The following is a 144179-nucleotide window of genomic DNA, read 5'->3' as shown; positions in this document are numbered from 1 at the left end:
AAGAAATTAGTTATTTGAAACTTCACTGTTTATTGATCTGTTTCCCCAGTACCCAAATATCATTAACTCCATCATTTGCATTCTTATATTTTGATTTGGACAGCTAAAGATTCAGTAGAGGAAGTGGTGGTAATATGGAACTCTTTGTTTTTCACTTACCTAAGCTAGAAATTCCAAAAAAATTGTATTGCTTTCTCTGGTAATTATTAGCTTTATATATTAGTCTTGCACTATTGTCTTCAAATTTACTCTCCTCCAACCACCAGATGAGCAACCTTCAATTTTATGGAAAAAGTGGAAGTGGTGCCTCTGACTTGAGGTGCAGGAACACCTTAGTATTTTTATTGCAAGTCGCCGTAGAGTGGGTTTAGGTACAGTGAATATTTTTGCAGCTTTTTTAGCTCCATTTTAGATTCTTCTCCTTTTTTTTTTTACCAGAAAAAGAAATGATTTGTCTGTGATGCTTGCAATATGGAACCCCATGAAATTTTTCTACTGCGAGTGTAGGAACAGGGTTCCATATTACCAGCACCCATATTGCAAGCATCACTATCGTGGATTTGATATTTCACCAAAAAAGATAGGGAGACATAAGAACTGATTCACAAATACAAATCACTGCAATACATCCCTTTGAACCAATATATAGTGTGGATAACTACCACTATTTTGATAACAAAACAAAAATAACAGTGTGAACTTGCCTTCTGAAAGTTTTCAAGAATCGATAAAAGCAAAATTGAAAATTTCAAAATGAACATACAATAGCAATTGAACCAACCACCTGCTTTGCACAGAACCATTATCTAGCTACAGTTTGAGCCGGATACTGTTAACACAAGATCACTTGCTGCCAAAACATTATAGGGTTCCATAATACCAGCAGGGTTCCTCTAATAGGTCCAACTTTAAAGAAAAAATAAAGTAATTAGTGTTGTGAGTAATAATGATAGTAATAATAATAATAATATTACTTTATTTGAAAATACAGAAAAAGTATATTGTTGAAATGTCAAAAACAAGTAATAAACGGCATGGAATTTGTGAGTATTGGCAATAGAGATTTAATTGTGCAAATCACAGAAGAATTTTGGTTTATTATTTGGAGTTTTTATTGCACTAAACGAAAAATGTTCCTCTTTTCCACTTGTTTTAGTTATTTTCTTGCAATTTCTAGGCCGCTATTACAGGATGGTGGAAATTATGTTGTAGAAGTAGTTGTGTGGTAGTGAGAGAGGTTGGATCGCATCCTCTATCTCTTCACGAAGTGGTGCGCACACATCATAGTAGTGGTGCGCTCATTTGCAATGCTAAATCCCCAAACTACACAATACACACTGACACTGTACGCCACCAATACCTGCTACGCTATCTATAGCACACTGCTAGAGTTTCCCCTTCCCATCCCTTCTGTAACTATATAATACACCGTTCTGCCAAAACGCTTGTGCCAACCCATCCTCTTCCATAGCAAAGCAACATCGACAATCTAACAATTGGGTAGGCAACACACAACATGTTCCTCTTCTACCCTCTCTCTCTCTCGACAACTATCTCATTCCACGGCCTATCTACTCCAGTTTCCATTGAAAACGGTATAGGAGTGTTGGTTGGTTAAGGTACGAGCAAAAGGATGGGAATTACTCCCCGGGGTTCTACTCAACGGGATCCCGGCCGATACAAGATTCAATGCATTTCAATACATGACTCCCTATAGTGTCGGGAGTGTCAGTTGTTAAAATTGGTTACAGAGAGCCTCATGTTTGTGCGTGTGTAGGTGGCCATTGCCTAAGCCTCACGCAAGCGCAATAAAGCCGATTGCTTTGTAAGTTCTTAAGTGTTAGTAAAGAGACTGATCTGTATTTAGTTATTTACAAACCAATCCAATTCGAGAAAATACTTTTTTAAAATAAAAGAAAAAGAAAAAAGTCTTGCCTAAAAAATAGTGAAAAGAAACCCTTCTAACAAAATAACGATTCTTTCAAACATAAGGGAGCTCTAATTCCTTTTATAAAACATTACGTCACTTTATCTTACCGTAATTATTATAAAATTACAGATGGTAATTTGTTGTTTTGTTTTTTTAATGATGGATTGTTCAGAAACTATCACTACTAGATGTTAGTCTAGTGGTCAAGAGCGTGGCTTTGTTTGTGGGAGATCCCCAGTTCGAATCCCGCTTATGACTACTCTTTATTTGTTAGAAAAAAAATTGTTGATAGTAAAGTATGAGCTTTCGCCCCCGTCCACGACATCTAATTGGTAGTTAGACGTTAAGCCCCGCCTGAAAAAAATAGGCGATTACTTCTTTACAATCATTAGAGGTTGTGTTTTGTCTTTGTTACTGTGCACATCGTGTGCTGTTTTAATTGATTTCTAAGTGGTTTCTAGGCTGATTTGATTCACGAAATTTTGGCAGACGTGTTTATTAAAGGATATTCTGTGCACTTGTGAAATTTAGTAAAATTCTGACGAGCAGTTTTAAAGATATTAATTAAAATTAATTTTCATATTAATAAAATTATCAGTGGACTGTAGGAACTTGGTGGTGGGGAGACAGTGGCAGTGTTTATTTGAGAAGAAGTTTTGTTTGTCTGTCTCGCTCTATTCTAAAGTTCAAGTTAGTATCATCTTTTTAGATTTGCAGCCATTTACGCACTGAAGGTATATATATATTATCTTTTCCACTAAAATGGGCACCAACGATAGTAATGATAAATTTGAAATACTTCTTGGAGAAATTGGCCAGATAAATCAAATTTTAAATACCATTCAGCAAAGGTTTTCTGAGTTAAAAATAGAAAATCAAGGACTCTCAACCAGTATTAGTAGTTTAAAGACTGAGATAAAATCTGATTTTAATAGTCTGAAAAATGATTTGAAAATTTTAAATGTTAAAAGTGATAAATTAAGGAAAGAAAATGTGATGTTTGAAAAAAAATTAATCTATTTGAACTCTTTAATGGCTGATTATGAACAGTTTCGTTATGGTAATAGAGTCAGATTGGCCAACATTCCTTACTCTGAAAATGAAAATCTCCTCTGTATTATTAAAGCTATTGGTGAATTTATTGGTTGCTCTATTGATGGAAATGATTTGGACTTTTTCTATCGTTTAAAAAGGAAGCGTTTTATGCCAAATCCGCCTATTATTTTAAAATTTGTAAGAAGAGATCTGAAAAATAATTTTTTTAAATATTTTGGGTGAAAAAAGAATTAATTAATACTAAAATTTTGTCTGGTATTAGTGAGGCGACTTTGAAGCGAATATATATTTCTGACGATATGGGTTCGGAAACTTACAGATTATTCAGTAAAGCAAAGGAGCTGCAGAAATCTGGTAAAGTAAAATACTGTTGGTCCAGAAATGGTAAAATATTGATTCGAAAAGAAGAAGGTCTAAAAGTTGTGTTAATCAAGAGCGAAAGTGATCTGATGAAATATGGGTATGAAGTTCCAGTTGACTTAGAAGATGGATCTTCCTTAGCAACTGGAGAAGATACAGAAACTGAAGATGTTTTGACTTCTCAAGGGATCGACAGATCAGCCAAAAAGAGAAAACTTAAGAAATCACAATCTGGTCGAATTTTGGGGTTTCTGAAACCAAAGGTGCCTCCTTTAACGGCTACCAGTTGTGCTCAAGATTTATCTACTCCCCCTCCAAAAAAGTAGACACTGTTAATAGAAATTTTGTGTCAAAAATTAATGTATTATTCAGTTACTAAATCATGAAATTATAAATGTAAATTATCTTTGTTTTGAAGTTTTTGTATTTTATTCTGTTATAAATTTATGTATGTGTATTTATTTTTATATGGGCGAATTAATTATTATTTTAATGTTTATTATTTTTTCTTTCGTTTGGTTATCATGTTCATGAGCCACAATAGACCCAAAGGGGTCGCAGTGGCGTAGGCCCTGAGGCCGCCCTAGTCTAATCTAATCTATCATGTTCATTGAGGGTATTTATTTTATTTATTTTATTTTTCCTTATTACTGATTTTAGGCGGAAGCTTTATATTCTTTTAATCATTATAGCTGTTTTCAATTTATTAATTTTCTTCAATACTGTTTATGATTTATTGTTTTTTTTCAGTTTTGTATGCTTTTTATTTATTTATTTTCTTTTGTGTGAATTTATACACAACTCCATGCTTATTTACAATTGTAATTAAAACAATAAAAAAATTATATATTAAATATATTCTTTACAATCATTAGTATAATCTTTGGAAGCTAGTTAAGCGAAGTAAATGATATGGTTTTTACTAGTGAAGGGTGCTTAAATGCGTAGGAGCTGAAATGTGACCCTTTCTCTTAAACAAAAAAAAAAAGACTAAGGGCTCTCCCTTAGGAAAGCTGAGATATCCTTGAGCTTCAAATCCACTAGCTTCTTTAGCAAGTAAAGGTTTGCTTAGCGAAATTACCTTAGTACTAGCGATACAAGCAAAGCTAACCCGTGCCACAACTTTCTCATCAAAATTCTGGCTCTGAGAACAGGTGCCAGATCTTCCGTAAGTGATTTGCCCCCAAAGCGCACTTTATTCTTAATCATGTTTAAGTCAGGAAAAAAAAGCAGCTTTCCGTCTTATCTTCAATATTCGGACATCTTTACGAGCCACACCACTTCTCAAAAACTCATCTTTCACTTCCGAAAACTTTGCTCCTGAAAGAAAATAAAAATATCACTACTTCAAAGACATTTAATAATAAAAATTATAATAAAAAAAGAAATGAAGAGCCTGAAGAGAACGTGCAATGCATCATCTTTAGAAAATTATTCGCTTATTTAATCCGCATTGAGAAACCTCTAGAGCATAAAAAAGGGAAGAAAAAGATCAAAAGCTTTATCTAGCTTCCATATTGAAAGAAAGCATATTCATAACATTTACATAAGTTATAAATCGCTTTCCTTATTTCAAGGGTTTCCCAGTTGTTTAAAAGTGTATGTGGCACAGGAAAGCACAGAACTTCGCCTAAAGGGTATAGCCTAAGTTTAGTGGTTTAGCTTTTCGCTGGATAAATAGAGGAGAAAATGTCACATGTAAGGAAAAGAGGAGTATTGCCGCTTTTGCTTCATCCCGAGGAGCTTTCAATACAGTCTGTGTGTGTCGTCTAGATTGTTCTAGAAGTGGAAGTGAACCAGGGTGATCGGAACTCCTCTCCTTTACCTCCAAGAACGAGCAGATATTATCTAGACTGGGGCAGGCACTGTGCTCCATTCGCGTAACAAACAAGATGGAATTTACATGCCAAAGGGAGCATAGAACCGTATATAAACACCCTTCTATGCTCAAAAAAAGGCACACATCTTACAATGTATGAAAATTTCATTCATGCGGAGTAAAACCTTTAAAGAAAGCAACGTCGTCTCTCCATCTCCCTAAAATAGAAATAATAAATAAATAACCCGTTGGCAACGAGTATGATTCTAGCTGCGGGGGGCCGCGGTTCTTCAAATTCATTCGATCATCCGAGAAAACGCTTGGTAAAGCTATCTCCACATTTTTGCTTCCCTCATGATTCTTCGTTTCAGCCATACAATACTATTCTAATCTTAAAGTTTTGCTGCTCCAGTTTTTAGTTCCTCTAACTCCTTTGGGGATAATGTCAAATTTTCGAAATTCAATATTCACCAAAGTATTTGTTTGGAAGCCCCTTTTAGAAGCTCCCAAAATGGTTTTTAAAAAATGGTCAGTGTGTGAGAGAGAGCGAATGAACAAAAGATCTTCTTTTCTTTTTTTTTTTTTTTTTTTTTAAAAAGGGGAACAATCGTAGTAAGTTGAAACTTTAAATTTCAATTTTGTTCCTCTGGGATCATGACTATAACTTAGGAACGAAATCCCTCAGACGAAAATCACTACGACTTTCAATTAATTGGATTTGTCATTTCCCAGAGATTTTTCAAAAATGTTTACGTTTTTCTTTGAATTTTATAAAAAAAAAACATTGTACATCATGTTGGCCTGCTAAGGTTATTTGAAACTGTATTCCAGGAAAACCCTATTAAAGGACAGTTCTTTGAAAAGGAACTGGGTACGCTTCCCTCTAGAGAACATTGCAATATAATCCACGTTAAAAAATTTTTGACGAAGGATAAATAAGTAGGAATAAAACTATAAGGGACTGCCAACATATATCGCATTCAATCCTTAAAATCCTAAGCACCATAGTAAATTCTAGTTTTTGCATATCTAACCTCACCATTCACACCGAACTGAGAATTCCGTTTATTTCGGATTTCGCCAAATCCCGTTATCTCAGATTCCATTTTAAGTTAGTTCCTCATTTTAATCCAAGCCCTCTCAACTCCAATTGCACCGAACTAACCCGCCAAGTCGTCTGAAGCGTCGTTGGCCGTGCAACCATCTGGAAAACATGATGACGGCTGTCCAGAGTGCCAGTAGCACTTCATAACTTTAATGACCTATTATGGCTATCATAGCTGGATGGCCGCCGTTCACTAGTCCAAGCCATTGCGAAGGCGATAGCCTTAAGCCAACACACATACTTTATGTACATATCCATATATTTTATTTGTAATACAGTACAAGCTCGATTAACCGGGCTGACCTCCGGCTATACCCACCCCGGAAAACTGAAATCTCGGTTAAACCGAATACACAGTATTACTTTGTACATTTGTACGTTTAGCACCAGTTTTCTTAACGGATTCCATTGTGTAAGTGAAATAAAAATTCGACCGAAAGGGCAAACGAAAGATGTTTTCTGTAGGACGGAACTGATTAACGCTGTATACTAGCTTGAGATTAGGCTGCTCTCTGGGAAGATTAAAATAATGCCGGTAATTATCGATAAAAATATTACATATAACCGTGAAGTTGAAAATCAACCATTTACGACACGTAAATCCCATAGTCTTTTGTAAAACCGTGGTAAATCCCAAGAAATTCAGTACTATTTGCACCATATTTTGGATTTTTACATACATACATACATACATAATGACCCTTCAAGAAAATCAGGTATAAAAGAGTTGCTGCCACGCCTACAATTAATTATGTTATATCGGAAGACAAAAACTTTTCCTGTCGCCACCGAAAATTAACTTTTGTTTCGGCGCCGATCTGAGGTGTTCTTATGATGACTCAATATGATCCCGGTTAATCCGAATCCCGGTTAACCGAGGGCCGGTTAATCGAGATTGCACTATTCTAAGTATATTATACAGTTGTAAAATTCTTAATTATAAATAAGAGAATTTTAAAGCTACCGGTTTTAAAAATAGAACCACCGCTTTTTGAAAAATAAATAATACAGCTGTTCGCAGAGCGCGCTTAGGAAAACAGAAATAAAAGTGGGGAACTGTGCATTTGTAATTGCTCAGTTAGAAGACTAATCTTACAGTGTGTCCCCAGCAGCCCCCGGGGCGGTAGTCTTTCATCTCGCAGTCGGGTAATTGATCTTCTGACCTTTGTTTTCTTTCATTCCCTCTCCATCAATCTCTCTTTCTCTTTCTTGCATAGTGACAGTATCTTTCTTATTATTGTTTCTTATTTTTTATTTTTTTTAAACTTTTTTCACGCATTTGATTCATTAATTATACTTGTAAACTAACTCTGGCAATCTTTCTTTTAGACTTCATTCTAAATTATAGCCGCTCGCTCGGTTTAATCATTTATATTTTTTCCGTTCTTTTATTACAATAGAATAAAATAACTATTAAGTAATAAGTGTTAAGGGGCTAATTTGTTTCTCCTTTTTCTCTCTATTCATCCTTATCTTTATAATTCAGCACCAAGGTTTATTTACTTATTTGTCAAACATTAATTGTTGTACGATCAAAAATAGATCCATATCATGGTGGTGAAATATCAATTATTGATTCGTTAATTAAGTGACAGCTATTCTTAGATACCAAAGTTGTAAATTTAAAAAAATCTATAAAGTATTGTTCACCTGTTTTGGTGATTTGATTCATGAATCACAAGGGAAAAAAGATTGCTTTATAATTGCTGTTATAATTTTTTATTTCGCTAAACTTTCTAACTGGGAACTAGGTCATCTTCAGGGATATAAAACATATTTTTTACAGGAATATATTAGGTACAATGTTCAATGATTTGAAAAAAATAATTTTTGTAAACTAGCTATTGTTACTACGGCATCGAAGTATGGGGATCGACTAAGCGTTCCAACTCACTACGCCTCCAGGCATTACAGTAAAAAATACTTGGAAAACTTCTTAACGCACCTTTTTATGTATCTAACCTCCACTATCCATAATGACCTCAAAATCCCTTTCATTACAGATCTTGCTAACAGTCGTTTCTTCAAATTTCATTCCTCTACAGCAGCTCATCCTAACCCTCTCATAGAATACCTATCTTCCTTCACATTACCAGGTAATCCTCTAAGGAGATTGAAGAGAAGATGGCCTCGTGATCTTCTCTTATCGTGAGAGCAAAGCACGTTACTGGAGTGACACCACTGGGTGCCTTCTCCACTCATGATTTTCTTCTATTTCTTTTTTCTTTCACCATATTTGCTTGTTGCAACAACTGTTACAGTGGTAAATTACAATAAAAGATTTTTTTTTTAAAAAAAGTTATTGTTACAAATCTATGTTTGTAATCTGTTATTATATAAAAATTATGTTCCACAGCCTTAAATATGACCTAGTTTTTTGATCGAAAATTAACAAATGACTGAAATTATTAATAATCTTTCTTCTCTTTTTAAAAAAAATCGGGAAGTATGCTTACACAACATTCCGTAGGTGATATGCTAGATTATTTCACGATCTAGAATTTTAATACATATTTAATTATTACTAACATTATGTAGATTATCAAACTGTACATTATATCGAAATGATGTTTTACGAGGAACCTAAACCTGAATCCATCCTCAGATTGGCCTAATAAAGAATTTAGCTAGAAAGATTATACTCTTATAAATATCAATAAGATCTACAGTTTCGTAATTTACATGCAAAATTTAAAGAGAATTGTCGAAAAACTCTGTGAAAAGTGAAAGCTCTATTCAGTTAATTGATTTCTTTGATTAGCAAAGTAAATAATTATCCATATTTTGGAAATATTTTGTATTCTACTACCTCGATTACGTTCATCCACAAGAAATACCATATTTTGGAGCTTAAATTATCTGTTGATGCTAACATGTGAATGTAACACTGAAACTAATATACAGAATTTGAAGGAAGTGTCTGGGCATTAAGAAATCCGAATATTCCGGAAATGAATGAAGTAAATGTTATGTTAGGTTTACTAATTATTGATGAGAGTATTGTTACTATAATTACAAGGGGCGGGTGTTGGTATTGTGGTTAAGAAGGGTGGATTTTCGTGAAGTGGGAAATCTCCAGTTCGAATGTCGTTTGTAGCTACTCTTTGTCTGTTAAAAAAAAAGTATAATAGTAAAGTATGTGCTTCCGCCCCCGTCCAAGATAGCTAATTTTATTAGTTATCTTAGCTATCTAAAAGATAGCTAAGTTGGCCGATCACTTTACTATAATAAATCTATTTTGCAAGCAATCTTTTAATTGATTTTCTGTTAAAATATCTTGTGATTTACATGGTTCAAACCTAGTGACAGATAGACTGGCCTATTCAAATATTGTGTTCAATGTAGCTATAAGGATGATTGGGGATAATGGTCATCGATGATGAATATTGTCCATGATTTTAGATCAGAATACTGAATTTCGTTAACGATGATCCTAATTTCTGTGCAAAACTGTAAAGAATGACTCATTAAATACGTAAATTATTAGTTGGATACTTAAAAAAATTAGGGTTAAAACTGAATTTTTAAATTCCAGATTTAAACATGTGGAATTTTACAGCCAAAATGGTAAATTTATGACCAAAACTTGCCCGTTAAAACATGTCGACTTAAACTAAATGAACACCAAATATTCTGGCAAACTATTCGGACAAACTATTTCAGAAAATAACAACCCCTAAATGCTAATGAAAACAAACAAAGTACAGTAGTGTAACTAATCACACACAAACCTAAAACTTCCTTCCTCAATTAATGAAACTTCTCAATCTGCCTGAAGTGTTGACGGTATTGTTCTATTGTAGAAACGTATACATGTTTATTTATTCAGATGACAATCTATCTGTGTGGCCAGTCCAATCACCCAGCGTGCTAGTAGGCTCTAGCTCGCTTCTAGCATGGTAAGATTCACACATCTGATCAGGCGGAATTTTGCTCGATTTGCGAGGAGTTAGCATGGCTAACAAAACCTAGTTTGGAAATTGAATTGTATTTATTAGGTAATTAGTTCAAATTCAATCCAAGTTTCCAGGGGGAGTTAACTGGAGAACTGAATGGTATTTGTGATTAATCTGCTTGAATTTGAGATCAATTGGTTTTGAATTTGATTTCATTCAGTTAAGCGACAATTTTCACAGGTTTATTTTCCTTTATACGTAAAAAATTGATTCTTCATTTATTAGAACTAAGTAAATAATAATGAAAATTAAATCTGGCGTTTTGAGCCTTTTTTTGGTGCATTGCCAGCTACAGGTCAGTGTTCACTCGTTACATATAACACCTTTCTTCACCGGACAGTGATCTATAAAGATAATGCCTTTCAGGGCACCGAAAGTATTAAAGCAACTAATCTATTTAGGACGACCAATACGTTTGAATAAGAAGTTCTGATTACAATTTTTATTTTATTTCTCAGTACATTTTTATTATACTTAATTTCTGCCATTAGGCAGAAATCAGTATATTAATACACAGTCAGGGAAGGGATTAGCTATGTGGTTAGCGTACTGGACTCCCACGCGGAAGTCCCGGGTTCTAATCCAGCTGATGACCCTTAGATTTTCTCTTCCTAGGAGCTTCTTACAGCTCACTGTCCGGTGATGGAACGAACTGAACACTGTCCGGAGGCCGGCAGTGCACTGAAAAAAGCTCCGGGCGCCAATAACCTTAGATGTTGATGCGCCTTAATAATAATAATAATAATTAATATACAGTCAATTCAAACTCGTAAAACCGATAATGCTTCATATTTTTCCAACTGCTGTGATATTTAAGAGTTTGTAAATTAATAACAAAATGTCAATTATAATAATAACAATATTTGGCAGCATTGTAGCAAAAACTGTCCCTAGTTTATTACCTAATTCTGAACTGAAAATCAACACTGAAAAGAGATTTATTCAGTCCAATAGATTATTGTTCCACCTGTGATTCACAAAATTGTCCAACTCTTAAAAATAGTTGCCAAGAAATTGTTGAGTGTCTTCTTAAATTTTCCCCCATTAAAATTTTCTAATTTCATCTTGAAATTGTTATTTATTTTAGCCCACAATAAGTTCAAATTGTAATGGGAGTAAAAGAATGAAATTGAAGTGTTTCTCAACTCCAATTTAAGATAAACGTATTTTATAATTGGGAAGATTTTTAGTTTTGGGTTTTCACTGGTTGATCCATTTTGAGATCTGAATGGTCAGCATTGGTTCAGCCTTATACATTTTTGGAAAACTTTTTAAACCATTCATACTTAATTGTTCCGATTCTACTCAAAACAACGCTCGTTCATCAAAAGCTTGAATATGTTGGATATATAGTTTTCATCATACAATACAACTTTGGCATCTCGTCTACAGATTATCCCCTTTTCAAGCAACTAGATAACTAATTTATCGGTTATAAGTGGTAAAAATTATTTACCATTGATGGTCAAGTGAAAACGGCTCTGGTTGTACCAGTTGAACACCGAGGTTTCAACTTTTACGGTGATGGGATAAATCAACGTTTGAGTTCTAAGGGCAATTTGGAGCGTCGTCCAAGTAGTCTGTAAAAGCAGTTTCGTACGTTTTGTCATTTCTTGTCTTTTGAGTCTAATGTGTGGGTTCCACGTGAGTCGTTTGTCTATGTAGAGCCCAAGGTAGCGCACCAGATCTGTACAAGGAAAAGGATTGCTGTTGAAGAGGACAGGTGGACAGGAGCCCCGCCGGAGAGAAAAACGTGGCACGCTGGCATGTCAGCTGATGCTAGTGCAGCCTATTTCGACTAAATTGTGCGAATATTAGATGAGTTATAATTTTAAAGTTTTCATCCTCTGACAGCTTCGAAACTTTCTTTACTACTTAACACAATTATCTTTTATAATTAAAACTTGTTTGCTTTTGAAATCGTTCTTAAAATGAAGTTTGGTCTTAGCAGAGAATTATTTTCATTGTTATTGTCACAAAAAATCGAAGACCTTGACAGAGAAAAAGAAATGGAAAATACTATAAAAAGAGAAGAAATCAACACCAGACCAACCATTTGTCACGTTGGGCAGAAAGGGCCAGCTTATACCGGCAGCAGAGCTAGTAAATACACAACACACACTAACATACTATAACACACCATCACTTTGTAGAGTGTGAGAACAATGCTGGTTTGGGGTTAATTAATGGAAATCATGTTAATTGGTGTCAATTCAAAGAGTTTAATTATAATGTAATGCACTGTGGGGTTATAATATATGCCTTAAGAGTGAGAATGATTCTTCCTTCATTCCCACGGACAGAGAATAGAGAGATCGTCCATCTTCTACTTTAGTTACTCACTACTAATACTAGAGATCACTCTATCACCACAAACAGCGGGTCTATTTATAGTTGGAGACAGTGTTTGTCAATTTGGTTCGCCTATTTAAGATCATTTATTAGCCGGCAAATTTATCCAAATAGGTCCGATCTTTATTTTTTATTTTATTTATTTTTTTAAATTAAAGTGATATCGCGCGTTTCAATTATTTCCTTTAAATCAATTATTGCCACAAAGTTCATACTATTTTTAGACACTGATCATACTACTTGCATCAAAAACTTGATATTTATTCTTATTAATAATATTAATATTGATTCTAAATAATGTTTTACATATAGACAGATAATAACTTTTATCTATTAAAGTTTGAAGTATTAGAATACGAGGGTCGTTTGAAAAGTCCGTGCGAAGTCAGAGAGATAGCACCACTGGCGCGTATCGAGGTTATGTTTAGTTAGTAGCATCTCTTTGAAGAACACACACCAAGTTTCAGCCAGATCGGTCTATTTCTTTGTGTTTGGCATTCGTTTGAATCGAGGAAGTCGAGTGATTTTCAAAAAATAGACGAAAATGAATTTCGTGTGTTGATTAAACACTACTTTACGCAAGGCAAAACGCCTCAGGAGACTAAAGAGAAGCTTGATAAACATTATGGTGACTCTGCACCTTCGATTAGAACAGTTTATAAGTGGTTTCAAAATTTTCGGAGTGGCCATATGGGCACAAGGGACGCTGAAAGTTCTGGACGCCCTGTTGAGGTTACTACTCCAGAAATCATTGATAATCTCCATGATATGGTGATGGATGACAGAAGAGTGAAGGTGCGTGAAATTGCTAGTGCTGTGGGCATCTCGAATGAACGGGTACATAATATTTTGCATCAACATTTGGACATGACAAAGCTATCCGCAAGATGGGTGCCGCGATTGCTCACGCTTGACCAAAAACGAAATCGTGTGAAGTGTTGCAAGGACGGTTTTCAGCTGTTCCAGAAGAATCCGCAGGACTTTAAGCGTCGTTTCGTCACTGTGGATGAAACATGGATACATCACTACACTCCTGAGACCAAAGAAGAATCTAAACAATGGGTTACCAAGGGGGAATCTGCGCCAAAAAAGGCGAAGACCGTTCCTTCGGCCGGAAAGATTATGGCGACTGTCTTTTGGGATTCGCAAGGAATAATCCTCATCGACTATCTGGAAAAGGGTAAAACTATTACAGGTGCATATTATTCATCGTTATTGGACCGTTTGAAAACCGAGCTGCAAGAAAAACGCCCACGATTGGCCCACAAAAAAGTCCTTTTCCATCACGACAACGCACCAGCTCACACCTCAGCAGTTGTGGTCGCAAAATTAATGGAAATAGGGTTCCAACTCGTTTCACATCCCCCCTATTCTCCAGACTTGGCTCCCTCGGACTACTATTTGTTCCCCAATATGAAGAAATGGCTGGCGGGAAAAAGATTTTATTCAAACGAGGAGGTGATTGCAGAAACGAATGGCTATTTTTCAGACTTGGACAAATCCTATTATTCGGAAGGGATCAACAAACTAGAGCAGCGTTGGACGAAGTGTATAAGCCTAAAAGGAGACTATGTTGAAAAATAAAAAAGGTTTACCCCAAAAAATTAAGTAGTTTTTATTTTTGCACGGACTTTTCAAACGACCCTCGTATAATATCAATTTTTTTCATTTATTTAGTAATTAACAATCTGTATTAACATATACAATCAGTTCATTAGAAGGTGGATGAGATATATTGGTGCGTGAAGAGCAGGAGGAGAGAAACTACCCAGCGGTACCTCTCTGCAGGAAACCGATTATGATGGTGATGGTCTTCAGACCTCAAGGAGGTCTCGGGGCCATTGACGGTACAGTCGGCATGGTGTATTGTCAGAAAAGGCAGAATGGAACTTACGATATTTCATCTTGGCGAGTTGTTGTACGAATGGGATGTTGAGGTCTTTGTGAAGAGTAAACTTAGTCACATAGAAAGGAGCGTCAGCCTGTTGGAGTAGTTTTAATAGAAATGTCCGTATGTTTGTAGGTTTGGCTGAACCTTACAGCTCTAGTCCGTAAGTCCACATAGGTTTGGTAGTACTTACAGTATGTTATACGTTTGAGTTCTATGGGCAATTTAGAGCGTCCTCCAAGTAGTCTGTTAAAGCAGTTTCGCCATTGCTTGTCTTTTAAGTCTAGTGTGTGGGTTCCTCATGAGTCTTTCGTCTATGTAGAGCCCAAGGTAGCGTACCAGGTCTGTACAAGGAAGAGGATTGCTGTTGAAGAAAACGGGTGGACAGGAGCCCCGCCGGAGAGTAAACGTGTCATGCTGGCATTTCTGTGAGTTCATTTTAATCCGCCACTTCTTGGCCCAGGATTCTATTTTATGTAAGTGTGCCTATAAATTGTATGAAGCTGATGAAGGATGTGTACTTGTGGCTAGTATGGCTGTGTCGTCTGCAGATGTACAGAGTAGTGTAGGAGGTTGTACAGGTATGTCTGATGTGTATACTGTGTAGAGAACGGGGCCAAGTATACTACCCTGCGGCACTCCCGCAGGGATATTTAATATTAAATTATTTGTATTTTTTTTTCAACAAGTGTGTGGGTCTTTAAAGGTTGAAACAGGTTGTCCCAGTAAGAATTACAACTTTCTAAGACTGGATCCTATGCACTTCAATCATCTGTACAACTCAACGAATAATACGAGGAAAGAAATGGTCGCTTAACTGAAGAAGTAGTGATAGTTACAATGATTAAGGAGAAAACAGAAAACGCACAAAGAGAAAAATGTGGATCAATGATTGACTGCAAAAACGTCGCAAATTTTCTCTGCAACAAATCTGATGATGGAACTAAAAAGGAACTGGAATATTATGAATAATTGCTGCAGATGAATGACATTGTTTTCCATGAACTTACGGAAAGAATGAAGTCCCAATTAAAGTAAGCATTTCATACAGTGGTCTGCTTTGGTAAATGCAACTCCATCGTGCTCAGCAATAAATATAAGTAAATGATGGACCATTCTCTTAGAAGATCTCTCCCTCTCTAGAATATGATACAGTACAGACACAAACCTTAAGCAAACATAATAACGATCTTGGAAGTGAAAATCATCACTGTAATGTTTACACGTGTGGTCAAAATTGATGATGTTTCTACGAGCTACATCAACAATCGCATACTTGGTTCTTGTATTTGTGATTAGCTCACATTGTCCATTGTGATGGTAACCTTCAGTTATTGCATTCGCACTGAGCAATTCATCAGCCTAGAGTTGGAGTTTAACCAGAAACCATATACTCTTCACACTGAAACACATATCGTATGTATCTTCATTCTCAAACATTTCACACAAACCGACACAGTTATTTGTTATCCTCACTAAAACGCTGTGTGTGTTTGTGCTGAAGTGTTTCACCATCTTCTAGCTTGATTATATTAAGTGTTAGGTTAAGTTAACTAACTAGATGTTGGTGTGACGTCTATATTTATTTCGTATCATCAAATAGTTAATAACCTCACTTTATAACCTTTCCTACATTTATTCAACGACCATATTAATCCAAAGTACAATTGCAAAATGAGATACAGTCAGCTAAATATTTGTAAACAACGCTCTACACAAAGTTCAATGAAAAACGAATTTTTTAGTGAAAGAAAAAGAAAAAAACATGACAAAATAGAAATCCGCTAAGTAATAAATGGCAATTAGTTGGAAAGCATTTCACTGTATTAATATCAAGGAGGGTGCTACGGCCATGAGAACATAATCAAGTGATGGTTCCAGTGCACGTAACTTCGTCATTGCCTTTATTTTAATATTACGTATGAATTTCTAACTTTTTATTACATTCTAGTTTTTTTTCTGTGTGTGTTTTTGCAAGGGTTCATGGAGAAGAGCCATTTTTAATATAAGTTTACTGTGAATTTCATATATATATTCTCAAGGTGAAAGATGTTTAATTTATCTTTATGTATTAACTTTTCACTTTTCAACAAAATGTTGAAATAATTGGAAACATAAAAAGAACGCATTTTCACTCCCAGCCGATACTATTTTTATGAAACTTTTGTAAAGAGTTGCAAAAGTAAAGTAATCGCCTATTTTTTCCAGAGGAGACTTAACTTCTAATTAGGTGACGTGGACGGAAGCGGAAACAAATACTTTTCTATTAAGGCTTTTATTATTAAATAAAAAGTAGCAAATAACATGCAGGCAGGGCCGGATTTAGATGAAAAGAGGCCCTAGGCTATTCCACTTATGAGGCCCTTTCACCTCCCATTTTTAAGTTTGTAAATTACATGAGAGATAATAAAATACGTCACTACTGTGATAAATACGAGGGTCGTTTGAAAAGTCCGTGCAAAGTGAGAGAGATAGCACCACTGGCGCGTATCGAGGTTATGTTTAGTTAGTAGCATCTCTTGGAAGAACACACACCAAGTTTCAGCCAGATCGGTCTATTTCTTCGTGTTAGGCATTCGTTTGAATCGAGGAAGTCGAGTGATTTTCAAAAAATGGACGAAAAAGAATTTCGTGTGTTGATTAAACACTACTTTATGAAAGGCAAAGCGCCTCAGGAGACTAAAGAGAAGCTTGATAAACATTATGGTGACTGCACCTTCGATTAGAACAGTTTATAAGTGGTTTCAAAATTTTTGGAGTGGCCATATAGGCACAAGTGACGCTGAACGTTATTCGGAAGGGATCAACAAACTAGAGCAGCGTTGGACGAAGTATATAAGCCTAAAAGGAGACTATGTTGAAAAATAAAAAAGGTTTACCCCAAAAAATTAAGTAGTTTTTATTTTTGCACGGACTTTTCAAACGACCCTCGTATCAATATGTTAAATGAAACATGTTGTTATTGGTACTGTTTTTAGAATAGTGTAATTTTAATTTTACTAACAATTTGAATGTAGGCCCCTCTTGATCTTGAGGTCCTAGGCTGAAGCCTAGTTAGCCTATAGGAAAATCCGGCTCTGCATGCAGGTTTCGAATAGAAGGGAATTCGTGCTTACAAATTGACGCTTCGTAACAACTACACCAACATCTGCCCTTAGAAAACTTAATGTCTGTACTCACTATTGTAAAAAACAGGATTGTGTGCTTTTCCCTATAATAATTTTTCCTGTTTTCCAAAATTTCTTTGTAGTTATTGAGTTTAGGAGGTTAAGTAACATTTTGACGTGTAAAGCTCGAGGGAAGTTTTAAAATTTTAGCGCTGTTTGAATTTATTTGTTTCTGACGGGCTTTATATCCAATTAGGTGTCGTGAACGGTGGCAACTAGCAAATAGTACTCTACTATTAAATTCTCATATTAACAATTAAATAAAATCCATGGCCTAGGCAAGGAATCGAACCCAGTATCAGGAGATTACTTGTGACTTAATAAAAATCACTTCATTGAGGCTTGGCTAATAAAACAGCGGCCGCAACTCTGTCGCGAGGATAGTGATTGAACACCAGCTCATTTCGAGAGCTCCCAGACTCATTCAATAATTCTTTACTCTGTCTTTTACGTAGGTAACTGCCTAGATCTTAAGACAGAACATTTGCTACGTTTGATTAATTCAGCTAATTTGAGAGAAGTGTCAAGATATTTTGTTAATAAAAGCTAGATATTTATACCAAGGATAATGAAAGTGTTAGCTACTTACAAGTCTGTGATTCCTGGACGCCAAAGTTCAACTTTTTAAGCTACTGATTGTAGCAGTTTTATAGAATAGTTCACTAATGAACCATTTTTTAATTTTATAGTGAAATATGCAGGGAAATTATTCCCAAATATTGATCTTAAGGATGGAATATTTATGTGCTTTATAGTATTAAACATTTTACGTTATTTCATTATTTTCTCTTACAAAAAAAGCAAGAAAAAGAGAAAAAAAAAAGGAATATAGAAAATAAAAAAGTAGGTTACGAGTTGTTAGAGAAAAATGTGAACTTATTAAAAATCCTTCCTTCCTTCTGGAAAATATTTTTCGTTTCTTTTTTTACTCAAATTGAAGCCAATTTTATTCCTTGGAATGAGTCTTCCCTACGTTCCCAGGATAATGTAGATTTTAAATAAGAATAAAATTGATTATTATTGGAAATAGCAAAGGAACATTCCAGTTTTATTCTTAAGAAATATACTCTTCAGAACGTCGGGGAATATACTTAGCCGTCACTAAGTGAAATTCAATAAATTAAATATTAGGCGCACTCTTATTGGTGGGTGGAGACCCTGCAGAACACTAGAGGAGTTGGTAATATGCATCGAGCCCTGGACACAGACGACTAGGTGGATGGTACATCCCGGCAACTAGCACGTCTACAACCACATAAAAATCATCCCATTCTAGATAAAAACTTTATACATAAATATAAATGTACTCACAGTGGTGGAAGTAAAAGGAAACCCATCTCATTGGGTATTTATACGTTTATCAGTTAGGTTAGAAGGGTGGGAGCATTTTGGTCATATGCTCTGTTGATACCACAGAGCCCAGAATGAACTCCCTGATCGGGTATTTATTCCAGTTCGATATCTCCCTGTGCACGAGTATATACTCCTAGTGTGCTATCGTTCTGCGGCTCTCTTTCTCTCTCATTTAGGTTAATATTTGAAGAGGTTTCCCCCCGTTCTACCACACTTCTGCCCCTACTAGAAGTAGATCTCCCAGTCCGTCTTCTGATATAAGCAGAGTATCTTTATATTGGAATGGACGTAAGTTTTCTTCTTCTTCTTCTTCTTTTTTTGATGTTCCTAGGGGACAAGTATCTTTAGGGCGCACTGGGATATGTCACACACACACACACACACAGTAACTAGAGGTATCTAGTTCTAACATGCCGCCCGTCATGGCTGCTTATTGGACACGCGGGTACTTTATGCTAGAAGAACGGAAAATTGTTTCAGGAAAGCGTAGACGCTGGAAGAAGGGATAGACATAGTTTTTCCCTCTACCTGAGGACTACTTCCGCTAATAAATACGTAGTTCCCATCTATACAAGCCCTTTAGGGTACTATATCATAAGACTTTTTCTCTAAAATAATTCGTCAAACATGGAAAATATTTTCCTTATTAACAATAATATTGCAAAAATATCACGAACTTGCAAAATATACACAAACGATTATGTGTTAACTAAGGAGTTGCATTAGCGAAAATAGAATTGCAACCTGAACAGTAATACAGGTCAATGGAGGCGGGACGACAAACAACATTTGATTAATTTGGATAGAGAAATAAATCTCTCTGAGCTTAGCCCAAGCTCAAACGTACGTCACTTTTAAAACCTAATACAAAAATATTTCTAGCCCTTCTCTGGTGACATCAGCTCTTGGAAGATTGTAATCACAGACAATTCCTTTAACACTTTTCTCTCTGGTTTATTTTTGATTAAAATCAATTTCAAAAAATTTGGCTCGATCACATTGCTTCTTCTTACAAAGAGAAAGAGGCATTAAATATTTAGCTGATGGTAAAAGTAGAAGCAGCGAGTTGGCGTGATTATACAGATAACTATTACTCGGGTAATCATTGTCCTTTTAATGGGGGCGCCCCTTTACCACACGACGCTCATCACGCATGCGTTCTCAATATCACCACTTCTGGGAATTATTTAAAATATTTTACTTTATTTTTAATCAAAGATTAATGCAACTGAACCACTCCAACGGCCTCGATATGTTCTTCTTCTTCTTCTTCATCATTGTTTTGAAGAGTGTGTGGGTATTAGGGTCCCCATTGGGCACGCTGGGAAAGCAGGAACACCGTCCACGTAAGTGTCATTATCGCATTGATTTTCTGCCTCTAATTACAATTAGATCACGCAATACTGAATAAATGATAAGGGCCAGGACCTCTGGCCCTTATCCACCACCCCCCACAGGTAGGGCAGTAAAAGGTGGAGTGTCCCTATCCACGATGTGAATAGTATGAACTGTAAATATGATGAACAGCCCCAGCGAGCCTAGCCAGAGACCCAACTGGTTTTATGTGTCAGATAATAGTTCAGCAAAATCTGCTATCGCCTTCATCAGTAAATACTGCTTCAACTGACTACTAATCTTGTGATCTAGTGGGCTCATTTTTGTTTTGTTTCGTTCAATAATATCAATTATGACTATTGTGTACGACCGTATAATATTTCGCTATTTTACTTTTGCTTTTATTAATTTTTTCTTTTTATTAAACTAAGGCTGGAAACATAGTGGAGCGGCGAGCAAAGCGGCGAAAACAAATACTCTCTATAGATAGCGTTGCTCTATCTTCGCTTTGCTCGCCACTATGCGCGGTCCCATATGTTATTTTGTGTTTGATTTCGCCGCTTTGCTCTTCGCTATCATCGCCGCTTTGCTCGCTGCTCCACTATGTTTCCAGCCTAAGTCACATCTCAGGGGAAAAGGAAGTCATAGCCTACACTATACTTTGTGCGCCTCCATAAACATCTCTTAGGCTGGAAACATAGTGGAGCGGCGAGCAAAGCGGCGATGATAGCGAAGAGCGAAGCGGCGAAATCAAACACAAGTTAACATATGGGACCGCGCATAGTGGCGAGCAAAGCGAAGATAGAGCAACTCTATCTATTTCTAGTTTTTGTTTTTGCCGCTTTGCTCTTCGCTATCATCACCGCTTTGCGCGCCGCTCCACTATGTTTCCAGCCTTATTGTAGGCAAAACTGGCCTCCACAGATTAGTGAGCGGCACAGGTTACCAGCAGTATAAAACCTTTGTATAAAGATACCTCCTTCATTTCACTTAATGATTGATTCACCCCCTACATTCACAAAAAACGCACACACACAAAGACCGTTTCTTGTAAACCACTTATTCGAACCCAGGAGAGCTCGAAAGCGAACATTCGCAGAAACGCTTCTGGAAAAAATAATAAAACTATCGAAAAATATAAAAAAATAATATCTAAATCCCCATTGGTAATTATTAATTAAAAAATAATACATTACTACCTCTTAGGGAAGGGATTAGCTATGCGGTTAGCGTATTGGATTCCCACGCGGAAGTCCCGGGTTCGAATCCAGCTGCTGAACCTGAGATTTTCTCTTCCTAGGAGCGTCTTACAGCTCACTGTCCGGTGATGGACAGTGTTGACTGTAACGAGGGAACACTGTCCAAAGGCCGGCAGTGTACTGAAAAAAGCACCGGGCGCCAATAAACTCAGATGTTGACGCGCCTTAAATCGTTTTTAAAAAAAAGAAATTACTGACCCTTTTGAATTTTTAACTTTTGTTTCATTTCGGGGCTTTTCAGAGGCAAAAAGGAAATTTTATTTGTTTTTCACACTTCTACAGGCATGCAATGTTGTTCTATCACTCATTGACTTCTGTTTTATTCTAATATAATTGTCATCACCTGCATTCAATTACTTCGGCAATGGCTTTGGTATATATTTCAACTAAATGTATTAAGTTTTCTTTTGGCCACTCCGTAGCAACTTGCTCGTTTTAATTTAACGCGTGACACCTTCAAGGCACTGCCTATCTCCGAACATAGTTCTCCTCGTCACTTATTGCCTCAAATAAATGTAATAATAGTTCCTGTGCACCAAAATTCACCAAATTTGATGTATAACGAATACTAGACAGTACCCTACGATACTACGCAATTATTTGTAATAAACTTTTATGAAAATCACTAGAAATAATCCTCAAACGAAGAGCGAATTGAAACAGATCTGTACACAATTGTGACCAACACTGTTGCAGTTATTACTCGTAAAACTGTCCGGTAGGACAGTTGTATAAGGGTTGATCGTCAAAAACTGCACGAAAAAAAAGGAAAGTTGAATGAAATGTAATTGCAATTATAAAAGAAAAGTGTGGAAATCGCCTGACGATCATTTGATCAAGGCGCTCAATGTATTTATAAATAATAATAATAATAATATTTAATAATAATAATAATATAATAACAATAATAATAATAGTAGTAATAATAATACTTTTTTGTATGTATAATACTTTGTATGTATAATACTTTTACGTAAATTAAATAAATAAAATAATAATAGTGCTCTTTGTAGCAGACATCACTGCCATCACCGAACAGTGAGTTGTAGAGGAAGCTAGAAACAGGAAGTCCTCCAGCACTTCCGGCTTAGAAGTCCACCGAGCTAAGCTAATCAGTTTCCTGCAAAGAAAGTTAAAGCAATGAACTTTAGATTTAATCGATACGCATTTATGAACATTTGACAAAATAAATCACCCTCTTATAGAGGGTAAAGCGGTAAATATCATTAGCAAGGTTTATTGCTCCGCCTACCTGCAAGGTTTGATAGGGTACAAACTGTTAGATTGCATGCCAGCGCACAGTAACTGTTGGCATCTTAACTTGCCTCCGTGTTACTGTTCATTGTAAGACATGTGGTCACGCCCTTCATGCTACCCAACATCCACTACCAGCTGGCCAGCTCTTTATGCTAAATATTTAACTATATTGTATTTGGCCACCGCAAGCTACTGCTTAGTGGACTTTCAACTGCTTCCCACAACCACTTATAAATAACGTAACAGGTTAAATCTAATTTATCTATTGCTGGTTTTTATCTTATTCTGTGTGGAGGTAGAACTAGAGGATTTATCTGTTGTGTGGCATGGTCACGACTACCAGAAAACAATTCTGGTTTATTGTGTCCGGTCACGACATAAGAGATACGGTGCTGGCGAATTTCGCTTGGCAGCAGAGATGCACTACTTGCATGTTGGTAATGCAAACCATATTTTGCTGAATTAACAGCTGAATCTTGCTTGGATACAATACTTTGAATTTGATATTTGAACTGCCAGAAACCTCTTGAACTACGTTTATTCAGTAATGTTTGGTAAGTCAGTTTTTATTGTAAGGGAATCCTGAATGTACCCTGATTGGGATGCATTGTAAGTTACTTAATAGTAATCATGATTTTGGAGGGGGCCTTACATTTATGGGGCTAACTCCTCTCCCATTCGATATACTGCGTCGAGACCCCCAAAAGGCACATCTAAATAAAATTCCAAATCGAATGACACTTCATTCATGAAAATCGGTTCACGTGTCGATAATTTAAAACGATTGCTATACTTCCCCTTAATAAGTGTAAGAGCAGATCGCCGCTTTAATGTTACGTAGGGGAGCCCTAATCCTATCGTCCTACCAAATTTTATCAAAATCGGGCCAAGATTTACAGAGTAATTAGTAATAATAATTTTAGAGGGGGCTTTACATAAAGGGGCTAACTCCTCCCCCATTCGATGTACAGCGTCGAGACCCCCAAAAGGCACATCTACATAAAATTCCAAATCGAATGACACCTCATTCATGAAAATTGGTTCGCGGGTTTAGGCGCTACGTTGTTTTCAAAAAAAGATAAAAAGAAGAACATTTTCTGAAAATGCCGTATTTGCCCATTTTCGGCAACTTTTTTTCTCGAAATCTGTTTTACCTACGAAGCTGCAAAAAAATTACTCATGTAAACGAAGATTTGCCCTATATTTTCAAGAAAATTTAGGAATTTTATCTTTTATAGAAAAAGAGAAAAAAAATTGTCAAATTTGGGTGTTTTTCAACACTTCAAAATCGCTTTTTCGATCACTTTTTGCTGACACCAGATCAGATGATCTACCGAACAGTTTTAATTACTCGTATACTTAATTAATTACTGCGTACTTAATTTCTAATAACTTATCTTAAAAAATAAGACATATTATAGCACGGCGCCCAACATTTCTTTTTCTATTTTCTTAATTATAATCTACTCAGAATGGTAAACAGTTGGAAAAATTTAACGAACGGTTATATCGCGCTTTAAATAAATTAATTAAGAGCAATAGCTCTTTTTTTTTTATTCGTTGTACGAGAGCTCTTTTATCTATTAAGTATCATTTCTTGATTGGTTTATTAGTGTTCATTAACTTCAATTTTCTTGCAGCCTTCGATGAAATAATCGCAGCAATAAATCCTAATATTATAGAAGAGGTAAACTGTAAAGCCATCTTGGGAAGGGTAAGAGCAGGGCATGGGCCATCTGTCCTGCAATAACTACCACCACTCCTCCTCAGCTTCAGTAAATGCACGGCCTCCTGATAGTTGTCCAATTATTACCGTGGTGTCAATAAAAGAAATTCATGTATAACCATTTCTCCCTCTCACAGCTGGTTGTTACAATGAATGTAGACTGTCGGCCATATGATCAAACTTGACTCTGCTGCTGCTAGCTGGATCAATCGGTCTCGAGTAATTTGTCCACAATCAACTCAATGTTTTCTGTCTGTCCATACAAACTCTTTTTTTGTTTTGTTTTTTTACTTTCTTCACTTCAGGATTGTTTGCCGTCTCTAGCTACGTTTCTTGCTAGTAAATATGTACTATCTTGTGTGTGCCAGCAATCATAGTTCTCTTTTGTTTTCTATTTTCCTCTATTCCATTTTAGAGTGGGTTCCTCTGACGGCAATTATTTTGTTGATTGAATAATGATGGCTCCATTTACGTCCTATAAGGGTAGTAACGTCTCCATATTGTACTTTACTACAGAAACATTGCAGTCACATCTTTCATAGTGTTCATTATATCAACTAATACTTACTACTTAGTATTGTATTATCGCTAGCTTCAACATTTATCGTCTCAACTTAGTCTCGGATTTTTTTAATTAGTTATTTTTTACGCTACATCAATTACTACCCTTGTCCTTAAAAAATCTATACCTCTCATTAGTTAGAATGGTTAGAGTGAAAACGTAAGGACTTAATATACAAGCAAGTAAGGCAAGTGACCCAACCAACTTACAGAGAGAGAAAGTTCACGAATGGAAAGATATCACTTTGAAATCCTTGCCAATTTGCTTAATGAGAGCCCCAGAGTCTGATAGTGAGGAGCAGTACAGACTGGACGCCCTCTCTTGGGGAATTTTCCAGCAATAATTACAGGAGTTGGGCCACCCCCTTAGGGAGGCATCCACTCCAGTCGTCTCTTCCTAACTGCAGAAATGGTCACTTGGCCAGCAGTGAGCCTTCTAATTAATCTGGGAGTCTAGTGCGCGGTAAAAGCAAGAGATGACGCCAGAAACCCCTTAACAGTCTCCCGCCCGTCCAGCCTATCCATATTGATACCACAGACGGGTCCAGTTTGGGTTGGTTTGGCCACTTCATCCTCTACTGGTAATGAATTAATCCCAGAGCACGCATCGTCTGTTTCACCCAACACCGCTTTCAACAATAGACAGTGTCCTAACCAGCACAATGTTCTGATCAACTATATTTATTTATTGTGAGTGTGTATGTGTGTTTCCGGCAGTTAGTTGGTCCTTTTAATAGAAAACCCTTGAGGACCAACTTATCTTAGTAAATTCTAAAAAAAAGGTTAGTGCACAAAGATCTAGGAGAGTTGCAGTAATATTTTTAAAATAAAAGATTTTATTTGTTGTATAATATATTTATTTCTCTTTTCTGATCTTTAAATTCTCTGGTAGGATCGTATTTAAACTAATTTTTCTGTAACTCGTCATACCCTAGTTCATCATTAGCAAGAATTGGCTACAAGATTGGCCAATTAACCAACTGGAAGTTAGTTGTACTTCACTAACTATAAACAGGAGGAATAGCTGGCCAAAAACCCAGCGGTGGCGCTTGGGATAGATTTCACGCGAGCAACTCACGAGGCCTTTGGCACTTTTGATGTCATCAAGAATAGTTCAAGAAGAAAGAGAGGCGATTGTCAAGAGATTATGATATGTAGATAAGATGTTACGGAATTTTGTATTTTGATTTGAGTTTTCGTAGGATAGGAAAGGAATATTGATGACTTTATGAATGGTTTGGATGGATACATAAGCAATACATTGACGATTCTGAGGATTATGATTGCAAAGATTGGGTACTTAGAAGATTGGGATGCTTGGCAGAATACATAGTTCAACTCCGTAGGTACATATTGGTAAAGGCGCCACGTTAGCCGAGCGGTTAGAGGCGAGACCTGCAAAGCTAATATGTATTGTGGTACTGGGTTCGATTCCCGGTCTAGGCCTTGGAATTTATTTAATGTTTATTATGAGAACTTAGTAGAAAAGTATATTAGCTAGTCACCTACGTCGATGACACCTGATTGGTAATTGGTCGTAAAGCCCGACTGAAAAAATAGCCAGTTACTTTACTTTAAATATTGGTAAAGTAGCTAATGAAGTGTTTTACAAGTCTTTGTATACCTTGTGTTAATTTATTAACGCTTAAGTAGAGTCTGATGCTGCCATGTTGGACGTTAATCAAGGATCAGCCCAAGATAGTAGGCGACATCAGCGCTTGAAAGAGGTGATTACAAATGTTAGGAATTCTTTAAAAAAATTTAAATTTTTCTCCAATTACCTCAATCTACAGCACAAAAATCGATTGTAAGGGAAACTGCTGGCTTGAGACCACAGATTATCGTTGAGGATCTCAACTTATACAATTCGTCTGTTCTCTCAGTAAAAAGTTCAACTTAAACCATCTAATTAGAAAAATTAGAACTGTACAACAATTTTTTTACATTTATAAAAATTCTAGCAACGATTAATATTTAGATAGCCTGGTTGGCCAATTATATCGTAAAATAAAATAATAAGTACGTTTTAAAGACAATAATCAGAATTGCTCTCTTATCTCTGCAAATTAGTGTCAAGTTATGAGCGAGATTCAAGTATTTAAAAATTATTTAATTAATTAAAACTAAAAGTGAAACAGAAATTAATACAAAAAAAATCATGTTAGTTAACAATCACCGTTCACTCAACCATCTAAGGGTTACTTTAAGTAGTTTCTGGTTCTTCTGGCCTTGACTTTGAGGAGAGAGTATTAACTACACAGTTCTTGATGAAGGGTGCCAACGGTATCTGCAACCAAACACTCTAGCTATCACCAAGAAACACCTTTTTCCTTATTAAAAAATTTTCAATCATCTCACTCGACTGACTGAATCAGTTACAGGCCAATTTTTGTATTTTTGTCCAATTTCTGAAACATCAGTGACACGATCTCAGTTTTGTCAAATAATGTTCCTAATTGATTCACCCTTATTAGCCCGCTTTGCGAAACAACAGTGACGAGATGATGGTAGGAGGTAACTTCCCATTACGTCACCAACACCCGACATAATTAACCATTGTCTCTTTACCCGACACAAAACTTCGCAATTAATCATGTTGATGTAACGCCTGAACCCTACATAACATCAACACCCCCAACCCAATCTACTTCTGCTAGCAGATACCCTGGGGTGAGGGGGAAACCTTTGTACTTAATCCTAGCCAGATAATTTATTTATCTTTGTTCTGCTTGCACGGGGTTAAACTCATTATCCTTTATTATAGTGGATATTAAATAATTTAAAAATAATTTATCTTATCCTTCCCTCTGTTTCTTGACGTTTACATTTACCCAGAAGTGTTAAACGAATTACTAAAAAGAAGAGAATTCAAAAGAATTCAAGTCATGGACCAGAGGAACTTAGATGTTTGCACATCATTAATGAGAAATGCATTTTACTATATTAGATCAACATGAATATCTGCGACCATGTGCAAGGTGATGCATACATTCATTAAAATAAGAGACAGCTTATAATGAGCAAAATATTTGATTAAATTTATGAGCGCCAATTTACTAACAACTACTCTCATAGCCTTTTACTGGGTCTTAGGCTAGAAATTAGAAGAATCGTGGATTCAGGCTTATGCTATCACTGGACACTGCTCGCAACCATTTCACCTTCAACAAGGACAAATTCTGGAATGCAGTACCATCTACTTAAAATATTATGGTGACTATAGTTGAACCAAGTTGATGAATATATTTATAAACAAGAGATTCACCGCTAGTGGACAAATTCATCAATTGGGAATCGTTTGATATCTCTAGGCGGAAACTTTTTTCGACGTGATCCATTTTCTTAAGATAGAACATTCCTTGACCCAAGATTGGAAATTTGGTTGATTCTACTGATTGATTGATTCTTCTCGCAGCAAGTTAAGGAACAAAGCGATAGAACCGTGAGCTATTTGTTTTAAGATCGCAGAATATGAAGTAACCTTTGTTTAGTTATTTTCTTAAATAAATTGTAATTTTAGTTACTGCAAAGCAGATCCTGTTGTTTCTTTGTTTCATGGGGAATAACAATACACTTCCTAGTTGATCCCACAATTGATGTCTTGAGTTGGCCAGGACTGGTCTAAAGTAGACAAAATTGCGAAATGTTCTTCAACTTTTTGGTCAGCCTTTGGATAATCCTTTTAAACGACACTAACCAATGTCGAACATAGATCTTGGAAGCTTCTAAGAAGTATAAATCTAAGGGAAACAGCACCTAGGTCTTTCGCGTTATCACTCGTTCATTCCTAGCAATGTTACAATTTTTTTTAAATATTTTTTTCAGTTTGTTAAAATTTTTTTTGAGCCGTCAAAAAAAAAAACAAAAGACCCGAGGACAATTAGTCAACGTCAGACAGACCTCTGATCCTATGAACACGGTCAAAAGAAATAGCGGTAATTATTTTTTTTTGGATTATTTCCTTTGGATGGGACGTACGATTGTGAGTGCTGAAAGAGATGAGCACAAATAAATTCAGCAAAGGCTCCGGATCCTGGAGAGTGCCCATGCTTATAAATCATACGGCCTGCGAGATCTGCAGGACAATGGAACAGAGCGGACACACGGCTCGGTTTGGAGCTCTTTAACGTACCCTTTTCCGACCCCTTTCCCCAAAAAAGACATTTTTTCTGGTTAGAATAAATAAAACAAAAAGATCGTGAGAATATCGCCTTGTGTTTTATGACAGATTACTTGGCCCGACAACTGAACTTTTGTTTCACCATAGCTCTGTATTAGTCGACACAAAGTTGGCCATTAGAAGCTACATTTTTCCTCTCAGTTCCTAAATAAAAAACAAATATCTCCATTATATTATTTATGAACTATTTTTAGATCGCCGAGAAAACATCCGCCCTAAACTTTTCACTTAAGATGATAAAAATCAACTGTAAGTTTTGTGATGCTGAATCATCCGGCTTCCTCAAATTTGTATTATTTCAGTTTCGTTACTGCCGAGTTTTAGTTGATCCACAACACAACACAGTTAATAATTACTATCGGTACATAAAAATAAGTTGAATTATTGTTAAAAAGCTTCCAAAATTACTGCAAAATTCACATAATTGCCAAAATTGATGTCAAATGTATTGTACCCTTACTTTTGACTTGCCCATTTTCTTCACTATCTCATACTTCTAATTGCCGAACGCCCAATAACGTATTGTTTGACTTCTAGATATTTTCGTTTGTTGTTACGGTTTTGGGCCTACTTGGTGGATCATCTTTCTAAAAAAATGTTAAAATGGTGAACTACCAGACTAATACTACTTTAAAAAATTTGAATGAATTTCAGACGGCGAAAAAATGGTCAAAAAAGGAAAATTTAGTGTCGATAGAATATTTCATTTTATCTAAATTAACGAAATACACAAAACACCTATTTCTAGATCACTGTTCATAAAGTTGACAATAGATGTACAAAAAAAATCAATGCTACCAACATCACCTCTGAAAAAGGCCGAAAGTTTTCCTTCTTATCCTAAAATAGAAAAAATTCAAGGGCAAAACTTTTGAAACGGAGTCTAGCTCGAACATTGTAATTAGTCTCAGATATCTTGGCATAGAACGCTGGCCTCTTAGAAAGTCCCAAAAATAGATAATACTGAGAAATCATTTTCTTCAAATTACGTCATATTGAACTTAATGAAAATCTTCAAATTTACTGGAATATCTGGAGTGTCTGTGGCAGCAAAGTGGAATATTTTTTTGAGTTTACTGCATTTTTAGTTTTGAAAATTTTCCCCCCCAAAATACAATAATCATTCCCAACTAAATTATTTCTTTCAATTCCAGAGTATTGTGAAAGAAGTATTCTAGACGAAAACTCAATTTTGAGTTTCTGAATATTCATATTAACTGAAAAGAATCTTGATCAATATCTCCATTAATTGATCATTATCTAAAACAAAAACCACTTTCCCGGAACAAAGATGACCGCCAAAACACTTTACAAAGCAATTTAATTTTAAATATAACAAAATTTTGTTGGTTTTTCATAATTTATTTTCATGTGACACATGCCTATTTGCACTTTTAATAATGTAAATACTGAAAATAACCTGTTAATAAATAATTATCGCTTTAATATTTGTAAGGAAATTAAGGAAAATTAAAATGTCAACTGTCAATTAGTAAAATTCGTAATAAAATAGAATACTGAATTTTAAAATCAATTCCTAAAAATATAAACCTTGTCATGTTTTATTCACTCAACATTTAATTCTATCTTTCATTCAAATTTTTAAAAAATTGTCCTACGAAAAGTTAACCTTTTTCATTTTGGGAACTTTGTGTTGTCGCTGTCTACAATTTGAGAACTTTAGAGTCCAGTCAATGAAGTAATTTCATTTAAATTGAAACATGGAGCGTTTTCATTGCGAATGCATTCCTATATACGTAATGCTTCACATCAAACGGCTTTGGATTCTAAAGCTAAAAGTTTTGCAAAGCCGTGACCTGGTCAAGATGTCGTTTAGTTCTTATCTTTTAGTTTCAGGTTGACGATTCTCTAAATAGAATAAATGGAGTACAGTGTCCATTTAAGAAATAACAAGCTACACGGTGAAATAGCGTCTCGAAATATAAAACGAAGTAATTACTAATCGTCAGATGATGACGAGCCTTAAATTACTTATCAGGACACCTATCATGCTATCATGGAGATGTGTGCCCCATAATCGGACCGGCCGGCGGCCGTTGAATGACCTGAAAATGTTGAAGAAAAGAACCAGAGTTACTGCCAGTCGACAGATAGACTAGAGGTCGATACAGTCCAAGTTAAAGTTTATCTGCCACTAATTTTTGGGGTAGACAGTACTTTAAGCACAAATTTGTCCTATGAGCAACCTTATAATACATCACCAGCTACAATCATCAATGAAGGTCTATAAAAAATAAAAAAGTTCCAAATTATTAATGGACCCAGCTTTGATCCTATATAGTGGGGGCAATATGGGACAATTAGTTCCGGACAGAAGTGACGATCACATAACGTTCACATAACCCTCACAAATTCTCAACCCGGTCTTATTATTGTAAACGTCATCAAACTGCTATAAATAAAAGTTGTACAGACAGTAATAGAGGGGACAAGAGGAATCGGTAACAGTTTTCACCCTTCACTTTTAGGGAAGGTTATCATGCCTCTGGGAGCAAGTGAAGGGTGTATTCTCTCCTCTTTCCTTTCTAGTCACTTTACCTAACAGTCAGGGATTGTCCCTAGTATTGGTAATGAGCCGATAGCTAAATTGAAAGTGAACGCAACATGTGTTCCAATTGGCGACCTCACACACACACTAACAAATGATCCTCTCCCTCAGCCCAGGGTAGCTAACTTTTAGGGGATCTGTCTACACATCAATGTCTGGCTATATCTGTATCTGGGTCTGCTTTGGTATTTATGTTAGCGAATTTTCTATTTTACCCCTGCTTTGATGGGTAGATTATCACTTTCTTAGAGTAACCAAAAATTAGTACCTAATATTGTAACTGCGTGTGTATATTTATATAAAAAGTTACAGAATATACTAGAACAGCGTTTCTCAACCTGTCGTAAGCGAGTTGCTGGTTGGTGGTACAAGAACAATAATCAATAATGGCGGACATAAAAAATAAAACAAAATTAAAGCATAAATATGTCGTAGAAACGTTTTTACCAATAATACATAAAAATTATTTTAATTAATAATATTATACAGTAAAGTTGTTGATATGCACAGCAATAAGGTTGGTCTGTCTCGAGATATACCAGAAAATACGATAGCACATTAAACAGCATTAAAATTGTCTTTCATGGAGTATTTCCCAAAACACGAAAACACAAATGATAATTTGATTTCAAACCCCTTCTATAAAGAAAATTTATGAAAAGCTATATCGTTATCGATCAAACGTAAAGAAAATTGAATAGAATTATCATGTGACAGAACTTAAATGATAACTATGTAAACATCTGCTTAAAGAGACTGATTGTAATGAGTAAACTCTATCCAAGCAACATTAATTTAATTGGTACTTACAGGTAGTTGGATGCTTAAAAAAACTTAATTTCGAAGATTAGGGCACAAATATAATAATCCTAAAGAAGAACTTTGTAAATTAATTAATAATTTTGAAGAGAAAAATAAGTACGCAATTTTTAATTCTTTAAAACATTTTTAAAACTAAGATCTTACAGTTTACAAAATTTACAAAATGAACATGAACTAGAACTCCTTTGTAACAGATACATTGTATCTCTACACAAATAAAGATAATATTAATAAAATAACACACTCGGAATAACAAATTTCACGAAATACAATCATTTTTACGAAGTGGTACAATTTAGCATGATGTACTACCAAGTGGTACGCGAGCCAAAAAAGGTTGGGAAACGCTGCACTAGAACAATAAATTAAAGGTCCACTGTAAACTAAATCGAGGTTTACTCTAGATTAAACCAGTCGATCATGTTCGTCGCATGCATTTCCATTCAACATCTTTGTATTCACATCGCTGCTATTAGAGCCAACAAAAATATTATTATGTGTATAAATACTTAAGATTTATGGGGTTTTGACGCTTATTTCACGCGTACCAATAATATTAAGGCTGGAATACTCGTGCAGAGAAGCCGATATCTCTGCAGAAGTGCCTTAGCCTACTTTACCCTTCGGAGAAGTTACCGTCATAAAACAAAAAAGGAAATTCTGTTATTTAATTTATGTAGATACTGTATTTACATATATCTGTAGATAACAAACATATTATACAGGATCTTTAAACTGTAAAGACAATAAATCTTATTGGTGTATACGAATCTATGGCTGTGTAAATATATGAGGTTTCACAGTTTGTGAAGTTGATAAACTACAGAATTATTTTGTAATCAGTGAAACGTGCTTCTAACCTTCAAACATATAGTTCACACTTCACTGCCAACATGTTAACCAAAAAAATAAAATAAATAACCGGATGTAAACAAAGGACTAGTAACACACTTTGCTCATACATTTATTTTTTGGCACGTACTGGACAATTCTCTGCTGCCAGACATTGCCATCACTATTAGGTTACTTAAACTAATAGATGCTTGTCTCTATGGTAACAAAATCTTAACTATTTGTTTCCTGTTATATGCTCTTGCACATTTTTAAAATGTAATTTCACACAATTTTACACCACCCCTAAGCAATAAATAAATAATCAACTGCGTAGGAATGTTATTTACATTTTATATTCTTAATTTGTTCAGTAAAAGTTGTTCATATTTTTGAAGAATATTTAAGCTATTAGCCAAGGGAAATGTGACTAATACTAGACGGAAATATTACAAGTATTTTCAGAAAATAATGTAAAATGTTCAAGGTAGGGTCAAAAGCAAAATTCCAAGCAAGAATTCAGCAGGTTGCTTTGGAAGACAAAGTTGGAAATTCAACTATTTACATAAATGCACGATTACAGTTTAGAGGGTATTTGAAAGAGTGACAAAGATTGTATCGCAGAGATCTAGAAACGAATTAAGAACTGTACTCTGGTATCTTTTTTTGTTGAATAATGATTTTGGGGAATATTGAGGTGCAGTCAATAAATTCACAAACTTACTTCATACCAACGTTTCGGTAAATATATTACCTTCTGCAGGGTATTGTAAACATTTGTGGAGTTTAATGTAAGGTTACAACATCATAACTGTCAACAGTGAATTGTCCGCATTTCAATATTCCCCAAAATCATCCATTAACAACGGTCGAAAATAAAAACTATCATTCAAATTGCTGAATAATAATCTCATTACAGAACTATGTACACATGATGAAGAACTAAAGTAAATCTAGCGTCTTTTCAGTGTTGCGTACGATTCCAACAATTATATTACATATCGGTGTAAAGGTTTACCACTTATTAAATATTAAAAATAGAATATGTATCTAAAATTCCAAATTGAAATAAAATCGGCTGACTGGGGATGAGTTTTTAGAAAAATGATTTCACCTTAATACGAGGTGTGGCTATTAAATAACGAGACTGATGCTGCTACAGAAGAACTTTGCAACTAGGTGTCAAATCCTAACAGGCTGTGCAGTGTAAAGCCTTCTCTTTCGATTGCAGCGTCTCACGTGTTTGTAGAGAAATCTGTCTGACCGGAGCCGTCGTTTGTGTAAAAGGTGTTAGTTTCGTTTTGCCGAAAACATGATACTACACGTGTAGTAGTGCAACGAATTGTCGTGAAATTTCACATGAAACTTGGTAAAACCGCTACTGAAACTTATCTTTTATTAAAAGAAGTTTATGGCGATGAATGTTTATCACGTGCGCGAGTTTTTTTTTAGTGGTTCAAGCGTTTCCAAGATGGCCGAGAAGACGTCGGAGATGATGACCGCCCGGGTCGCCCTTCTACGAACCGAAACGGATCAAAATATCGATTATAATTGATCAACATTACTACCGTGAGGTGCTTGCTTAATTCCAGGAAAGAGTAAGGAAAAAAACGACCCGATTTGTGGAAGAACTAGCCATGGGTTATCCATCAAGACAACGCGCCGGCTCACATTGCATTGTCTGTCAAGACGTTTCTAGCCAAGTACAACATCCCAGTTTAGGCCATCCGTATGTCGCCCCATGTGACTTTTATCTGTTCCCCAAAGTCAAATCTGCAATAAAAGGAACACGATTTCAGTCCGATGAAGCTGTGAAAGAAAAAGCGGCATACAGGAGCTCACAGAAAAAGACTTCCAGCACTGTTTCGAACAATGGTAAATTGGAGCGTTGTCGGGATAGAGTAAGGGTGTATATTGAAGGTGATAATAACTAAATATGTATAAATTTAAAATAAAATGTTTTATAGCAATAGTCTCGTTATTTAATAGCCACACCTCGTATTTAAGTCAACTGGGGCGGGTGTGTTGGTCTAGTGGTCAAGAGCGTGGCTTTGTAAGTGGGTCAATTCGAATCCCTTGTATGTCTACTTCAATATTTGTTTGAAAAAATATTAATAGTAAAGTATGAGCTTCCGCCCCCGTCCATGACACCTAATTAGGTTAAGCCAATTGGTTAAGCCCCGCCTGAAAAAATAGGCGATTACTTTACTTAATACGTAAACGTTTCAAGATAAAATAATTAAGTAAACTGTGGTAAAAGGAAGCTGTGAATGGTCTCACCAGATTCCTTGCTTTTATTATTAATTTAAACCGCTGACATATTTAATAAGTTGATATTAGCAGTATGAAGATTTATTGGAGTTGGTAAGTACACATAATTTAAAGTCTTGTTTAAAGGAGTGTTCACTTTAAACGGTGAATAATGAATGTTGCCGGAAGTGAGTTAGCGAGAACGGAGCAGTTAGTTGTTAGTGGTAATAAAAATAAAAAAAAGAGGTTTACTCAGTGCTGTGAGAGATGTAGCGGACGGACGGGACTATTGTGACGTTACTGGGAAGGAAGCTGTGGCGCCAGCTGATGTGCGGTCGTGATTGGATAACTGAATGAGGTGGCCGCCGCGGTGGCTCTATCTAATCCAGCAGGTTGACCAGGCCTGAATACTCAAGTAGGCAGTGGCTAGTCGAGCGCGTGCTGGTCCAGTTCTCAGCATCTTGCACTGCCACACTCTCGGTACAACATAGTCTAGTAGTCTTTCATCTCTTTCTCCATGTAGTCCGGTACAGTTTTAGCGATTGGGACCAGTTGTCTGCTTGCACGCACTCGGCTACGTATGTGTTATGCCCTAATTTTTGTTCCTCTTTACAATTTCTCTATTCCTTCTCTTTTACTACGCTAATTCGCTGTTTCAATGTTCTCTCTAACATATTCTGTCTGGAGATGAATTAACTATTGCATTTTCTTTCGAAATATTTAAGCAAGTTATTATACTAATCGTTACATAAAACCTCATAAAGAACATTAATTTCACGATTATTAAATATGTCCGCGATTTTCTCTGACTGTATTTAAGCATAATTCACGTCGTTTCAATCGAAATTTATTAATTAATTAATTAATTTATTAATTAATACTTAAAGGAATATTATTATTATTTCTTTTGGTAATTTGTAGTCATAAAAGAAAATACAATGTGTTGTTGGGAATATCGCTTACGAATATTGTGTACACCCAGCTATTTCTCAGGATTATATAGTGAAAAAGCGAAGTATTCGGGCACACATAATTGGGTACTGAAGGAATGGAGTGATTTTGAGGTTCTAGTAGAAGGAAAGAAGAGTCACTTGGAAGGCGTTGCACCAATTTGGATGCAATGATTGATTCTGCTGTGCTAAAACTGGAGCCCAACCGCTTAGAGATGGCCAACGCGTAAGCTTTGTTAGACTCTCGGTAGGCCATTTTGGAATTGACTTCAGTTCTTCTATTCTCAATTCTCGAGTAACATGTTTAGAATTAAGTGGTTAGCTTGTTTACTGTCAGAGAGTGGAGAATCGTCTATCAGCAACTTACCAGACGCTTTAATATAATATAAAGGGATCGTGTTATCTGTTAAATTCGCGAAGGAAACGAGCTACTGCTGAAGCCGGGCTAAAGAAAGAAGGATAATAATGCTGTTGAAGTGTGAAGTGTGGCATATCCTTCCGAAGTAGATGGTGTCCAACATTCTCACGAGCCGACCTTGCCAACTTTAAGATGATAACACCGTTTACATGTCTTTCAAATCGATTCAAAAAGGTGTCCTGTACACCGCTAAGTGAATTACTTCAAACCATAATCACTTGACTATTTTTTTGCGACAATAGAGGGCTACTATATAGCACCAGAGTTGTTCAATGCATTAGGTACCTTGATTATCTTCCAGCTTACTAGCAAGGAAGTGTCATAATTATGTCCAATGTTTTAATGAGATCCTGTAAACTCATAGAAATGGATGAAATAACTGTGAAACTAATTGCAGGGATTAATAATTAATGCTTCGTAACTACACATCACCAGGACCTGTTTTTCATAAAATTTTAATTGTGTTAAAAAAACAAAAACAAACCCACACCAAAAATGAGACACAATAGTTGAAAGAAGTTTGCGAATTCACAGATCTAGAATTACTACTCATCAATTGATTACTTCGATATGACAAATGTTTCTTCATATTTTTAATTGAAGAAGGCTGTTTAAAAATGAAACCACCCGGATTTTGACAGATGTAGCACACAGATTGTGCATCAAGTGGCTAGGTCAGTTTTTACCACAAACTACGTCATATCCTTGTCATCTGGGCTTATTGACGTCATTCCCTTTTTTCAACCCAGACATTGTTTTCTTTAATTATTTCTTTTTCTAACTTCTTTTTTAAGTAGTATTTAATTTCAAGTAGTAGCGCAGAATGGTAATCTTAGTTGAGTAGCTAGAGCCGAGATTCTACACTAAAACTTCATTTAAGTGACATCTCTAAAATATCGAAGTCCTCAAAGTAACATTTTTTTCTGGCATATTCGGAAATTGTTTTTTTTTTGGAAGTTACAGGGTGGTTTTTCATCAAGATTTCTTAAAGGAACATCTTAGATGCATGAAGAAGAAAGACAAAGCTAACATTTTCGTTATCTTCATCCATAATCACTGAAATGGGTAGACAAATAACTTTGGTTTTCTTCCTGGTGTATCCATTAAACTTGGACCAAACAAGTACCAAAAAGGCATCCCTATAAGAAATGTGGCTATTAAATAACGAGACTGATGCTGCTACAGAAGAACTATGCGTGCGCCAAATCCTAACGACCGACAGCTGTGCAGCGTAAAGCCTTCTCTTTCGATTGCAGCGACTCACGTGTTTGTAGAGAAATCTGTCTGACCGGAACTGTCGTTTGGGTAAGAGGTGTTAGTTTTGTTAGTTGAGGTGTTAGTAGAGCAACGAATTGTCGTGAAATTGGGCAAAGATAGTCATCCAAAGAAATTCTGAATGGAAAGAGTTTGGGAGATATAAAGGAGTTCAAAATAATCCAGGCGGTTGTCCTAAAAGAGAGAACTGAAAACAAAGCAACAAAGTCAGTTTCATCTCTCAAAGTTCATTTCTGTAGCGCACCAGGTCGTGATAACACTATTGAACTGAGAATTTTAAAATTAATCTAGCATTTTAAACCTAGAAGTTATCTACTTTTAATTTTTTTTAAAATTAACCTTGTTCCAAGTGATTAAAAGTAAATACTAAGTTTGGACCAAAGCACTACCCACTTCCAGAAAGAAATGCCGCGATGAAAGGGTCTCCTTTGTCACAGATATTAGTATTCAATAGGATGAAAAAATAATTGCCATTTCAGTCTTGATACATTTATTATGCCTAGCTGTCCATGAACAGACAAGACAGAAGACACACCAACCCTGTAATGTAAAAATATTACTTTATAAACTAGCCCTGAAGATGACCTAGTCCCTAGGACGAAAGCTTGGCAGAATAAATGTATCACGACTGAAATGGCAATTATTTTTTCATCCTGTTGAAACTATCAATCAGTCTCCAAAAAGAATGAACAACGATATTAGTATTATATTATTTTTGATAAAATAATTAGTGTATTAATTTTTGATAATATAATTGATACTGCTCAATCTGCTCAAGCCATGAAGTGAAATAATTACGGGCTAAATAAATCAAAATCTTTTGGAGAAGTTTTTATAAAGTTTGAGCTTTTTCAACGACTAAAAAAAAGAAAATTACAATTTAATGAAAAAATAAATTATAATTACTAACTTTGATGCAGGAATACATATGTTTTTTAAATGGTAAATTATAAAAATTTAAAAGGCAATGTATTTAAAAAAACATCAATTTCAAGCCAAAATATAAGTGCGTACTGTTAACATTTCAGCTCAGTTTTACACATTCACTTTTACAAAAGAAATATTAACAATTATAACAAAATAACAGAATGCCGTTGAAGAAACACAAAAAATCCAAGAAACATATACAGCGCAGCAAAAGGACGCATTGCACTCACTCACAACACTGGCACGATCGGTCACCATCTGACTCCTTCAGTAGCTATAGTGCGATGGCCATGCCGGGCTCTTCGGAAACCTCGTTCAAACCGTCGTGTTATGGGAATAACGACCAAATATGGCAGTATGTCGTGATGAAGTACATTTATGGACTAATGAATGGTCAGCCACGGACGATGAGTAAACCTAATCTGAACTATAAGAAAGAACAAAAGGTAGTATTTCTCAACATTTTCTATATACTCACCCTAACATAACTTCCGAATTGCTAGATAAGAATTTAGCACCAGTAAATACCAGTTCCTGTTAAATATAATTTCTTTGCTTTCTTCCAGTTCGTAGAGGTAACAAAGAAAGACAAATCAGTGGAAAACATTGCCACAGAATTGCTGGAGGAAAAACCGATTGTTTATAAAATAGAGGATAATTCCCCAGACTTTTTGAAACATATAAACGTAAGTACGGAAACATCCAGCGAATCTACTAGCGGCATATCATCGCCAGAGAAATCCGTAATCAGCGAACGATCACCGGCAGTCCAGCCAAAAATTACCAATGAAATTAAAAATGCAATTGCGGCTAGTTTTGATAAAAATTTATTGGCGGACAAAGCTAAATCACTAAATGCAACGGCACCTGCAAGGAGTGAAAAAGTGCATCAAGGTGGCGATGGGGAAGCGAAAAATGACAAAGAAGTGGTAACAAGCGGCGATGAGAGTGATGAAGATGAGTCCAGCGAAGAAGAGGCTGCCAAAGAGCCGAGCTGGCAGACGGTCTTGCAGATGATGAAGCAGTTTGGCATGATGCAGAGTTTGGGTGCTGGAGGATCTAAACTTCCAATGCCATTTTGAACAGTTTAACGGACCGTTCATTTCGGCTCTAAAAAGTTATATTCATATCAAAAAGTCTTGTCAACATAACACACATGTTAAAATACATTTATTTTAAATTTTTGATTGAAACCTACTCTCTGTTATACTAAACATTAAATAGTGATAATTAGATAATTATATAAAAAAGGGATCAATTCCCAACTGACTGAAACGTTTAAAAGATAAACTTTCGCAATTGACGACCGATCTTTTAATCAGGAAAGATACCAAAAATTTGTTTTAAGGTTTTTTAATTTGAAGTGTTTGCGTGTTGCGCACAATAATATGGGAGATCCCAGGGAAAGAGCGCTGCAGGTAGCCAGCCATTGATGTACACTTTTAAAAAGATTGTCGTACTCCAATGATTCTTAGAATTCTTCAGAATCTTGAAACTTATGGCTTTTCCTTCAATCAATTGATTTGTGGACTCTTAGTGATTTCTTCTGTTTTGTAGATGATGATTAACTGCTTGGAAGAGAAAATAGGAATACTTAGGACAGTGGTCACACAGGCTTAGCTTGGTTAAGACAGAGCCAACGCTCTAATAATATGGTTTCTCAAACTTGAGCCAAACAGAAGCACTTCTAAGTTGGCTTTGGGGCCTGTCAGTTCGTTAGGCTTCCAATTAATTAACTGGTCATCTGGGAATGTATCTTGAGATAGTTACGGTTCTGTTGGCAACTTGGTTGCCTCCTGTTTCCACTGCCCAACAAAGGGTCAAACTAGTTGAGGGTGAGTGAACAATCGAAGGGCCTAGTCAAGCATCAGCCAAAGGTTACTATAAATTTGGAGCCAAGAAGTGTTAACCATAAGTGCATTGCAAAATAAAACCCTTGATCTAACCAAGATAGTTCTGCTTAATTTTAACTGGCCTCAGATCCGCCAGTTAGTCCAGCTTTGTCTGGCCACTCTACATTAGACGTACCATTTATTCAATTGCGACCTTTCCCAGTCTCCAGTTGGTGCCTATTGGAATGCGTTTATGCCAGAACCTGATTGCTAGTCTTCGTGGAGATGAGGGTTTTCCTTCCTCAGATTATTGCGTCTGGTAAGTTAAATGAACTCACCAGGTTCATGCAAAGCACTGGAAGACCGGTTAATGGAGAAGAACGATTTAATTTAAAGCGATCATTTCCAAATGAAAGCCGCCATTGTCGCAACCTAACCAAACCTGTGTGATCTTTAGGAGGTTTCTAAAGGTCTCTTAGTCGACTTACCTTTTCTTTACTTTACGCTACCTGTGGACCAGCTCGCTGAGGGTGAGCCTACATCCTAAAGGTGGAAATGCAAGGCTACCAGTGCGATATATTTTGAGCCAAGAACTCCTAAACCCTACTCCACTGACATTTTTAACCATCACTAAAATAAAACTCAATAAAATTAATGAAATAAAAGTGTAATCGGACTAAAGTAGTAAATGTATTACAGATAATAAAAAGGCAGAAATATATAAGAAAATAAATCCTTTATTTCAGCCTTTTATTTTATTGCGGTACCTCTATTTCTTCTCCATCTACTCTTTTTGTACTTTACCGAATTTAGTAATCACTTTATCTTTATTGCCCCTTATAACTGTAATAATAATAATAACTACACGGTTATTATCTCTGTGCTTTATGGAAGACAGTGGTAATTGTGTGTATAATTGTATATTTGGAAATAATGGTGGCGGAACCTCTTTGTATCGGCCATATTTGCTGATTTTGACACAAAAATGAAGAAGAAGATGAAAGAGATTAAACAGAGGGATTAAGTGGGAGATTGGGAGTTATCTTAATAGCTTCCTTCTTTTATATACGCCGACATAAGTGCCCGTTATGTTTAACAGATAGCAGACTAGTCTAACATAAATATGTACTGATTACGGGCTTGCTTTATTTTAAAATTAACAATATTACAGCTGATTTCGCTCTATTTATTTATCGCCGTTTAGTGGCGATACTCTGATATAGTACATTCCAGAATCCAGGTAAAACAAAAAGATCATAGGAAAGATTTGCAACAAGACAACAGTCTTAGAATCAAACAAGAGGAAAATCTTTGGCAGCTTACAATGGACCTCCTCTTGCCACTCTATTGAACTTGTTTTTTTAACGTATGTGGCCTTTTTTGTTTTCCAGAGTTTGGCCTTGGAAATCAATATTAATCAGGCAGCCGATTATAACTACAGTGACCATACGTCTTTTACTTCACTGATCTGTCCTCTAACTTTTTAATTTTTTAAAATAGGCCCTTTGTCCTTAATTTTGTAAAGTCGACGCAAAGTTTGAAAAAAGTCGAGTGTTTTCATTGGTATGAATAATAATAATAATAATAATATTTCTCTTCCTAGGTGCTTCTTACAGCTCACTATTCGGTGATGGACAGTGCTGTCTGTAACAAGAGAACACTGTCCGGAGGCCGGCAGTGCACTGAAAAAAGCTCCGGGTGCCAATAACCTTAGATGTTGACGCGCCTTAAAACATTTAAAAAATAATAATAATAATAATAATAATGTTTTATTAATAAAGTAATATAATACAAAAAATAAAGAAATTCCGCACATTTTACGGCATGGTAGAACCGTCTGTCGGACATTGGTATGAATAATATGTGGACGAATGTAAAAAAAAAACAGTTAAAGGTAAGCACATTAGAAGCATGTATTCCCGTCGAATACAACTTTGAAATGAAATGTATGGAATTTTAAGACTTTAAAGCATGAACCGGCGCTTTTAAAAGAAATTAATTCCACTCAAAAGTATTAGAATTAATGTTATTTAAATTTTTACAATGTGCGCTTATGTTTAAAATTTTAATGAAAATCTTAAATAATTAAGATTGTTTAAAATTTTAATGTATGCATTGTTGTACTGTACTATTTTTGTAATCGATATTATAAACTTATGAATTTTATGTTTTTATGCTTACGTATTTTTTTATATATTTTCTTCGAAATTTCCTTTATTTTCTCCCCAAAAAATATGGACACCATAATTATAACACAACATTTCTACCACTGAGCTATGCCATTGCTGCCGTTTCTTACAATCTAAAACGAAAAGTGCCATTTTGCTGAAATTTTTGTTTGTAATTTTCTGGAAAATGAATCAAAAACGATTTTTTTCCTGTAAATTGAGCGGAAATATTTCTTTATTGTGATGAATATTGAGGTTTCTAGCGGTTTTCCGTACAAATTCAAAGTTCCAAGCAAATTCCAACAGGTTAATGAGGTCAGAGGTAGTTTGTGTGAGTGGTCGCACTTGATTCTATTCACATACACACCCAATATCAATTATACCAAGACACGTTTTTGATTATTTAAATATTTTCTAAATTAAATAATCATTTAATGATTTAATGATATTACTTAAATTTACTTAAATAAAATGGGATAGTCTAAAATATTTTTAAGTAATTAAGAAGCCTGTCTCCTTACTCAGCCAAAATGCTTTGGAATTAGGGACACTTTTGGTAACAATCAAGTGATGGCGATTTATTTTACTGCAATATCAGTGGGCTAAATTTTAAATTACTTTTTTGAAGAAAAATAAATTTCCTTTTGTGTTATTTAAAATAAAAATTATGATAACAATAATAAAAAGTTTGTGGAAAATTAATTTGAGAAAGGAAATTGTCGTGTAATGAAGGAAAGTGAGACAGAAAGATGAGCTGTACGAGAGAGAGAAGGAAGGAATTTTCATGGATGGGGGAGTGGTTCTTTGATCCTGAAAGGATATTTAAATCATGCAAATGACTCCAAGGAGTTATATACCATCCGAGGATACAAAATCGGTAGAAGGCAATTTAAAGCAAGTAACTTGGCAGTGGAATGGAGGGGACATAAAGACCAGAGTGTGGCTGTGTGTATGAGAGAGAGAGAGGTTAGGGTTCTGGAGTTGTTGTATTTCCTTGCATGACTGGAAAAGCATGGAACTAAAAGGAAGAAGGCTGATGATAGTGTTCGCCCGAAGGAAGTCTGTGTTCAGAAGGAGCTTAGAGGCCACCCTCTAAAACAAGGGAGAAACCCAAGGAGTCGAAAGGGGTGAGATCGACTAGAGCTGCTGGCAGGAGAGAGGAGTCGAGGACTCCATTTTATTAGGTTGACTCTGCACTCCCCCCACCCCTACAGTTCCTTCCTCTCCCTTCCACAACAATTATGGTAAAATTCTGATTGCATTGAAATTGCTTAGTTGCAAGTCGTTCGTTCCACTCGGCCTCTTTCATGCCAACGTCTTCTTATTCAAACTGTCTGTCTTACTCCGTCATAGCTCTCAACGCCTATCATCTTCATTCCCTCTCTCTCTGCTACCTCCTTCCGCACCGCTCTAACCAACCCCACTGCTTTACTCAAACTTTTGATTGGATATCAACTTACTTCAAGTTAAGTTTCAGCCATGTCATGATCATTTCATTCCAACGTCTTAGCTCCGCTTAAATGATGACTCTTAAAGTGCTCTCTTCCTTTGCAACCAAACACTACATTGGTATCGCACGAACAGCACACAGCAAGTTAATTTATACATTGCTGTAGTTCATTATTGTCTGATCTAGACTTTCATTATGAACTAATGAATATATACATGTATTCATGGGCTGGAGAAAGAGAGAATTTTCAATATTAATATTTCCCACCAACAGTGTACGAGTATGTTCCCACAGCTTCTAACTAAAAAGGAAATGTCTTTCTTCCACGCCTTACATCCTTCTTCTGTTTTATTAAATCGAAATATAACCACAAATGTTTAAGACCGTATGTTGACCAGTTTCCTTACGGGGTAATGTCGATTCAGTTGGCCTTCTATGAGGATTTGGAAGAATTCCTGTACATCAGAAGAATTCCTGTCGGAACGTGATGCGATCGTTTAAAGAACAGTGGATACCTTGTGTTGGAGGAGTATATACGTACTTACCCCTCACAACGCTCCCAGATTCTGAGACTTCTAAGGATCTTAATTTGGTGAGACTGTTTTGGGCGTGTGGTTAAGAAATAATGTTAAAATCCGAAATTTCAGCCTAAAATCCATTCTTTTGGATTGATATATAATCATAGAGGCGCATATTGCACAGAAATGATAGTTTTAAATAAACCCTAAAGAAATGGTACCAGCAAAATCTATAATTTAGATCTGTGTGATTATTAATAAAATAATACTTTTTTTTCACTTTATTAGCCATATTTACAACTACAACAAATGTTGTATCAAGTAAATTTGATCATACAGGTTAAGTTCACGTGAAGGACTTGTAAGAGCAATCCACCCATTGGTGAAACTCTTTCTCGGTGGATATTACACTTACAACAGTAGGTCCCTAGGCCACTTCCGCTTCAAGCGACGAGGAACATTGTCTGGAAGATGAGAGGAAAAGAGTTGTTGTACAAGAGGATTAGGATGGATATCTAGGAGGCTGTGAAAGTTGCGGTAGCGAGACTTTATTAGAGACAAAAGGAATGAGTTAGGTATGGTTAAAAATGTAATAAGATTTTAGACTGTAGTGTCTGTAGGCGTTTGGAGTTAGAAGGTTTGGTTGAGCCCCACACTTCTTCTCCGTATGTCCATATGGGTCTTAACAGTCTCTTGTAAATTGTCAGTTTGTCATTCAAGTCGAGTTTGGATCTGCGGTCAAGTAGTCTACTAAGTAGCTTGTAGCGTCTGTTCACGGCTTGTCGTTTCAGTCGAGTATGTGGGTTCCACGTGAGTCTCTTGTCAATGTACAGTCCTAAGTATCGTACTACGAATAATACTTTATTGACAAAATTAGTACAATACTCGTATATTGCATACTAGAATTATGTGACATGGATTGAAATCCGTCTGCAGAGTTAGGCGATTAATATACTATGTTTAGCGAAATCTTAGGGAGCATTTTCAAGAGATTTTCAAAAAAGGTGAGAGGGAAGACACACCAACCTTATAATTATTAATAGCACTAGCCCTGAAGAGACCTAGTCTGGGGCTTTGGATTTCGTGGAGATAACAAGTAGATATCGATGTAAATTTTGGTTGAAGGCTTTTGAATAGAAGAGAGGAAGCAATGAACAGAAGGTGAACTGGGCGAGGATGTATTCTCGCCATGTATCTCCACCGAAGTAGGAGTGAATCGGTTCAATAAACAATTCAGATCAGCTCTAACAACATTGCAATACACTTACAGCTTTGTCAATAAAATTGAGGCGTTAAAAAATAAGCAACATGATGTTGATGAGATATTGGGTCAGTTAGGTTGATTATCTAGAAAAAAAAGCGATGGATGGGTAGTAGCGTATAGAGAGAGAATGGACGAAATGGATATGCTCGGCCGTGCGGCAGGGTGCACCCTGATCGGGGGGGGGGGCGCCGCGGGGTTATATTGTGCGGAGAATAAATGTTGAATAAGTGGGGTGAAGAGAAGGAGGATATGGTGATAAGTAGGTCGAGCATGCGCATCGAAGTAGGCGTGGCCAAACTCCTCCAATCACTGCCAGTTCACTCGGCCAAAGCTTTATCCCCTTCCTCTATAGCTACTGCTAATCACGTTGGACTGGAACCCTATCGTCACCATAAATGGCTAGCAACGATCTGGATTTCCATAAGCGATGTCTGGGCCAACCCTACTGTGGAAACAAACGGAATGAAACCTACTTGTTTCACCCGTTGTGTATTTTTTAATATGCATAATTACATTGTAAGAACCGAGTTACGAATATAACCATCGCGAAATACTGTACTTACAAGATAAGTTGTAAAAACATGGTATAACCCTGACGGTAGATCTTTATAGGACCATCTCACTAAACTCAAAATCTGTACCAAATTACTGAACTGATGACATTTAACTTCAGCTCTTTAGAATAAGTCAATGAAAATTTATTTCTAATATAATGAATTCCTCCTAATTCATTTCTGAATAAAGTTATTGATTGGCAGTACAGATATTGATTGCTAGCATCTAATAATTATGTGTTTTTTTATTAAATCATAACTAATAACAAAAGTGATAATTATTTTGTCACTAATCGGCATAAATTTATAATTGCTCACGTATAATTCATTTAAGAAATCAGCCAGTGGTTATATATAATTTTTATTACTGAATTCTTCGAAATTCTAAATAAATTCTACGACAATATTTTCAGGCAAAATGCTTAGCTGCGATTTATCACTAAACTGGTATTTAAAAATCAAAAATCGGAGAAAGACTGTATTTAATATATAAAATTAAATTTCAATTTATTCACTGCAATTTCGGCGCGTCAATATTCTTGATTATTACAACAGCTTGTTAATGCGCTGTATATTTATGTGTAGGCAATACATGAATACATACCTGTAAGGAGGGTCAGTATAACGGTCAGCCTGATTGAAAATAATTGATTCACCAATAGTCTGATTACTATCATTGCTTTAAATGGCCAAAACTGGACGGATTTCTACTACATCAGCGTAATTGGGCTGTTTTTTTTTATAATTAAAATAAATTTTTCGAGAACAATTAAAGATGTGCTTTACGATGAGTATTGGGCTTCTCTCTAATTAATGATCGATCACTCTACAATCGTCTAAAGATTTAGTTATAATTTCCAAATGAAAGAAGTATTCAAAAAAATTATGGTCTCATCTCTGAAATGCCAGTAAATTTGGAGCCTCTTATTTCTAATTTCAAGTTAACTGTCTTAAAGTAGAGTTTTCTTCGATTTTTGATTAAATTTGTATCTTTCCAACTTTATTGGGACAAATTTTAAGCGAATAACTTTATTAAAGTATTATTGATGCACGGGAAAAAGTTTCAAACTTCTAAAGCCTGGTTAGGCTTATATATCTGCACCCATCTGACAAGAGTTTCATAAATGTTAGCAAAATTTAGCTGCGGGAACTTTAAATCCAAGTAGTTGCAAACATACACCTTTTTAGCAAAGGTCAATGAAAGCAGGCTGAATGGTAGGACAATCAGTAGAAGTATTTTTATTTAAATTTCCGCAGGATTTCCTTCGAATTGAAGAAAATTAAGCTCTTCTCCTATTGTGAATCTGTCAAGTACTTAATTAATTAATATGTAAAGAGAAGAGACCAAATCCTAAGCAATACAAAGCCCCAATTTTGTGACTAATGTCCAAGTTGGTTTTAGTCTGTGCCTCGCTAAACCATGCTGAACGTTTTCTGCAAATCCTACGTTATTGTAGGATTATTGAGATATTGTGAATGCAATAAGTGTTCGATCGGTTAGGCTAACATAGCCCCAGGGCGCCAGGATCCTTAAAAAAGGACCCCTAATAGTTACGAGGAATTCATAATAAAGTTATTATTTTTTTTTTGAGAAACAAAAATCTCTGACGGTTGGTCCAGAATACATCCATAGTGAACTCTGCTAGTCTTACGAAGCGTCTAAGATGGTCTACTCGTCATACACCTCACGGTCGGTACTAAGAAACGTTCACCATGCAACTCAGCGCCTACTTCTCAGGATCATGCAAAATGGTGTAACGGATACTCGAGGAGACATTTCTCAAGTGGGCCACACACTCCATGCACTGTAAAATATTTGTGCTTTAAAAACCTCAAAGAACCCAAATTTTGTTGGAAAGCTCAATGATATGTTTAATTTTTTTATTTCACAATAACAATTTACTAACACCAAAGGCCTTAGACTGGGTATCGAACCGAACACCACAAAACATCTAACCCTTCAGGGCCTTGCCTCTCATAACCGCCCGTATATGTTACGCCTAGTTATGCCCTAATGTTCCCAAAAACACTGATGGGTTCGCGCAATTGGAGAGCCACCGCACAAATAGGACAATAATCACGTAGGATTATTCTACCCCCAAAAATGCTTGTTTTTAGAGGAGTGTACCTTATTATATTATTTTAATCTAGTACATCTCAGCATATGTTTCAGAGAATTGATCGCGGATCAGCACCGGTTTGAGGGCGTTTGAGGTTTAAATATCTGGGAGCTGTTCTCACTAACAAAAATGTGGTAAGCCGAGATATAGAAAGTAGAATAGTAGCCGGAAATAGGTGTCTGGGAGCGCTAAGGCGGACATACTATCGTACAATAGATCTCTTTCAAGAAAGTCCAAATTGACGATCTACAAGTCAGTCCTTAGACCTGTTATAACGTAAGGCTCGGAATCGTGGACTTTGAGGCATGCAGACGAATCGAAATTGAACCGCTGGGTATTAAGAGCGGTCTATGGGCCAGTGTGCCAAGATGGAGTCTGGAGGTGCCGAAGAGAGTTGTACGGGGAAGAGGATTTAGTGTCCGTCGTCAAGCAGGGAAGGTTGCGTTAGGTGGGACATGTGCAGAGGATGGAGAGCGAGAGAGCACCACGAAGAGCGCTGGAGGGTCACCATGGAGGCAGTAGACCGAGAGGGAGATCTAGGCTGCGTTGGATATGTGATGTGGAAGAGGATCTCCGGGAGCTGAATGTAAGACAGTGGAGAAGGAAGGCGTTGGATAGAGGGGCTTGGGGCCATGTGCTGGCGGAGGCCAAGGTCCTACACGGGCCGTAGTGCCACAGTTGAGTTGAGCGGAGTTGATATCTCAGCAGTTAGGTGACTTTTTGTTAAAACGAATTGAATTCAAATAAGAAGACAACTTATCGGCGATTCCATTGTGCACATTTATGTACATTACCAAACTTCATCTACCTTAGAGGAATCACTGTTGACTGCGTCAGGAGCTCTTTTTTCAGCTAGTCTTTGTTATATTAGTTCCAGAAGTATATTCTGCTGCGCGAAGTAAAATACGGGCAAACTCTGGAAAATTGACTGGTGCTAAAATTGGCGAGTTCTAAAAGAGGAAGAAGAAATTAATTATTTATTGAAGCATTAATTCTTAACATGTGTTGTCGGAGTGAGCTGATTTCTTTTTTAAAAAGAAATCTTTAGCGTTACTTGGAATAAACACAGATTAGAAAAAAATATGTAATTTAAAAAAATACAATAAAATAAAGGCAGGTCTTTCTGGCTGGTAGAGATAGTGGGAGAGAATTGAGAGAAGAGTGATGCTGCGAGCTGCACACTCTATGAATAAGGGAGAGAATTGAAAAGTGTGGTGGGGGCAAAGTTGCGAGTGAGTGGCGCGTGCGGCTTGGCACTGGGAGCGCATTGTGGCGGGGGCGGCACTCTCACTTCCACTCTAGCTCTCTCACTCGCACTCCCACAGCCACATTGCTCTCTTTCTCTTCGGCCACCGGGCACCCCCTCCTCCCACTACAGCCCGCCTTTTCACTCCAACCAAGTGTGTGTGCACAGCCGAGAGAAGCGTGGTGTGTCGCGCCGAACCAACACTGATAAAACTTCCATACAGCACTGGAGCTCACTCTGGGCCCCCGGCTTTAATACACAACTCGGCGAGTTTTATTCTTGTGCGGAGTTCTTTATTCTTAAAAAAAAAAGACCGAGTGGGGAAAAAACCGGTGCAGTTTGGTTCAAGTCGCTACAGCATATCAATGTGCACAAATCTCCGCACTAGTTTGGCACTGATTGTTGTACCAAATGTCATAGAAAATATTTTTTCCCTGATTGGTCAGTGATTTCTAAATTACCCCCCTCCTCCATACCCGTGTCTTAGTCGTCAATCCGGGATAAAGCGAAATCTGCTCGGCTTTCTACGGAAATAAAATTGTATATTCGGATTTTCATCTTCTTTAACTACCGTATGGACTTGGCACCATTGGACTACAGACTGCGAGCTCTTCAGCAAGCTCATCAGTCTGCTACCGACTCTGCATTCACCGTGGTCCATCCTAAGCATACAGGTAATCAGAATCATCACTAGTATTTTTTTTCAAGATCCCAAAAGATTTTGAACTTATCTTCCCGCAATATCACTCTAATTTTAAAAATTGATTTTACAACATAAATACGTGCTTGTGATAATCTTAGCGAGTATAGAATAAAAATTATGAGCCAAGGCTGTGAAAATTAAAAAAATGGTACCATACTATTGTTGAGTTTATGTGTGTTCGTACCGCTAAAAAAAATCTACAGCATGGACTTTTCTACATCAACAACGTTCCTAAACCTTAAAATTAATTCTAGTAAAAATACTGATACTGGAAATCTCCAAGCTACAAAACAACTAGATAAATGGTCTATCTGTTTATTCATTGAAGTATTTTACGATAAAAATAAATTGTAATTGATGAGTACAGTACGTAAGAGAAGGACATACTTTTTAGTTTCAATTTATTGTTCACTTCCATGCATTAACTGCATCAACATTAAAAAAATCCTTTTTTTTAAACAAAAAACTAAAAATTGCAGATTGCAGAAAAAGTAAGATCTATGATTGGTTTTCAAAACTGATTGATTTTGCTTTTTTGTCAAGATAATTGTTGTGTGTAAAGAACTGTGTAATTTTTATTCTCGTTTGAACAAAACAAATAAAAAATGTAACGATTATAAGAACCTTAATTGATTATATGATTAAAACTAATAATTATTGGATGCAATCAACAATTAATTGATTCACCTTTCAATTTATTACAAAAAAAAAAAGAGTGCAAATCCCTGTTTCTGACATTGTTCTACTTTGTTCTATTTAATTAGTCAGTATTTAATATATGTCAGTATTTAATAGAGTATTCAAATTTATTTCTTTTTTCAACTTTTTCAACTTTTTCTTTTCAATTCATTTACTTTATTTTATGAATCACTTTTAGTTTCAATGAATTCGGTGATTAGATAGAGTACTAAAAAGAAATTTAACTACTTATTAAACCCTATTTTATATTAATATTTTTTATTGTGAACATACAATTATAATTTTGATTTTTTACTTTGATTTATTGAATGAAAAGAAATGATATTTTAAAAAGATTGTATTCTATTGGCAGTGTTAGTTATCATTTGATTTGTGACTTTTATTTAAAAAAACAATTACCGTTTGAAGTATTCATTCAAAAATTTAAAACTTTATTTCTTTAAGAATTATTTTTAACCGCCTTTTTATGTTCACATATTCTTAAAAAAAATGAGCGTTTAAAATTCATAGATTCATTCATTCTGACCGAGAATCGATTAGGAATAGATCCAAAACTGCGCCCTTCGCTGATCTATTCTTTAAAAGCTAGCCCCCAAAAAATGGTCATTTTGAGCAACTAGTTTTCAGTTAAAAAGAAACTAAAACTTATGTCACTAACACAAATTAAAACAAACAGATCAATTAATGCTAAATTGATTCATGGATGTAAGAAATATCAAATTTTAGACTAAAGAAAATTAATTTTGAAAAAAAAGAAACACCACTATCGATAACAGTATATTTTTATTTAAGTAGTTTAATTAGCATAGACAATTAAGGAAGCTGAAAATACAAATATTTAATTGTCATTAGAGGAATCTAAAGTATCCTCACAATGTCAAACTAACTTATTTATTAAATTCATCATTATTCGTTGATTTCATGAATTTTCGTCAACTATGTGTAGAGCGAGAAGGAAACATAAGTGAAGTCGAACACCCTACTCTAAACTGGATCATTCTATCTCTGATGCTGGCTGAATGTCCGAAACTGCCCAGAAACACTAAGGAGTGTTACGATGAATAAGATAAACGATATTATCCAGAATTGCCTGCATATTGGGTGACGAATTAGGTTGTATTATTTGGGTTTATCCAGAGAAATAATTTTTCGCTCGCATTTTTCTTCTTCTTGGTGTTATCGGAAGTTTCGGATAAAATTAATGATCAGCTTCAGCGATTTGTGCTTTAAGCAGTTTACACTTTTCATTTTTAATTCCGTATTGGGCAAATTTATTTTTAGGAAAGATTTTTATGTTTAGTCTTTCATTTATAACTAAAATTCTTTATCTAAACCAGCAATTTAACATGTCTTCTTTTAGAATAAACAATTAGCGTTGGCTTGGCCACTTATTACCGTTTATTGACTCTACTTCATTTGGAGAGGAGACGTCAAAGCAAGTGCTATGTATTGTTCTTATTAAGTAGCTCCAACATTTGGTCAGTTAGCGCAATTTTCTTAGCCGAGCTTATTCATAATATTGAACAAAGATTAAATATAATTTTTAATTATATTACTTCCATCTGGGCGTAAGAAGTAGAGCTGTGGTGTTAAACCGAACGCAATAATCTCCAAAGAATTCGATCACTTCAATTTAAAATACTATCTTCCACAGTAAACGCTTCTTTTTACGCCTCTAACCGGACTATACATAACAGATCTTAACATCAAGTTTTTTCACACAAATGGAAACTTCAAGCTGCAATCACTCGCCAATCCTCTAGCTCAAAATCTTCCTTCTAAACTGAAATTCCAAAAATACGTCTTAAAATACATTGAACCCTTCTCTGGTGAAGAGACTAACTAATAATCTAATGTTTTGGAGTGTTCACTCGCTTATACCTACTTCTATTCATCGATATTATAGTTACTTTTAGGACCAAATCGCTAATTATTGCTGAAATAAACAGAAGAGAGAAAAAAAATTGTCTTACTTAAATAATTTATAGATAAACAGACTTATCTGGTGATGAAGACAAGAAATCACGGCTTGACTTTTAGCTGTCATTTAAAGCACAAAATTTCTAATTAGCTAGAATTCTGAAGAGTGAAGAATAATGTATACTGGGCATGTTACCCAATTGTTTTCGTTGCAAAAGGTTAGGTGGCCAATCAACTCGGCCTATAAGATGTAGGATGTTCAGGAAACAGAGATCAATTGTTGGAAATGCGCTGACAAATTCGGCCATTCACCAAAATTGGACCCAATAATAAGGCCGTTTTGTCCTTCATGGCCGAAGCTTTATCAGGACTTATTTTTGATAAGTGAGGGCTTTAAAAGGTGGTCCATTTCTTGGAAACCAAGGACAATGATTCCAATTATGTAATAAATACACCCAACATAGTCTTAGCTATCGAACTCGAAATAATTGGCTGCATAGATATGATCATCAAACAATTGCCTATGAGCGGGAGCTCTTAGTTGATTTCATTAATCAGTAACTGTGGTGTAGTAAGAAAGATAACAAGGGAAACGGCTATTTTATACGGCTCTCCTCGTGCTCATGAATATTAGCTACTTGAAGGGAGAGTTATTTTTTCATCTTTTTTTTATTTGGATTTATTGCCCTCTAAGGGAGGGGCCCTTTAGCCGACCAACCACATCTCTATCAAACCCATCATCCAATTTCATCATATTTAACATCCTCACTACCAAACTATTGGTCTGCCTGTCTAGTAATCCCAAGGTACTACTCTTAACTTCCAAAGTTTAGTATATTCTAAATTACAAATCTCTATGAAAATTTTCCATGTAACTTCCTAAGGGAAGTTTTCTTTATGGGATGCGTGAGTTTTCTTTTTTGAAAGGTTGAAAAATTACTTTTACGAGGATTGGCTGAAAAGTAATGCACATATGCTTGCCTAGCGCGAACGAAGAGCTTGAAAAAGCGCGCGAGGAGGCTTTTGGAAGTCACATTTCCCCTTATTATGTATGCGCAGTTTGAACTCGCTGCGTTCAGCCAGTGTGTTTTTAGACGCCGAAGTATGGACACTTGTACTGGTACTATGTCACTGCGAGATAAACAGCGTGCTGTTATCGGACTTTCTTTTGAATATTGTGATAGGGGACGAATCATGGGTCCATCATTACGACACCCAGAAGAGAAAAGGCAGAGCACTGAATATCGACATGCGTCTTCACCTCGGCCAAAAAAGTTCAAAACACAATCGTCCACAAAAAAAAAAAAAATTCCTCTGACTGTGTTTTGGGATGCTCAACAAGTTTATGTGACGGATTTTCTGGAACCAGGGGCAACGGCAAAATTCTTCTCGGTACGTACAGACTCTAAGAAAGCTCCAATGTAGAGATTATCGTGTTAAAGGCTGCTTGGCACCAATAATCTTGCAACATGACAACGCTCGTCCTCACACCTCGCGCGGCGAAACTGCAGAGGCTCTGGAAAAACTGAAGTTTGAACCAATTCCACACCCTCCTTATTCCCCGGATCTTGCCCCCAGCGATTTTTATTTGTTTCCTCTACTCAAGAGAGACCTCAAGGGTAATCACTACTCCTCAGACGATGAGGAGAAGACAGCTGTCAATTCCTGGATTCATGAAAAGTCAAAAGAATTCTTCAGTGACGGAATGGAAAAACTTGTTTCACGTTGGGAGAAATGTACTAGCGTTAATGGTGACTACATTGAAAAGTAATACATAATTGTGAAGCTTAAGAATTGTACTTTAATATACTTTAAAGTCCAATTTGATAACACTTTTCTTTCCCCCTCTCCTAGCATGTGTGCATCACTTTTCAGCCAACCCTCGTATTTTCTTCGGAATTTTTTTGTTAAATGTTATCCAGAATTAGGAAATTTTAGTGAAAATGCATTTTCTATTAAGGAATACTGAAAAATTGGTTGGGAAGTGTAATAAAATCCGTTAAACAAGAAAAAATGCAAAACAATGTTATCTGTAGTAATCCAAGGTTTCTCAAGGTTAGCTCTTTATCTTCCCATAATTTTTGACCCAAAAAATCTGAGATAGAACATCACACGGCTTATAAACCTTATTAGATGATTCAAAGACATTATTTTTCTTTGGTTTTTAATTTCAAAACGTTTGTATTACATAAGGGATGTTTAGAATTTAAATGTTAAAGTCGCGCTACAGGTGTAGGACACGATTACTTGAGATTCACTGCGTTCATTGGCCGCACATTTAGCTATATTGGTAAAAAAAATAAAAGAAAACTGAAAGCTATTTCCGGGGGGAATCAAGGACAGTGCATAATGTCCGCTCCTAAATTGCATACTCGCGTGTCCGAACTGGTCAACTTCACCACTCACTTCGTCTCTCATCATTGTCATCATCAACAACAACAACAACAACGAGACTAGTTTTTAATCATTTACAGACATGAAACCTGCCCCCCTGTATTGGTTATCCTTGTCCATGGCGAGAGGGCGCATGCTTGTACAACCCTCTCATCATTTCGTTGTTAACTATAAAATTATCAACTATCTGTCTATATATATTTCTTTCTCTTTACTTAATAATTTTACAATTGTTCATTAAGTGCAACAAGTAAAACAGGATATATGTACAATAAGTATGAACGTTGACTAAGCGCCAACGCAAATACACTATCTTGATTTCTTGAACGGCGGCCATCCCATGATGTCAGCCGTAATAGGCCCTTAAGTACTGACTCTCTGGATAGCCGACTTCAGGCATTCAGATGGTAGCGCGGCTAGCGGTGCCTCAAACGTCTAGGAGGGTTTGTGGGAAGATTTGAGGTTGAGAGAGCTTGGGTAAGTGGATTTGAATGAGGGGATAGCTTAGAATGAAATTTTAGGTAACGGAGTTTGCTTTAGCGGAAACGAAGGTAATTTTCAAGTCGTTATGGATAGTAAGCTTTGAAATGTAAAAGGGAGCATTGACTATGGTACGCTCAGGATTTTGGACTGTAAGGATTGAGGTTTGTGCGTTTGGTGGTCCCATATAGTTCAAGTCCGTAAGTCCAAATTGGAGCTAGCAGAGTGTTGTATAGTTGTCGTTTATTTTGTAAACTGAGTTTGGAGCGTTTGTCTAGTGATTTCTTTAGCATTCTGTACCTGTGATTCATTTCAGTTCGTTTTAGTCGAGTATAACGGTTCCATGTCAAATGTTTGTCCAGGTAGCGAACTAGAGAAACAGCTGGGAAAGAAATTTGATTCAGATATATGGCGGGAAGGATTTTTCAGTTTAAGGTGAAATTAATGTTCTTGGATTTTTTTATGTTTAAATAAGAATTTGACAACATTCGTTTTTGGAATTTTACCGCTTTATTTTCTATTTACTTTATCTCATCCTAGTGAGAGTGTTTTGGGTTTAAGGAGAGTTTTCTGAAAACTCACTGTTACCAATTTCCGCCCCATGTACACTAAAGTAGTTTTTTAGAATTGGCTCCTTTTGTGTGAACTCAGTGAAACACAAAAATGAAAAATTGCTGAATGTCCTCAATTGATATTTTGGCTTAAAAGGTGACAATAAAGGTTTTGATGAAGATCGGTTAATAAGAGGGGCCCCCCAAATAGCTCTCAATTTCATATGCTCATTGCACAGTTCTAGATCTAAGGTACCAAGCGGCTAGAGGCGAAATTCGTACTAAGATGTATTGTGCTACTTGGTTCGATTTCCGGTCTGGTCCTTCGATTTTATTTAATGGTTTTATCTGAGAAATTAGTACTAAATTGGTAAGTTAATGTTTACTAGCTCATCTGCCCACGTTAGATACAAATTTTGGTACTTTGACGTAAAGCCTAGCAGAAAAAATTAGGCATTTTTCACTTTACTTTTTACTTCTAGATCTAACTTTTATTTGAAACATTATTTTAGGATAATTTTTATTAATTTTAGTCAGTTTTAGAGAAAGGGTTTGATTTAGTTCCTCTCTGAAGGGCTAGTTCGTGTAAGACCTCACTAAGGGTTCATTAAGGCAAAATTTGAAATTGAAGAAAGGCACCCAATTGGAAATGCCACTTTGCTGAGTTTGATTTACAGTTTTTAAACATTATTTTGAAGGTTTTAGAATTAATTTTCTTTCAAACTTCGTAAACTCACTAAAAAAGGTTGAATCTATTACTTACTAGACCTATTAAAACTGCCCGGTTGTGGAGGATTGATCCTCAAAAACTACTCCAAAAACGTTATATTGGAAAACACCCAACTTAAGCCATTTCCTCTTTAAATATTCTAAGGGAATATTGACTTAAGAGAGATTCTGTAAAACAACAGAAACTATTTATGGTTAATACTTGACATCGAAAATCTGGTCGACCTCAGCAGTTCATCTAGAAGAGAATAAAAGTATAAGTAAATTACAAAAGGCGCCTCACATAATTAATTTAAGTGGTGGACAACAACCGTCATCTCTGTGTCAATCTTGATTCCAAATTAGAAAACATAAAGAATAAAGTCAACTAAGAGAGGAAGTTAGTTTGGGAATATTAGTTGACTAATGCGCCAGTGGAGCGTGTGCACGTTGTTGAGCGAGCGAGCATACAGGCGGCCACTGAGTAGTGACAAGAGACAATTCTCACTTAGTGATATCATTTGTTAGAGATTACAGTGTTTGTTTAGAAGATTTGCCTTGATATGCCGACTCTAATCATGTACGCACATCATCAAAAATTATGTTGGTGAGCAGAACAGAGATAGAGAAGACCTTTACAGCTTGCCTGCTATATTGGAGGGGGGTGGGTGGAGAGGACACTTTCAACAACATCTACCATCACTCAGTGCTGCCAACAGTTAGTCATCAACACGAAAATATTACTTAATATATATGTGTGTGTTCTACTTAATAATGGACTGCCCGCAGCGGCACGTAATTCTTTCTTCGTCAATTCTGTTGCTGTAAATTATTTTCTGACATAAAAGGGTATAACTTATTCCATTACTATTTTCATTAGTTTGAATATTTGGCAGTCAGAAGTAAAAAATTAAAAACAATAACATGCAAGGGAAGGGATTAGCTATGCGGTTAGCATACTGGACTCCCACGCGGAGGTCCCGGGTTCGAATCCAGCTGCTGACCCTTAGATTTTCTCTTCCTAGGAGCTTCTTACAGCTCACTGTCCGGTGATGGACAGTGTTGTCTGTAACGAGAGAACACTGTCCGGAGGCCGGCAGTGCACTGGAAAAAGCTCCGGGCGCTAATAACCTCAGCTAAAAAAAAAAAAAAAAAAAAATTACATGCAACAAGTTAAACTAAAATACAGCGTTAATTTGCCAAATAATCTACAAAGTTAAATGATTTAAAATAGGCTAAATTTTTTTTAAACCACTAGATATTTGTAAAAAACAAAATTTTATTGGGGAATTCCGCAATACGACCCATCACAGAGTATATGATGACCCCAATGGTGCTAGGTCAGACATCTTCCCTTAGGTGAGGTCCTCAAAGGGAGTTCTAGGAGGAGAAGTGAGACGGCTCTCAGGGATAACCCATTCCCTTGGGCAAACACAATCATCTCTACCAATTTTCGTCCCTAAATATTCTGAAAAAAAATTAACGTGTGGCTGTGTCATGGACACGGCCGTGTGTTGTACGTGAACACGTTTACGTAAAGGGTTATATTTTTTATATAAAATATTTTTATTTATGTATTTAGGATGAAATCAAGGAAACAAATCGACGATCGAACATAATCTATGCCTATACAGTCCGTTGTCGATGTAGAAGCGATTTCATCATCCATTTGCATAATTTCAACCGCCCCAGCTGCAAATGTACTGACACCGTCGTTGATTCGCTCGGCGCATTCATTCTTTTACGTTCCCGGCACAGCTCGGTCATATGGTGTTTTATTATTACCATTCGATTGTTCTTGAGAAGCCCTTTCCAACCGTATACGATCTCTGTATTTGGTTTTGGCTTTTCGACGCGTATAGGCCGACATTATATATTTTTGATAATATTTTTTTATTCTAACACCTTATTATATTCACTGTCACTATTTTACACTAATGTTTTATATACAATCGATAGATTGTGACGACAGCTGACGATTAAAACTTAAACGAACATCGTAACTTCTGCGAGTCAAAAGTTATACTAATTGCTAATCTCGATACGCAGCAAAATGATCTCAAAATGGCGGCGCTTCCCCCTCCACCGCGCACGATACGTCACAGTCCTCGCTTATCGTAATGAATTCTTTGATCCTTTAGCTATCCAGTGGTCTAATTTAATTTTGGATGTACACGATAGATTCGAATCTATAATACCAAACTGGGATCCCCCGATTTTGTTATCATTAGGTTTTTTGGATTGCCTCCATATGATAGCAAATTTAAAGATGTATTCACGTCAAAAGTTCTTCAAAATTATTAAAGAAAGGATTCTAAGTAAAGAATATTCCGCTTCAACACATGTTAACTATCTAGGAACTCCTGGGAGGTAGACAGAAGTTAGGATTAACCGTTCTTTAGTGCAACCTACGCCACTCCTAAACAATTAATGTTTACGCTCCTCAGAATTTTTTAAGGATTGGCTTCCTCCTAAATTAAGGAAATCAAGCACTCACAGAAAATTTTAGAAAGAAATCAGAACCAACATTTATCGAATTTATAATTAGCCAGCGGGTTTGGTAAAACTGAATAGTTGTACAAGTCGATCACCTCTGCAGGCCCTATGTGATTATGTGTTAGTTTTACTTGTTGAGTGTACAGTTTGTGATTGGCTCTTGCTTTAAATTAGGGATGTTGAAGAAGTTATAGGTTAGCGGGTTAACGATTCCGATTCGGGTGCTAAAACTTGGACAGAATTCTCAAAATCTACTATTAATGTGCTTCATTTCAATGATTTGAATTATGGCGACTGTTCAAAATCCTGCGACCAGAACTTTCAAAAATAAATAAATAAAAATTTTGATTATTTTCATCGTAGTATCAGCATTTTTATTGTTTCCCCCCCCAAACTAAGTAATTAGAATTTTTAAGTCTGGAGAAATTAAGATTTGATAAATTCATCGGAAAAATAAAATCGATTATCATCCAGTCCTAATTACTTTATTTACAAAAGACTAAAAGAAAGAAACCGAATGATAATCGATTAACAGCAGCAAGTTACCAAGTCTAAATAAAAGAATAAGACCATGTTTACACTTCATGCTAGATAATGCACAACTCTTTTATTAAAATTTTTACAGCAGGTAAGCTAATTGATCAATTACTAATTACTTTGGACGTGGTAAAGTCATCAGCTGATAATGGAGGGGTAGCGTTAATAGAGTACTATTGTACTCTGCAGGAATGGGGAAAGGAAGTTTCCGCTGTTGACGTAGTCCACCTGATGAATAAATGAAAGTTTGGCCCACAGTGTTTAGATAATGTAATACGTGAAATTTATTACTAACAAGCTTACCAACATAAACAATGCAGTTTTAATGGTGTTATTACTGCAAATGATGAAAGAGAGAAAAGATGTTACTGTATTAAGAAGAAAAACAAGTTGGCTAATCTGTCCCAAAATTTTTAGCAAAAAATTAATACAATTACTAATGTTAATTATTGAAAAATAATTTCGCAAGAGATTAAATAAAATTTAAATTTGTTGCAGGCAGTGTAGACGATGGGTATAGAAGTTGGAACCCAGCTGCACACATACCCAGGAGTTCCGAGTACACTCCGCCACACCGACCAATACCTAGTCCTACAGGTTGGTGTTCAGCAAGTTCTTATTATCCAATTGATTTCTAATATCGCCTTGAATCAGGATTTTTACCATTGAGGGATGTTATGCTAAATAACTTCCAGCTTGGCTCAGCTTAAAATTTGTGAACTAAGCTTACGCTAGTACCATGATGACCGACCAGCTCTTTATTCCTTTCAGAAATCTGGCTTGTACCCTTTAAGCCTTTAAGAGTTTAGTTTAAGAATATCTAATAGAAATCAGAACTACTTAAATGTATGTCCTAACTCCAACATATGAACTAATTTATCTTCGCTTTCTGTTAGAGAATTCCAAAATTTAGCATAAGATTTAATAGTCTCTGAAAAAAATATATACTATTTATCTATTAAGACTGTAAGAATTGGGATTTCGCTTGTGAAGTTTTACTCTTTTGTTGGTATAAGAAGAGATTTGAAATAGAATTTCAAAAAATGACATGTTGAATGGTTTAAACAAATACTACAAAGAATTATTGCAATAGAAATATTATTTCAAGTGGTTTAGTCCTACTTCAAAAATTTGTTGCCTTGTTTTGGTACTTAGAGCTCTACTTGGACAGTCGTCTAAGTGTCAGGAACTTAACAGACACTACTCAGGAGACTGTTTGGACCAAAGTCCACCCTGACGTTACACAACGAACTCTTAATTTATTGGACATTACTCGCCCATTATGGATTTATGCGGAGCAGAAGAATGTGGGGCTCCGCCAAACCTTCCGACCTACAATTCTGTGGAACTCCATATCGACAAACTACTGACGTGGAATCCCCTTATCGTTACCGCTTATTGGCACGACTAACTAGATTGGCAATAAAAAAATGTCATTTAACAATAAGTTACTGATTTATAACGCGCTACTATGGAATTTAGCGAGCTTTCTAATATAAGTTGCATTCTGTCTTTTCCATCTAAAATTCTTCGTCGAATAATCAATGCTCCAAAACAATGAATCCAAGAACATAATGACCCAAACAAACCGTTCATCATAGTTTTTACTTGCTACCCAAAAGATTCATTTTGATCATCTCAATCCTCTAATTCATCGCGATTTCATCGGCGTCAGAAGTCAGCAAATAAATACCGCATTGGGACAGTCATAACTGGGTGATAACTCCTCTCACATCGCTTCAGCTCACGCTATATATTTGTTGTAGGAGATCTACAAATTTCAAATAAAGTTATATGGCAAAAAGATAGATTAAATAAGATTGGTTATTGTATCTTAAATCATGCGAGGTTTTCAAATCTGATTTTATTTTTACTAATGTCTTGCAAGGAGTAAATAGCATAATAAGAAGCGCGATTTACAAATAAAAGGGAAACACGTGGCTCGAAATCTTCATGCTCAACAGATCTGAGAAGGGAACATTCATATATTACTTTGTATGCAGACATATACATGTATATTAGTTGTAGATATGTAAATTTACATAGTAGAGACCTAGTTAGCCTAGTTTTACAGGTAAACAGTGAATAAGATCTATAATTTATGGCTAGGGTATATATTTACCTTGTATGAATGTGTTTACTTAAAACTACTTGGACCCTTCGCTGATCGGAGACCATAAGCAAGAAGGGAGACCGAGCTAATGTCCCAGGTATTATCCAGAATAGAGGCTTCCCAAACATGCACAGTTCATTGATTTGACATTTAGGTGGAGTTGATAGAGGCGGCAGCTAGACTTTAATACAGTTTAAACATGCCCCAGTTTGACTATTCTCTAAGCGGAAGCGATAGCACTAAAAAACAGTCTTCCAAAGCTAACAAGTAAATGTCAATAGTAAGAGAAAAGAAACGTTTTTCTTTAATAAGGCTGTGGGTTGGCGACGATTAATATTCTGAACAAACTTTATCGCGCAGACGTTAAGAACCAAACGGAATTAAGTACCAACCCTTCTATTTATCCATAGACCAACATATTTGTAATGACTGAACTTTACTAATATCATCTACTGTTCCAGACACAAATATTGTTTACTTTCTAAGCAAACAACTCTTTATTTTCTTGGTGAAACTTGAAGAAACATTAGCTATATTCTCTCCCTATTTCTGTGAATATTGACTGGAGTTACTGGCAATAAAATAGGAATCGATTGAATAAAATCAATTTATAAATCAAATTTAAATTGGTTAAAAAGAAAACACAAAACAGTTTAGCTCTTCTAGTAAGTTTTTTTGGTTATATTAAAACATTTTTGCATCTTTCGCTGCGGCAAAATTTTCCTTTCCGTCTGTGTGTTAAATTTGTTTCAGCAGTAAATACTTGAGGGATTCTGTAAATTTAAATTAATTTTTTAAGCCTATTATTACAGAGCCGTTCACTGCGCAACTTGATTAACTCCATAAAACTAAGAATGGAGAAATGCGATGAAATAATGTACATTGTTTTTTTATAATTCCGTTTATAATATAAATTCAATAAATTCAAATAAATTTACCGTTACCATTCATCGCCTGCTACTGAATTTGACTTGAATTATTGCAGAAATTTACATTGAAGCACGGAGTTAATAAAAATGACTTCTGAAATAAATAATTTATTTATTTAATTGCCAAAAATTGTTTTCTCGTTTAATGGTGTTAATCTCTATTATTTGGGAACTTTATAATAAATATTAAGAGCTACAACTGAACCAAGTGCTTTGGCACTTAAGTCGAGTGAACGGCACAAATGTAGGTATATTGTATGAAATCGATATGATAACTCAAAGTATTATGAGATCGATTATAGCCTATTTAACTTTAAGTAATCACTTCTGATTATATCAATTTCTTTGCAAGGACGACCTCAAAAAAATACGTGATTTTACCTCCAAAAAATTCAATAACATGTCGGCCTTAATGCAAAGTTAATCATTTATACCACTCACACACACACACACACACACACACTCAAACACAAACAAAAAGCGGCAGAAATCCTCCACAGGCTTTATCAGCTGTGAATGTCAAACAGCTGATATAGGTGCAGTAAATCATGGCCTTATAGATTGAGATATCTAAATACCTGATTGGGTTGTATGTACTACTTTTAGGACATTAGCTTGATAACATATGATCTCCTATTTATGTTTACATTCTGCCCATCTATTTATATAATAGATTGTGTTCAAAAGTTAATAGAACTATTCGGAAAGTTGTTTATTATTCGAAGATTTTGGTGAACTATCTCAGAGTATAGTATACATAGTGTCGCTGTTAATGTTGAAGAAAAAGGAAATGATTCTAGCATATATTTATTTGTTGTTTGTGTAGAAAAATGTTTATATATATTTATGTTTCAAATTTTTGCTTTAATTTGAAGTTTGTTAAGATCTGTTCAGTTTAACAATGTAAGTTTAAAATGCATTGATCAAAAATTTGTCTCTCTGCTTAAGGAGAATCGTGTGGTTACTTTTCTTTTGTTATTCTTTTTTCTAAAGTTTCGACTGAGATTGGCGGTTTTTAGGTTTAGACGATTATCTAGAAAGTGGCACCAAAAATAAGGTACCTTCCATTGAATTCCTAACGCTTTAATTAGAATTTTCCCATTGTAAAATTAGTTTTTCCAGTGGAGTTCCAGGGGAACTGCTTTGTCAAGCTTTCCTCTGTGGTATATCTCTACATATTTTACAATTATGTGCTTGACTTTTTTATTATAAGTTTTCTATTTTACCTATATTATAAAGAATATCATTAAATTAATTGTTGAAATTCTAAATTTGAACAACATTCGTCAATCGTAAATGCGATTTCGTGGAATAAAACTTTTAGTTTTCTAAAATTCTTCAAAAATATGCATTACTTAGCTTATTAACTATTGTACATTTTACAATCAGCCTCGTTTTACTGGTAACAACTTTTCAGAAAAAATTTGCTAAAGAGAGAGACTATCGTTTAACTCCCAAACTGATATCAAATCTGCCCAAATCCTAGTGCTTCACTACAAATTTTAAAGGCGCGTCAAAGTCTGGTGTATCACTTTCAACAAAGAAGGGGACGAAGAGAAGTTGAAGCCCAAGAAAGAGGGACTGGAATCCAACTTGAGAGTAATGTGCGATACCACTGAGCAAATCTCTTCGCTCTGCGAGGTCAGTGGAACTTGATAGGTCTTCTGAAAACGAAATATAGACGATTTAAGGAGATGATAAAGATCCAAGTTAGAGCTTACAAAAGCAAATTTAAGTGGGGATTTGGTACAAGGGAAGAACTAAATATCAGAATTAGATGAGAATCGTTGGACCGAAAATAACACTCGATCTATTAAATATTTTTTACATTAATTACCATAGTAAAACCTCGATTAACCGGGCTGACCTCCGGCTATACCCACCCCGGAAAACTGAAATGCCGGTTAAACCGAATACACAGTATTACATGGTACATTTGTACCTATGAATGTACATACGTATTGTATATAAGTATGTGTGTATGTATTAACATATACGGGTGTATACGTTTACGTTTAGTACCAGTTTTCTTAACGGATTCCATTGTGTAAGTGAAATAAAAAGTCGACCTAAAGGGGTAAACGAAAGATGTCTTCTGTAGGACGGAACTGATTAACACTGAAGACTAGCTTGAGATTAGGCTGCTCTCTGGGAAGATTAAAATAATGCCGGTAATTATCGATAAACATATTACATATCCTTGAAGTTGAAAATCAACCATTTACGGCACGTAAATCCAATGGTCTTTTGTAAGACCGTGGTAAATCCCAAGAAATTCAGTACTAATTGCACCATATTTTGGGTTTTTACATACAGACATAATGACCCTTCAAGAAAATCAGGTATAAAAGAGTTGCTGCCACGCTTACAATTATGTTACATCGGAAGACAAAAAATTTTCCTCTCGCCACCGAAAATTAACTTTTGTTTCGGCGCCGATCCAGGTGTTCTTATGATGACTCAATATGATCCCGGTTAATTCGAATACCGGTTAACTGAGTGCCGGTTAATCGAGGTTGTACTATATTTATTTATAATTATATTGTCATCCCACATGAGCAGAAGCAAATGTTAAATAAGTTAAATAGATTTATCAAATATACTCGTAATGATCACTGCATTGCAGTTTATCTTAAACTTGATTATGATTTTAATTTTGTTTGCAAAGGTTTATTTTAGGAAGCTCTCTGATAAGATATTAGCTAGATGTCTTCTTAAGCAAATAAATGAAATACATGTTTGGATGCAATGCTGCCAAAATGGATTTTTAGTAGCAAATATTCATTATTTTTTAATATCAATTTAATCTTTTGAAATTCTATAAAAAAAATGGAGATATTTGGAGGAAAATCTATTTCTGAGTTTGCTACTTTCTCTGTTTTAAAAACAATATTCAGATTATAAATCTTAACTTAATATTATGTTGGTTTTATTTTGTCTGTTTTCTGCCAACTTTAGCCGTGAGTAGAAGAGACTGCAATGTAGGAGGTTGGTTTGGCGAGATTGGCCACCCTAGTTTTATAGGTAGGTTATAGAAAAGGAGCCACCTGGGACCACCCCAAACCCAGGCTATATATTACGCTTAGAAACCACCGCAGGCTACATCCTTACGGTGAACTCAGCTTCCAAAACCAGCCCTTTAATATACACACACACACACGCGCACACTCTCAATATCCACTCTACTATATATCCAATGGTGGTACTAGCCTCCACCACCCCCTCACAAGCGTCACGACCCAACAACTCCAGTATATATATGTAGACACTTCCTTAGCAGTAACCCTAATGGACGCCTCTAACTGATTTTCAAGTCTCTTAAACATGCGGTAACCTGCTTTCTGTTTGTGGTATACATCTTACTAAATAATTAGAAACCATTTTAACGCGAAGATTGTATGAACTATACAAGTATAATAATATAGAATAATACCAAATTGCTGGATGTCAAATTTTCAACGTTTTGCTTGTTATTTTTCTAAGTAATTCTCAGTGAAATGAAGGAAATTCTTTAAGCAAAAGTTTAAGCTTATATCGAGATATATAAGCCAATATGTAATAAGACTATAAGCCTTTTAAGTGAATTTCCCAAGAAATCCAAGCAGATTATGTTAGCAATGTCTTAAATAAGCCTACCCAAATTCAATATCTGATTACTTAAAACAAAAAATGCCATCAATTTAACGTACTCGCCAGTAATAAATTATCAACAGAATCAGCTAGGAGAATTATTGGGATTATTCCCAAAGAGAGAGTTCTTCACAGAATAAGACAGTTGCAGAAAATTTGCATATTCTAATTAGTTCTTAATGTGCACATTGTCACAGTTTTATAGCGTACTAGTTTATGTATTCCGTGAATTCACCACTACTCACGTATATATGCATAAATAATTATGGATGCGTCATTCTTAAAATGAAAACAGTACAGCCCAATTCTTCTTGAATTTTTTTTTATAAATTAACTTTTTGGATCTTCCTTTAGTATCGTTAGCACAATACAGAGTTAGGTGGTTGGCGTCAGCTATTATTCCAGAAGTACACGAACACAAAGTGCGTTGCTTCCACAGCAATCCTGGCTAGATGGTGCGGCGAATAATTGTGATCAAAACGCATTCTAATGACTTTGCTAACAAACTTCCTATTGTAGTTCTTATATCTGTAAAACCATGGTCTTTTGGGGACACTAGATTGGATGGATGTTACAATTGGCCCTTTTCTCGCCTTTGACAATTAGCATTGTGGAGGCTGTTCTAGCAACTGTCCATTAACTGCCAATCTAAACACTATACTTGCATCTGATGATGGCAACATTTACCCAGAACTCTTTGAGTTCATAAAAAACAACAGGATAACGCTATAATTAATGACAATACTAACGTATTAATGACGCTCTTCATATATAGGGTTTATAGATTAGACAACCATTGAATAAAAAACCAAAACTCAAAATAACTTAAACAATGGATGTAAAGAAGACAACAAAGTAAACATTTATAAGAAGATTGATTGATTCAGATTTTGGATATACTCGTATTAACACTCAAAGGTATTTGTTCGAACACTCATCATTTAAATGGCTGATTTGCTAAGTACAAGAGGCCAAAAGCTACGGAAAAAAACTTTTTGGATGCTGTTAATTGTTTAAATAATGTGACCTAAAGTCTATTGTGTTTACCTGCAATGGAGTGGCAAAGTACAGAGTATTCCCTTGAGGCTCCAACGTTGAACCCAACAAAAATATTTTTCTAAAATAAAGAAAAAGCATTCATAGTCTTTTATAACCTTTTTATTAGGGAAGGGATTAGCTAGGCGGTTATCGTATTGTATTCCCACGCGGAGGACCCGGGTTCAAATCCACCTGCTGACCCTTAGATTTTCTCTTTCTAGGAGCTTCTTACAGCTCACTGTCCGGTGATGGACAGTGTTGATGTATAGAGAGAACACTGACGGACACCTACGGAAGGCCGGCATTGCACTGAAAGAAGCTCCGCCAATAACCTCAGATGTTGACGCGCCTTAAATCATAATAAAATTACTGCTTATTACATTACATAGGTAGCTTTGATAGCTTTAGTCATTTTTAAATGCAATAGTCATAGTCATTTGATTTAGTAATTTTTAAGTAAAATAGTCAGTTATTTTTGCTCTACAAACAATCGAAATTAAACCAAACTCAGTCTTACGGCTACCTCCGGGAGTTCTGCATAACGCCTTTAAATTTAAGTGCTCTGTTACTGAAAATTCGTTCGTCACTTCTATCTTGCTTTGTTAGTAATTTGTTTTTTCGTGTGTGGAAAATCAAAATGAGGTCATTGATGAAAACACTACAGAGGGTGGACCGAAGGACTGAAACTCCAGCTAGATCTGAATCAGAAGAGGCATTTTCATCATTTCAAAAAATCTCGATTTAATAAGAAATACCTATTTAATGTCTAAAATGTTTTTAACCTCTAGAAATATCTAATATTCATTTTAAATTTAGATTAAATGTTTAATCAAATAGTAAACTGGTAGTGCGTACCTTTTTGGCTAGATCGGAGGGAAATCAGTACAGCAAGAGAAGGAGAAAAGATGGGACCGGTGGGCTGGTGTGAGTACGAGCAAGACGATCCTGCAGGAATAGGAGATTTGGTGGGCTAGTCACGTGACCTGTTCAGTGATTAAGTGAAGGAAATGTTACAGTTTTTTTCTTCTTTGGTCTTCTTCTTCTCGCCGTCAGAGTGTAGCACTGAAAGCGGATAGAGAGGATATCTCGCAGAGTAGAGCAGCATTCGTCCATTACCATGGAAATGAAGCTGACTAAGCTGATATAATTATCAAGCGAGCCAATGCCTTCTGCATACTAATTATCCCTGATAATATGATTATATACACAGAGCCCTCTTTCACCTTCCACGCAGCAACGCCTCTATTGCAAAGCTACTTCATTCCAGCATCCCAATCACAAATCTCCAGTTCTCTCGCCTGCACTGTGACTGCTATACAAATACCAGATCCTCAGTTGCATGTCCTGATAAATGATCTATTTGCAGTTCTAGTTTAGCTAACCATTTTCTCTGGTTTTTTTTTTCCCAATTCACTCGGCTGCTGCCTTTTTATTACCTTATTTTAATTCCAGTAATTCCCTACAATTTAAATTCTTGTACCGATTTCTCCCACATTTCGTTACAGAGATACAAAATCTTTTATCTCTTTCCAAATCACTGAGTTTGGATTTCTTATTGTTTTTTTTCGCCAAAATATTCAAAGGAGATGAGTTTACATAATTTTGCCTTCAACAATTGAAAGTAGAAATATCTTGGAGTCAAATTAACCAGTGATTATTTGTTAAGAATTACGTATATCTCAAAACGGGAAGAATTCATGCTGCTACTCATCAGATGGTTCTCATTTTCTATTCAGCAATTTTCACCCAAAATAAGGTCAGAAGATCTTGAATCAGTAGACTTCAGGTTATGACAAAGACTTAGCAAACTTGCTTTTTAAGTTTTGCTTGTACCTCCTAACACAATTAAATTCAAGTAGTTTCGGCCACTTAAAATTGCGATTGTATGGAATAAATTTAATGAGAATATTTTGGAATTTTAACGAACATAGTTAGTACCACTTTTCTTTGATCTAGTTTGAATCTAATTTGAATAATCAGCTTTCACATTCTCATTTTCTAGTTAAAGTCCTAGAGTAGGAGACCCCCAAACTTTTTACACAGGGGGCCAGTTCACTGTCCCTCAGACCGTTGGAGGGACAGAATGTTAAAAAAAAACTATTTTAATGTAAAAAAAACAAAAACAAAACGGGAACAAATAGAATATTTCAAATAAAGAACAAGTAAATTTAAATCACCAAACTGCCCAGTATTTCTGTGGGAACTATGGATCTGCTTTTGGCTAATGAGATGGTCCAATGTCCGGTTTAGTTACAGTGCTTTGCCTTTCTTCCTACTTCTGCTGTTATTTTACACCGTTTTCGGAGCCGTGACGCGTGCATCCCGCCTAATCGGAAGTAGAACTGTACATGCAGCGCTTTGCGGCACCGCCACATATAGTGCTCCTCTCACTGACCACCAATAAAAGAGATGCCCCGTCCTTAAGTGTGGCGGGTGCCGGATAAATGGCCTCCTGGGGACGCAAGTGGCCCGCGGGCCGTAGTTTGGGGACCCCTGTCCTAGAGAATCTGTCTGTTCTGTTTATGTGACTATTCCTTTAAATTATACTGAGAAAACAGTTACTTCCATTCTCTCTCCCAAAATTTAATGGTCTACAATTTTAGATTTAGTTTCAAGGAAATTTTAAATTTTAGAATAGGTAATTTATTGCTGAAAGAGAGTTATTATTTATTTGGAGGTGAAAATTTTCGTGATTCTTTGAATGACAAAATAAAGATTTCCTCTCTTTGTGCCACATAATTAAATTCGATTAAAAAAAAAAGCAACATTGACTCGTTTCGAAGGCTCCGATCCTCCATGGTAGAGGAGACAGATGTACTTGTGCCCTTGTAATAATTGAAATCGTTCTCTTTTTCACGCCCTTTCAGGGGCAAACACCCTAGCGCCAGAACACTCTTTTGTGCAAGGTGCCCTTCAGTTCCTGCAGCCAGCAACGTGTCAGTACTTGGTTTATATTTATATATTTTTGTAGCTAGAGGTCAGGGATCATTAGTTATTAACCGTAGAGGGTTGCGAATTCGTTCTCTTCCGTACAATCCCTCCCTGTAGAACCCTCTGGGTTTGTATAACGCCTTTGATCATGTACGCTTCACTTGACAACCCACCCACACGTTTCACACACACACACATAGACAGTGATGTTTGTCATCTTTGTGTATTGTAGGGTTGTACGCGGTCGCACAGCCTATAGACAAACATTGTGTTTAGGGTGAGGGTAGAAGCAAGTGTACAGTACCGTGAAATTCAAACTATTAGCCCTAATTTCATTGCTATTGTATAGATATACATTAGAAAAATAACAATAACCCATCTCTTAGAACATACATGTGAATGGAAACAAGTGTATATCTTGATTAGAGGCGGCAAACTCAACCCCAAAAATCCTAAATTCCCTCCACATGTACATACGCTTATCCCCAACAATATTGTATTATAATTTCCACGAAATTTCACACTTTTTTTTGGCGGGGAAGGGGTGAATAAATTGCATTGAAGCAAATTGATTTCTTCGTTTTATTTACTGAGCGAAATTAAATAATTATTGTTTCATATACCTAATTAATGGTGTAACATGATTTAATTTGAGACATCTGGTATGAAAATTAGCAAATTATCTTAGTTGTTCAGGGCAAATTATTGAGTAAACTGTTAAGAAATGAATTTTGGAATCAATGCGATGTTTTCTATACTCATTTTATTCCTATTTTTTTAAAAACTAACGCAATTACGGGCAAAAAATGAACGATTTAACGTTTGATTAAAGTGTTAACAAAATTTATGTGCCTTCATCACAAATTAAGGTGTAAAAACACTATTGGTCAAATAGTAACTGATGACTTACGTGAGAAAATCTTGTAAAAGATACAAGTTATCATTTGATCATTTATTTATTTAATTTTTAGATAATATCAACAAAAATACCTCCAAAAAAGTTGATTTATTCAAATTATGGCAAATGTTATTAATTGATTGATAGATTCTTACTGAACTACAACTACTACTATAGTCGTGAAATAGTATTTTATTAAATTAATGCGTGCTAGCTTGAATCTGTGGCGTTACTTGGTGGTAGAAGCGTAAATTACAGTCAAATGGCACGTTAAAAGGGGCTGCTTATGAAATGAGGTTGACTAGATAACCGATTTAAAGAATAAAGATGCCCGAACAAATAGTATGAGGTCGTGTAGCTACGTTTGGTCTTTGGACTTCGCTTGAAACGATTCCCCCAATGGAGCCAGGCTCCACATATGAAAAGTCAATTATTGTTACGCGCTTTATTTTATTTAATATTGAAATAACCAAAAATTTCTACGGGATTGGCTGCCCTGTCTATTTTGACAAAGAAAAGTAATAATTTTGAGTGCGAAGAGTGGTAGAAGTGCTGAAGAATGCAGAGGCCTTCTTTACATTATAATTCCTTGAAAGTAACAAAATGGTAACTTGATTGTGAGGCAACTGGTTTGCAGTGAGGAGATTAAAATTAGTTTTCTAGTTTTTGGAGTAGATGAGGTTTCGTTGGAGTAGACTAGTAGACATTGTTGATTGCAGACTTGGAATAGACTCGTATAGAGTGATTCCAAAAAGACTTCTAAGACAGTTAAGCAGCTTTAAAGTAAGCTTAAAATTCCCATCATGAGCTCATCTGCGGCAAGTTTGTTAGGTTGCATACTGAGCCCCTACTTCTTGGATACGCCTTCCACTTCTTATTGTAGAAAGGGAAGCTTACTGTGTGTAAACACAGTTCTTTTTCTTACTTCAGTAAGTTCTTTATCTTTTTATAAGTTCAGCCAATGCTTAACAGAACCTTATATTTGATTTTTGATAAAACTCTTCTAATACTTAAACAAAAAATAAAAAAAATCCGTCAAAAGTAGATATTTGGCGACTGATAGATTAAACCAGTAAAGTATAATAAAAACAAAAAGTGTTTTACATGTTAAATGTAAAGTAATTATGACAACATATGCAGCTGGCAGATACTAGAGTGTATGTTTTGTGGAATGAAGGTGCTAAGTGGGACAGGTAGATAAATCTGTGATGTTATTTATAACAACAATGGACAGCACAGCCACCAACCGTTTGTTCCACAGACTGTCGATCTGAATGACCAGATTTGTTAACAATCACATTGATGACGAATGGACAGACATGCATGTACAAACAATCACCAAAATATCTAAATATACACGCACTATGGAAATGCATTCTGGCTGGTTGCATCCCATTCATGGACAAACACACACACAATGTATTCACGTGTGCATAATTCCAACCAACTGCCAAACAATAGAATGCGCTTACAGTCTGTCATATTGAGTGATGGAAGAGATTTCTTTTTGACATAATTTACGATTGCTGACAAAGAATATACATCACAATTTCAAAATATTTCTAAATATTTATTGATGAATGAATTTCGGACTAAAAGAGACCACTTGAAAAGTGTCTAAGACTACTATAATTTTATTAAATATATTTATTGTTAATTATTTCATGAGAGTCGACAAGCCAAGTTTTAAAAGACTAGCGATAGAAATCAATGAAGTCTCTCATAAGTGCACTTTATTGTTTATTATCTGTTCCAATTGACTTTTAAAACAATCAACATTTGCACCTAAACATCTTCATGCTACGATTTATGGCAAATGGCTTGGCGTAGGTTTCATTACGGGTAGTAGCATTCTTTAAGAATCTAAATGATACTTTGATTCACTAGCTCAATTCTTATTAAATACTCTGATTTACCAAAGAAACCTAAGATCTAGTTTACAAAGAAATAAAAATAGAACAGCAAGACTTCAATTTTTTGGAGAAAATTTCTGAACATCCAAATCTTCTGCATTTGCATCTAAGGTTTCTTCAAGGTTGACTGAAAAAGCTTCTTGATTAAAATGAAGTGAAGGTAATAGAAAAACTTAGAAGTCACGTGATCTCACAAGGGACGAGAAAACATAAAAAAAGGCTTTCAGTCTTCGCTGTTAACCGTGGAAAACTACTCAATGAAATTCTGTCAGAAATTTGATGAAACTTGATTGAATACTAGATGTCTAATAAGTTGTGAATAATATTTTTATTAATTAATTTCTTTTGTTGCATTAACAATGTTTTGGAAAAATCAATAATTTGAAGGAAACTCCAGTTGTTTCTCTTACTATTAAATTTTAGTCACTCTGCAATCCGTTAAATCAGTTTATTTCTCTTGGCCTAATTAAAAGACTTATTAGGCCCACGCTGTCTTTCCAGGATTGAATTTACTCATTAAAGGGAATCTATATTCTCCAATCTATAAACAGATTGGGTGAGTTTTATCAAAGAAAATGGCTGAACAAAATTCTCTGATCATGTAACTTGGATATCTGAGAGATGTCCCTAGGTAGAAGTGCTTCCAAGGAAGGAAAACAAAAGGTTGTTTAGGTCGCAGGGGATTTGATGTTGACGCTTCTAATTCACGGTTCATCTTTGGAATTCGCCTATTTCAGCTGTTCTTATTTTTCTATGTTAATAAATTATTTTATTTTTCAGATGAAATCAAATTCGGCGTGAATCGTTTGATGAAAAGTGAAAGCGATGAATGTGATGAAGATGAAAACCTAAGAAAAGAACTTAGAAATGACGTGACAACAATGACCTCACCGGAAGGCGACGGTGATAGTGGAGGCGGCGATGTGATGGTAGATGATGACAGATGTAGTTCACCGGAACTGGAAGTGGACTCGCCGCCACCGCCTCCAATGACCATCACTCCACCAGATAAACCGCACAAAAATTCGGAACTATTTAGCGTGAGCGCGTTATTAAGGCCGGATGTGCCGAGAGCTAGACGTCCTTCGCCTCAATTATACCATCATCCGTTAGAATTGTTACCAAGACACCTGTTACCATTATATCCGCCTCATCCAGCCTCCAAGGATGGACTGGATGCAAATAGAAATCTGCTCAGCAGTTCGCTGTACCTCAGTCTGGGTGCCATGCAAGCAGCAGCTGCGGCTGCCATTGCCAGCACAGCGCCTCCAGCAGGTATTATTCTGATCAATTCAATCTATTAAACAGTCTTACCCAATCACTTATTAAGCAAGTTCTAAAAACAAAAATAGTGCTAACGCCACCAGCTAGGCATTATTGGACTTTTTCTGTTCCAAATTTAGCTTTTCACACAAATCCTAATAAAAATTTTCCAATTAAAGATAATACAATTTTTTCAGGTTCCTCCGGAGGTGCTGGCGCTGAAGATATGTACAGACTGCGGCAGAGTTTATTGGCCGGCGGTCCGTCACATCCACAAGACCATCATCATCACCATTTCCTAGCACCGGATGTATATTCGTGTATTAAATGTGAAAAAATGTTTCCAACGCCGCACGGTTTGGAAGTGCATTCTAGAAGATCACATAATGGTAAAAGGCCGTTCGCTTGTGAACTCTGTAATAAAACGTTTGGAGCCGAAGTTTCGCTTTCACAGCATAGGTATTTTAATATTTTGTACTTTTTAAAGGATTTATTTGTTTAACATTGTAACAGTCATTTCTCAAATTAGCGAGCTTTACGATAGTGCTTATTTTTTACAGGAGGACTTATCGCCATTTGCCTAATTAGATATTTTGGGTGATCGCAAAAGCCCATACTTTACTTCTAATATTTTTCTAACCATTAAAGACTTAACAAAAATGCGCTAATTCCGAACTAGGGGCATTTATATGTCCATGCTTATAACCACTATATCTAAGCCGGTTTCTGAAGTAGAGATCTAAGTTGTTTGCGTAACGTATTGAAAGTTCGTTCAAGTTTAATGCTGACCAAAAATTGATGATTTAACCACACATTACTAGTTGATTTATACTTCCCAATGTACAAAGATGATTTTTTCCATTATCAACACTTTTGAAGACGGTAAGCAGCGCTTCAAGCACCAAACTTTAGATCACGGGGATTCAAATCATACCCTAACCCTTTTATTTACATCCTCTACATGTCGCACATTTCAGAAGAATGTCTCTAGAAACAGAAATTGATCTAACACATTCGTAGATTTGTCTTCGACAATTTTCTGACCCTACTTAACCAAGAAATGTATTACTTTCGACCATCTTAATTGTTCTAACCACTACCTGGTCTGCATCCAAGAGGATGTAGCGAAAATTTAAGTAAAGAAAATCAAGAATCAGGCATCCCGCTAAAGATATCCCAGATAAAGATCCTCAGAGTGGCCCCTAATTTATACATCTTCACTCTTAAGGGATAGAGAAGTTTGGATTTATGGGTAAAAATGTAATCCAAATTCTTATCCTGCTCTTTCAAAGAAGGTGGGTTAAATACTCCAGTTATTGGGTTGATTTGCGCACTACATGTATTTATTCAAAGTTCCTCAAACGAGAGGTTAGATTAAAGTCCCAAAGCGCAAAGAATCAGCGACAAAATAAATACTCGTGATACTCGGGAATAAAGATTACTATAATATGATGTACTCTATAAAAAATACCCCAAAAAACGAGAAATGACTGTACATATCTATTTAAAAAACTACATAAGCAATTAAACCTAACTGTTTCTTTTGTTGTTATGTTTCAAGATGGCTGTGCTGTAGACGTTCCGTTCATAATGTAGAAAAAGTTTTCCAATGTAAACAATGCGGTAAAACGTTTAAACGAAGTTCAACGTTATCCACGCACCTGCTGATCCATTCGGACACCAGGCCGTACCCCTGTCAGTACTGTGGCAAGAGGTTCCACCAGAAGTCCGACATGAAGAAACACACCTACATACATACTGGTAAGGGGCGATCCTACTCTAGATATTATATTCTTAGGAATAAATATTTTTAGAAAGAAGAGGATGAAGCTAATTTCCAGGGAATTCGAAAAAAAAAAAGATTTCCAATTGAGTTAGTGTCAACATTAAGACCTTATATCTACAAAACTACAGTATCATTATTCTTTCCTGTGCACGATGATCGCTTCAATATGGAAATTGAATCCAATTGGCAGTGGTGGATGGTGGTAGAGGAAGAAAGCGCGTGCTCTGAATATTGGGGGAGCCGTGGCTCCCCTCCAGTATTGGTTAACTAAGCCGTATTCACCTCCCTCAGGACGGTTCTAGTTCAAGCCTGATTATTTCAACTTATGCCTTATTGAACGTGGCATATGGTCTCTAAAATACATGCGACACTAAATAGTGCAACTAAATTAGTTGCAATGCACCCTTGATCCAATGAACACATTGGTCATTATACTTTTATAACCTGTCACTCTACAATAGCCTTCTAAAAGCTGTGTAACTTTCTTCTCCCTGATTATTGGATGTAAGTTCTTATAATTTATAGAGTTTCTCTATCCCTATCTCGCAATCACTCTTCGTTTCAAGCCACTGATCGTGTTTGGCATTCTGGTTTGCTTCTTCGAACCCACAAACACGTCTTAATGTCTAAATTAGCTAAACTACTTTAGCGATTTTTCGGGAGACGTTCTAAATTACAAAAAGAACAATAATCAAATCCATTTGGACTTACGGACTTGAACTAAGGGAGTCTGCAAAATCTATAAAGTAAAAACTCTACAGACATTTAGTCTAATAAAAGATTATTTTTATAAACCATAGCTTTGATATTTTAGATTAATGTACCTCTGATAACAAATAAAAATCCGAAACCGGTCAGAGATTCAATAAACATGCGTCGAATAAAAGCATTGCTAAAGTTAAAATCCATGCTAATCCAGCTCTGCGCATTACTAACCACATTTTTAATTACAATCTAAGTTATTAAATAGGATATTCTATGTACCTTTTTCTTTGTGTAGAAGAAGTCAGAAATAGTGAATGTCCTGTTCCTGATTCCAGATCTGGTTAACCCTCCATCGGGCGCAATATGTTGGTAACACCATAGGGCGCAACTAATCTGTGAGATTAATGACCCCAATAGCTGTTGTTAATTTCATCAAAAATGTTTTGGAAACGAATGAAAAATTTCAGTTTGTTTTTCTTAAAAAAATCTCGGTAAAGTGGAACAGAACATTAATGTGAATAGAAAAATCAGTCATCCCTAATTTTGAGGTGCACATATATGAATGAATGTGTGAGATGGTTTATTAGCATTATCCAAGAAATTTGTTTACGCATTGATGTCCGGCTATGTTCAGAAGAGTGAAAGAATGACCATGAACCATCTCCGAACGTTTCTATCCGACGTTGTCACCAACTATACCAGGCAAACGCCATAAAATATTATGGCTCCCTCGTCTAACACTAGAAGTAGGTTTTTTATCCGACAATTTGGTTACTTTATCTGTAGATACGCACTCAAAATCATCCACATCATGATCTTCTAAAAATTAAAAAAAAAAAGCTTGTTTAGTGTCCGAATCCCCTTCTCTTTCTTCTATTCTATATTATTCAACAAAAGACACTCGTGGCAAAAATAGTCAATAAGTAGAAAACTGTCTTTTAAATGATAATATGTACTTTATAATAGTTTTTGATAAGAAAACTTGAAAAATTTCAATACCCAAAGAATAAGACCATCGGACGCAACTAATCTGACAGATTACGCGGACGCTAAGTAACCCCACATAACTCACGAGTAAAACACCGACAGGGCGTTTGGTTAGAACAAGGTAAAAGAGGAAGCTACTGAGGGCCATGGCTCATTCTAAGAAATACCTGAGTTGCTATCAATGCCCTTTTCATCTCACAGATTAAATGCGCCCGATGGAGGGTTAATACTGAGAACCTCAGTGCTGCTTTGGTGTAAAAGATATTTACTTCATAGTTTTTCGTTATTGAGCGTTGTAGTGCGAAGTACGAGTAACTTAGGACCTATTAAAATAGCCGTCAAAGCCAATGCACTAATCTCTGAAGGTGGATTAAAATAGGAAACTAGAAAGAATTAGCAATCAGGAAAACTAGCTAACTAGAGTAGATAATAGTTTTGATAATATTTTAATTTTTTTAATTTCCCTCCATAATCTTGGATGCAGATCTTTTCATTGCATAAGGTAGCTGCGTTTTTGCGTTTATCAACGATTTCACTTGGAAAATATTAAAAGGACTTTAGAAACTGCTTTTTCGGAGAAATAGCCAATTTGTCGCGATCACGAAACTCCCTCACTTCTGATGACTAAGAGGAAATATAAAGACTCATTACCAATTTTGGAATGTTAGAACTTAAAAAGACTAATCAAAAAAAGTAATAGTACGTTATGTCCTGTTGATCAGACGATATACGTAAAGAAACATGGCTGCAGCAAACCTGAAGTGTTCGGCAATATGTGAGGAAGGAACACCGATCATTGTGACCAATACGAGCGTGCACCCTTTAAATTGTTTCCGGTCACGAGCGGAATGTCTTTAACTAGTGGCTTTCTATTGGCACGATCTTGTCTCCCCCACACATTGCAACCACATTATTTCATTGCATTTAAATTATTGCACACAATTTTTAATACTCAATCTTTAGGTCAAACTGCCTGTTAATAATTGGCTGGAATCACGATTGAAAATTTTGAGTAGAATTGTGTGCTCAATTCTCAGTTTTTTAATCCGCTCAAATAAGTATTTTTACTTTCTGCATTAGTATCAAGAGATAGTTTTAAGTTCTTTAACTTTTTTTTTTCAAAAATGGGTATTTTATGAAAAATACAAAATTAGAAGGTTTTTGATGTCCTCATATGTGAAACGTCAGATTTCATTTCGTCAAAATTAGTTATTTCGAAAATCTATTCAATTGTGGATTTAATTTTATTAGATTTTCAATAAAAACAAAAAAGGAACAAAGAGATGTGTTTTGATTTACTTCGAAACCTACGTATTGCAGAAGGCCGTGGAATGAAGAAAACGAAAAAACAAAATCTGAAAAAATGCTGAGTGAATTATTTAAAAATCCAAAAATCTAGTGAAGTAATAATGCTGCGAAATTTTCATTATATTTTGGGCACCACGATAGCCGAACGGGTTAAAGACGAGGCCCACAAAGCTAAGATGTATTTATGGTGGAACTGAGTTCGATTACTGGTCTAGGCCTTGGATTTTGTTTATTTGATTAATATGACCAATTTAAGATGGGATAAAGCATGAATAGTCAGGGATGCTTAAATCTTGTTAACTCTGTAAATTTAGCGATGTTTATAATTTAAAGCACTTCCTGAGTACTTTGCCCTGTTTTTACCTCATTCAGACACAAATATATCGCCATATATCTCGCTCAAAATACAACAGAATCTTTGTTAGTGATCTTTGTTAGCGAAACTAAATTGAACAGTTTGTGCATATTTCCGATTAATTGTTTAAAATTAACAAATGTCTTAATTGAATATCGATCTTTCTTTCATACATTTATGATTTTATTATTTTGAGATATTACTTTCAAAATACACATCTTTCACTACTGATCGCAGTGGAGAAGTGAACTGTTTAAAACAGAACAAAGATCTTAAATAATTCTTAATAGCTAGTACCATTACACACATGTTGACACAATGGCGCTATGATTTCCGTGTGCGCTAAGAAAAGCCGTCGAATATTTACAGTAACGACAAACGTTCTTCAAAGCCATTGTTTAATAATATTTAACCGTTTATATAAAGTTTCTTTAAAGAAAAGAACAGTAAACCTCCATGAAATCAAACAGCACAAAACAGAACAGAACAAAACACATATCTGCGCACACATTAAACATATATATGTTTCCCCAGTGAAAACAAACAAATTATCGGTCCAGGTTTCTTTTACTTTGTATTCTGTTTGTAGTTTTGTACGGTTATTTCTTTAGCAAATATTATTATAATGACGGAATAAATAATGAAAGAAAATTATCTTTGCTTTTCTTTTTCTGATTCAAAAAAGTAAGATACTTTGTCCACAAATATTGTAACAAACAAGTATTGTTACTACTAGCTAAGGACCAGGTTTCTATTGATAAAACAATCAATTGGCGGTCATTATAAGTCTGACCTCCATCTACTTCCTTGATAATATCATAAATATTGTAATCTTTTTAAAAAACACAACAATTTTACATTAATTAAACAACATAGTACTACTAACAATAGACAATCAGAATCTAGTTGAAAAAGATGATTTTTTTTCCTTTTTTTTGGCCTTGGCTTTCGCCATACAGCCATCATCGTCTAGGTGCTTATCACTAGAATATCACTCACTTATCAATCATCACTTATATCACTTATAAATACATTCGCTTCTCACATTCATCCCTCTGCTATATAACTAAATAACCTTTATATATCATAAACATGGTAATATCGTAATAATCAGTAATACCACAATGTGTTGAATCATAATATTATACACGAAGACAATGGCACAAAGACCGCTCGAACCCACGCCCTCTGCTATACGAGTATACAACTATTTACATAAACTTTACAACTAATGGATGCATCAGTACTTTATGCTCCTGCCATCCTTATAACTTAACATAAATTGAAATCATGTAATCCTTCTCTAATCATTTTCTTCCATTCATTCTATAACTTTTAAATACATTCATATTTCTTTCCTAGCTCTGCTATAGACTTGCACATATATGTTGGTGGAGAATATTATGTCTTCATAGCGAAATGGTGCATCTAAATACCTGTATATGACGTCAAACATTCGTTTCCATTCTACCACATAACGTGGACATATCATTATTATATGTTTGAAATCCTCTTCCTCATTGCAATCTACGCAAAGAGGAGAGGACCTTTTGTTGATTCTGTGTAGATACGATCCGCACACCGCATAAAAAAATGAATTCTAATTTTAAACATATAATCGATTAAAGATAAACGATAAAAGCATTAAAATGGTTTAGATATAAATTCCAAAAAACGTTAGGGAAAACAAAGAAAGGTAGTTTACTACTTTTAGTCAAATGAAAAGAAAAAATTAAAGGATACACTAATATGGGTTAGAAAATAATTTGGGGAAACAAAAGCAATATTTCAGGACTCAGTCGATTGGAAAGATGAATTCTAATTTTAAACTTACAGTCGATTAAAGAGAAAAAAATCAAAGAATACTTAAGAAAAAAAATAGGGGAAGAAAAAAGGCTAATTTAGAACTAAAGTCTATTAAAAAAGGAAATATTAAAGAATACATTAAAAAAGTTTAGAAATACGAGGGTCGTTTGAAAAGTGCGTGCAAAAATAAAAACTACTTAATTTTTTGGGGTAAACCTTTTTTATTTTTCAACATAGTCTCCTTTTAGGCTTATACACTTCGTCCAACGCTGCTCTAGTTTGTTGATCCCTTCCGAATAATAGGATTTGTCCAAGTCTGAAAAATAGCCATTCGTTTCTGCAATCACCTCCTCGTTTGAATAAAATCTTTTTCCCGCCAGCCATTTCTTCATATTGGGGAACAAATAGTAGTCCGAGGGAGCCAAGTCTGGAGAATAGGGGGGATGTGAAACGAGTTGGAACTCTATTTCCATTAATTTTGCGACCACAACTGCTGAGGTGTGAGCTGGTGCGTTGTCGTGATGGAAAAGGACATTTTTGTGGGCCAATCGTGGGCGTTTTTCTAGCAGCTCGGCTTTCAAACGGTCCAATAACGATGAATAATATGCACCTGTAATAGTTTTACCCTTTTCCAGATAGTCGATGAGGATTATTCCTTGCGAATCCCAAAAGACAGTCGCCATAATCTTTCCGGCCGAAGGAACGGTCTTCGCCTTTTTTGGCGCAGATTCCCCCTTGGTAACCCATTGTTTAGATTGTTCTTTGGTCTCAGGAGTGTAGTGATGTATCCATGTTTCATCCACAGTGACGAAACGACGCTTAAAGTCCTGCGGATTCTTCTGGAACAGCTGCAAACCGTCCTTGCAACACTTCACACGATTTCGTTTTTGGTCAAGCGTGAGCAATCGCGGCACCCATCTTGCGGATAGCTTTGTCATGTCCAAATGTTGATGCAAAATATTATGTACCCGTTCATTCGAGATGCCCACAGCACTAGCAATCTCACGCACCTTCACTCTTCTGTCATCCATCACCATATTATGGATTTTATCAATGATTTCTGGAGTAGTAACCTCAACAGGGCGTCCAGAACGTTCAGCGTCACTTGTGCCCATATGGCCACTCCGAAAATTTTGAAACCACTTATAAACTGTTCTAATCGAAGGTGCAGAGTCACCATAATGTTTATCAAGCTTCTCTTTAGTCTCCTGAGGCGTTTTGCCTTTCATAAAGTAGTGTTTAATCAACACACGAAATTCTTTTTCGTCCATTTTTTGAAAATCACTCGACTTCCTCGATTCAAACGAATGCCAAACACAAAGAAATAGACCGATCTGGCTGAAACTTGGTGTGTGTTCTTCCAAGAGATGGTACCAACTAAACATAACCTCGATACGCGCCAGTGGTGCTATCTCTCTCACTTTGCACGGACTTTTCAAACGACCCTCGTACATTACAAAATAAATTTGGGGAACCATGAATTCCAATTGAACTTATAGCTGATTAAAAAGAAACGGATAACGAGTACATTGGGGAAACAAATAACAAAAAGAAACAAAACATTGATTGTTAAAGTCAAGTTCGATTTTATAAATTGTGTTGCTTTACAATTGAAAAAAATAGAATTTGTAAGAACATAAGCTGCTGGTTCACGCGTCAATAATTTGAAACGATTGCAATACTTCCAGCTAGTAGGTGTAAGAGCTGGACACCACTTTAATGTTACGTAGGGAAACCCTAAACCCATCATCCTGTCAAATTTTTTTGAAAATCAGGATTAGATTTACACAGTAATAAATGTTTAAGAAGGGTCCTTACTTAACATAAATGAGGCGATTTTACTGCTTTGTGAGTCTGACAAATCACACATCTGACAAAAAAAAAACATATCTACATAAAATCCCAAATCGAATGAAGTCTCTTTCATGAAAATTGGTTCTCGCGTTTAGGCGCTGCGTTTTTTTACAAAAAAGGTAACATGAGGAAGAAGAAGAATAAGAACAAGAATCATTTTTATAATACTTTATTTGCTCAATTCAAACAACTCTTTTTCTTAAAATCTACGCTGTTGCTAAAAATGTGTTCTTGTAAACGAGGATTTGCCCTATATTTTAAAGAAAATTTGGGAATTTTATCTTTTATAGAAATAGAGAAAAAAATTTATCAAAGTTGGGTGTTTTTCAACGTTTCTCTTTTTCGTGCAGTTTTTGACGATCAACTCTTCTACAACTGTTTTAATACAATTATGTATGATGAAAATCAAAATACCATTTCTCTCCCCACATATTCTTACCCTCCTTCAAATATTAGAACAAAAAATGCGCGCGCATCACACATGTTGTTTTAAAAGCTCCACCAACCCCATCTACGACTTTAATTTCAATCTCATTTTTTTAATTACTCTGCAAGTTATAATATTTAATAAGCAAGTTGGTAGCCCTCTATGTTACCATCTTTTTTAATTTAATAATATAACCTGATACCATCCACTCACCACTTCATGCTATCTTCTACCCACACAAACACACACCTTGCTCATCTTCACACTAATTACCCACCTGTTATTAAGTTAATCAAAATAAAAATATGACCGGGACACTCTCTAAAATTGGTTGAATGAACTTTTTTCATTTTAATTTTTCCAATCTTCTTCAACGTAGAATTCCGAGATTGTTCGATATTATTTCTTTCAAATGAGCAAGCATTAGTTTAAGTAGGCTTTATTTTTTCACGCGAGCTTTACATCCAACTCCTATCCAGTTAGATGACATTTAAATGTTTTAGATATCAACCCTTATAACAACTGTCCTTCCGGACAGTTCTAAGCCAACGAAATAACATCCAGGAAGATAATTTTGCTTTTCTAGAAATAATAATCGTTTTTATCGTATCCTGTGCAATAAATCCAAGCAATATCATCCACTAACTATCTCTGCATTCATTCCAACTGCGCATAAAGTGATCTAACGAGTGCTTGTATTTTGAGCAGTCAAAAAAAAAAAAAAACATTCTCTTAAAGAATACAAGTATACAAGTTATATATGATACATTGTACTGCATTGTAAAGCCCTCACTTTCAGCAAATTTCCAAGGACAAAAAGAATTCCCATAATTTGTCATATTCGTATTTCCTGATACTGTCCATACAGAGCGTCATAAAAGTTCGTTCCCATAAAAAAAGAATTGAATTGCTTGAATAAATGAATACCAATTGTAGAGACGTCGCTAATCCTGAAACATTAGGCATATATACCTGGAGTTAAGCAGACTGGCTCTCTCCAAGGTTGGGTCCATTGTTGACAGGCCAGAACTCCAGACCCACAGAGGTGGGTGCGCGCGCCGTATAACAGAGGACACAGAGGTTCTGTTTGTCTCCCTCTCCAGCAGAGACGTTGATTAATATCATCCTAGCCCTTTTCTTCACTATCCACACCTTTACTATCCTCCTGGCCTTCCACTAACCGGAGCCTTCCAGCTTGGGTTGGATGCCCTTCTTCCGCATCTCCGGGGGCAGAGGCGGCGGCAGCTTTAAATCCCTTTATTAATTGTCTTCCTCGCCGCCCACAATCCCTTTACCATCCCCAATCAGCCTTAATACCACCTTTCTCAAGTATATGAGCACCGTGAATTATGCACTAATTACTTCTTGAGTTTGGGGCTTGGAAATTTAACCTCCATCCACGGCTTTTCCTTCTTACGTTTAGATAACGGCGCTCTCTACTCGGTTGGAAGCAAATCTAGCTCAAGGCTTGCGGCCTAAACAATGTACTATATTATGTAACATAATTTAGAGCCTAAAACAGTCACTAATAATCCTTTTTCTAGACAGGTGGAATTTCCTAAAAGCTCTTATACAGGTAAAAATCTGGCAAGAATCACTAAAACAATTTTCTCTGATAGCAACTTCAATTCTAATTTAAACTTTCTCAAAACTAAGGGCAAAGAGTTCGCGGTATGACCAAATTGCTTTCATTTCCCATTTAAGATATATCATTTGATCTACTCTAAACAATGGGACTCAAACCAGATCTTTTCAATTTTATAGCAAAATAAAATGAGTTAGGAAATTAAAATTCACTTGCAGCTTAAAGAAGCGGCTCCTCCATTTTTGATCACTAAATTTATTTATTTATTTTTTTGCCTTTTCTTTGGCATCGGCTTCCGCCATACAGCCAGCATCGTCTGTGTAAACAGCCAGCATCGTCTAGGTGCTTATCACTAGAATATCACTCACTCTCCTTTCTTACTTATAAATACATTCGCTCAACTCATTCATCTTTCTACAATATACAACTATTTACATAAACTACAACTAATGGTTAGATCAGTACTCTATATTCCTGCCATCCTTATAACTTAACCGAAATTGAAATCACGTAATCCTTCTCTAATCATTTTCTTCCATTCATTCCAATCGGCTATAACTTTTAACTATATTCATATTTCTTTCCTAGCTCTGCTACAGATTTAAGCACATAGATGTTGGTGGAGAATATTATGTCTTCGTAGCGAAATGGTGCATCTAAATACCTGTATTTATGTCGTCAAACATTCGTTTCCTTTCTTCTACATAACGTGGACAAATCATTACTATATGTTTGAAATCCTCCTCCTCATTGCCATCTACGCAAAGAGGAGAGGACCTTTTGTTGATCCTGTGTAGATACGATCCACATACCGCGTGGTTCCTCTCAGCCTACTTATTGTCGTAACAACCCATTTATTAATTTATATATTTAGAATCAGTATTTACTTTAAATTGAATAATTGTGTCAGTGGCAAACTAAATGAGTTGGAAAAACTGAATCAGAAAATAAAAAACTCTTGTCATTTATTTTAACACAAATTTTTGTATCCCATATGATTGAAGTTTTTTCCGCTCACAAATCCATAATCTACTTGGGTTTTAATGACTTCAATATGAAAGTTTAATTTTTATTCCTGCGAAGAACAAGATTATTACAGTTTTATCAAACTCACAGCCTTCTTTATAATTAAAAACAAAAGAAGGAGATACAGTCAGCTCCCAGTTGCCCCCTAACGCGCCAAAGAATCGAGCCGCCCATCTAGAAGCACATCCCATTCTAACGGTTAGTAAAAAAAAAAAAAAACAAAAAAAAAAGAAAATTAAAGAATTCTTTAATTATAAGTGTCATGCCCGAAATTGGTGGGGCACTTTTGGCCATAGGCTGGCAAATGTACAAGAGGGAATGGAGGACGAGGTACCAAGCTATAAAAGGGTTGTAATTTGGGAGGAGGGGTGAAAAAAAAGGAAAATATTCAAGCAATTAAGTGGGGAAAAGATTGTACCAACCTTCTTCCTTTTTATGGTTGGTAGCCTTGAGCAGCATGATGGTGGTACCTCCGGTGGTCGGCAACGTGGATTTGGCAGAACTGGGAGGAGATTGTTATTTATTATTATTGTGTTAGCCGTGGTAAATATATATAGGAGGCTGTGTTTCCTACTGGGTGAAAGGATGCTATTGCGGATCTCCTTCTTTCTTTTTTTTAAAGCCTTCTATTATAAGGCGGGAGAAATCATTTTTATGGCCTCATTTTATGGTCTCTTTAAGGTGGCCATACTGCTCCGGCAGTCTCGACTTCCTAAAATTATTATTATTACCTCATCTTTCAGTTATCCCGTTATCTTTTCTTTTTTTTCCATTTTCCAACGCTTATTGCTGTAATCCATTATCATTTTATTCAAATTTTCCTATTTTCCGGGCTTTCCGGATCATTAAGCTGGTTTTTTTTTCTTGGTTTAATTGCTTTTCCTTTGGTTAAGGTTTAAATGATTGCCTTTAAAATGTTATTCACATTAATTTTTAACTGATGGAAGGAAACTTAATGACGTTTTTTTAAATGAAAAGCTCATAGAGTCATAGAGATTTGCCATCTCACTAGGGTGCTTATATCCTACAAAATATACACCTATATTCGGACTTGGCGAGAAGTAGCTAACTGTTCTATCAACGTCTAGGTTTCTCTTTTCAATTCCTTGACTGAGTTATCATCCCGAACAGAATGTAAAGGGACTAATTTTAAGAATTTATTTTGCAATCTGAGATCCCTGCAGTCTAAATTTGGATCGATATGGAAGTCAACTTGATTTGTCATTGGACACCTGGCAGTGAGAAACCACTCTACGTGGAGCTTTTAAGATGAAGAAACAGTCAATTTAGGGCCAGCATGAGGCATAAAGTGCATCCTAGGGGCCTTTGCAAGTCCAGGCAAATGGCATATCAGTTAACAGTCGCAGGAACAAGCTGAATCTCAGCTGAACCGTGCTTTATTCCATTCTTTTCAGTCATAATAAGATTAGAAAAGTCCCTCAGAGTGTACCTTTGTAGTCCTGGCCAGCTCTAATTCATTTAATGACAGAAGAATAAAAAATGCTTTCCGAGATCTGTGAAACTTGAAGTCTAGAGAAGATATAAACGTCGGGTAGGTAAGTCGTTGACCTCTTAAAAACGGAATAGTTTTGTCAATTACAAGTTCAAGAATAGATCAATTAGTTTCTTTCAGTTGTGAGTTCTGAACTTGACTTTGATTTAACCTATTTGGGATTATTGATAAGATTTATGTACCAGTCAAACGGGACAAAAGATAAAGAGACGAACAATCAATTTTAAGGAAAAATTCCATAACCGGATGTATTTCTTTACTAAAAGAATGTTCAACTTTGTTGAGTTTGGTCAAAAATGGTTCCAACCATTTTATATATTCTACACATACAAATCTACAAATTTTTAATTAAAACATTTTTTGATGGCATTTTGATGAAGAACACTACCCTGAGCGAAGGTGTGATAGGAGCGAACATCTTCAAACTAGGAGTTAAAACGTCCATGGTGTAATTGGTAGGCACCTCTCAGGCGATTTTGGGGGTCAGCAAGTGAGCTTGCTGGGCTTGTATATGTTCTATCCGATTTTTAAGTGTGATTATATAGAAACACAAAAAGCCTAATTGAACTAAAATATATAATTGTAAAATGTATCTAGGTAATTTAATTTTAAATGATGAACGTCCGCTCGCAAATTGATATCAGCTCAGAAAATAAGTTCTTCTCGAAAAGAAGGATTTCCGCCCTGAAAAATATGTTTCATACTCCAAATTTCTGCTGCAAACTTTTAGAAAATTTACTACCAAACTTATTTTTATTTAACCAAACGTCAATATATCTGATAATTCAATTTATTTTGTGAATTACACAGATGTGATGAAAGATGCGAGTGGTTCAAACATTGCTTTAATAATCATCTTCATCATCCGATTTGTAGGCAGTTTAAAAGGAAGCCAAGATTATAAATCCTTTGTAAATCAAGTTAGGTTGGTAATATTGTATATAGAATTGAGAAAATTGTTGCGTAAAGTACGTTTGTGTGTGTATGTAAGTGATGTGTTGGAGAAAGATTAGAGAGGCATTGGCACTTACATTATTAGACGTATGACTGCTTGTGAAAAAGAGGGTACCAAAGAGGGGACACATGTGGTTGAAAGACTCAGGTGGTTGGCAACACTGAACTGCTGTGGATTGGGTTTTTGGAAGGTTACATCAACTACATACACTAACTGGGAGAAATCATTCTTCTCTTTGTGGAAGTAAGTGCTACCGATGTGTGCAGGTGTTGTGCATTTGTGTTTGTACATACGCTTCTCGTGTGTAAACATAATAACAAAGTACATAGAGTAGTAAGGGCTGGTTCTCTCTTTCTAAGTTAAAGCAGACAGGACACAGAGAGTTGGGAAGGTTGGCTGAAGTAGAAAGGGCCAAAGGAAAATATTTTGCTAAGCACTGCGCGGGTTCCAATGGGGCCAAAAACCCCACTCCACCCTTGGTATTAGGGTAGAGTACTTGGTTTGCCAAGGTTGGCTCCACTGCTTTTGAACCACTTCAGCCACTTCAATCTAAATTTCATTCCAGACAAACCCTTCACCAACGGCCGCTTGCTGGTAGTGCCAAGTGGCATGCCTCTAACTTCCCTCCATCACAGATACACATAAACACAAAGATCGATAAAGGGACAAAGTAGAACAGAAAGTTGTAGACGTTCAAGGGAAGACGCAGAGGCGTTAGAGTAGCAAGGAGTTTGCAAAGGTTTTATTTTGGTTTCCCCGGAGCCCAACCCAGTACCCGGTTTACATTTTCGTTGTAGTCACAAAAAGGGAAACGTGCAAGGCGTTTAGTGGTAGGATATAATCCACCCTCTATCCGCTCTTGGGATAAGGTCTTTTCGGTTTTGTTTTGTTTTTGAAGTGTTGACCCAATGGAAACCGGATTGTGAAATTGCCTGTTACGAATTTCACTCCCACCAATTCCAACTCACTAAACTAAACCTACAGTTCAGTGAGTAAAAACTCCTCTTTCTACCCTTCTTCGCCCACGGCCAACTCCAGCAAAACCCAATTTAATACTTGACACGTCAGGAAAACCTCGTGGTAATTAGTTTTTCCTTCCAAACCTTATCTAAACAACCACCACCACCACCACTGCCGGCAAACAGTTCTCCCTCGTGGAGATGAAAAACTCTTTGTACTCTGGACGTCCGCACGCAAGCCCACGTTCGTACACTCTAATCAAGGCTTCCTATCCCAAAGTTTGAAAAAAAAGAAGATCTACGCCCAATGTTTTTTTTTTAAGAACAACACTGAGTCGTGTTTTCCACTTGCGTTGCCATCAGTTAAATTATTTTCAAGTGAAAATTGGATGGAAAGAATTGTGAATGTGTGTGCGGAAAATGTAATTAAGGAAAAAGTATCGTACCCAAATCGATGTTTATAACATGCATAGCAATGAGTTTCTAGATTACCATTAATTAAAAAGATTATATCAACCTTTGTAAGAAGAAGATGTCGATGACATATTATTAGTTCCATACATGATGTAACCTCCTCTTGAGTATGAAGACTTTAAATAATACTCAGCTACATCGAAAGGTATTGCTTTATATTCCTAGCGAACTCCTAACTTCCGTAAACAGATTCCAAATGTTCTGGGATCAGGGCGCCATTGCGGATGTCCTAGCCTTGTAGCAACATAGACCAAACCCAGGGCCGGATTTAGATGAAAAGAGGCCCTAGGCTATTCCACTTATGAGGCCCTTTCACCTCCCATTTTTAAGTTTGTAAATTACATGAGACATAATAAAATACATCACTACTATGATACGAGATAATATATCAATATGTTAAATGAAACATGTTGTTATTGGTACTTTTTTTTTTTTTTTTTTTTTTTTTTTTTTTTTTTTTTTGGCGCATCGACTGCCTTGGCCATTAGCGCCCACTAATAATGTTCTTTTCACTTTCCAAATACTACTCGAGCTGGGATGACACGTGTGCAGACCCATAGCTTCCAAACACTACACCTTGCTTAGCAAGGTCGGGTGGAGCCTGGGTCCGCAAGATTGTCTCCACACATCCCCTCTTATTTCATCGACATTGTCGACGAGGGGGAGTGTGGAACATCATTGTGCCATCCCTTAAATAAACTAAATTTTACAATACATAACTAAATCTGAATTAATAATTTTAGATGTTTTCTATTATATTTATTGTAGGCTAAACCAAAAGTATTATAATTTCTATGTTTACTATTTGCTTGGGCTTTGCTAATACTAAGTCCGAGGAGGCTATTTACTCTACTAGCAGTTGGATGTGCAGTACTTTGAACTAATATTCCTGCACATCCCAAAATAAACTAGAACTAAATATAATTAACCTAATGGGGTTGAAATACTCGTATAAAATTTCTTTCAACCCCGAGATAAAAAACCTAACCTAAACATACATACGACTTTCTCGCCAATAAATACGTTTACGCCAATAAATACATTCACGCCAATAAATACATTCGTGCCAATAAATACATTCACGCCAATAAATACATTCATGCCAATAAATACATTCTCACCTTAATATAATACACTCATCCTAAGCATTCACACTAGGGGAAAGTACTCGATATTCCTTTCCCCTTTAAAAGAACTAACCTATAAACTAACCTAATCACTAACCTAAATTTTAAAATATAAATTAATTTGTTTTAGATACGTAAATAGCCTCCTGATGTAAGGAGAACCCTCTTGAAGGATAACGCGCTTGTCATGTGGCAGGCCTGCTGTTTCTCTCTGTGTTCGCAGTTCCTGACACCCTTCCAACACGTGCGACACTGTCAGCCTTTCTCGGCATCGCGGGCACCTCGGCCTTCTTTCGGCAATGAGGAGGTACCCATGTGTCAGACGTGTATGACCAATCCTTAGCCTTGTTAGAATCACTGATTCATGCCGCGGGTAATTCTCGACTTTGGCATTTAGCACACGTGGCCTTATATCTTTTAGTTTTTCATTAGTGTTGTCCCACTGAACTTGCCACTTTCTATTTATAATAAGTTTCATATAGGCTTGTAAATCAGTAGGACGTACAGGGATGACATCTTCAGAGGTAGTAGAGGCAGCTTGTTTAGCAGCCTGATCTGCTCTTTCGTTGCCGGACACACCTATGTGTCCTGGCACCCAGACGAATGTCACCCCTTGGCCACGTGCACGAAGATCAAAAAGTAATTTTAAAATAGTGACGACCATTGGGTCCGTCGAGAATTGATCCCGGAGAGCCATTATCGCACTTAACGAATCAGTCAGTACCAACGATTTATTATAATCTTTATCTTTTATTAGCTTTAGGGCCTGGCAAAGTGCATACGCCTCTGCCGTGTACACCGACGCGTAATAAGGGAGTGTCCAACTAAGGGTAACTCCATCGGTGTACACAGCGCTACCAACACCGTTGTCTGTTTTGGACCCGTCCGTAAAGACAGGTCTAGAATCATAATAAACACTCATTAATTCTAATAATCTTTGTCTATAGACAACGGGCGGTGTATCATCTTTTTTAAATATTGCCAGGTCCATGCGGACGCGCGCAGAGGGCAGTAACCATGGAGGGTGGGGTGCAAAGCCCCAACCCATAACTTCTCCTAATTCTATACCCTCTGCAGCTAAGATTTCCTTAGCTCGGATACTAAGGGGTCGCGTCCGCGAGCGTTGGTAACGAAATTCTTCATCGTGTAGGCTCTCGAATATGGTAGGGAATAAGGTAAGAAACCGCTTCCCCCATATTCCGGCGGTGTAAGTCAGGGTAATCTGCTCTCTTCTTAACTGAGGAGGCAACATCCCCGATTCCACATAAAGACTCTGTAGAGGACTGGTCCGGAAGGCGCCTGTAAATAATCTAATACCTTCATTATAAACTCTGTCTAATAGCGCCAGGCGTGACTTGCGCGCAGAACTGTAAACGGGGGCTCCATATTCAAGTTTGGAGCGGGTAAGACAAATGAAGATACGTTTCAAGATCTCCCGCTCAGTTCCCCATTTGTAACTTCCAAGAAATTTCAAGATATCGAGGGTTCTCCTTGCTTTTGTAGAAGTGTATTCGATATGCTCCTGCCAGGATAGCTTACTATCAAAAATGAGGCCCAGGAAACGAACGCTATCTTTATAATGAATTGGTGTGCCATCCAAAATCAGTGTTGGAGGGGCATGATCATGCCTCAAGCGGCAAAAATGTAGGCACACCGTTTTAAGTTTTGAAAATTTAAATCCGTTCCTGGAAGCCTCTGCAGCCACTCTGTCAACTGCCTGTTGTAGCGATTCTCCAACTTCGCAAAGATCCCTTCCTGATAAATAAATTGCCAAATCATCAACATATAAAGAAATTTGAAGCGGATCTGCTACAACATCGGCTAGACTATTTATCGCCATTGTAAACAATGTAACACTTAATACCGATCCCTGAGGTATTCCATTTTCTAAGACGTGTGGGTCCGAAAGGACCGACCCCAGGCGTACTCGGAACCTTCGCGACTCTAAAAAGCCACGAAGGAACCTCGGCATGTTCCCTCTCAAACCCCAATCATGACACTTCCGCAGGATCGCATGTCTCCACGTGGTGTCATAGGCCTTCTCGAGGTCGAAGAACACGGCCAGAACGTGCTCCCTACGCATAAATGCGTTTTGTACGTAGACCTCAAGGTGGCTCATCTGATCCAACGTGGAACGATACCTGCGAAATCCCGCTTGATGCTGGCTGTAAAGTCCTCTTGTTTCTAACACATATACTAATCTATAGTTGACCATAGATTCGAGGACCTTACTCAAGCAGGTGGTCAATGATATGGGCCTATAGCTAGAGGGGTCACTAGGGTCTTTTCCTTCTTTAGGGATCGGTATAATTATCGCTTCCCGCCAACCATCAGGGTATTGTCCGGTCTCCCATATGCTGTTATATAATTTTAGCAGGTTTACCTTTCCAGTTATGTTCAAGTTTTTTAACATAGCATATGGGATTCCATCCACTCCTGGAGTTGTATTCTTGCATTTCTTTAAAGCGTTTTCTAGTTCTTGCATGGTCAGCGGAGCGTTGTAGGATTCATCAATGGCGATTTCAAAGTCGAGTGGCTGCTGCTCCACGTCACCTTTTCGCCGTAGGAAGTCTGCAGGGTAATTTTGTGAGCTGGACACTTGTGCAAAGTGCCCAGCCAATACTTCTGCTACTTCTTTTGGCTCGGTGACGACGACATCATTACGTTTTAGAACTGGTATCGATGGATATTTGCTACCACCAGAAAGGGCTCTTATTTTATCCCACACCTCTTTTAGCGTCGACGATGTGGAAATCGTCGATACGTATGAGGTGAGAGTTTCCTTTTTTAAATGCCTTATTAAACGCCTCTCCCTGGCTCTTAGTCTTTTAAAGCTAATTAAATTTTCTTCCGTCGGATACCTTTTAAATCTGTTAAAGGCCTGCTTTTTTGCTATGTTGGCAGCCTTGCATTCCGGGGTCCACCAGGGAACGGGGAGTCTTGCGACTTTCCCGCCAATCCTAGGAATGGTACCTTCGGCTGCTCGCACCAACGATCTTGTAAGCCTTTTTGCATCAAGGGTGGCATCCCCTGTAAGAGGTGGAGTCACCACATTGTTGGAATAAGCAGGCCAATTTGCATTTTTGATGTCGTATCTCCAGGGTATCACAAAGGGCGCCCTGGAGATGGAGCTTGATAGTAAGATTGGGAAGTGGTCACTGTGATATAGTTCATCGAGTGTGGTCCATCTTAAGCGAACTGCAATGGTAGGAGTAGCAACACTCAGGTCAATTGCGCTAAAGCCTCCCGAGTGTGCGTTAAAATGTGTAGCTTCACCACTGTTGAGGAACATCAGATTAGAATTGTCTATAATCTCCTCAAGAGCTCTACCTCGTGCATCAGTTCTAGCTGAACCCCATAAAGTGTTGTGAGAGTTAAAGTCTCCCAACAGCAACACTGGGGCAGGCAGCTGCGAGAGTAGATTCTCCAGATCACTTCTTCGCCAGAATATGTCTGGCAAGTAAATACTGGCTAATGTGATCTGCAGTGGTGTAGACAGGCGCACGGCAACAGCTTGCAAATTAGTTTGGAGAGGTAGCCGCTGGCTGGGTATATTATCCCGTACACAGACGGCCACTCCGCCGCGCGCCCTCCCTCCTGGGGCAGGTTGCACCTCTTTGCTGTATACTTTGTATCTGGGGATTCGAATGGATTGCCCCGGTCTAATCTTAGTTTCCTGGAGGCACAACCCGAATGGTCGGTGTTCCGCCACCATTCGGCGTAACCCTTCCACATTACTCATATAGCCCCGCATATTCCATTGCATGATAGACTCACACATTTTGGTAGTTCGATGTGACCACACGTGGCAGGAACATTCTAAATGAATTCGTTGTGTTTACTAAGTTTTGAGTATTAAGATACATGGATGCTGAAGAGAGAATCATGATCACTTGTCTAATCAGTGGCACACTTGTCTCGAGGCTTGCCTTTAGGCCAGCCCTTTTTTCTTCTTCTTGGGGGGTGGTCGGAAATGTTACCACCCTCCGATTCAGAGGCCTCAATATCCGTCCCCATTAGCTGCCATTGCTGCTTGGGGGAATGAGCAATTTGGCCGGAAGACATTTGCTCTTTATTCGATTTGATGCTCTTCCCCCTTATTCCTACTGGATAAGGAGGTGGCATCTTTAAGCTTAAACGCTTCCTCCTGGTAGAGTATTTAGGTGGACTTACCACCTTCCACTCCCCTTCGGAGGAAGTCTTGTTTTTAGGTGGTTGTTGAACCACCTTTGAATCACTTCCACTAGTAGTGGGAGTGATTGATGGTAGCCTTTCGGCTACCGATGCCCCATGAGGGGCATTTTGTTTTGGTGGTGGGATTTCTCCCACCTTTATAATGGTCCCCTTTAAAGTAGGGGAGGAGGTAGACGGTGGGATTTCTCCCAAGTCAGTAATAGCTCCCCTTGAGGCCGGAGAGGGGCCATTTTTTAAATGCCCCTGTGGGTTCGCAGGGGCTGAAAGAATGTGTGCCACTGTCAGGGGTGTCCTCATTTTATCTGCGTAAGAAGTTTCTTTCGTAACATAAGATCTGCTTTCAACTATAGCTCTTGCCTCATGGTAGGGCAATTGCTGTAATGTTTTTACTTTTTGAATTTCTTTCTCTTTTATTAAAATTGGACACCCCGAGGATCTGGCATTATGATCTCCGCCACAGTTTACACATTTTATTGGTGGAGTGCATTCGCCCTCATGTTTCGGCTTTCCGCACACGCATACCGCTTCGGTGGCCTTGCATTTCATGGAGGTGTGTCCGAACCTCTGGCATTGAAAACATCTCATAGGAGATGGGACATAAGGGCGTACTTTCAATTTATAGAATGCAGCTTCTACCATTTGTGGCGGTCTCGGGCGGTCGAATGTGAGGACAAGGGAGGCGGTATCCACTAAGGAACCATCCTGCCTCCGCTTAATCCTCCTCACCTCTATTACGCCCTGATCGGCCAGACCCTCTTTAATGTCTTCCAGCTCACTGTTTAAAAAATCCCGACAAGTGATCACTCCCTGGGAAGTGTTTAGACGCTTGTGTGGGCCCGCTTCTACTTCAGCATCCATATATTTTTGCAAATTCAAAATGGCCCTTATTTGGGAGCGGTTATCCGCTTCAACACAAATTGAGCCATCGCCAAGCTTTCTTATACTTTTGGTTTTGCCGAGTGCACTTTTCAAAAACTTGTGTATTTTGAAGGAACATTCGTTGGAGAATGAACCTTCTTTCTTCCTGAGTACAAAAAATCTTCCCCAATTATCAGCTTCAAAGTCAACAAATTTAAAAATTTCATTACCTCTCTGGTTGCCGCCCTTGGCTTTCTTCCTTGGCGGGGAAGAAGGGCAAAAGGGTTGCAAAGTAACCTGCATCCCCGTCGTTGAAACGTCCATCGAATTGTCCTGGTCCATGCCGTGTCGAGATCCTGAAAAACAGATTGGATTGATGTGGGATGGGGGAGTAGGATTGGGAGTTGTATTGGAGTTTGGGTGAGGGAGAAGGTAGTTAGGATTGTGGGCAGGGTTAAATGGTGGGCTAGGCCCGGTAGAATTAATATGTATATCCATGATAGACATATAAATTCATCGAAGTACGTGGTCCCGCCTCCTCGGACGCTCAAATGGACCCGGTTACTATCCGGGTGGACCATCGCACTTCGACATAGACCGGTGCCGCGGAAGACAACGTTCCGGTACCAGGTACCGACCCGTGCCCCCGCGACCCCCTTCCTACCCCTAGGAACCTGTCTGAGACAGTGTTCCCTAGCCGATTTCCTGAAGTAGGGGTATCCTCCAGGTGGAGCTCTCGGGTGAAGCCGAGGCCAAAGACATGTGTTGGGATAAGCTGCCCGCAGGTCAACGTCTCCCTCAATGCCCAGGATCCTCTTTTCCACCCTAGCCCCAAAGCCTCGCCACGGCACGCGAGGGAGAGATATTTATACTCTGACTCTCGACGAGTGCGTATCCTTGTTCGTGCAGTGTGTGTAGTCGTCTGTATAGTGTGAATGTTAAGGTGTAAATGAGTGTGTGTGGTGGGGAGCTCGAGTTTACCTGTGGGTTCGCTAAACCCAAGTAGCTGCACACATCAACTACCTCTGCAGGTCCTAAGTGTAGTATGTGAGTGTTAAGGGGTGTCAGTGTGAGTGTTGAAGTGTTGTTAGACTGGGATACCCGCAGGGACGCCAAGCTCCCTGAAGAAGTGGCTAGTCCACTCCCCCCTACGGAATGTTATTGGTACTGTTTTTAGAATAGTGTAATTTTAATTTTGCTGACAATTTGAATGTAGGCCCCTCTTGATCTTGAGGCCCTAGGCTGAAGCCTTGTTAGCCTATAGGAAAATCCGGCCCTGGCCAAACCCATAGGTAAGTATTCGAGCCGTGAAAAAAAAGATGCATTGATTGGAATCTTTAATATTTGTGCTACTTATTTGAATAAAAAATTCAGTCGAAATCAATTGAAGCGAAATCATCGTGTTTTCTTTTAGAAATGCGCTGCCATAGAGATTCTTCTATCTCTTTTCTTTTCATGATTTTCTGGTAGCTGGATTGATTCTCTGGTGGCTGCTATATCCTTCTTGAAGTTTGCAATCCAGTTCTGGTCCATCTCTTCTTTTTCTTTCACAAATTCTGCAATTCATTTTTCGCATAAAATAAATAAATAACCATCCGAATTTGTAAATGACTTCAGTCCAACTTCTATTAAATTTTAGTTACTTTTGCTTAAAATATGTTCAACATTTTGGATATTCAAACTCCCTTAAAAAGTCAAATTCATTTATAATTTACCCATTTTTATGTCAATTTTTTCATTCAAAACGTTTTATTGTAGAAAAATGGTTGCCTTTAGGTTTTTGTTATGGTCCAAAAAAAGTAATAAATGATAAATTTTCGATGAAGGAAGAGAAATTTTAAATTTTGTGGAATCTTTGAGATTTAGTAAGCCATTATGGGTTTAACCAAAATCCTGCCATTTTAGCATAATACTTAATGGCAATAATTTCTGAAGGATTCAAATTGTGAGTAGCTCTTAATTTTATGTTTCTCATACAATCACGTCAAGTTTTTAGATATATATATGTTACTATTTACCTTTATGAGGTTGCACCATCAAATGTTGTTACCAAAGAAATAAAATACAGCCATTTATGATTATCACGACAAATAACACGGCACAGAGAAGGTAGTAGGCAGTAGTAGAATAATCAAAGGAAGATAAGCTTTAACTTGAGTTAGGAAATTTGATCGGAATAGAAAAAGGGGAAAGAGATGGAGGAAAAGTTTTGGTTTTCTCTGCTACTAGTTCAGTTTAGCAATCGGTGGATATACTAAAGGTTGGAGCTGCTAAAGTAATTGGAAGAGGTAGTAAGAGAATGGGCAAGCCAAGCACTAGGCCGTCACTAGCGTCCTCTTTTAGTTGAAATAGCAAAGAGCTAGGGGGTGGCTGGCTGCTTGTACATCTAGCCCGTCCACTCTTGGCCCAAAAACTAAGAAAAGTGTTGGTTAGGTAAAAAGGAAGATGAGAAGAGTAAATCCTAACGGATTGGGGCGTTACTTGTGTGTGAGAGACAGAGAAAGTGTTAAGGTGAAAGTGAAGATACTACTGAAGAATCTGTCTGAAAACGTGACCTGGGAGTAGGGATCAATGGTGCTGGAAGGAAGAGTGTTTGGCGGCGGTGGTTGGGATGTGAACTGTGGGAGTGTGACTGTAAAATACGTGAGTCTCTCAATCCTTGTTGTTGGGTGAATCTGAGCGTGCGTTAGTAGGAGGCGCGCGCTCGTCAGACTGTGCGTTACTTCCAACTCTAGTAAAAGGTGTCTGCAAGGATAAAGTCTGAACACATACACACGCTGTATCTAGACACCATTGGAGGTGTCAGCTGAGCATGTGTGGGCGTGCAGTGATGCCAACACTAACCATGTTACTATCGGTTCCAATCAGCTTCCTTTCACTCTCCTTTTTACACTTTTCTCTTATCATCTTCTTCTTGGCTCGCTCCATCAGGATATCACTCCAGATTTCACACCTGCAACTATTTCTCTAGCAAAATTATTCCCTGCTTTCCTAAAAACAACGTTATCATCCACTGAACGTATATGTAACATCACAATCGATAGACCAGAGAATCATCGTTAATATCTGATTCAATCAATTCTCTTCTATATCTCTCCTTAGATATATTGATTCATATATATTTTTTAAAATATTATTTAACATCCATCAGAGTTTTATCTCTTCATGTGATAATTATCTCACATTTTCCTTTTCTTGATGAAAATTATGAACACAACTGATTTTCACTTGCTGAAGTCAGTGTAATTAATTTTTCTTGAAAGTTGAAATTCTACTAAAAAAGATGGTTTGCTTCAAAATTGGATGCAGAATGCCACAAAATGTTGAACGAAGCTTGAAGACACAGATCCCGCAAATCTCTCATAACCAGTGAACAAGTGACACTGGTTCTCTACGTGAACCATCTATCCAGTTCTAGTAGATGGTCAAGTTTAGCTCGTGTTCTAAGTAAAACCCAGAAGCATTTTCGTTCATCTAATGGCAGAAGGTGGAAGGTTTTTTTTTTTTTGGGCGTTTAGGGTGGTTAGCTGGTTTATTCGAGAAGAGACGCCCCGGGCGCGGTAGATCGATTGGACGGAGGGTGTCTAGAGCAATTAGTGGACCAACAGCGTTGGGTCTTGCCTCACCTCTCCAACCAGCTTACCCAACCGTTTTATACAGAGCTTTACCTCAGCTTCTAAACCCGCAATCCAATTGGTCAAAACAAGCTCCAATTAGGAAAGGACGGCCACACTTCAATATCACAACTACGTACTTTCAGCTAGATCTTTACGGCGCCTAGATATTTGTGCATTGCACTTAAACTGCCAATGAAATACAATCTTACTTATGCATACCACTATAATCTGCCTCCTTTAAATTTCAATGTCAGACGTAATGTTTTTAATTAAATATAAACTAAATACTTAATAGTATCTTGTTGGTCAAACTCTTCATCAAATTTAACCAAATTTTAGTTCAATTAAAATTTAAGTTTTTCTTTTTGACTGAAAACAAAATTAAACTGGATTGAACACTCATGAGAGTTAATACAATTCTAGAGCATTATTTCTTCTTCATTGTACCAAGCAGTCACAATTTTATTCAAATTTTGTATTTTAAGAGCAATCTAAATAATTTTAGTAATAATTAAATTAATACTTGAAATCAAAAATTTTACTTGGTCACAGCACTTTTACGAAGTGAGAGAAATTAATAATTAAGTTGTTTTTTGTTTTTATGTTTTTTAAAATGAAGTGAAAAATGATTATGTTGCATTATTGATAAATATTTTTTGATTAATGTAGCCGTCATTTATCTGATAAGCAGAGTGGCACGTCATTGTTAAGCGTTCGATTGTCCTCGCACTAATCAATCGAAACTCATAAACCAACGGGCTATTCAATTCCACTAACAATGGAATAAAATATCTGTTAATTTGTCAATAAATTCAAAATAATGATACTACAGGGAAAATCTATTTCAGTCTGTATTTAGTTGGTGTATAATTTATCTGAGGAGCTAAATGTAACTTGAGAAAAATACTTTTCTGGTTTAGGGAAACTAAATTTGCCAAGCTATTTAATCAAGCCAAATAGGAGAATGATAGCAGAGCGGTTAGAGGCGAAGCCTGCAATGCTAAAATGTAAGGTGGTTCAGAGTTCTGTTGGTTCAATCTTACAATTTCATATAGTGTAATGAAAATAAATTTACAGTCAACTACGTTTGCAGTCCGCCTCCGTACAAGAACACCTGATAGGTAGTAGGACCCAAAGCTCACCTGAAATACTAGGCATTACTTTACTTTGACTTTGATGACAAATGATTGCCTTGATGTGATTACATATTCTACAGGCATTCTCCAGATACATAAAATATTTCATTGACCAATCTGCGATCCAATGGTTGTAATCGTACACCCACTCCAACTCAGTCTGTTCGCTTTGACTTAGGAGACTGGAAAGAGGTTCCTTGGTAAAAGCATGCAGGTATGATTTTCTCATCTCCAAAGAGCGAACTCGCTACGTCATCGTAGAGGTCCATCACGTAATACATTCAGGGCCGTGACTTCCTCTTTTCAAAAATTAAATTAAAAACACAGCATGCTCAAGATATTTGTTTGCGATGATGTGCTTTCTCATTGATGCTTTGTGGGCATTTCACTTCCAAACAAGGAATTGTTTTCCTACCAGCTAGCAAGATGTTTCCTAATCCAATGTAGACATTGTAAGATTTCCACCCCTGCCTGAACGTTCGATTAGTTGACTCAAGAACAAACTAAATCCATATATTACAAAGGAATAACAGCAATATCCGTGTCCTATAAAAATTATCTTTATTATTAATTTTTGTTCTTTAAATTTATTTTAAGAATATCCAGTTAGCAGAAGATGGACCAGAAAAGTCACCAAGCCAGGCCAGATTCTCAGGCCATCTTCTTATCTAGGTACTTGAAGAACAACCAAGATAGTTGTTATACTCAACACCTCATAATGCTGAGCTCTGAAATTCCGTTACAAGATGTGCTTCCCTAACTTTTACATAAGGTTATTATCGTTCGGAGAATAATGTATTTGTATCAACTGTAACATAACCACTCTTCAAATATATCTTCTTGGCTTCTGTACTAGCATTGCCAATGACCAAAACCACTTCACCCGTTAAGCACAAACTCGTTTCAATATTAAACTAGTCTCAGTTCAGACTGACACATTTAGGAATTGCGATTGAATTACTCTTTAGTTGAGGACAGACTTAATTAACGGAAAACTGAATGCACTTATAAAAGAAATAACGATCTAAATACCCGAGAGTGTCGACTAATCTGTCCAATTCTTTCCAGTCACTTGCCCGCACAAGAATTGTCAAGCAGGTGGTCAATGAAGCCAATCAATATTATTGTCGTCGCAAACTACCAATCTCATGCATTATCTTAAATGCTCCACAATAGAAATCAAAAGGTGTTTTCAAGCAAACCCAGTTTTTGTGTATAGGATTGACAACTAAATAATAAGCGGGGAAAAACCACTCCTTCAAACAGAGAACATGGCGTCCTGGCAGAAGCGCAGATTGCGTTCTAGTTGTAAGACCATGTTTGGGAATAGCATTGCGCTATATAAACAGATTCCAGCCTGATTCCGACACTCTACTTGCTGCCACATAAAACAAGATAGTGAAATTTAATATTTAACCAAAATCATGAATAGTTTAGTTGTTTTTTCTCCCCTGCTAACTGGAACTAACCAGATTTTCCAGTTCCTGAGTCGCCATCTTGTTTTCCGTAAAATTACTTTTCAAGGAGTAGAGTCTTTGGGCCTTTCTTTCATTTTCTCGTAGCAGGATTTTTTCTGATTTGCTGACACCTCTAGTTTGTTAAGCAATTGAGAGAAAAGCACAAACTACAAGTTAATCCTTAATATTTACCAAAAAACTGTTTGGTTAACTAAACCAGATTTCAAACTTGAAATTCTGAGATTTCCTAATGGAAATGGCTTCTAGGTAGGTGTTAAATAAAGCAAGAAAATACTTTAAATCAGCTTAATAGTTAAATAAGACCTATGCTAATCCTTTAAATCCAACCTAAGACCGGGCCCAATGAAAATAATAAAATTAGCTTTACACAATCAGACATTCCGTCAAATCTATCTACTTCAAAGTAGGAGGTTTTCTAGTCTTCTCGGGAAGGTTATCGAGATTTTCATTCTTCCTGCAGTTCCTCATTCTGTTTTATCTTCAGCTGAGAGAATCCAAAGACACTACTTATCTCTTCATCAGGTAATGGCCCAATCGTAATAGATAAAAAGATTTTCATTCTTTCCTTAAAAAATGTTGTTTTATTCTTACTTCCATATCGGGGCGGGTGTTGGTATTTGGACGTTAAGCCCCGCCTGAAAAAATAGGTGATTACTTAACTTTACTACTTCTACATATCTACTGGGAAATAATGTGTGAGAACTTATAGAAAACGCACGGCTAAATCTATCCATCTACTACATGATAGAACCTTGCATTACCGAAAGATGCCTTTAGACTATAGAGTTGCTGAAAAAGTCCATCCTAAAGCACAGTGAGAGCAAAGGACCACTCCTGTAGATTGCCTTCTCGATCCTTTTCATCCTATCTCAATCCTTCCTAGAAAACTGATTGGTCTGCCCTGCTAATCTATTGACTTTGTTCTTAATTCGCTTATTTAGGAAACAATAGATAATCTACTAACCAGAACTTCATTTCAGTCATGCTTCTTAATCTACTAAAAATTTACAGATGGCTGATGCGTTTCAGCAAGAGACTTTCCTTTGAGCAACTAAGATCTTACTTAGCGGCACTTGAAGCTGTTTGGCTCTGTTCCATGGTAACGATTCCTCCAGAGTAAAGGAGGCATTAGTTTCTAATATTGTAATCGCCTATTTTTTCAGTCGAGCGCAACTTCCAACAACAAATTAGATACCGTAGATGGAGGAGGAAGGGCAATACTTCCATCTTCCATGCTTCGTAACCATTTCTCCAACACCCGCCCGAAATCAGTTTCTAATAGAAGCTGTGTTATTAAAGTTAATAGCTCGTAAAATTATTCTCTGCGATAGTAAGCAGGTATGGTGCTTAGCTTGGCTTCTTTTTGAGCTTGAAACTCAAGCAGCTGCCCACATCAACCACCACCGCTGGCCTTGTGCTTCTTCTTTTACTGGCTTTAATCCCCTTCATTGCCTTAGTTTTCTTTCACAGCCTGTGCAGCCTTCTCCATTTCATTATCGTCCATTATATTAAAAAATGTATAAAATAGCATATTAAAAGAAAAGAAAAACATTAATTACAAATTTAAACTGAACAACTTTAAGGCAGAAGTGCTTAAAAATAAAGGAAGGGAGCACTGCTTGGTCGAAGTAGTTGTAGTAAGTCCGCAGGAGGGTGATTTTTCTGCTAAGCACGCTCCACGTGCTTAAAGCACTAAATAAGAGGATCATAAAAAGGATAGAAAAAGGAGAAGCGAGTCTAAGAACTCGTGATTTAAAAAAAACTATCGCCCGCCCGCTGGTCACGTAGCGTTCTAATGAAACTGCTGTGCCACTAAGAAGGGCTAATGAAAACCTAGATCCTGCCAACTCCTCTAGGCTCTTCTTCTTGCTTTCACTTAGCCGCCCCATTTTTTTTCCTTTAACTTTTCTGGTTACTGAGGGAGAAGAGAGTTTTCTTGAAGTAGGCAACACGGGTGGAGTCGGCGGAGGAAAAGGAAGGGTTTAATGGAAGAAACTTACCAGAAGTGGAAGAAAGAATTGGAGAAGACAAGACAAAAAAAACTTCAGCATGGACCTGAGGATCGCGCTTGATAAAGCAAAAGACTGAAAGTGAGCAAAATGAGCAAATCGTGAGCAAGGGCGTGTCTCTAGATCACCAGCACAATTCACCACTGTGTACAGTAAACATTTACTCACTCTCTTACAAGATCTTGCTATAAGTTCTTTTAATTAAATACCACTTCTTCCACGGTACTTTACGACTAATACTTAACCAGTTCCTGATTGATACTGGCCCATTTAAGTTCCCCTTCCAACAACACTCGAGAATTTCGTCATTATTGGTAAACACAGATTCAAACATAAATCTTTCTACCAAATAACAATTTATTACCACCATAAATCTTGGAAAAAGAATATTTTTAAGTAGGTATTTGTATTTTAAATTTTGATTACTCATAGTAATTTAATCACGCTATTTATTCTAAAACTGTGACCATATCTGATATATAATAGAATTATGTGAATCTCAAGATAGTTCAACAAACAACGCACATCATAACGGCTAGACAAAAGATCTTTTCTTTGACTATGGGTCTGTTAGGATTTCACCAGTAAGGGTACAGTCGTGATTAAAATGGATTATTATGGCCCTGAAAATCTAAACAGCGAACGTCTGTTTAGTTGCCATATTAGTTCCAAGTTAATATGAGCCAAAGCACTTAGATCAAGTAGTTGATGAACGTATTTATCCAATCTTTACAAGTATTATAGATTTGTTATTGTTTATAATAGAATAACTTATTAGTTTTTATTTATTGTATTATCATTTATTATTGATATCAAACAGTTTAGTTATTAATATTTGTGTTGTTAGTTATCGGTTTAGAGCGCACCAAGTTGTTCGCCTCTATTGTTGAACGAATCTTGCAGATATTTCAGACGGTCAAAGAGGATTTGTTTGACACTCCGCTAACATTTACTCAACACTGTCTGATCAATTAATTTGATTTTCGATAATATCGTCTCTTACTCACTGGATACTTGACACACAATTCTTTAAATACATAGAAGCTTAAAATAGATACGAATGCATAATTACTAGACGCAAAATGAACTCCCAAAAATAAAGCCAAAAAAAATGAACAATTCTAAACTTAAGCTAATTTTAATAATTAAAACAATCAGGAAGTGTAGTGCGAGACGGAAACATAACTGAAGTCGAAATCTTTACACCAAACTGATCAATCACCTTCAGTTGTTGGATACAAATTCGAAACTAATCAGAGACACATTAAATATTCGTACTTCGACGGATAAAATCAACACTAAACTATTTATATGCTGTACTTATTCATACATTATATTTGATTGTTGCGTCAGCAGTTCCGAATTGATTAATGAAGGAAAAATCTTACTTTATCTCGCTTTTACAAAAATAAAAATAAAAATACTGACTGGGCATGTAATCAATTATGTCGCTGTGATTCATAAGCAGGACAATCACATATTCGATTGTTCTTCAAATTCGAAATTCTGAGCTTTAATTTGTTTCTTAAATCAATGCTTTTCTAAAAGATCTATTGTAACATACGTTTGCTGAGCAGTAATTTGTTCACAGGTTCTCAGGCCTCTGTTATGGTGATGAGTTGGAATCTGCTTATGGGTTCGCATAACCCAAGCATTTGCTCACATCAACTATATCTGCAGGCTCTGATAGTGGGCTGGGTTGTCAGTGTATGTGTTTTTTTTGTATTGTTAGATTGTTAGGCTGGGATACTCGCCCGATAGAGACGCCAAGTTCCTTTAAGAATGTGACTAGTCCATCCGTTACTGCTGGTTAATCGATACAGCACCTCAAGTAACCCATTCATCAGAACTTCACTAAATTTAATTTTACCGTTAGCAATTTTTTCAAATAAAAGAAATAAATGTAGGAATGAGTAGGGGAGAAATTTTTAAATTTTAGACATATTTTCAAAAAAATAAAATAAATAAAAAATCAACTTAGTAAGAGGTACTTTCTGCCTGATAGGTAGACAACAATACTTAAATCATACATAACAAATCTTATAAACCACAGTTTCGAACGCTAGGAACTTCTTTTTCGGGTATATGATAGAAAATCTGCAATAATGTAACGTCCTCTCCAATGTAGCGGAAGCGAAAGTACGAAGTAGATATTGAGTTGTCAGTCTTGAGGAAGACTGACTGACTGGGATGGATATTGATAAATTTTTTAGTAATTTGTTAGGGCTGTGTGATTTGGTAGCTGCTGGTTCCCGAACTATCCACGGCCAAACTCTCAAGCTGTGAAAGGGTCTGGCTGACAGCAGTGTATATATATACTGTACAATTTTAATCAATGTTGGTTGGTATCACTGAAAGAGAGAAATTGAGAGTGGAATGAAGAGAGTGAAAGAGACGGACGTTCGCTAGGTTTTTTCCCATGGACCTGGTGAATTCTCTAGGGATTCCAGTCGTCGTTATGTGTGTGTCTGTGTGTATGAGAGAGCATGGACTTGTACCAGTCCCGATCAAACCCCCTTCAGCAGAGTGCCGTGCTCAGAGTAAAGTTTGTGAACCCTCGGCAACCTGCCACCGCCCCACAATATTGGGTCCACTTCCCCCCAGAATACAGTCACTGTCTGCCTAATTCGTGGAGGGTGGTAAAAAAAAAATCCCATCGGCAATTAACGTTGGGTGTATCAGAGGCTAACTGGTTGTAGGAGGGTGAAGATCAAGTCCCCGGAGAGCTCTCCATAATCATTGCCAGTTTTCAGTTGGTGTGATCAGCACCATACTCGCTATTGCCTTTTCTCACTAACCGTCGTTACGCAGACTCCCTCAATCAACTCATCTCTCTCAGTGTTGGGAGGAGAGAGATAGACAGAGAAGGTGGGTACGACAAAAAAACAATTGTTCAGATTGGTTCATCGAGTCAATGAGCAAGGAATCAGTAGGATTCCTCTTGAACGAAATTGGCGCCACCATGTTTTTAAAATTGATTGGACAAGCAGAGTTTTCAGCAGCCTTGCTTATATCGTTAGCCTCTCTCTTTATTTTAGGTTTCATTATTAATTTCTAAACTAATTCGCTCTAATTTTGCTCTTATTTCAAAGAAAAAATACCTCTATCTGTTGAAAAAGCCCTCTTTAACACTTGATTACCGGCTTAGAAATGTAACCACAAATCACTTACTTGATTTCAGATTGTAATAATTATAAGGGTTCGACAATACTATTTCTTGAATATAATTTTTTTCCCGCAACCGCATCAAACTGCTTCTTAATCTGCACAAATAAAAATTAACATGAAAAGAAATGGCCCGATTACTGGGCACGATTTCATTTTCTAACAGGATTATTTTAACTAAAAAGCCTATTTTTTCAGGCCGGGCTTAACGTCCAACTACCAATTAGGTGTCGCGGACGGAGGCGACTAGCAAACACACTTTACTGTAACTTTCTTTTATTAAACTTTAAATAAAATCCAAGGGTAATATCGTAATAAACAGTAATACCACAATGTGATGAATCATAATATGATAAACGAAGACAATGACACAAGGACAATGGGCCCAACGGTAGCCGATCGGTTAGAAGCGAGACCTGCGAAGCTAATATTTATTGTGGTACTGGGTTCGATTCCCGGTCTTAGGCCTTGGATTTTATTTAATGGTTAATAAAATCCAAGGGATAGAGGCCGCGAATTGAACCCAGTGTCACAATACATATTAGCTTTATAGCTCTCGCCTCTAACCGCTCGGCTACCGTGGCGCCTTAACTAAAAAGGGCTCCTTAATCAGAAAGTTGTACTCTAACTAATAAGTTATCTTTTTGAATTTTAAAATATGTCTCCAATTAAATAAATCACAATTGTTTCAACAAACTTTTGGATTCATAAAAAAATAAATAAATAATATAATTGCGATTTTTCTTAAAAGAATCAATTTTCGTAACAAACTATTTCTTAAGGAAGGAGAATATTATTTTTTAATTAGGTTGATTAAATATCAGAGTAAATAACAAAAGGCAAGTGAACAGATGTGGCTCTCAATAAAATCCCACATCGTCGACCATCCTCTCACTGGGAAACCTCAGTGTGGCCGCCCCAGGAACAGATATCTCGGCCCTGGCCTTCCCAACCCCATAATAACACTTAACTGCAGCACCACCAGCTAGTCTGACTTGGCCTGGTCCATATAAACTGAGCTGCGCAAATGTCACATTGTTTTTATAAGACAGATGTATGGAGCTTCTACTACATTAGCTGGAATGGTGAGCACAAGTGTACTTCTATCAATAAACGCCTTAAACAAACGATTTTAATTCTATTTTTAATAATTAATCAGAAATAAATATTTATTTTATTATTACAGTTTGATCAATTTTTAAGAACAGTTGGGATGCTTAAACTTAAGTGTTTATTGAAGGATTGGTGTGAATAAGGCTACAAAAACTGTGTAATCTATGTATGGAAAAATGCTAACACTGTTGAAATGAAACAACAAGATAAGAGCCTTAAATCAATGAACGAAATGGGGCTTTTCGCCCATTTAAGACAAATTAGATGTTGGGTTAATTATGACCAAAAGTCCGGAGCCTTCAATGGAAGGGTTGATGCCTTCTGGATATTGTATTTCTACCTATAGTTCACACAGGAAATGAAAAAGTAAACCTCACTTTTTAATCAATAAAGTGACTAAGAATGTAATTTTTTATTTCGAAATAATAGGATATGAAAAATGCATCTAATTGGTAGAGCGTAGAATCCGACATGTTGGGTCCGAATCTGGGCTGATATCCTCAAATTTACCCCCTTCCAATGAATCTCTACATCTAATTGTGCATAGCTAGCCTATAACTCTAGAACATAGTCTAAAGGATGACAATGCATTCGAAGCCAGCGACCTCAAGATTTTCCATTCCTCATATGTTTAACCATAATCTAGGCTCTTCAGATATTTGTTGAAGACTGGACTGTCCCTTGCTCGACCTCTTGATACCTACAAAGTTGCAACTCCAGGTTCTGTAAATGGATCAGGTATCACCTTGCGTCACTTTTCTCTCTGATTTATAGCGTAGGAGTTTAAATGGTTCTTTTGAAACGAACCTAGTTCTCCGTTCGTCAGAGGATATGTCTTAAATATCAGTCTTTTTGCAATGTCTTTCTCGCAACTTAGTTTATGCCCTCCGCTACATAGGTTTGAGAAGAGTAACTAAACATTAGTTTTAATAGTTCAATCCGTCGTGCGAACTTTAAGGGGTAACTTGCGCGGGAAAGAGGATAAGGTACGGTGGAGGGAGATGAAATCTTAGTCTAATACCTGGTTAGAATATTTAGGCAAAATACTTTTTAAATTAAGGTCTGTAAATTTAGGAGATATAATTTTTCCATTAAATTAGATGTTCGCTTATATACTCGCGGAGAAAAAGCAATGTTTTGGTAAACATTTTACATTTGTAATTAATCCATCTGGTTTTGCGTCCTTCCATAGTGTTCTTACGTAACTAAAAACAGGACGAAATAAAGAGCATAAATAATTTAACAGTAAATGTCCTTTTAAAAAGACAAAATACTGAATATTTGATTTGTAAAGATTGTCATTATTTACAATGTAGTTTTTTTTTTCGTTTGTAATCATGTTCTTTTATTGGAAGAGAGCGACGATGAAACACGGAACTAAGCCAACAAGAGAAAAAGAGATAGGTTAAACATGTTTGTTTACATTGGGATTGTCGGCATTGCCTTTGATATTTTAGAGCCGGCCTACCTTGTAAAACTTGACGTCATCTTACACATGTCCTAACACTCTTTAAAAAAAAAAATAAAAACATAATCATGGTATGTTTCATGTACAAACATAAGTAACACACCTATGTACTACAACAAAACAAATACTCAACCTTCTAGTAATACTAACCACTGCCTTTTAGATCTGTAGGAAGGTTATACATTTAAAGTACAGTTACCTTTATTTAACTTCTATACAGAAGTACATGCTTCGGATTTTTTTTTGTGCTTACAGGATCTACGTATTACAAAAAGTAATCAATGAAATTATTCTGTGCTTAGAATTATATCGCTGAAGCGAAAATTTCTGAACTCTCCACTATTTTTGCTATCATTACTATTGCCAGAGGTAATAGGGTGTTCGGAGCACGGAAGGGTTTAGCTCTGAGGTTAGCGTATACTGGATTCAAATGCGGAGATCCCGGGTTCGAATCCAGCTACTGGCCCTTACATTTTCTTCGGGACTTCACTTGCACTACAGTTGCTAATTCAATGGGTTCTATTTCTAATCAGATTTATTATTATTTAATATCATTATTATTAAAAACAAGAAATGCAGAGGCACAATCCCGCTTGACAAAGAATACTTCTTTGAAGGCATTTTAAACTTCTAAATAATGTAATATAATAGTTGTTCCCTTAAGATTAAGATAGTAGATGGGACGGGACCTATGCCCCAAGGCACCGCAGCCACAGAAGACTTATTGTGCCAGTCCCTTCTTAGTTCTAGTAGACGAACCCTCCCCTCCTAAAGAGGTCAAGGACTTTCCCTACTAGTTCTTTTTGCGCTACTATCTCCTTCGGCCTCAACGTTCCAAAGGTTTCATAGCGCAAACGTTCGATTGCAACGCAATCGAACAACAGGTGAGAGGCCGTTTCCTCCTCTTCCTGACATAATCTGCACAACGGCTCCGAGCTGATAAGCCCCACCTTGCGCAGATGCTTCTTGAACCTACCGTGCCCCGTGAATAGGCCTGTAATCAGAGTAATCTGATTTCTGCCCAAACACAGGGTCTCTTTAGATCTTTACTTACACAGCCAAGGCATCAAGGTCTTGCTGTGTTTAACCCCAGGACACATCACCCAGTTCTTTTCGTGCTCCCTCCAGATCCAATCTCTGAGAGCCGCGCGAACCGAACCCCTGGTGATCCCCAGGACAGGCTCTGGACCGATGAAAGGAGTGTTAGCCCCATTCCTGGCCAGATATTCAGCTCTTTCATTCCCTTCAATACCCACATGACCCGGCACCCATTCCAACCGAACTTTGTTGTGCCGCGCCAGTAGTTCTAGGACCTTCCTGCATTCCCAGACCAGGGAAGAGGTGATTCTGAAGGATACGAGAGCCTTCAGTGCAGCCTGGCTGTCCGAAAAGATGCGATCTCCCTATTTCTAGGTTCCATCCGCAGGTTTTCCTCAGCGCATATTTTAATAGTTGTTCCCTTTATCTGATAAACAAAGTAAGGAGCGACGTCTCCTTGCAGCACATTTCTTTTAATCATAAAAGTGAAGTGAGAGAAAAATATCTTCTTTGCGCTTGCGACCATTAACTTTCCACACACTATTACATAATAATACAAAATCTGAAAATATTAGTTTATCTGGGAGGGCGTAAAAGATAAAAACTAAGTACACAATAAACGCTTACACTTTGTCTTAGAAAAGAATTGACAACACTTTATCAGAACACCAATAAATTTGTAAAACAAAACGTTAATCCCAGTCGGCGTGATAAAATAAAAGAAAAGAAAAGCAATAGAAGAAATATGCCTATCGAGGACACAGAAATGTGACATTTTTGGAAAACCTAATTCTATGACATTTAGGAATTACGCTTTATTATTTTTATTGTACGTAATTTTCTCCTCTCCTTCCTCATAAGCACTTAAGTGTAATAAAAAGTCGGCTGAGACCAAAGCTACAAGGGATTTACTGATAAGAAGTTGTATTTATCAATTTTATTACTAAGACTTTTTTTCCTCTGTCAACGACTCTATCTGATTGGGTTATTGTTAATTGCGAACAAAATACAAAAGTTGCTGCGAGTAATTCATTGCCCTAAAACATCAACGATATTTGCAATTTAATAAGGCAGCTTATAATTAAAGTTTTTCAGTATTAGAATCTGTTAATAATAATAAAGGAGAGGATGGTGCCAACGTATCAGCAACTCTCTCCCCTCCGTCGACTGTAGTCGATGGTCAAATGGTTGGAGAGAGAAGTTGTGCTCCAGTGTCCCTCGGCTTCATACTGGAAGCAGTATAGGATGTAACGAGGGAGGAGGAGGTGCCATCCGAGCACGAGGTGATTTTAAGGGACGAGACGACGCTAATGGCCAAGCAGTCGAGCGCCGAAAAAAAAAAATCAGATAAAGTTGAGGTAAACCTAGTTTTTCTCAAGATGATCATCAGACCTGTGGGAATTCTAAGGGATATGAGAAAGAAAACTGCTCAGGAAAATTGATGGTCCTATAAATGAAGGTGGGCAATGAAGAGATCCGTAAAAATGCCGAACGAACTGAAACAACTTTAGGGTGATGAAGGCCTCACAATAACATTCATTAAAATAGGTAGGCTAAGGTGGCTGGGACTGAGGAAAAGATTGAGACAGAGAGAGATTTCTTGTAGGCATCCTAGAAGAGCTAGAAGAAAAGATCTCACTTGAGGTGGACAGACGGTGTAAAGGAGGTTCAGAGACGGGTGAAATAGAAAATAGGGATGAATGGTGACTTATCGTTGATAAGTCCTTTCAGGAATAAGAAATATGAGAGAATGTATTACCATTGGGGGAGACTTCCAGAGCTGTTATTGTGTCTCATTGGGATTTAAGGCCAATTGTAGGAGACATCTTTACATAATATGCCATTTTATTAATTTCATTTTGTGGAATTTGTGAATTGGAAGACAGAAACATCCATTTACCTGATGGTAGTTCAGGGCTTATTTTCGAGATCTTCAGTAGGGTTCAGGGTTGCTGAACAAGTAATATCAATAGTGTAAGAGCTTAGGCGTTTTGCCCGATTAGTTTGCGCTCCTGGGGTATGTTAGATGGTTAACTGAAGCAAATCTCTGAGAGGCTTAAGATGTACGGCTTCTTCTTCGAGGCATTTTAACTAAAACTTTATTTACCAAAACTTCTTTGTCTGTAATCACAGTTTGGTGTGGTGATAAAATAGAATGACGCGACAAGCTGGCGAGGGGTTTAATGCTAAGTGAATTAGAGTAATGACTGGACACTCTCATTAAAGTAATGCCCATTACTAAAGCTCTATAATTACTGTTAGGTATAATTTAGATTGGTTTTAAATAGATAAAGCACTATGACCCCATTACCCACTCCATAAAAATAATGACTCTCCTACAGTATGGGAGTTAATAACAGATTTGACAGATGTACAAAACCACAATTACGTTGTGATCTGTTCTGGATTGTGCGAGGAGAAATGTGTGGGTGCCTTTCAACAGACATAAATTTAATATTTATTATTGATTTAGTTCTCTCTCTCTCTCACTTCACTTCCTCCCTAGTACATTTCTTTCTGGGCTAATTCCGGAAGAGCAAACAAGTAGCCTGGGTGATCCACACTGAGATGGATAATGGCCATCGACAAGTGTAATCCACATGGATACAGTTACAATCACTATAGGATATTCCCGTAATTACGTTCCACCCACAGAGTCTCATACTCCTTTTCAAAATCCTATTTGGCCCCCAATCATAGTATAGACTTGCCACTTAAGCAAGGTTTATGCTACACTCAAATAGGAGGGAGTGGGGGTGAGAGGTCCCAATCTCCAAGCTCCCACTTAGAAACCAGCTGGTAGTACAGGCGTAGCGGGTTACCGCCAACACCAGCCGGCGGTACTGCGAAAGCGCTAAACCAAGTAACTCTATACCAACCACTTAAATCATAAGTAGCTAGATGGGAGCCGTGCGGATGTACAGGCATGTGCTCTCAGAAAGCCTTTCTGTTCATAATCTGAATTTTAAATTATCCAAACTTACTTGGTGATATCACTTACTTGGCTGGTGTAACTTCGTTCTGATTATAGCCATAAATATTGATTCAGACTTAAAAATGAAAGGGTGAAGTAGTTTTTTCTTTCCTTTAAAAAAGACAAAACTTAAAGGTTACTCGCATGGAATAATTATAAAAAATAAGTACGGAGGAAGAAAGAATAACACCAATTTCAGTAATTATTTTCTAATTTTGCCAAGCTTTCGATCTGCGACAGATAACCTTCAGAGCTTTTCATAAGTTTCATAAGCAATAAGGACAGAAAACACACCAACTTTAAAATAACAATGTAAAAATATTATATTGTCAATAAGCCCTGAAGATGACCTAGTCTCTAGGTCGCATGCTAGGTAAAATAACAAAATCATGACTGAAATTGGCATTATTTTCATAACTTCATTTAGGATTAATGAATTAATCACCAAAATCAATGAACATTTAATATAAGTAAGTTATTAATAAAATTGGGCGGGTGTTGGTCTACTGGTCAAGAGCATTGCCTTGTAAGTGGGAGATTCCCAGTTCGAATCCCGCGTATGGCTACTTTATCTTTGATAGAAAAAATTGTTTATAGTAAAGTATGATCTTCCGTCCCCGTCCACTGTACCTAAATGGGGAAGTAGGACGTTAAGCCCCGCATGAAAAAATTAGGCTATTACTTTACTTTTATTAATAATAGGGTCTTTGAAAAAGTAACAAGAACGGCAAGCTTTAAGACTATAGTCACTGTGTTTTCTAAGTCAGTTTAGGTGCTGGACATTTCTAAGCGGCTCAGATCTTGGCTCTGTGGAATCGATTCAGTTACAGGTTATTCCAGTTATGTTTCATTTTAGATTTGAAAATTTAGTTTAAGAAGTAACTTTAAGGCTAATAGGCTAGATTATCTACAGAGAATTTGAAGTGCAAGACAAACATCAGTGTTTATTCACAGATACTCGTTCGTAACAGGTCAAATGTAGATATTTATGTGGTGATGAGCTAGAAATATCCAGTCTAAACTCGAGCATTTACAGATGTTGTATAATGTATATTGTATTAATGTTAGGGTTGTCAATGTAATTATGGTTTTGGTTGTTAGGTTTGCCCGCAGAAACGCTAAAATCCCTGAAGAAGTGGCTAGGTCCACTTTCCTCTAGATTTAGCAATTTATCGTTAAGGAATATAATCGATAATATATGTCTGCGACTATTTTACTTTGATATATCAATACTGATCAATAAATTTGATTTAATCACTTATTACAGGAATTATAGACAACAAAAACAAATCTCATTGTTGTTTGTAACATGCATTAGGAGCATTGATTGTTAACAAAAATTACCATTTTACTTTTAATAATTCATAATTAACATACGTTTATATTCTTATCCATGAATACGAAAATGAAATCATTGCTTAATCTGATCATAAAATTATGAAAGTAAAATGATTTGTGTTGAATCCCAAGGGAATATTTACTTTTTGATCGGGTATCATTTCTGATTAATGCTTTATTTATATTGTCAATAATGATTTATATAATACGCTCGACGAAAGAGTGCGTTGTGCACACACTTTAAGTAAATAAATGTAGAAACTTCAAGTTGTCATGAAATCAAGCATGAAGGGGTTTTAGAGTTTTACCGTGCATGCAAGGTTAGAAGGGAGAAGTGCACGGAAACAGCTGAAGTATGCTTAACTCAATGTGCTTATAATGAACAATGCTTTGATTAAAATAGTTTCATTTTTCTTTTGTTAGTGGAAACATTACGTTGAAGAATTTAGATTTTGGATTTCTAAACAAGTGAGGAAAGAAACTTCAGTAGATCTCCTAAATGATTGCAATGACATTTTCAAAAAAGATTCGGACATCTGGTGGTTAATAGCTGCTGTGGGAAGATGTACTCTCTTTCTGGCTCTTTCAGATTCTGTGATTCCTCAGATACCTCGGACTGGAGAAGTGTTGTAGGATACGCCAAGCTGAAGTAAGGGGCGGCATGATGGATCTTGGAAGTCCAAGTGCATTGCCTGTGAGGAAAATTGGAATGAACTTTAGACCGTTCCTCAAAACAGTAATTTTACGAATTTTCCACTTATGGAGTTCCATCTACAGAGAACAAAATATTATAGAGTGCTGTTCATGTTTTTCGGTAACTCATTCATTAATCAAAAGGAGAGAAAGATTATTGCTCATTTTAGTCATTATTTTAATGTCAAGTTTCGACTTAGGGTCTAGGTTATCTTCAATACTGAGGAACACACTTACAAAAATATATTAGAATAGAATAGAACAGAAAAAAGTGACGGGACCTATACCCCAAGACAGCGCAGTCAAAAGAGACCTTTTTTTGAGTCTAGCAGACGAAACCTCTCCTTCTAGAAAGGTTGAGGACTTTCCCTACTAGTTCTTTTTGCGCTACGATCTCCTTTGATATATCAAAGTTTCAGAGATATCATAGCGCATCCGCTCGATATCAACCCAATCGAACAACAAGTGAGAGGCTGTTTCCTCCTCTTCCTGACAAAATCTGCACAACGGTTCCGAGCTAATAAACCCCACCTTGTACAGGTGCTTCCTGAGCCTGATTCCTGCCCAAGCTCAGTGTCTCTTCGGTTCTTTGTTTACACAGCCTAGGCATCACATTCTTGCCGTTGATTGTTTGACCCCAAAAAACATCACCCAGTTCATTTCATGCTCTCTCTCAAGATCCAATCTCTGAGAGCCGCACGGACTGCACCCTTGGTAATCCCCAGGTCTGGTTCCGAGCCAATGAAAGAATTGTTGCTCCGTTCCTGGCCAGTTGATCGGCTGTTTCGTTCCCCTTAATCCCCACATGACCCGGCACCCATTCCAGCCGAACTTAATTATACCGAGCCAGTTACTCTAGGGCCTTTTTTACATTCCCAAACCAGGAAGCATCCTGGCACTATTTTCTTCCCCTTATAATAGAATAGGTTTTGTGGAAAAATGCCAGACCCGAACCTATACCAAAGCCAACTAGACACATTTAGTAAAAATGCTAAGCTTAAAAAAGATTTAGTGGAATCCTGAAAGTTTAATAAGATAATGTCGTTTAGTGTTCAATTCCCAGATTTTTGTTAAAAGTTTACAGATAGTATATACATGTGATGATGTGCGATGATTGAATTCGATGATTGAAAGGGGAAGGAAAGGGTTGTTTCAGATGCTCTTACTTCACTAGTGTTCTTTCCTACACATGAAGGTAGCAGGTCATCAGCTATTAATAATATCTGCTATGGAAGGTTTTGAAAAAGGGCAAGAACAGCAGTTATGGTTTAGCATATTTAGCAAACAGTGAACTTATGTTGTATTAAAACATGAATGAATCATATAAACATAGTTCTCATGAAGGTTGTGAATAATGTAGACGATAAAAGAACAAGGTTAGAAGCGGAAAGGGAATTGGTAGTCCTTTAAAGTACACAATAGCTGGCCACACGACTCCGCAATACACGTGTACCTTATACAGCCCTTATACTCTGTTACACACATGTATACAATGTTACTGCGGACTAAATCCCCACTACCAGTCTCATGGATTATTGCTTGCAAACCCTAAAACCTTAAAGCTAACATCTCTTTACCAACAGAATGTACCCCCACTGGCATTTTAGAAAAGCAGACATGTGGGGGTATAACTGGAGTATCTTCAATGAATAAAAGTGAAAGAGTCAAATAAGGATTAACCCCGGTTTTATCTTCGCCTTCATCAACCAAAGCCCCAGGACTTAGTGCATATAGAAGAACACTGGAGATTTTATGGTAGTTAAATTTTACTGGTGCCTCGAGTGCGACGTCGAGAGGGAATTTTATAGAAGGTTTAGGTTAGCATACAGATAAAGCTAGCATGTGAGGTGTACTTCGAATTAAGTTTAATTATATTGTAATTCATTTCAGATTAAAGAATTTTGTAAATTTGTACTTAAAATTTTTTGTGAGGAGGCGAGGACATTGTTAGACCCTCAATAAATGGAACAATTGGGGTTTTGTATCCTTTTTCTGTATGTTGCTGCGATGTTTTCAATTTTTGAATCAATTTTCCATCATAAAAATGGTTTGATGCAGCTGATTGCATTTTTGAAATGAGTATCTTTGACCCTCTTTCCTCTCTATCTCTATCTATAAGGACACGTCAACTATTTCAGCACTCTGAGGACATTTGCTGAGGCTCTAAGCATAAGGCTGTCCACATATGGGGCAACTTAAAAGGGCAACGTTATGGCAATGCATCATGAGCAGTAGGATCAGCAATTCGACTTCAGTTGGTCGTCCTTTTTCATAGGGTGTTTTACTCATGTCATCCAACCTATGAAGGGAACAAAATTTTGTATTAATATTATACCAAAAGGCGAGTAATGCATAGAACATTCGGTTAACAACCATTAAATACAAAAGAAATTTTATTGTATCTGTTAAAGTAACAAATTTAACCTGAATTTCTAGTAATATGGTAAAAATGCTTGACAAATCGTTGATATTATTTACGAGGAATCTTGAGTTTTGTTCAATGTATGAATTAAAAAATAGTTTTGCAGCCCTGAAGAAGAAGAAGCTAAATATTGTTAGAAACGTTAGCGTAGATTTATTCATAGACTGACCAAAAATCAAGATATTTCTCATAAATAATGTCTAAATTTCTAGTTTGCATAATGCATAATATGCAACTAGAAGAGTGTAATCGTATAAAATTAAGTATCCACGTCACTGTCAAATTTTAAATTGAATTTTAAGTTGAAGCCACTCGAGGAAGCGATATAAGTTAGGCTGCTAGTAGGGTCTGTCTCCAGGGTTGTTGACTGCTAGCTAGCTTTCTTGTTATTAAGTATCGAATTCCCGTATCCCTGTATAAGGGTGTTCTCTATTCCTGCTCTTGGGAAACCAAGTATGAAACCTCTAGCGGAAATTTCCAAGGAAGGAAGTTTCCAATCTTTTTAAAACTAAAATAATAATAATAATAAGCGGAATTTCTCAGTGTTCAGCGGATACTGAGATGTTTAGACACCTTTAATGCCATTTCAAACCAGTATATGTTATAGTTATTATATTAAAAACAATGGGACATAACAATTATTCCAGATTTGAATAAAATTTAAATATTTGAAGTTGAGAATTGCTTAAGGGAGAGTTGTATGCTTGTTCCAAGCATTTTTAATTTTTATTAAAACTTCATTTTGAAGAATTTGGGAATAATCTTCAAATAAAGTTGAATTATTTAAAGTTAAATTTGTTCAAAATAAATCATAGAAATGATTTTTTAGTCATTGAATCGACAGAATATCAGTGGGCTCGTCTTCTTTTGTCCAGAAGTACCTATTATATACACATCACATACATATGGGCCCGTATACAGATGTATACACATATAAATTTATTTAATGTCTCTATTACAAACCAGTAGCTTACTGACTTCACTGAACATACTTAAACTTAAGTTGTAATTTTTCATAAGCCATAAAGCCCTAATAATAATGGCTATTATTTTTGAGGTGTTCATTAATTAGACAGGATGTGACGTCATTTTTACTATAAACAACTCATTCAATAACTATTTATAGGGTCGTGTGCCATCTATATTGATATTTAAGGCGAACCATGTACGTAAAGAGGTAGGGGAGCTGGCAATATGATGTCACTGATTATGAGGGAATATCATATTTCATACTTACATTGATTATCTAATTTATTTCATTTACTAAAAAGGCAGAGGGTTAGTATTATTGACAAAAAATTGATTAAGTGATTAAATTATGTTTGTTTTTAGTACTTTTAAATTTAAATTTATTTGGTAAAATTAAATCTATTCTCAGTTTCACGATTCTAAAGAAAATTTTGTTCTTTTTGAATTAGGAGTTATCTACAGTTTTTAAAATTTTTAGTAAGGACAAAAAGCTAAATATGCTTTAAGATGTATTCCTTATGTTGTGTCTGCTGTAAGGATTAGTTAATATATTGTGATGGGGTCATTTGGGGCTCAATTTGAACTTTCTAGGGCATTTTTTAAGCTTGCTATAAGCAAAAGTTATTTTGCAGCTAACTCTTTTTTGCACCAAAATCATAATTTTCAGTAAAACTTGAGTACATATTAAGTACTTCAGTCAACAGATTTCTTGTTTTTGAGTGTCTTGTCGAAGCGAATGTTAGATATATTATTATGCCTGTCAAAAGAAAAATAATAATATCTACCTAACATAAACATTAAATAAACCTAATAATTTTTTTTTTTTTTCTAAGGAATCTAAAGAATGTAAGGAATGTACAAGAAAGTTATCTGCAATAGAAAACTCATTTTTGCTCCAAATCTAACCTAGGTTAGAGAATAAGTAATAATAAACGAGTCTGCATAAAGACTCGTTTATGCACCAAAAGATGTAGAATTGAACAAACAATAGGGGGCGCCACTAAACACATTTCCTGAAGAAAATGTAGATAACTCCTTTTTGCTCCAAGCTCTTCAATTATTCAGTGCACTAAGAAATAATCTATTATTCGAAATAGCGCCGCAAAGAGGAACCTAAGCTTTCAATTTTGACAACATCCTTTTACAGTCAAAGTTTCAAATTTAAAGAAACATTTCTTAATGAGATTTTAAAGCTGTTCTTTAAAGACACATTTTAACAGCTTTACTTTGACTAAAAATGAGAATAAAAAGATGTACTATTATCACTTCCACCATCTACAGATCAGTGAAAACTTTAACGGAACTCTGTGTCAGGTAACCCAGTTTCTCCATAATCTCAATCTTAGATCACAACATCCTTTTCCTACTGATGATTTTGTCTTCTTGTTTACCCAATACTTCTTTGACAAGCCGACCGAATTCTCTAGATAAACCAATTCTTGTTTTGATTAGCAATTAGGTTTTCTATTTTTGACGTCCAAGTATTTATTATTATTATTTATTTGTTACATGGGCATAGCCCTATACAAAGGAGTTGCTACAAAAAACAGAAAACAGTACATATACAAAAAACAAAAAGAAAAACTTGTACATCTTACATAGCAAACAAAAAAAACAATACCAGTGTTATAATTTAAGTAATAATTAATAGAAATCAAAATATCTTGCGATAAATGAGTTATTAAATATTCATATAAATCAATAATTCATATTATTAGTTAAACACTGTATTATTCATTTAGAATAAATGCCCTCAGTTTTAACACATTTTCCACATTGTAGTATAATTTTTTTATATTTTCAGCACAAGTTCAATTGACGTCCAAGTAACTCAGTTGCCACTATTGTAATCGTTTAGTTCCCACTCACGCCTAACCTATTCTTCACAATTATTGCTTGGGTCATTAATCTATTTTTTATTTTCTAAGAGAGGATATTTTCCTTCTATTTGAGGTTACGCTGGCTTCAATTTATTTACTTAATAATTAAGAATATAAAAATAAAAAACTTGCTGATTAAATTTATCAGGGTTCTTTTTATGTTTAATGAAATTTTATTTCTGGCCGGCCGGAAAGCAGCAGGGGAAAAGCTGGAGAACCTGGAAACCGGCTAATGGCCACTCCTATACCTTATTCATGGGGATATTAACGCTGCTGCTGGTCTAGAGTTGAAAGCTAATGAATCCTGTACGTCCCGCCCGTCATACACTTGCCGCCCCCGAGTACATATTAAAGAAAAGCCTGTGCGGCTGTGAGCTGTGGGCAAAGGGTCCGCAGGAGCCATTGTTTCACGGCTCGGCTATTTACAGTGGACATGCTTAATTTAGAGGCAGAAGTTGGAACACCCTCCTGTGTTTGGGGGCTGGTTAAAACCGCCCCTCTTCCTAATATACCCTCTCCTCCTATTTGATGTTATATGCTAAACTAAATGAATTGTGTTTTCCGTACGGTTGCTGTAAAAGCCCTATGGTATATCTAAGTATAAGTGTGTATAATGAAGCAGTAGTATACCTTCTCCATGAACCATGAAAACACCACTTTATATAATATAAACAAAAACAGCTTAAAAAGAAAGAATAACTTACTTTTCTTTATAAATTTTACGAAAATAAAATAGCTCCTTCTAAAAGTATTAAATTTTATCGAAAATTTCCTCGCATGTCATAAAAATTATTCAAATACTCGTACTTTCATTCTCTGCATATGAATAATGTCTCAATTATTCCAACATTATTTCAGCAAGAATTGAAGCATTTTCTTTCTAGTGACGAATGGAGGAATTAAACGAAGTTGTCAAAGTTTAATTTTTTAATATCATTAACAAAATATTTATAAGTAGGTATAATAGCTTTAATTAAATATTTGTTAAACTTCTTGTGAATTACATTTACTAATGATGTTAAGTTGCAATTAGTTTAAAATAACATCAATGTGGATGAAGATTTTATAAACTTTACGTCTGTCAAAAGCATTTTTTAAAAAAAGAACTCAAAAAAGTAAGTCTTCTCTAAAAAAAGTTCAAAATACTCCGAGAATATCGATTATTCCTCTATAACGTGGAGGCGTGAAAATTCTGCTAGTAAAAATGTAGATTATAAAGGCAGTGGCTACAAACCTAAATCCACCTAAAAAAAAAAATCAATTGTGACTCCAAATTGTATCAGCCAGTATTTTTGTAGAAATGTAGGCGACTATAAACAGTTAAATGTGCACGTCTGTGTATGGTGACGAGCCGAAGTTTACCTGTGGGTACCCTGAGCTCTATTAGCTACACACATCAACAATTTCTTCAGGTACTATATATATATATATATATATATTGTATGAGAGTTCACGATGTTAATGTAAATGTTGCTCGCGTGGTTAGTGTCTGGAATACTAGCAGGGAGTAGAATATACCTGAAGAAGAAATTTTTTCCTTAAAAAAATGTGTTTAGGGTACTTCTGTGTGAATGGCTATTTTTCTAAAATGCCCTAATGTCCAATATTATCAAAATACCGTCTTGGAAGATGTTTATTCATCATCCCCATTTAGATTAAGACACCCATTTGAGCTTGAAAGAGTTTGTGTTTTAGAGACTCACTTTAGTTTCAGCATTTAAACACTCAAATATAGAACAAATATCTATTGAAGATATCTTATTAGATTAGATTGTTTTAGACGGGCGGCTCCACCAGAAAGGAGAAGGAACGCAGGCAACCCAAATGCCCATTATTCTCCAGCCACTCCTCATCTCATGAGAGATTCCGGGGCTTTAAAAACAAATCCTGCTAAGAGTTGCCAGATGCTAGTATAATAAACTGATAAAATAGCAAAAGAATTAGAACACTAGGGAGCATGGCGACTCAATCGCCCAGTGCACTGAATAAACCTAGTAAGTTCTTTAAGATCAACAGATGCCACAATTTCTGGTAGAGAAACATTTAACCCCCCCGAAGACGAGAAATCTAGTTTTAGAATAAACTGGGCACACTTCTACAAAGTGTCGCGCAGTCTCATCGGACTCACCACAGCCAGCGCTAATTGGCGACTGGGTAAGTCCGTATTTGAAAGATGATACGCTAAATTCGCATGTCCACTCAACACCTGAACCAACTGGCGGATCCGGGACCTGCTAAAACTGACTAAAAGTAAAGTAATCGCCTATTTTTTCAGGCGGGGCTTAACGTCCAACTACCAATTAGGTGTCGTGGACGGAGGCGACTAGCAAACATACTTTACTGTAAATTTCTTTTATTAACCATTCAATAAAATCCAAGGCCTAAGACTGGGCTAAAAATGACTGTATCTGTTTTTGACAGGCCAAGGAGAAATCTAATTAGTGAAATTCGAAATTTCAGAAAACCTAGATATGAAAAACTGCATCAATATACGAGATCCGAAGTCTTTTTTCAGTTCTGTGCCATACTGCAGACGTGTTCTTTAGTTACAGACAACACTATCCTTCACCTAGTGACAGTGAGTTATAAGCAGCTCCTATGAAGAGGAAATCTGAGGCAAAAATTAGAGAAAAATGGATGAAATAATCAATTTAAGAATGAAATTTGAAAAAATAAACTTTTATCAAAGTAATAAGTGGCGTTTGTATCATTGACAGTGGACCTATCTGATTTTTGAATTAAGAAAATTAGAGGCTACTATCTTCAGTTACATTGATGGCAATCTGAGCTATATCACTAATGATGGTGGGTGCCTCATCCTATAGCCAGAGAAAGAACTGGGTGAAGAAGAAGAAAGGTTGAAAGCTTCTTCCTTCCGGGTGGCCCGTAAAAGTCACTTTCAACTGATTTTGCGACTCTTCCATTCTTGTAAATTTTTAAAGAATTTTTAAAAGCAAAGGCGTATAAAAAAGGAAAAAAAAAACTGGCCAGCACAGCTGAGAGTTTCTGCATCCTTAGTCGGTAGTTCTTGGTAGGAGTATAGGATGCGGACGCCCTCTACCTGGCGAGAGAGAGAGAGAGAGAGAACTGTCGTAAAAACAGCCATTTACTAATACTTTAAACGATCCCTGGGCTACCTTTGAAGGGTTAGAGACCCACTATCATTACGTGGCACTGCGAACACTCGATACTAGGATCTGAACAGCGGATTTGTCTTCTTCTTGAGTCCTTAATCATATTTTAAATTTGTTGTCTTTCCTGTAAAATGTCTTCTATTCCACCTCTTAATATACGAGGGGGTACCCAAAAAAACCGGAATTATTTTTTAAAAGCTATTTATTTACAAATTTTTTACAGAACAACCTTATCCCCTTCAAAATACTCTCCATTACAACTAATACATTTGTCCCACCGGTGCTTCCACTGTTCGAAACATTTTTTGTAGTCATCTTTAGAAATGGCTGACAGCTCCTTCTTCGTTCTTTTTCTTGACCTCTTCAATGTTGTCAAATCGGTGACCTTTCATGCCCTTTTTCATGCGTGGAAATAAGAAAAAGTCACACGGAGCCAGGTCAGGCGAGTAAGGTGCGTGGGGCAGCGGAACCATGCCATTTTTAGCCAAAAACTGTGTAACAGAGATGGCTGTGTGTGCAGGTGCATTGTCGTGGTGGAAGAACCAGTCTCCTGGTATGTTTGCCACAAATCGGGTCTTTTTTGGCGAACACTATTGCGCAATCTTTTCAAAACTTCCAAATACAAGGTTTGATTGACGGTCTGACCTGGGGGGACAAACTCTGAATGGACTACGCCTTTGGCACCAAAAAAGCAAATCAGCATTGTTCTCATGTTTGACTTGACGACATTTTTAAACCGAGTAAACCACTCGTATACTTGAGTTTTTCCCATAGCGTCATCTTTGTAAGCTGTTTTCAACATTAAAACACTTTCAGCAGCATTTTTGCCGAGTAGAAAACAAAATTTCAGAGCTGCACGTTGTTCACTTAAACTTTCCATCATAAAAAACGAAAAAAGAACAAAACAGCGCTGGTAAAAACAATCACTGCAGATGAACAGAACAAGCCAGGCAGACTACACAGGCAGGACTGAACTGGCAAGGAATTGCGCTATGCACGTCTAGCGGCAGAAATGCGTGCTACATAAGCTCCATGCGCGGCAACGCAATTCCGGTTATTTTTGGGTACCCCCTCGTATTGTATAGCTTCAGAGTAAATTCTCAACCCTAAATCTCTACTCACCATTTTTTATATTGAATCTATCGTATTGAATTGATCGTTCCTTGAACCAAACATTTTCTTTCTGGGGAAATGCAGAGAAGTAATACTCGTAACTTCAAGGATTTGGAAAATCTTGATGTAAAAGAATCTATCGCTTAACTCTTATAGGGTTAAGTTGATTGGGCTATCAATGGGTTGTAGCAAAGTTAGGAAATGTTTAGATTCATTTCTGAAACTTTATAGACCAACTCTTAATATCTCACTGAAGAAATAAAATTATTCTTGGTACATAAATCGAGCATTTTCAGCTTTGGACACTAATTAGCTAGAATATGTTAGTTGAGAGATTAGACAGATATGTATTAACAGGTCAATTTCAAGTTACACGCGATTTTTGGTTTTGTTTTTTAATTTAAGCTGCGTCAATAGATAAGGTCCGAAGTCTTTTTCCAGTTCAGTGCTAGGCTGCTGTTTCAGACAACACTGTCCATCACCAATGACAGTGAGCTATATGCAGCTCCTATGAATAGACAATGTAAGGGCTATGCTTATTGATTAGAATCCGCGTGGTGGGATTTTCCGTTTTTTGTTTATGTTTTTGAGATATTTTGTTCGCTCACACTAAAAACTTGTTTGTATTTCATCGAGGACTGGGAAAATTCCTTTTAAAAATTATTTCCCCAAAATTTTACTCGATTCGTTATTATAGTTACCAGGAACAAGATAAAATAATGCAAAGAGCGATTTGAAGAGATCTTGCTGCAATCTCCCACAATGTTTGTGTTAGTGTGTGAGAGAGAATTCTCCCCTAGAGATGGCAGCACTAGAGCAGGAATCAAGCCCACTAATCTGAAAGACTTACAATCTTAAGTAATTACTCACCACCAGCCGTACCCCCCTAATACACATACTGAGGGAAACTAAATTACCCTCCTATTCCAGACTCGACGACTTGTTATTTATTAGCGTCTTTAATTGATGTGATTTCATCAAATAATCACCTTCATTTATCACTTTGTCTTCAACTGGCAAAGCTAAAAACAGTTTGTTGTTTAGAAAACTTAGAAGTGATTTAGATCAGCCGATATCATATTTTACATCAGCTTTTGATAAGAAATATACATACATAGTTTTATATAAAAATATTATGAAAATTAAATGTAATGACCACAAAATCACAGTAAAACAGATTTTTTTGTTTGTTTATTGAAAGCAAATGAATTCTGTGGCCGAAAATTAAAGTTAGGAACGATAGGACACTTCGTGCATCTTTTTAAATCTTAACCTGAGTGTTAAGCTCAACTGTTAAGCTTACTGTATATGTGATTCGAGAGCGTTTTTGTTATTCAGTGCTTCTGTTTAAATTGAAATTTATCAATCTACTCTTAACCGTTCTTAAAAAGAATGACGGTTGCAGATGAGATTCAGAAATAATAGTTTAGGTTTCTTTAATAAGTTACACCTACAAACAATATTGGTCTGTACAGAAATTTCAATCAAAAGTATTCGCGACAGATAGTTGACGCTCCTTTCTATGTGAGACTAAACCACACTCTTCACAACAACCTCAAAATCTCCTTCGTACAACAAATCGCCAAGATATCCGTCTCTTTTTTGGCTGTCGACTATACGTTCTGCTTTCTACGTTCTGTAAAAGTTCCATCTCGAAGATAAACGACAAACCAAAAATTATTTTCTAGATAAGCGATTTCGTCTGAACTGTTTTCAATTTAGTATTTTCGGTAAAATATCAACTCGCGTAATCGCTGCCATTCTTTTTATAGAAAAATAGAAGATATAAATGAAGTTATTAATGTTTGATTAAGTCCAGCGAACAAGCGATAAGCTCAAATATAATAAAAGAAATCATAATAAAATGGAAGAAAGAGAAGGTAAGAAATGGTTAGAGAAGTTATGATGAGAAATCACAGAGGCGGTGGATACGAAGTAGGAAGTGGATGGCCAAGTATGGAGGGGCTGTGATTGTAGTAAAGGTGCCGACGAAGAAAGAGGTGTGCCTATTTCACATCTTGTTTCCTCAGAGACCTCTTTTCACTCTTTTCACACTGACAGTGGACTTGGAGGATCTAGCCGGCTGGTAGCGAGTGTTAGTACTGCTAGCTTTAGTATACCCGAGTGGAGAGGTTGTATTCTACACTTGGTCCCTGACAAGTGTGAGTGGCCAGGAGCTAGTGGAAGTGTTGTCCATGGTGTTAGTACTATGGATGAATCAAGAGAGAGCCTGGTTCAATCTTGCCAGCCCAGTTATCATCTCTGTTAGTAGCCAGTGCTACCAACCCCAACCTTCCTCGTTCACTCGCCTTTAGTACTTTTATTTTTATAACCACTTGGCGCTTTTATTATTTCTCCTTTGGGGTTGGTTGCAGTGAATGAAAGAGCGAGATAGAGAACCAGATTTCATTAGGTCCTTTACTGCCGGCAAAGTCCAGTCATCTTATTCTCTCATCTCCTTTCAACCTTCGTCTCACACAGAACAGTAAGTTCCCCTACTATTTGATGTAATCTCTTTGGCCATCCAAAGAAGTTCTCCAAATGATTTCCCTTATTCTTCAATATAACATAGTGTGACAAAAATTCCTGAATTATTTACTTTTAATTGGCAGTTTCTCAGTCAGTGTTGTAACGTGATATACAATACACCGTTTTGACAAGTATTTTTATGGTGCTCATGATGCCATTCGCTACGAAAGGTTTAAAAGTATTTGAGGAAATTTAGCATTCCTGGTTGATCGATACTATTGATGTGAGTACCAACAATAGCAAAGAGGGAAAACAGAAAAGTGTAAAGTCTAGCATTTCAAGTAAACTATTTCATAAATGCATTTAATTATAAACTATTTCTCTAGAAGTAGATAGAGTTGATGAGGTACTTTTGACGCTCATTGCTTCAAATGAGTGTTGTTAAATTAGCAGTAGATGGAGTTAATGTTGATGACGACAGCCACAAAAAGGGGATAAATAGATGTTGATCTAGTGGTCAAGAGAGTGGCTTTGTAAGTGGAAGATCCCCAGTTCGAATCCTGCGTATAGCTCCTTTTTTTATTTGTTAGGAAAAATTGTTTATGGTAAAGTATGAACTTCCGCCCCCGTCCACGTCCCCTAATTGGTAGTTAAAAATTAAGGCCCAACTGAAAGAAATAGGAAAATTCTTTACTTTTTTTACAGCCTCGGAAAGTAGATTAAAATAGCTATTAATTTGTAGGCACGAGCGGAATATTGCTGAAAGGCTGAATAGAATAAAATATAAAATTACTGACTAAGAGTTTAAGGGCTAGCGTTACCATCAACTCAAGAACGACAGAAAATTTCAATAACTAATTAAGATGAACTAAAATACAAACTATTTCTAAAAGAATTGTCTAAACTGAGTAGCGAGAAGAGTAACTTCGTAGATACTGTGAGAAACGTGCACAGCTTCTATTGTACTGTGCCTATTCTATCCTTTAAACCCTTCAGATATTTAATTCTTTAATTCTGTAACACTTACAAGCCGTTTGAGGGATGATCCTTATTAGAAAATTGAATTGATGAGTCAATTTCCTACATAAAATGTTTTTAAAGTTGACGGAGGAATATAACATTCACAAATAGGATACCAATTTAATATTCTTGATAAATTTTTTGAGGGTTTTCTGTAACTCGAAACAGTCGAGTAACTTCACTTTATAATTGATTGCATATAGAAAGTTTCAGTGTACAGGTCTCCGAATGACCACTTGGCTCTGGACCCAGCTTTTTTCGGGAAAGCCTGATATTCCTGAAGAACTATGTCAGAAGGTGCCGTAAGGCGGCACTTTATGGTATATGTCTTTCACTAATTGTAAAAGTAAGAGTTTCCACACCTTTTGCCAACTTCCGGAAACAGTTGGCTACCCAATAGTCTTGTCTGTTATATATATTCATAAACTGTGACAGCATTGAGAAATATTTGGTTGGCTAATATTAAAAACTATACAAATTCTAGAGCAAACGGGTGGAACGGTTTAGCTTGATTGTTTCAAGTAGAAGTAGTGGGGCAGTCTTGTGGGGTGAAATAGGGGGGAAATAGTGGGGATAGAAATATGGTGGTACAGCTGTGCACTGATTGGCCGACAAACACACTCGCACTTCCCCTCATCCTGAAGCTGCCAGCGCCGCCAAGGACGACGCTGTTGCCTTGGTAACCGCCACCTCTCATACACTACCGCTATTATTCTTTTATACTGACGTTCATATTTTTTTCATTGAATTTCCACCCTATTTTTTCTCCCTTGGAAATGAATAAAATTATTTTCTAGCTAATGAAAATTTGTTTTTAAAAGAATTTGAAAAAAAAAAAATAAAGTACACCGCAAGTTTGATTGTTTCGCTTAAGCTTAGTCAGTTTCTGGAACCTAATAAGGGAATATTGCTAAATGATAAGGGCTATGTAGGGCCCACTCTATACGGGTATCACTGTAGTAACATGTAAGATTAGAAGTTGAACGGGACTTATAACTCACGGCACCGCAGCCAGAGACTTATTGTGCCTTATTGTAAACATGTAAATCTAGTTTATTACAATAAATTTCATAAAAATATATTATTGTAACTCATTAACTCTCTCTACCAAACATATTTTTCCTCTTTTTCTTTTTTTAATTAATTTAAGGCCCGTCAACATCTGAGGTCATTGGCCCCGCAGCTTTTATAGTGCTCTTCCAGCCAGCGGACAGTGTTCTCTAGTTACAGACAACACCATTACCGTACACTGTGCAGTAAGAAGCTCCTATAAAGAGTAAATCTAAGGACCAACAGCTGCATTCAAACCCCGGATCTCCGCGTGGAAATCCCGTGCGCAAACCATTGAACTAGTTCTCTCCCTCCAAGTAATGGTATTATCAACACAATAGGAAAATATCTTGCATGGTACTTGCGAGATCTTCCTTGAACTTCTTGCTTCAATAAAAAAAAAAAAACCAGCAAATATTTGCGGATTATGATGTGCTAAAACCATCATCAGAACTACATCAACAGAATCCTAAAAATCTATATGATTGGTGAGACTCATCAGTTTGAATGGCCACAAATGCTTTTATTAGAAAACTAAATACAACTTTCTGAAAGATTGGAAGAAAGTAGACATTCCAAAAGACTTCTCTTTGGTCGACAAGGAAGATTTTGGGTTACTTTAACCTTTTTCAAGAAGATCTACCACATATTCTGCCACAGCAAGTCTTCTTAATTGATCGAAAAAAGTCAATATAGCTTTCAAACACTTAATAAGATCTAAAGTTCAGCTAATTATTAGAACCAGTAATATTTTTTATTACTGCTTTTAGTTTACGGAAAAAAGCTAAATAGAATAGCTGTCAAATTTCATGAAAATTCAGCTCCATTTTGTTGTTGAACAACAGTTCATTCACTAGTTACAATTTAATCGAATTACTTCTCTTTCTCTACACTTATTTCGTAAACAAGCCATTATGTAATTCTACGATAATAATCTTTCTATAATGATTTTTTTACGTTAAAATTAAACATTGAAATTATATCGCAGACTTGGCTCCTGATAATTCATGGAATCGTTAATTATCTCAATCGTTAATTATCTGTTCATATCTAAACAAACGTATTGTGTAAACAGCAAGTCAATTACTTAAAAATTATAGGTGATAGCCTTCACACGAACCTTGTTTAATCGATAATTAAACATCGTTAAAAGGCTTTTGTATATAAATAATACATGTATTATGAGTTACAAAATTATTTTGTAGGTGAAAAAAATAAATTAATAGTTGATGTGACCAACCGAAAGTGATTATCGATATTATCCTACAGCCAACAATTAAACCAACAGTTAAACTCACAATAATTCTAAACATTTTGCTGGCTAAATTTATTTTTTAGTCGTGGACAGAGGCGACTAACCAAACATACTTTACTTTAAATTTCTTATATTAACCGTTAAATAAAATGCAAGGCCTAGACCAGGGGAAATCGAACCTACTAAACCAACAATACGATCTTAAGCATTGCGGGTCTAGCCTCTATCCTCTCGGCTATCGTGGCGCCAGTTATTACTAAAGTATCCTAGATAAAAATAAAATAAAAATACTTCTTTACTTGTTACTTTAATTTACTCTTCCTCATTTTATGTTAACAGGTGAAAAACCGCACAAATGTCAAGTATGTGGCAAAGCGTTCTCACAGTCGTCCAATCTGATAACGCATAGCCGTAAACATACCGGATACAAACCGTTCGCCTGTGATTTGTGCGGCCGTGCATTTCAACGTAAAGTCGATCTAAGGAGACATAAAGAGACACAGCATACAGAACTCAGGCCTCCTGTACCACCTGGTGTAACCGTACCAACCTCAGCTGAACCTACTAGCCAATTACGTCACCATCCCAATGATGTACATTCTATGATGTAATTATTATTAGTATAACAAATTTTATTATTAAATTACAAAAATAAATCATTAAAAAAACCTTTGTATATAAATGTTTCAATTAATAAAAATTTTAATTACTTCTTTTCATAAAATATTTACAATTAAAATCAAAAATTTAATATTGAAATATTTGTAAAAACAAAAATAAATAATTTTTTACAATTTTATTTCTAGTAACTTTCACAATTGATTTTTGAAGAGCAAAAAGTTGAGAGATAGTTCAATTTTAGACATCCTTTCGGGGACTGCTCCTTCGAAAACCGCTTCCGGATTATAATAGAATCTTTTTCAGTCTTAATCCTTTAATTTTCTTAAATGAGAAAAGTTTCTCCTTGTGACCATCAGCAGTCAGGCGGAGCTAGATTACAGAGGCTATTCTTTCTGTTTTTTTTTTTTCGTTTTAAATAGCCCTACATTTTGTATTTCCTAGTTGGACATACTTTAATGTCTCCAGTTACCGAACAACCGTTGAGTTTATAACATCTATCGACTTCTCTTAAACGTATGCCTCACACAGAATCAAACATAATAGGTTTGATGGAGAAATTATCTTAATAAATGCTTTTATAATTGGTTTTGGGTATTTGTAGCTTCAATAAAAGAACACGTATAGGATATGAAACTGGATTAATTGTGGAAATATCAAGAATCTGGCATACAAGAAATGTATAACATAGCCACATGTTGGCCTTTCTTACTTCCGCCAGACTGATGGACTCAGGGAGGCTCGCAAACTTTTCTCGTTGTAAGATAATGAAAAGATTGAGATTGAAAAGGTTTAGGTATATTAAAATCCATGAAAGATGTCTCTCTCTCTTTAAAAACCACATCCAAAATTCACTTCCTGCTATCAGAACAAGGCTACCATTACCAAATTCAATTACTCAGAAATTGCGCCAAATTTTAGTGATTGTAAGAATTGGTTACAAAAAAAAAAAGAAAAAAGAAATCCACTTTGTAGCATCCAAAATCCATTTAAACCCACATCTATCGTTTCAAAATTCACTCAGATAATAATAATAAAATTCATTTATTTAGAGAGTAAAAATCAAGTTGTAAGTTTGCTTGGTTACCTTATCAGATACAAATTGCCTACTCTACTCCTGCTGTTTTATAATTTTACTTTGGAGGTGTCAAATCTTTACTTGATAATATCTGAAACTCTTTTCGCGCAAATTAAAGTTTATTAGAATTTTGAAACGATACAGATGTATACACCATGATTCACAAGGAATGTTTGAGAACGTGGAAAAAAAAAACGTTAGATACAAAAATATTTTGCTACTGTTACTTCAACCAACTGATGGTGCTTAGCGACCATCAGAAAGGCAGAATTTCTTTGCATACTAATTGGTGAAATGGCAGTTTAAGTTGAGAGTTCTAGTCTTAATAATTTTCTGAGCCTATACAAATTGTAAGTTCACTGAAATTAAAGTTAATATACAACCTAAAATTTCCTATTATTCTAAATCTTATAATTGCATATTTTTTTTTGTTAATAAAGAAGTATTATATTTAATATTTTTTTAAAGTTACCACAAAGAAAGTTTAATTATTTTTTTCAAATTTAAATGAATATCAAAAAAATTGTTGTACAAAATAATGTTTGACTAGATGTATGTATTACCAATTTTGTTTTGTAAATAATTTATTTAATTAAGCTGATTAAAATAATGTGATCTTTTGTAATATAATAAATATATATATATCTGTATTTAATTATATCTGTGTCAAGTGCAAATTACACATACGTTCATATTTTCATTGGAACAAAAAAATTAGTAATGTGTTGTTTGTTAGAGGTCTAAAGTAAGAATGGACTAGGAGTCTACCTCAAAACAAATATTTATGCCTATTTGATGTTTTTAATGATGGTCTCTGATCAAACAAAACAAAAAATTATCGCCTAAACGTTTTTTTAGGAAAAAATTGTTTGGATAATGAACAAAATCACAGCATTTTGTTGCTTTTCATGCCTGCGATATGATTTTTAAACGGTAGAAAGTAGATCTGTGTGCCTATTGGCCAAGCAAAACTTAATCCAATTTAACTTTGTAAAAATAAAAGTAACCAGAAATGATCAAATAATAGTTAGGAAGGTACAGAACTTTGTAACAGATTTATGAATTATATAATACAGCCTTGAGAATCAAGTAATTATCACTGATTGTTTTAGTAAAAAAACTGAGATTAAAGAGTTTTTTTAAAGTTCTAAATGTTTTAAAAGATAGAAAATAAGAACTTTAGAATCACAGCCAGTGTTAAGTTCGAGACTAATCGGAAACAAAGCTAAGATCTCTGATATAACACGAGATTTCCAAAAGTAGATTGGGAATGAAACATGTTTAAGGACGCGCCAAGATATTGGAGTTGATCGTTTTTTAAAAAGGGTGACTTTACATCTTTTAAAAAACGTTCAAGATTTTAAAGTGCAAAATAACTTATAACTAGTGCATTGCCTGGCAGAGTTCTGGAATGCTTACCCTTAGAAATTCTCTTCTTTGGAGTTCTTATAAGCTCATTGTCCTGTGTTGGAGAATGTTAACTGTAATGTGATAACTATCTCAGGCGGCTGTATAGACCTCTGAATGTTAAATGTTGACGGCCGTAATTGCGAGAATGTTGATGTCCAGACTTCCAGGTACCGTCGCATACAGTAAAACATAGAATATTACAACTTAGTCTATTGAAAGACTGTAAAGCTAGTGTCACTAGGCCTTCGGCAAAGAGATTATTTGTGCGCATAAAACCACTTCAGAAGAGCCAGAGCGACATCTGAGCAGTTATAGGTTTGGGCAGCTAAATTAAGACTAGTGTGGTATTGGCTACGATTCTTAACTTTCGCTTTGGATTGAGGACACAATATAAAATATCTTAGTACAAAAGACAAAGATTACAAAATCCTAAATTTGGATTAACAAAGAGTAATTAGGCTTCAACTAGCCGATAATAGAAACAACAGAAATATAATAGATACAACGGAAAATAAATTTTAAAATGAAGGAAGCAAAACATGCCAGAAAAACTACACAATTCCAATTCTTGTTGTGCATATGAATCAGACAAGCGAGTTTTGTTAATGGTCCGACCATAGCTTGGCGAAAAGTCCGCTTCAAAAAGGCACAGACAGCTAGATTTACAATCTACCAGAAAAGACATGCATTTCTGCCACCTAAATTAATATATTTTTTGGTTCTTCCTAAAATAAGTCTTAATAAAAATCTGAACAATTTGATCCGAAATTCCCTTCAGTTTCTCGTCTCACCACAAAAACCAAATTAAGAATCTATACGTTGCTCTTTGTGAAACAAAAAATACGAAACTCATAATCCCATCCAAACACCCTACATTTTGTAATCATAAACCACTGTATATTTTATTATTTATGAAAATATATACATATATAAAGGCGTGAACATATAAATAAATAAATGAATTCGGAAAGCTATTGTATATTTATTCGATTAAAAAAATAAATAAAATGGAACGAGTAAGATAAAAGAATTAAATAGATAAAATATTTTGTTTGGATGTGTTGCATGATTGTATATTAATTCAAAGAATCGATGAATCCAAACCAAAAATTATGTAATAAATAAATTTATATAGGTATATATATAAATATATTTGCTTATTTATATATTAAAATAAAATAAGAATAAATTGAAAAACAGAAAAGGTGAGAAATTTACTATTTGTAAAGTGCATTATATTTGATTGTTAATAAAAATGGAATCTTTTTTGGTTTCTTTCAATCCAGATACTTCTCTTACATTCTTAGTTCTATTTTTTAAATGATTTATCGCAAGAAAGTGCATTAGTGGGTCTCACAGTAGAACAAAAAATGTGGCAATCATAAGCACATAATGTGAACTTCTTCTGCTTCAAATAATTCGAAACATTATTACCCAAAACAAATGGCTTAATTCCTTATTGGTTCATTTGCATACATATTTTTTCCATATTAAGCCAAAAAGAATTTATAATTGTCTGGAGACTTTCATAATCGACTTTCTACCACTTTGAACATCCAAATCTTGTGCTACACTGTGAAATTATTTTTTGCCTAGTTCGAATACGGCTTTACGCATTACTTTCAATTAGCAAAACTACATACATATATTGTTGCCAGTACATCTGATACGTACAGTGTGTAGCACTAAGTTCTTCAGAGCAGCGGCGTAAACTATAGCTCAATAGTTTTTATAAATCTCAAATGCTGTATAGTCATATGAGGCACGCTAGCTTAAGCTTCACTTAAGGTTGAACAATGAAGTTTCTTCTATTGAACATCGTAGATTTTAAACGCAGAAGACAAATACCCTGTTATCTAGAGAAAAGTTGTATTGCCTATGCTCTGGCTGATGCATAACTTAGGGCTTATTCGTTTGCAAGTCTGAAGTACTAACGAACTCCTCTTCCTTCTATTAGTTCAGTTTCAGCCTATCGCCGGAAATAAGATCTACGGGGAATAGCTTACGATAAAAATGTGTACCCCTTTCACCAAATGTTGCTTTAAAAAAAAAGTCATACTAATAATATTTAATTATTGATAAGTCTTCAAAAAGCTCTGAAAAACTACAATAACTGCGTTAATAAATATTAGATTTACTAAATTATCATATGCTGTTAGAACTCCTAGTTTTTAAGTAATAATACGAGAATTTAATAGCGAAGTATGATTGCTAGTCGCCACCGTCCACGATAAATAAGTTGGACGTAAAGCTCGCCTGAAGAAATATACATTAAATATTACATTACTTACTCTTACTTGAACTCAAGTCTCAATCCAGGATCTATATCAGCTTTTTTTTCTACTTGGGATAAAATGCGGTTTTTTAAGGAGAGAAGAGACGAATCACCCACTAGGATGGAAATTTTTGATTGCAAGAATAACGGAGAGAGTTGCAAAAAATAATTTGTACTTCAGAACATACTATTATGCAGAAATAATGATAGAAAGAGAAATGTAGATTACACTGAAGAATGCAGCCCCAGGAACAGGCAGTTAGGTGGTTATCAAATAGGGAAGAGGTGCATAATCTTCCTTTAGGATGGTTAAATAATGAGATGGTGACTATTTAACCTGCGGTGAGTTAGGGCTGTACAAAACAATGAGCAGTAAAAAATAAAATAAAAAAAGTTTAAAAATGGAGATGAGATGAACTTCTATAAAAGTAGCCAATAAAAAAATGTAATATCTACAAGAAGGCAGACATACCGACGGACAGAATGTAGCTATGTAAGCCTATACCAGACAGCAGCACTATAGACAGTTTAAGTGAGGTTGGTTGGGAAAAAGTCCCTATATAAGTGACTGATTTATATTCACCACGCTGGAAGTTACCGCCTGATGAGAAGTAGGCGGGAATGGAAGGAAGTTTCCCTCGGGAAGTCTCTCTTTCCCTCTCTTCAAACGAAGGAGGGGAACAGACGTTTCATAACGTCATCATCATTGTCTTTCTTTTTTTCCAACAGGAAATACCTTCTTCAAGTAGTCTTGTAGAATTGTAAGCAAGAGCTTACAGGAAACGCGTTCGAAGTAAATGCAAATTTACTGCAGGAAGAATAGAAAACGATTACATAATTCTAGAACTCCATGTTTACCCCTACCACGTCAGCAAAGCTAGGTCATAATCTTAACCGCAAAAAGTCTGTGGCCATTTCATCCTTTAAAGATAATGACATAAGAGTCATGGCCCGGTTTAGTTTGAAAGTTTTTTTTTTTTTTTTTTTTTTTTTATTTCATTTTAAAACTATGATGTCAGAGAGAAGATAAGTAGAAGTAGAAGAACCAGTTTGCCAAGTTAAACAGATGCAAATTGATAAGACGCTTGCTGAAGGCATGACGCAGCGGGGATTCAGTAACTGAACAGCTAAGAGTTGAGAAGAAATGAGAGAGCAGGGCGAGGAAGCGAGCTACCCCTGTTGGATGTAATCGCAAGCTAATAGAATCACACCTTTTTCTCTTTTACTCTTCCCGCTTTTTAGTTAATATTTTCCCGCTCTTATTTCCCCAGACTACAGAATTACCAAATGCTACATATATATATATATTTCTATCTATATGATCTGCTTATTAACATTTAAACACGACAGTATTTTTTTAAAACTTTTTCTATTTTTTCCCACTTTTTACACCCTTGATTCTAATCTTAGTGTAATAATGAGCGATGCAATTACTGGTTATTGTATTTTCCTCGGCTATAATAAAATATTCACTTTTATTATACTTCCTGTTTCCTTAGTTCAATTTTGTTGAAACTTTTAATTTATTTAAAATTTCCAATCGAACACATAATTGAAAGCATCATTCTCACAACTGTTGCACACATTCTAAATTCCTTTTCCTGTACGCGCTATTTAATTGCTGCGGTCTGGCCGGAGAACTCCTGCCTGGAGGGTGAACACTTTGAAGGCCGAATTAGTGGACTCCAAAATTAGCCGCTGGTGATCGCAGCCCGAATAACCCCTTACTAAAACAGATTCAATTTCAATCACCACTAATCACTTAAACATCTATTATTTTTTTTTGGGGGGGGGATAGAATAAAAGGGAAAAATCCCTGTACAAAGCGAAGCAAATGAAGGGTTGGCTGCCCTGTAATTTAACCCACATTTCCTTTATCAATCCTTTAAGTGAAACGCCCCCTCTCTCTGAGAAAAGAGAGAGAAAAAGGAGTTAAATAGATTTCTTCCCTATTTACTAGAACCGATGGATAACTGGCCAGTACAGTTAAGAGATCTCCTCAGGCGGAAGTGGCGCTCGTTTACACTAGAACTCTATTAGCTGTACAGTTCAAGTGATACTAGTAGTCCTTATTTAAGGCCACCCCTTATTTAAGGGTGTTGAGGCCTTTTAAAGGGCTTTACACCAACAAGGGAGGCTATGACGCTCTACATTCCCCACCCACTTGGCTCCCCCATACTGTCTCTAAACTAACCAGATCTCCTTATTGATTCTTTCACTGTAATAGAGGGAGCCACTTGATCTCTTTACCCCGGATAATTCTGCACTATTACCATTTCCGTCATAATCACCACCAACAGAGTTAGTGTTCGATGAATGTAGGGGGTGAAAAATAAAAAGGGAATATTGCCCCTTTTTGGTTGGTACAACTGATTAGTTTTCACCTAACAATTTCTCTTCTTCATTACGGCACGTTGAATATTTTAATTTTGATTGGAAACTCAATAAGGAAATGAGCAAACTTAACTGAGACCGGTAAGTAACGTTTTTGGTTTTCAAAAGTTTATAAAAATAACAACTACTGAGTCGTTCCCTCAATTTTTTATTTTTTTTTTTATTAGTAGTGAACGTTGGCCGCTACCTTGGGGCTTTACTTAGACCGAAGACTTTCTTGGAACCCCCACATTAGACTTAAAAGAACAGAACTAAACAGACGCTATCGACTACTTAAAAGACTCTTAGACGACAGATCAAAACTCTCTCTGGACAACAAAAGACTAATTTATACTTCTATTTTGGAATCCATCCATGGAATAGAGCTGTGGGGTTCAACCAAACGCTCCAATCTCCAAAGGATTCAATCGCTACAATTTAAAATACTTCGAACTATCGTAAACGCTCCATTTTATATCTCCAACCTGACTATACACGCTGACCTTAACATTCCTTTTGTCACCCAATTCGCTGAAAACACGATACAGAAAACTCCACTTCAGCCTGCAATCTCATTTAAATCCTTTAGCACAAAAATCTTTCTTCTAGAACTCTTCCTGACAACCCGTGATAAGACGCCTTAAAAGACAGTGGCCTCGTGATATCCTTTCAAGTGAAGAGAGTGACTAACCATATAATGTTTTGGAGTGTTACCAATGGGTAACTTCTCCACTCGTTACCTAATCATTTACTACTCTATTGTATCATTGTTACTTATAGCGCTAATGCGCTGATTGTTGCACAATAAACGCAAAAAAAAATATATTTTTGTTCTTCAGGTTCTTCAGCAGTGCCCAGCAACTTTTGAAGATCTATTGTGATACTCAGACTCAAGCAAGGTACTTCAGTAACCTTGATGGTACAAATAATTTTAGAATCTGAAAAGGATCCAGAGAGAGTATATTCTGCTCCAGCACCTGGTGACTTCCCAGGTGTTTATGGCATTTAGAACAGTCAGGACATGTATTAGATTTTCTTCCATCTCTTATCAGAACATGCAGGTGAAGTTCTGTCTTCTTTAAATGCTCTCTGAATCGACCCTTGAGGAAACCGATCAGTTTGTGAATTTTATTTTCACTCAGGTGGAAGCACACTAATAGTTGGTAATCTTTGCTTATCTCAGACCATAGAGGGCAGACTCGAGCGTAGCCTCCCACTTCAACTTATTTCTTCGAAAGGACTTCCGCTGGTCTTACGCCTTGCTTCGCCAAGACAGCGGCTGCTCTCTTCTAAGTCACAGGAAGGGTATTGTCCAGGTCTTTCAGTTTGCCAAGCCATTCTTAAACAATATCTGGACCTGCTAACACAAGAGTTTCGCGTTTTGATGACCACCTAACTGTCAGCGAGAATAATTATCTTCTTTATATCCTGCCTTCATGTTAATTGGCCAGGACTTGCAGCCTTGAGTGATTCAGTGACTGCCTTCTGCCATACATCAGCTTCATCACTTTGATTTGTACATCTATTCTACCGGTTGAATTAACTGTTAACCTGATTTGAAGCAAACTAGCTTCCTGCTTGTTATGTATAAGCAACAGTTTTCTTATTTAGTGATTAGATCATCTAGAGAAGCATGCGCAGAGTGATTATTGAAATGCAGACTCACGCCCGTTGATGAGGTTATTTCGTGACTGAGAGACCCCATATGTACAACGGAACTGTTTAAAATTAGGCTTGTTCTACGAGTACATTTACATGCGTATATGTGAAACACAGATCTGACCATGGTGATTAACGATAACAGGCAGGTAAGTTGGCGGGGACAGAAGAGAGAGATGCTTCTTATCAGTACTTACAGAAATGAAGGGAAACTAAAAGGACAAAGGACAATAGGAAGGTAGAACGTGAATGTCACTGATGTAACCAGCTTGCTAAATGTTCTCAGCGAGATCAGCACTAAGTAGAGGCGGATAAGTATCTCAATGTCCATTTCATTATTATAAGTACCAAATTTAGAGTGCTAGATCATTTGCTAACAAAAACTCTTTCTGTTGGTAATTGCCTCCGTCATTCATTACTTCACCCTAAACATAAACATGAACACGCCACGTCACGATTACCCATAAACACCCTTCAAGAACATCACCTGTTGTTTAAACATCGTTTGTCTTCATCAAATTAATTGATTATTTAATAAACTTTTATCCAAATCTTGATCCAATTACTCGTAGATTAAGCATATAGTTTCATTTCCTAAGTATTGTACTTCTTAAGAACTTGAGCAACTATAACCTTTCGAAACCGTAATTCTTTTTAAAAGCAGGCATACTTTAGATTGTAAGTTGCGTCCAGAAGTGCTTAATTGTAGTAACACTCCTCATTTACTTTGTAACCGAAAACTCAGATGCCACTAGTTATCTTCAATTGACCGGAAGAGAAGATTACGTTATATAGCTATTCAGTTTTGAGTATTCACTGAAAAGATCCGTCCTGAGCAAAAAAAAGATGATTTTTAGTACTTTCTGTTCGTTTGCCTGATTTGTTTTTGTTCAGGTGTTCTATTACGATTTGGTTTTTTGAACAAACAATTTCTACGTTTTTATTTCTCTACATAATGTATAACTCTTCCATGTTCAAGGCTCTCAATGGGGTTACCAAAGGAAATTACCAATCAAAAGGGGAGTTTTAAAAAGGTCATAAACCACTGATCTAGAATTATAGTGTTTAGGCATATCACTTACCTTTAGCAAGCAATTCTAAACCTTTAATACAACTATTTTTTTTCCTTGCATAGAACCCCAAGTTATGGGGAAAAACTCCTTCTGCCTACGTAAACGTGGAGTCACGTTTTCGTCCTTTTTGAAAACTCAATTTCCCATCACTTATCTCCCATTCCCAAGGACTTTATTTTGGCATAGCGTTCACTTATCTTCTGACTCGCATCCACTCAGAAAAGTTATTCACTAACACCATGTCACTTACTAGTGCATGTTTAAACTCGCATCTGGCATGCTTAGCCTAACTCCTAGCTATTCCATTCCTTGTCACTTCCTATCTTTTACCGTCTCTCTCGCCAAGAAATGTTGCTTATATAAATTCAACTTACATAAAACTTGGAGAAATTGTTGGAACAACTACTAAGAGTATTCAAGAGGAGGAAAGTGTATGCGGGAACATTGAATTTTGTCTTCCTTTTATTTTAAGAAGGGACAATTGGATTCCCCCCCCCTAGACCAGGACAACGAGATCAGAATAATCATGGACACAGAGAGCGGCTAGTGTAACTTATCCGTCCCATACCATCGCTAGGAGCACTACTTGCTTTTAGCGACGATAACATGACACAAAATGGAATGCGAAGTTATAGACGAAGGAGATGTGTGGATTGCTTTTAGAAAAGTATTTAATTTTCAAAAATGTTTATTATTTTATGTTTTCCCCCTGTTTTTGGCTTTAATAAAACT

At 36.3% G+C, this 144179-nt stretch overlaps 2 protein-coding genes across 3 annotated transcripts; both read left to right on the top strand.

Annotated features, from left to right (window-relative positions):
* Window positions 1-39368: 39368 nt before the first annotated feature.
* On the top strand, window positions 39369-40539 carry LOC141455851 (uncharacterized). Its single transcript, XM_074131288.1, has 2 exons — window positions 39369-39792; window positions 39913-40539. Exons 1-2 carry the CDS (start codon window positions 39508-39510, stop codon window positions 40426-40428), a joined length of 801 nt encoding a protein of 266 aa, XP_073987389.1. The 5' UTR covers window positions 39369-39507; the 3' UTR covers window positions 40429-40539.
* Window positions 40540-50648: 10109 nt separating this feature from the next.
* LOC141455356 (uncharacterized) lies at window positions 50649-137333 on the top strand. 2 transcript variants are annotated; one of them, XM_074130344.1, is made up of 6 exons: window positions 50649-51172; window positions 61485-61583; window positions 75219-75713; window positions 75899-76160; window positions 77263-77462; window positions 133301-137333. In XM_074130344.1, the coding sequence occupies exons 1-6, from the start codon at window positions 51073-51075 to the stop codon at window positions 133570-133572; spliced, it is 1428 nt and encodes a 475-aa protein (XP_073986445.1). In that variant the 5' UTR covers window positions 50649-51072; the 3' UTR covers window positions 133573-137333. The 2 variants fall into 2 exon arrangements, with proteins under 2 accessions (XP_073986445.1, XP_073986446.1); XM_074130345.1 differs by lacking the exon at window positions 133301-137333 and adding an exon at window positions 125381-125542.
* The last annotated feature ends 6846 nt before the right edge of the window (window positions 137334-144179 follow it).

Source organism: Rhodnius prolixus, unplaced genomic scaffold (genome assembly GCF_049639745.1).
Source record: "Rhodnius prolixus isolate KJV_2025 unplaced genomic scaffold, Rpr scaffold_4, whole genome shotgun sequence".
NCBI lineage: Eukaryota > Metazoa > Arthropoda > Insecta > Hemiptera > Reduviidae > Rhodnius > Rhodnius prolixus.
The sequence above is the reverse complement of the archived record's forward strand: the minus strand, read 5'-3'. Positions and strand labels throughout refer to the sequence as shown.

Bases quoted from the DNA above. Each gene is read 5' to 3' on its own strand.
- LOC141455851 (XM_074131288.1), top strand. From the start codon at position 39,508: ATGCCGTTGAAGAAACACAAAAAATCCAAGAAACATATACAGCGCAGC. The intron at 39,793-39,912 runs GTAGTATTTCTC...GCTTTCTTCCAG, and splicing joins ACTATAAGAAAGAACAAAAG to TTCGTAGAGGTAACAAAGAA.
- LOC141455356 (XM_074130344.1), top strand. From the start codon at position 51,073: ATGGACTTGGCACCATTGGACTACAGACTGCGAGCTCTTCAGCAAGCT. The intron at 75,714-75,898 runs GTATTATTCTGA...CAATTTTTTCAG, and splicing joins CAGCACAGCGCCTCCAGCAG to GTTCCTCCGGAGGTGCTGGC. The intron at 76,161-77,262 runs GTATTTTAATAT...TTATGTTTCAAG, and splicing joins GTTTCGCTTTCACAGCATAG to ATGGCTGTGCTGTAGACGTT.